Below are 144,179 nucleotides of genomic sequence, written 5' to 3'. Positions count from 1 at the left end.
TCCTTCTCGAGCGCAGTGGAAGTCCTGATATCTTCTCGCGTCACGACGCTGTGCCCCGCACATGACGTCACGACGCTGGATGGTGTCAGGACGTCCGCTGCACACGGAGCCGAAGAGGAGGGTAAATGTAACAGTACTGCCTGCTGGGATCCTGTGTCAAAGCCTGCCTTGTTGTAGGCTTAAATAAAGAGTATAACAGACATTGTTACACATGAACCCTGTATCTAAGCCTACAATATTGTGGGCTTAGATACATTACCATGTATGATATGGTCTGATGGGCCCCGTATCTAAGCCTTTCACATTGATAGCTTAGATACAGGACCCTAGCAGACAGTATTCTTACATTGTAAAGGATTACTGTCTGCTGGGGCCCTGTATCTAAGCATAACATGTAGTAGGCTTAGATACAGGGCCCCAGATGATAGTAATCTTATACAGTATAAGATTAGTGTCTGTTGGGGTCCTGTATCTAAGCCTGCCTTGTAGGCTTAGATACAAGGTCTAACAGACAGTATCACACATGGGCCCTGTATCTAAGCATACCACTTGTGTTACTATTGTTTTTTTTTTTTAGTTTGAAATCCCAAGGGACAGGAATTTAGATCCTCTAAATTCCACAAATAAAATAGGGGCTTCTTGTTTAGGCCTCACAACGATCCCAAGAATAAGAATCACCACAATGATGCCAGAAGAAGCGGGTAAGGAGGGCACTTATCCCTATTTTTCCAGGAATGGGAAAAGATCTCCTCAAACCTGTGGATTCTAGATATCATAAAGACAGGATACAAAGTATAATTCATGACCCCTCCTCCAGACAGATTCCTCCCCACAAAGAGGCAGAAAGATTCAGAGAAACAGCTGGCCCTAGAGTCAGAGGTTATTTCTCTTATTAGCAAGGGGATTCTAGTAACTGTACCGAAACCAGAGATAGGAAAGGTCTACTATTCCCCCCTTTTTCTAGAAATCTGGAGGATGCTTATTACCATTTCCCTGTCTGCATCACTCACAAGAAATATCTGAGGGTGGCATTAGTTCTGAATGATTCCCTAATTCACCTCCAATACAGGGCCCATCCGTTTGGCATCTCTCAGGCTCCGTGAGTTTTTACCAAACTTATAGCAGAAATGACCTCATATATATGAACGAAGGACATTCTTATTATCCTGTACCTAGATGACTTTTTGATAGTGGCAGACACAGCCCAGACTTTGACACTCCATGTACAGTCAGTAAAATCAACTTTAATAGATCTAGAGTGGAATATAAACATAAATAAATCTAATTTAACACCGTCCAAAAGATGCATTTTTTTGGAAATCCTCTTAGATTCATCCAAGCAAATGTCTTTACTTCCTGAGGGAAAGATCCAGCCTTTGATAGAGATGGTTTTGGATCTATTTTTGGATCATTTAACTTCTTTCAAAAGGGCTATGGCCGTCCTGGGTCTTCTAACCTGCTGTATCCCAGCCATAATGTGGGCACAGTTGAGGTCCAGACCTCTACAGATGGACATATTGGAGAAGTGGGACAATAGCAAGTTCTCCCCAGATCACTCCATACAATTTTCCTCAGTAGCCAGACTCTCTCTCAAGTGGTGGATGAAGGTAGAAAATCTCAGGAAGGGTGTTTCATGGGAAATGCCTCCAACCCTGAAAATTACAAAAGATGCCAGTCCTTGGGGGTGGAGAGCGCATGGCGAATCCTTCTACCTTCAGTGTTAGTGGGATCCTCAAACCTCCATAAAATCTTTCAACTTACAGGGAACTGGAGGCAGTACTTCAGGCCATAAAAAGCACGATTCCTATACTTTCAGGAAAAAGGGTAAAGATTCTTTCAGACAACACGACTACAGTGGCGTACATAAATCATCAGGGCTGTACAAGATCAGGACTTCTGATGAATTTAGCCACAGAGATTTTTTCCCTAGCCGAGCTGCATCTATTGTCCCTGAAAGGGACAATCAGGTAGCAGGCTTTTTGAGCAGAAGGAAATTGCTACAATCAGAATGGTCCCTAAACCAGGAAGTCTTCCAGATGAATGTGGCCAGGTGGGGGAATCCTTCCATAGATCTACCAGGAAAAGTTTACAGTATCTGACATGACCGCATCTGTAAATTCCAATGTGTGTAAGGGCCTGTTCATATCAGCATTGCCCTTCCGTTGAGGGGTTCCATCAGAGTTTTCCGTTGGATTAACCTCTCAACGTAAAGGCAAACTTAAACCTTAGCTTCCGTTTCCCTCACCATTGATCTCAATGGTAATGGACATGTTGCTAATGGTTTCCGTTTGTCCCCGTTGTGACAGGGTTCTGTTGTTCATGACAGAATCAATAGCGCAGTAGACTACGCAATTGATTCCGCAAAAAACAATGGATCCCGGGTTGTCTAAGATTAGAAAAAAAGGTATGTTTTTTCTTTCCAGACACAGTGCCACTCTTATCTATAAATTGTATTAACTTGAATACCAAACAACACATGGACAAGGGTGCTTCTGGAAAAAAGCAGAACGTTTTTATGTAATCTTAGACAACCTCTTTAATTTCCTATTATATTTACAAAAAGGTATAATAAATATTGACAAAAATCTATAGTCCTAAATTATTCCTTTCTATAGGTTTTGTTGTGATCTTTATTCAGACTCCAAGATATTATTGATTGTTTAAGCAGGACTTTTTTTTTTTGCTATGTTTGTAATATACTTTAACCACTATAGCTTTCATTTAAGAACATCATAGTCTTCCAATCGTATATGATTGAAAGACTTGCTACACAGTAAATCTTCCTTTTATTGAACAACCAATGTAAGGCAGAGTACAGAACAGATAATTGATTTGACAAGGTTTGGTGTGGGGTTTAGGGCTTATACACACTATCGTATTATGGCTCCCTACAACCTCTGAGTTAGAGCTGCAATACTGCACCCATAGAAGTCTTTGGGGTTTTACTTTACCTACCAATTACATACAAAGGTTTTTTTTTCTGAAATGAAACAGAAAAAAAAATCAAGCTATGTTTTATGAAGTACTGTGTTTCAACAGTATCCTCTCTTAAAAACTTTGCTTCTATGAGAGAATGTTTCCATAATATGGGACCATAAGGAGACATCATAAAGTAGACCATGAAGTACATATAGCTCTGTTGGCCAGAGGCACTCCGTGTGACCCCATACAGGCACACGGCTTTGCCATGTGCATGAAGCCTTAAAAGGCTTATCCGGGTACCTAAAATATTTTCCTAATGGCTGCAAATAACATGAATTTACAAAACAAGAAGTACTCACCTCTCTTTCTTCCTTGCAATTCAGCGCTGACGCTTCAGCAGCACTCCCATTATTGTCTACTGCAGGGGCGTAGCTAGGGGGGGGCAGGCGGGGCATGTGCCCAGGGCGCAACCTGGAAGATACGGATAGGGGGCGCCGAAGAGCAGCTGATCGCTGCTGACAGGCGCCCCGTGTGTGGGACACCTGCAGCAGCTTAGGAAGAGCCAGGACATTACGGCGTTCTGACTGGGGTCTGTGACGGCCACGGAGTGGACCAGTCCAGTCACCTGACCTCACGTCAGTGACATGAGGTCAGATGACTCAGGTCAGGGGACAGGTCCACTCCCGTGCTGCAGCCTCCCTGCATCTGCTCTGTGCTCTGTGCTCTGCCGAGAAGCAGAGAGGAAGCTCCGCCCACAGCATGTCCTGACCTGTCAGCAAGGTGACATGGTGAGTGTCTGTGTGTATATGTGTGTGTAATGTGTGTCTCTGTGTTTGTATGTGTATATGTTACAGTGTGTGTGTGTGTGTGTGTCTGTGTCTCTGCATGTGTTTGTCTCTTACATCTACTACATTATCTGTACTCAGAGAGTTATCTCTGTGTTATCTGTGGTGTTACATAGGACTGCAGATAACACTACCACATTATATGTACTCAGAGAGATATGACTGTGTTATCTGTGGTGTTACATAGGACTGCAGGGAACATCTACTACATTATCTGTACTGTGTGCTAAATTACAATCTCAGCTCTGCTACACAGTACAGATAATGTAGTAGATGTTACCTGCAGTCCTATGTAACACCACAGATAACACAGTGATATTTATCTGAGTACAGATAATGTAGTAGTGTTACCTGCAGTCCTATGTAACACCACAGATAACACAGTGATAACGCTCTGAGTACGGATAATGTAGTAGATGTTATCTGCAGTCCTATGTAACACCACAGATAACACAGTGAGATCTCGCTGAGTACAGATAATGTAGTAGTGTTACCTGCAGTCCTATGTAACACCACAGATAACACAGTGATAACTCCCTAAATACAGATAGTAGTGTTACCTGCAGTCCTATGTAACACCACAGATAACACAGTGATAACTCTGATTACAGATAATGTAGTAGCTGTTGCCTGCAGTCCTATGTAACACCACAGATAACACATTGTGCTAAATTACAATCTTAGCTCTGCTACAATGTGTTATCTGTGGTGTTACATAGGACTGCAGGCAACAGCTACTACATTATCTGTACTCAGAGAGTTATCACTGTGGTGTTACATAGGACTGCAGATAACACTACTATCTGTATTTAGAGAGTTATCACTGTGTTATCTGTGTTGTTACATAGGACTGCAGGTAACATCTACGACATTATCTGTGCTGTGTACATATGTGCCTGTGTGCGTATATATGGGTCTGTTTGTGAATGTGTCTTTGTTCTTGTATATTTGTGCCTTTTATGTAATTGTATATGTTCCTGTCTGTGTATTTATCTGCTGGTGTGTGTCTGTGTATATGTGTCTGTACGTCTATATATTTACCTGTATGTATATATTCCAGAATGTGTGTATGTATATTTGCCTGTATGTCTAAATATCTGTCTTTATGTATGTACAGTATATATGTTCCAGCGTGTCTATATATGTGGTTAATTTTTGGTTTGTGTAGGGGGCGGCAATAGAGAGTCCCGCACAGGGCACCATCCAACCTAAGGCCGGCCCTGGCTGTCACCAACCCTAGTCAGAAGAAACTCCGCCGCTGCCTGCGCCGAATGACCTCCTCGGCTCCTCCGGTAAATCACACCAGGCAGAGCGGAGAGTGGTAGCGGTAGGCTACTGCTCACCGGTCGGTTCACAGTGTGGCGCAATTTAAAAGGGGTGGGAGTGTGGCGCTATTTAAAAGGGGGCGGGGAGTGTGGCGCTATTTACAAAGGGGCAGCGGGCTGTGTGTGGCACTATCTACAAGGGGGGCTGTGTGTGGCACTATGTACAAGGGGGGCTGTGTGTGGCACTATTTACAAGGGGGGCTGTGTGTGGCACTATCTACTGGGGGCTGTGTGTGGCACTATCTACAGGGGGCTGTGTGTGGCACTATCTACAGGGGGCTGTGTGTGGCACTATCTACAAGAGAGGGGCTGTGTGGCGCTATCTACAGGGGGCTGTGTGTCGCCTCTTTAATTTATTTTCTTTTAATTTATTTTAATGTTAATTACATTATAGAACTATATCGCTTGTAAAATGTAGAAATGCTTTTATACTCAAGTTACATTAAAAAAATTGTGAACAAAAAATTACATCTCATTGATTGGTAGAGAAAGAAAACATGGCGAGGGGGAAGGAGATGTTGGGAAATAAGTTGGGGGGGGGCACCAATCTGAATCTTTGCCCCGGGTGCAAGAGAACCTGGCTACGCCTCTGGTCTACTGGCAGGAAACCTGTTGTCGTTGCAGCATGTAAACAATCACCGGAAGTGCCAACAACTTTAATGCAATTAAAACATTTAGTAGTTCTTTGATTTCAAGTCTCTTCTTCCCCTTGAGAACATTCTTATACTATTGCTTTGTACAGTGGAATCATTAAAAGAGGCACATGAGTACAGGAATGAACAAACATATAAAATAAATTAAGCTAAAATATAAAATACCATCTTAAAATACAGTACTAAACAGTTTTCATAAAGCATATCTTTCAGAAGTCTTGTTTCCTAAGAATCATGTACAAACAATGGTTTTATAACTAGTCAGTATACAAGAATTTTTGCAACAACTAAAGCATTTCCTCTCTCTTTCTTATTTTTAAGGTTACTTTTTCAATCAACACAAATCTTTTGTCACTGAACATCAACCCCTCAGCACTTTTAGAAGTAAAAGAAGACTACTCCACATCTCTACCTAATAATAGAGCTCAATCTTTCATTGTGAAAGATTTTCAAAGGCCAGAGAATAAAAATTAAATGTACAGTACATCTTGCACATGGAACTTCTTAAATGAGATGATGTTTGATTTATATCAAGTTTATGTTTCATATATATCATATAATAGAGCACTGCAGACATTTTCTGTTGTATTGTCTGTAAATAATACATATATACTAGGCCCATTCTGTTGTCAGAATGTGCCAATTATATAGAGAGGAGTGAAGCTACAAAAGCACCCCTAATCTCTATTCCCAGAATAAGCAATCTTTTATGTATCATTCTTCAACTGAGCCAGGAAGATAAAGTTACATGTGAGTGCCTGCTAACATGTAGCAACAGACATGACAGAAGGACCAGAGTGGTGAGGGAATGTAGAATATTAAAATATGTAATATGTATTTATTATGTATGAAGCTGGCATTTGGGTAGCTATGTAGTTGTTAATATATGGGTTATGATTGGCTAGAGTGTCTTCAAGCTACCAATGAAAAGCTTGGGACTCAAAAGCAGAGAATTCTAGAAAGAGAGAGAATATATATAAAACTAAGAGAAAAGGGTTCGGTCCTGGTTTTGTTACATAAATGTTCCAATGGGTGTTCAATGGAGTTTGTGGGAAACAGTGGCATAACTACCGCTGTAGCGGCTGCTATGGGGCCCGCGGCATGAGGTGGCCCGTGCAACCAGCCGGCACGGCCCCCACAATGCCCGGTGGTACCACTAGCAGTCGTTATTGCTGCTACAGTGGTAGCGATGCCAGTAGTGGGCATGCACAGCATGGCTTCCAACATCTATGGGCCAGGTGGCACGAGCCCCCTCATGCCCGGTGGCGTCGCTAGCACCAGAGCGGGCCCTGGTGCTAGCGACAGCCACATTTACTTGTATCAGCGTCCTCTGGACGTAGATACAAATGAATATTATAGACTGAACACGTCCGCACCGTCCATAAGACGAGATGAGTTTCTCGCCTCAGGCGGCGGCCTGCTGCCTCTCAGAGGGGGCGGTGGCACCAATGAAACCAGCCGCTGCCACCCCCTTTTGCACTAATTGTACCTGCGTCTACATTACATGCATTAGCGCTGAATGGCTGGGCATGTTCCGTGCCCGACCATTCAGTGCCTTATAATGATGCTGATTGGCAGGACAAAATGACTTGCCCCGCCAATTAGCGCCTTTCAATGACGCTAGCGGCGCGATGACGTCGTTCAGCTGCTGGTGTCGTTCAGTCCCAGCAGACCTGCTCAGAAGAGAGCAGATCTGCGTTGCCACCGGATGGCGCGGGAATGGGATCATGTGAGTATGTAAAGTTTTTTTTTCTAATTAAACTGAGTGGCGTTATCTACAGGGGGGCTCTATCTACAGGGGGCGTCTATATGTGGGGATGTGGAGCACTATCTAAATGGGAAGCTATATGTAGGGCGCTATCTGCAGGGGTGGGCTATTTGTGGAGCTCTATCTATAGGGGGAGCCATTTGTAGGGCTCTATCTACAGGGGTGGACTATATGTGGGAAACTATATACAGGGGTGGGTTGCCTGTGGGGCACTGTCTACAGGGGTGGGCTATATGTGCGACACTATATAATGGGGGAGCTATATGTGAGACACTATCTACAGAGGTGGGCTATATATGGAACACTATATAGTGGAGCTATATGTAGGGCAGCATGGTGGCTCAGTGGTTAGCACTATTGCCTTGCAGCTCTAGAGTCCATATGTGGGCACTATCTACAGGGGGCTGTATGTGGGGTACTATCTATAAGGGCTTCTAAGTAGGGCACTATCTACTGAGGCTCTATGGGGGTCACTATCTACAGGGGGCACGGTGTGTGTATGTGTGTGTGTGTGTGTGTGTGTGTGTGTGTGTGTGGAACACAGTGTATGGTACTATTAAAATCAGGGACACAGTGTATGGTACTATTATAATCAGAGACACAGTGTATGGTACTATTATAATCTAGGACACCTTTTATGGTACTATTATAATCAGGGACACAGTGTCACAATCCGTGGGTATGTAGACCCATTAGGTCGCACTGCCGTAGCGGAGTAGAAGCTGGCCAAACAACAGTGTACCAAGTCTATACAAAGTCCAAGCACAAGGGTACCTGTATTAGCCCACATAGTAGCAGCGCCTTAGGCACAGATGGAAATTTGACGGCAGGTGATGCAAAATGTGGTACGAAGCGTGGCAGATGACACCAGACGTGGTGTTGACAGCAGACATAGCAGATGGCACAACATGACTCCAACACTAGAAAGGGCTATTTTACTGCCGCCGTGAGTTCCTTTGCAAAGGGGCTCACTAAGTCTGTGTCGCTCAAGGTCCCACATAAAAATGGAGCCAGCCCTGCCTATGCAAATAGGCAAATGCACAAATAGAAAAAGCAAAAATGTGCAAAAACTTCAAACTGCACAAGAATGGGTAGCACAAATGAAGAAAAATTGATACCCAGCAAAATTATATACTCATACAAAAACATACCACCAGTGGCGTAACTTCCACCGTAGCTGCCATAGCTATGGGGCCCGCGGCATGAGGGGACGGGTTCCACCCACCGGCATGGGCCCCCCATGCCTGGAGCCTCCACTATCAGCAGCTAAGGCTGCTACAGCGGTAGCGACACCTCATTCAATAGTCTCTGCGGTCCCTTGGACTCAGATACTATTGAGCACTATAAAAGAGCAGGGAGGTATCTCCCTGCTCTGCCATAGGGTACACATACCTCCCAACCGTCCGGGCGGTGTCCCACCGTCCCGGGCGGCCGGGGGTATGTCTCGCTAACTCAATTCTGAGGCAGGGAAAAATCAGGCTCCTTGTTCAGAATTAGTTAATTAATTAACTTTAAGCGCTGTTCTCGGGGAAGTCCTAATGTTGCTGTCCATATATGGACAGTGACGTTGTTGGCTACTCCTAGAGCAGAATCCCCGTTGTCAATGATATGGCTGGGGATTCCCCTCCTAGAGGAAACCCCTGAGGTCACTGTCCATATATGGACATTTACGTCAGGGGCTCCTCCTGGCGGCCAGAGTCGGCAACAGGGATTCCGCTCAAGGAGTAGCCACTGATGTCACTGTCCATATATGTACAGGAGGCGTGGCTTAAAAGAAAACAAAAATTGCCGTGCTGCGCACCGCATCGGTTGTCCCTCTTTATGATACTTGAAAGTATAGCACTGTCTACAGGGAGGGCTGTATGCACTGTATGGGGAGATTGTATAGCCCTGTCTACACGCGGTGCTGTATAGCACTGTCTACAGGGGTGGCTGTATGGCACGGTCTACGGGGGTGCTGTATAGCACTGTCTACAGGGGGCTGAATGGCATGGTCTACAGGGGGGCTGTATAGCACAGTCTACAGGGTGGGCTGTATAGCACTGTCTACAGTGAGGGGCTGTATAGCACTGTGTACAGGGGGCTGTATGCCACTGTCTACAGGGCGCTGTATGGCACAATCCACAGCAGGGGGCTGTATGGCACAATCTACAGGTGGGCACTATCTACAAGGGCGGGCTCTGTGTGCCACCCAGTTGAGGGGGGCCCAGTCAAAAGTTTGCTATGGGGCCCAATGTTTCCTAGTTACGCCCCTGCATACCACAACCACCAGGAGGAGGTTGTGAATGATGAAAAATAAATCAGTATGTCCAGAGAGGTGGCTCTGAGTGACTTAAAACAATGGATATAATAAACTGTGTTCCAACACATTTCCCATGAAAATTGGCAGGTTCATCAGGGAACAAAACTAGTAGTCAAAAAGAAATAGTCAAAAAAAAGATCAATACTTATAAGACTTAATGCAACAGAGCTGGATGTAAAAAGTCCTACAGGTTCAAGACTATCAGCAATGTACAACAGCAACTAAACTAAAACCAATGTATCATGTAGGTTGAGGTGCTCACAACCCACGTCCCAACAGTAATCAGAAAGTCAGAGACAATAGAGATACCAATAAAGTGTTTTAACCCCTTCCCGCTTTGGCCACTTTTGACCTTCCTGATTGAGCCTCATTTTTCAAATCTGACATATTTCACTTTATGTGAAAATAACTTCGGAATGCTTTCACCTATCCAAGCTATTCTGAGATTGTTTTCTCGTGACACATTGGACTTTTGGACATTTGCTCGATGCATTCAGTATTTAATTGTGAAAAATACTAAAAAAAAATAAAAAATGGCAACAATTTGTATTTTTCTAAATTTAAATGTATTTGCTTGTAAGACAGGCAGTTATACCACACAAAATTGTTGCTAATTAACATCCCCCATATGTCTACTTTAGATCGGCATCGTTTTTTGAATATCGTTTTATTTTTCTAGGACGTTACAAGGCTTAGAACTTTAGCTGCAATTTCTCACATTTTCAAAAAAATTTCAAAAGGCTATTTTTACATGGGCTAGTTCAGTTGTGAAGTGGCTTTGAGGGCTTTACATATTAGAAACCCTGAATAAGTCACCACATTTAAAACTTCACCCCTCGAAGTATTCAAAACAGCAGTCAGAAAGTTTCTTAACCCTTTAGACGTTTCACAGGAATAAAAGCAAAGTAGAGGTGAAATTTACAAATTCATTTTTAATCCATTTTTTTTGTAACACAGCAGGTTTTACCAGAGAAATGCAACTCAATATTTATTGCCCAGAGTCTTCAGTTTTTAGAAATATCACACATGTGGCCCTAGTGTGCTAATGGACTTAAGCACCGGTCTCAGAAGCAAAGGAGTACCTAGAGCAGGGGTCTCAAACTCGGCCGGGTAAGTGGGCCGCATATAGAAAAAATGGGAAGTTGACGGGCCGCATTACTTTAAAATTTGATACAATACAAAATTATTGTTAATCAATTAGTTATTTGAACTACTATAACACTACATTACTAGAATAATAATACTACATTACTATAATAATAGCGCTAGGTTTAAAATTTGAGATATTTCTCACCGTGCTTATTTCAACAATCCAGCTTTCCAGTTTAAGTGTCGCTAAATGCAGTCCGGCGGCTCAGTTAGCACACATGTCAAGATTGGGCAGCCCCTTTTTAGATAGTGCCGCAGTGCCCTCTGTGGATGCTGCAGCAGTGCCCTCTGTGGATGCTGCCGCAGTGCCCTCTGTGGATGCTGCCGCAGTGCCCTCTGTGGATGCTGCCGCAGTGCCCTCTGTGGATGCTGCCGCAGTGCCCTCTGTGGATGCTGCCGCAGTGCCCTCTGTGGATAATGCAACACACCCCTTGATAAGGCCACAGTGCCCTCTGTAGATAAGGCCACAGTGCCCTCTGTAGATAAGGCCACAGTGCCCTCTGTAGATAAGGCCACAGTGCCCTCTGTAGATAAGGCCACAGTGCCCTATGTAGATAAGGCCACAGTGCCCTCTGTAGAGGCTGCCACAGTGCCCTCTGTAGAGGCTGCCACAGTGCCCTCTGTAGAGGCTGCCAAAGTGCCCCCTGTAGAGGCTGCCCCAGTGCCCTCTGTAGAGGCTGCCCCAGTGCCCTCTGTAGAGGCTGCCCCAGTGCCCACTGTAGAGGCTGCCCCAGTGCCCTCTGTAGAGGCTGCCCCAGTGCCCTCTGTAGAGGCTGCCCCAGTGATGTCAGGGGCTTGCCCAGAGCTGAAGTCCCGGAGCAGAGCCGCTTCTGGCACTCTGCCTGGGATTCCAGCTCTGCTCCTGACATCACTGTCCATATATGGACAGAGATGTCAGGGGCAACCCCAGAGCTGGAGTCCCAGGCATAGCGCTAGTAGGCTCTTCCTGGGACTCCAGCTGTGCTCCTGACATCACTGGGACTCCTGCTCTGGGGAAGCCCCTGACATCATTGTCGATGTATGGACAGCGATGTCAGAGGCTTCCCCAGAGTCCCGGAGCAGAGCCGATAATAGCGCTCTGCCCGGGACTCCACTCTGGGGAAGACCCTGACACACTGTCCATATATGGGCAGCGATGTCAGGGAATTCCACAGAGTCCCGGAGCAGAGCCGACACCAGCGCTCTGCTCGGGACTCCGGCTCTGGGGAAGCCCCAGACACCGCTGTTCATATGTGGACAGCGATGTCAGGGAATTCCACAGAGTCCCGGAGCAGAGCCAACACCAGCGCTCTGCTCGGGACTCCGGCTCTGGGGAAGCCCCAGACATCGCTGTTCATATGTGGACAGAGATGTCAGGGAATTCCACAGAGTCCCGGAGCAGAGCCGACACCAGCGCTCTGCTCGGGACTCCGGCTCTGGGGAAGCCCTAGACATCGCTGTTCATATGTGGACAACGATGTCAGGGAATTCCACAGAGTCCAGGAGCAGAGCCGACACCAGCGCTCTGCTCCGCTCTGGGCAAGACCCTGACACACTGTCCATATATGGGCAGCGAGGTCAGGGAATTCCACAGAGTCCCAGAGCAGAGCCGACACCAGCGCTCTGCTCGGGACTCCGGCTCTGGGGAAGCCCCAGACATCGCTGTTCATATGTGGACAGCGATGTCAGGGAATTCCACAGAGTCCAGGAGCAGAGCCGACACCAGCGCTCTGCTCCACTCTAGGCAAGACCCTGACACACTGTCCATATATGGGCAGCGATGTCAGGGAATTCCACAGAGTCTCGGAGCAGAGCCTGTACTAGCGCTCTGCCCGGGACTCCGGCTCTGGGGAAGCCCCAGACATCGCTGTTCATATGTGGACAGCGATGTCAGGGAATTCCAGAGGAGCCAATACTAGCGGCTCTGTGTACCGCGAGCCACAGATGATAGCCCCAGGGGCCGCATGCGGCCCGCGGGGCGCGTGCTTGAAACTCCTGACCTAGAGGATCTTGGGGCCTCCTTTTTATTAGAAAATATTTTAGACAGCATGTCAGGATTGAAGGGCTCTTGCGGTTCCAAAACAGTGGAAATCCCCCAAAAGTGACCCCATTTGGGAAACTAGACCCCTCAAGGAAATTATCTAGGGGTATAGTGAGCATTTTGACCCTACAGGTTTATTGCAGAAATTATTGGAATTAGGCCGTGAAAATTTAATTCTACATTCTTTCAAAGAAAATTTAAGTTTAGTTAATTTTTTCTAATTTCTACAAGGACTAAAGGAGAAAAAGCACCACCACATTTGTAAAGCAATTTCTCCCGATTAAAAGAACACCCAACATGTAGTCCTAAATGGCTGTTTGGACACATGGCAGGGCTTAGAAGGGAAAGAGCATTTGGCTTTTGGAGCTCAAATTTAGCAGGAATGGTTTGTGGAGGCCATGTCACATTTGCAAAGCCCCCGAAGGGACAAAACAGTAGAAACCTCCCACAAGTGACCTCATTTTGGAAACTAAACCCCTTGAGGAATTCCTCTCTGGTTATAGTGAGCAGTTTGACCGCACAGGGGTTTAATCGATTTTATTAGAATTGGGCAGTGAAAATAAAAAAAATCCTTTTTCTTCAATAAGACGTAGCTTTAGCTCAAATGTTTTCATTTTCTCAATAAATAAAAAAAAAAAAGAAACGCAACATTTGTAAAGCAATTTCTCCTGAGTACGGCAATACCTGATATGTGGTCATAAACTGCTGTTTGGGCACACAGCAGGGCTCAGAAGGGAAGGAGTGCCATTTGGCTTTTGGAGTACAGATTTTGCTGGATTGGTTTCTAGTTGCTATGTCGCATTTGCAAAGCCCCTTTGGAACCAAAACAGTGGACACGCCCCAGAAGTAACCCCATTTTGGAAACTACACCCCCTCAAGGTATTCACCTACGGGTGTAGTGAGCATTTAAACACTGCAGGTGTTTTGTAGAAATTAGTGTGCACTCGATGTTGCAGAGTGAAAATTTTATTTTTTCCATAGATATGCTATTAATGGTGCCCAGCTTGTGCCACCATAACAAGACAGCTCTCTAATTATTATGATGTGTTTCCAGGTTTTAGAAGCACCCTACATGTGGCCCTAATCTTTTGCCTGGACTATCGACAGGGCTCAGGAGTGAGAGAGTACCATTCGAAATTGAGGCCTAATTTGGCAATTTACGCAGTATTGGTTCACAATTGCAGAGGCTCTGATGTGAAATAATAAAAGAAACCGCTGAGTAGTGACCCCATTTTGGAAACTACACCCCTCAAGGCATTAATTAAGGGGTGTAGTGAGCATTTTTACCCACAGGTCTTTTCCATTACTGATTGCGGATGGTGCAAAGTAAAAATTAAAATTTTTCCCTAGATGTGACATTTCAGTGGGAAATATGTCGTACCCAGCTTATGCCACTGGAGACACACACACCCCAAAAATTGTTAAAAGGGTTCTCCCAGGTATGGCGATGCCATATATGTGGACGTAAACTGCTCTTTGGGCACGCTGTAGGGCTCAGAAGGGAAGGAGCGCCATTTAGCTTTTGGAGGGTGGATATTGCTTGATAGTAGTTTTGTTTGGAGTTTTACTGGTATTTCAGTTTATAATGTGGGGCATATGTAAGCTGGACAGAGTATATTAGGGGCATAGTCAGGTGGTATAATAATGGGGTAAACAATAAAATAATCCATAAATATTTGTTACGCTGTGAAGGGATCCTTTCTGCACAGGCCGGTGTCGCACTGATGAATGGTGTCCTTACTTATCTCCCATTTGCTCCACACTCCGCACCTTTGCAGTTTGGGGAATTTTGCTGGGAAGTGTTGTCCTGGTATAAAATGGGCACCCTCGCTTCAAGCAGATATATTTGAGTCCTCCCCTTCCTGGTTTCCTAATTTTAGGGCCTTGATAAATCGCCACTTGAAACAGAAGAAATGTTCCCCTCGGGTCGGCACAACTGCATATTTTTCTTTCCTGACTTATTGGAGCATTAACTTATTTTATTCATAGACATAGTAGTATGAGGGCTGTTTTTTTGCGGGACGAGCTGTAGTTATTATTGGTACCATTTTGGGGTACATTCAAATTTTTGATCACTTGTTATCCTTTTTTTTGGGAGGCAAGTTGATTTTTTAGTTTTGTTTTTATACAGCGTTGACCACGCGTCATAAATTACATGTTAGCTTTACTCTGCGGGTCAGTACGATTCCGGCAATACCTAATTTATAGAACTTTTTTATGTTTTACAACTTTTTGTACAATAAAATTACTTTTGTAAATAGAATGTATTTTTTCTGTCGCCAACTTTTAAGAGCCATAACTTTTTAATTTTTTTCGTCGATGGAGCTGTATGAGGGTTTGTTTTTTTAGAGACGAGCTATAGATTTTATAGGTACAATTTTTGGATACATGCGACTTATTGATCACTTTTTATTTCAATTCTTAGAAGACAAAGTGACCATTATTTTTTAGGTTGTTTTTGACGGCGTTCACTGCGAGGGACAAATAACATAATATTTTATAGTTCAGGTCGTTGCGGATACGGCGATACTAAATATGTATGGTTTTATTTATTTATTTTCAATAATAAATGACTTGATATGGGAAAAAGGGCGATCATGTTTTATGTTATTACTTGAAACTTATACTTTATTTTTTACAACTTGTATTTTTACTTTTTTTACACTTTTTTTTACATTTTTCTTTAGTCCCAATAGAGAACTTGAAGATCCAACTGTTTGATTGATGTTTTAATACATTGCACTACCTATGTAGTGCAATGTATTAGAACTGTCAGTTATTCACTGACCGCAAGCCGATCAGGCTCCGGCTCTGGTTAGGGACTAATCAGCTTCCGTAATGGCAGACAGGATACCATTGTTAGGCCTCCTGTTGTCATAGTAGCAGTTGGCAACCTTGCCATCGCATGGCAGGCTGCCGATTTGCTACAAACCACTTTGATGCAGCGATCGCATTGGATGGCTGCATCGAAGGGGTTAATGGCAGGAATCGGAGCTAGCTCTGGTTCCTGCCGATACAGCAGACACCCACCGCTGATGACGCCGGCTCAGTTTCTGAGCCGGGAAGCTGAGCCGGCACCATCTTGCTGATGGTAACGGAAGCCTTTTAGGCCCCGTCGCCGAGCAGGGCATAGGAGGCTTCCTTTTCTGGCAGACCGGGAGGTAAGTATTAGGCCTCCGATCGCCTTTGCAGCCACCGGCAACCCAGCAATCACGTTGCTGGGGTGCCGGTGGCTAAAAACTCCTCACATGCTGCGATCTCTATTGAACGCAGCATTTGAGAGGTTAATCGGCCGGATCGGATGCTAGCTCCGGTCCTGGCCAATACCTCAGGGTGCCAGCTGTAACATACTGTAACTGAGCCCGCACTATCACCGCGACGTAATGGTACTGCGCTTTGCGGGAAGCCCTGCCCGACAGCGCCGTATATATACGGCGGATGTCGGGATGAGGTTAAAGTGTTGTTTACGAAAGTTTTTTAGAATATAAACCCATGACCAGAGGTCTAATATTTATTGTTGTCCCGAATCCTGATAATCGAGCGATGACGCTCTGGCCGGTGTCTCTCAGCTGACAGCGCTGTCAGCTGGAAGACATTCTCAGAGTGCGCATGTGCCTGGCTAATATAATCCAATACTAGATGCTCCAGCTGGTCAATCTGTGTCGTTGGAGCTTACTGCCCATGTATGCGTGATAGGGCTCAAACTGCGCATGTGTCTGTGTGTTGTCATGGTGCTCACCGACGCATCGCGCTGGCTGTTCGAATACCAGAAAAAGATATATCACGTTCGTGGTGGATATACTTGGGAAAGGCAGGGGGTTAAATTATAGAAAGAAAGCAGTTCTTGGATTGCCATGTAAAGCGCAGGAGTGTGAGCAGGTGGGGGCTTTAAAAAAATAAATTTCTAAATATTAAAAAATATATACACAGGGCAATGATCGGGAATTAGCATTCATATGAACGCTCGTTTGCCCAATCATTGGCCCGTGTAATAGGGCCTTTAGTCAACCCAGCCAACCTAAAGAGTATCAAAGATTCACTGCTAGCATGTAGTATTTGGGGTTTGGAAAATCAAGGCCCCCGAGATATTTAATTTGTTGTAATAAAACAATTGTTATCCTATTACTTCCTCTACCTCCCCAAGTAAACTGACAAAAGCTTTTCATCTGACTTCCTAAGGAGATGGGGGAGCTATTCGTAAGAGAAACAATAATTTGGATAAAGAAACCATCTTTCTTGATAAGGTGACATTTTCCTGCATAGCGAGGAAAGTGGCTTCCAAGAATTGTTTTCTGTGGTCAGTTTTAGGATAACCGGTGTAATAGGGTTAAATGGTTGTTAAATCCCAGGTATTTTTAAGAATTAAGTTTCCATGTGAAGAAAAAGGTATTGTAATGTCCGGATAGGGAGACAGAGAGGTGAGCCCTAATCTACCCGCCACTCAGTCCCTGCCTACTTGCAGAGCCCGTCCTAGGCGACGGCGTGCAACTGGGCGACGGTCCCTACGCTCAATATGTGCACGACAGACAAACAAGACAAGGGAACGCAAAAACAAAGGAATGTGGGGCAGTTGCCCACGGCGACACCGTGAGCAACAGAGTAGTGGACGAGCCGAGTCAAACCAGGAGTGTGCGTGGTAACAAAATGCAGAGCAGGAGAATAGTCTGTCAAGCCAGGGTCAATATGAAGCAGAGGTCAATGGTAACAGCAGGAACAGCAGAGCCAGGAACACAAGATAATCACAGGCAAGGACAAGCATCAAATGAAGGTATAAGTAGACCAAGGACGGGAGCTAGAACCGTCTGGCCAGTCTGCGATAGACTCTCCCACTCCTCAGCCTACCAGCCTGAGTGGTAGCAGATCGAGTCACTCTAGAAGACCTAGGAACAGATGCAGGATGTTTAACCACGGGTGTCGACACAGAAGCTGTGTCAGGCAAATCCTTCACAGGTATCTACCCAACCTGTAATGATGGGGGTAAGGAAACAGACAAGTGAGCCCTAATCTACCCGCCACTCAGTCCCTGCCTACTTGCAACGACCCGCCCTAGGCGACGGGGTACAACTGGGCGACGGTCCCTACGCTCAATAAGTGCACGACAGACAAGGGTACACAGAAGCAAGGGAAAAGGGGCAGTTGCCCACGGCAACACCGTGAGCAACAAGAGTGGTGAACGAGCCGAGTCAAACAAGGAGTGTACGAAGTACCAAACGCAGAGCAGGAGAGTAGTGAACAAGCCGAGTCAAACCAGGAGTGTACGAGGTACCAAACGCAGAGCAGGAGAGTAGTCAGTAAGCCAGGGTCAATATGAAGCAGGGTCAAATAGATAAAGAAGCTGCAGCAGGGCCAGGAAACCACACGAGAAGAATCACAAGCAAGGAGGAACAGGAAAGGCAGGTATAAATAGACAGAGGGCGGGAGCTAGCTCCGTCTGGCCAGGCTGTGATAGGCTCTCCCACTCCTAAGCCTGCCATCCTGAGTGGTGGAAGATGGAGTCAGTCTCACCGACATAGAAGCAGGTGCAGACTGATTATCTATGGGCGGAGATACAGAAGCTGTGCCTGGCAGAACCTTAACAGTACCCCACCTTTTATGAGGGGCCACCGAACCCTTTCTAGATGGACCTGGTTTATTGGGGAAAAGAAGGTGGAACCTCCTGACCAATACCCCAGCGTGAACATCCCGGGCGGGTACCCAAGTCCTCTCCTCAGGCACGTATCCTCTCCAATGGACCAGGTACTGGAGGGAGCCTTGGACCATCTTGCTGTCCACAATCTTGGCCACCTCGAATTCTACCCCCTCAGGGGTGAGAACGGGGACAGGAGGTTTCATCGAGGGAGCCAAGGACGGGGAGCAGCGTTTAAGGAGGGAGGCATGAAACACGTCGTGTACTCGAAAAGATGGGGGCAACTCCAGTCGGAAGGAGACAGGATTGAGGACTTCAATGACCTTGTACGGCCCTATAAACAGGGGAGCAAACTTCTTGGACGGGACTTTAAGACGCAAGTTCTTAGACGATAACCACACCAGATCCCCGACAATAAACAAGGGGTTAGCAGAACGTCTTCTATCTGCCTGAGTTTTTTGTATGCTCTGGGACGCCTCTAGGTTCTTCTGAACCTGGGCCCAGACTGTGCACAGTTCCTGATGAACGACATCTACCTCGGGATTGTTGGAACTACCAGGTGAAACGGAGGAGAACCGTGGATTAAACCCAAAATTACAGAAAAAGGGGGAGACCCCCGATGAGTTACTGACCCGGTTATTAAGGGAAAACTCGGCGAGGGGAATGAATGAGACCCAATCATATTGACAGTCAGAGATAAAACACCTTAAATATTGTTCTAGAGACTGATTAGTCCTCTCAGTTTGGCCATTAGTTTCAGGATGGAAGGCAGAGGAGAAGGACAGATCAATCTCCAACTTTTTACAGAAGGCTCTCCAAAACAAAGAAACAAATTGTACCCCTCTGTCAGAAACAATATTGACAGGGACCCCATGGAGACGCAGGATGTGTTGACAAACAAGGTAGCTAACGTCTTTGCATTGGGTCGTTTTTTGAGGGGCACAAAGTGGCACATCTTACTGAAGCGGTCTACTTCAACCCGCACCACCGACTTGCCTTGAGATGGAGGCAAATCGGTGAAAAAATCCATGGAGATATGGGTCCAAGGTCTCTGGGGAATGGGCAAAGAACGTATTAAGCCCGCTGGTCGGGACCTGGGAGTCTTGGACCTAGCACAAATCTCACAATTGGCGACGTAGGCCTTAACGTCTTTAGGCAACCCAGGCCACCAATAGTTTCTGGCAATGAGGTGCTTGGTACCCAGGATGCCTGGATGACCAGATAGTGCGGAGTCATGATTTTCCCTAAGTACCCTTAGCCGGAATTGCAGGGGTACAAACAGCTTGTTCTCAGGAAGGTTCCCAGGAGCTGAACCTTGATCAGCCACAATTTCAGAGACTAAATCAGAATCAATAGAGGAAATGATTATACCTGGAGGCAAAATACAAGCAGGATCTTCCTCCGAAGGAGGGCTGGCCATGAAGCTATGCGACAGTGCATCAGCCTTAATATTTTTAGACCCAGCCCTATAGGTAACCAAAAAGTTGAATCTGGTAAAAAATAACGCCCATCGAGCTTGTCTCAGGTTTAGCCTCCGGGCAGATTCTAGGAAAACCAGATTCTTATGGTCGGTAAGGACCGTTACCTGGTGCCTAGCCCCCTCCAGGAAGTGGCGACACTCTCCAAATGCCCATTTAATGGCTAAGAGTTTGCGGTTGCCAATATTATAGTTACTGTCAGTGGGCGAAAACTTCCTGGAGAAGTAGGCACAGGGACGGAGATGGGTGAGGGACTTGGTACCCTGGGACAAGACAGCCCCCACTCCCACCTCGGACGCGTCAACCTCCTCGATAAATGGCTCCATTTGTTTGGGCTGAACCAACACCGGGGCCGAGATAAAGCACTTCTTAAGGACCTCAAAAGCCTGGACAGCCTCAGGAGGCCAGCGGAGGAGATCAGCACCCTTGCGAGTGAGATCCGTAAGAGGCTTAACGATGACCGAGAAGTTAGCAATAAATCTCCTGTAATAATTAGCGAACCCCAAGAAGCACTGTAATGCCTTCAGGGAGGCAGGTTGGACCCATTCCGCCACAGCCTGGACCTTGGCGGGGTCCATGCGGAATTCATGAGGAGTGAGGATTTGACCCAAAAATGGTATCTCCTGCACCCCAAACACACATTTTTCGGTCTTCGCAAACAGTTTGTTTTCCCGAAGGACCTGGAGGACCTTCCTGACATGCTCAATGTGGGAGGACCAGTCCTTGGAAAACACAGCTATGTCATCAAGGTACACTACAAGAAATACCCCCAGGTAATCTCTTAAAATCTAATTTATGAAATTCTGGAAGACCGCGGGAGCATTACACAACCCAAAGGGCATGACGAGGTTTTCGAAATGACCTTCGGGCGTGTTAAACGCAGTCTTCCACTCATCCCCCTCTTTGATGCGGATAAGGTTATACGCCCCCGTAGATCAAACTTAGAGAACCATTGGGCCCCCTGAACCTGTTTAAAGAGATCAGGAATCAAAGGAAAGGGATACTGGTTCCTTACAGTGACCTTATTCAAGTTACGGTAGTCAATGCATGGCCTAAGACCACCATCCTTCTTCCCTACGAAGAAGAAGCCAGCACCTACCGGAGAAGTAGAGGGGCGAATGTAACCCTTGGCCAGGCATTCCTGGATATACTCTCTCATGGCTTCACGTTCGGGACAAGAGAGATTAAATATCCTACCCTTAGGGAGCTTAGCTCCTGGTACCAAATCGATAGCGCAATCGTATTCTCTATGAGGAGGTAACACTTCGGAGGCCTCCTTAGAGAAAACATCAGCGAAGTCCTGAACAAACTCAGGTAGCGTGTTCACCTCCTCAGGGGAGAAATAGAATTAACAGAAAAACATGACGTCAAGCATTCATTACCCCATTTGGTAAGATCCCCAGTATTCCAGTCAAACGTGGGATTATGCAACTGCAACCAGGGAAGGCCTAAAACCAAATCGGATGATAATCCCTACATCAACAGTACAGAGCACTGCTCCAAATGCATGGAGCCAACAAGGAGTTCAAAAACAGGGGTATGCTGTGTAAAATAACCATTAGCAAGAGGAGTGGAGTCGATACCCACAACCGGGACAGGTTTAGTCAAATCAATCAAAGGCATAGCTAGAGACATAGCAAATTCCACAGACATGATATTAGCAGACGACCCTGAATCCACTAAGGCACTGCCGGTGGCAGACCTACCACCAAAAGAGACCTGAAAGGGAAGCAAGATTTTATTACGTTTCATATTTACGGGAAATACCTGTGCGCCCAAGTGACCTCCCCGATGATCACTTAGGCGCGGAAGTTTTCCGGCTGCTTATTCTTACGCCTAGGACAGGTGTTCACTTGATGGTTGTCATCCCCACAATAGAAGCAGAGACCATTCTTCCTGCGGAACTCTCTACGTTGTTGGGGGGACACGGAGGCCCCGAGTTGCATAGGTACCCCCGAGTCTTCCGTGGAAGAACGAAGCAACGGAACCTCGGGATGCATCATGGGGGAGTCAGAGGAGAAAACACAAAAACTTTCACGTTGTCGTTCCCTGAGACGTCGGTCCAGTCGTACCGCTAAAGCCATAACCTGGTCTAGGGAGTCAGAAGAGGGATAGCTAACTAGCAGGTGTTTCAGGGCGTTCGACAGACCCAACCTAATCTGGCACCTTAAGGCAGGGTCATTCCTAAAGTCAGAGCAATACTCCTCAACAGGTCTCTTACCCTGACGTAAGGTCACCAGCTGACTCTCGGCAAAGGCAGTCCTGTCAGTCTCGTCATAAATGAGTCCGAGAGCAGAAAAGAAAAGATCAACGGAGGAAAGTTCAGGGGCGCCAGGAGCCAAGGAGAAGGCCCATTCTTGGGGCCCTTCCTGGAGCCGGGACATAATTATATCAACCCGCTGACTCTCAGAACCTGAGGAGTGGGGCTTTAAGCGAAAATAGAGCTTACAACTCTCCCGAACGGAGAGAAAAGTCTTCCGGTCCCCTGAGAACCGGTCAGGCAACTTGAGGTGGGGTTCAAGAGGTGAGGTGAGGGGCACTACCATGGTAGCGTCAGGCTGGTTGACCCTCTGAGCCAGGGCCTGGACCTGTAAGGAGAAACCCTGCATTTGCTGAGCCAGGGTCTCAAGGGGGTCCATAGTAGTGTGAGGCACCAGGGTAGACTAGGTATAAGGGCTTGTGATTATGTAATGATGGGGGTAAGGAAACAGACAAGTGAGCCCTAATCTACCCGCCACTCAGTCCCTGCCTACTTGCAACGACCCGCCCTAGGCGACGGGGTACAACTGGGCGACGGTCCCTACGCTCAATAAGTGCACGACAGACAAACAGACAAGGGTACACAGAAGCAAGGGAAAAGGGGCAGTTGCCCACGGGAACACCGTGAGCAACAAGAGTGGTGAACGAGCCGAGTCAAACCAGGAGTGTACGAAGTACCAAACGCAGAGCAGGAGAGTAGTGAACAAGCCGAGTCAAACCAGGAGTGTACGAGGTACCAAACGCTGAGCAGGAGAGTAGTCAGTAAGCCAGGGTCAATATGAAGCAGGGTCAAATAGATAAAGAAGCTGCAGCAGGGCCAGGAAACCACACGAGAAGAATCACAAGCAAGGAGGAACAGGAAAGGCAGGTATAAATAGACAGAGGGCGGGATCTAGCTCCGTCTGGCCAGGCTGTGATAGGCTCTCCCACTCCTAAGCCTGCCATCCTGAGTGGTGGAAGATGGAGTCAGTCTCACCGACATAGAAGCAGGTGCAGACTGATTACCTATGGGCGTAGATACAGAAGCTGTGCCTGGCAGAACCTTAACACAACCTCTATGGACAGAAGTAAAAATTTTCATGACTTCTGTTTTTTAAGACATTGTAATCCTTAGAACTATCAACCATCGAAAGTAAATTGTCTGCAAAAGTTTTAACCACAGTGTTACCAACTCTGATGCCCTGAAAGGCAGGCAGTGAACGCAGGGCTCTGAGGAGGGGGTCAAGTGCAAAAGTGAAAAGGAGAGCTGAAAGGGGGACACCCTTGTCTTGTAAGTTTATACACTTTGAAAAGTTCAGGCCAAGATCCATTGATCCAAATGCAAAACTCAGAATTGAGATAAATAGTTTGAATAAAGTTTAAAAAGGGTTGACCACAAAAATGAAATTTCATAATTTTTATCAGATGTGACCAAGACACCCAGTCAAAAGCCTTATTTGATTCTAGACTAATGACTATATGGTTCTTATGCTTTGCTTGATAGGCCTTTAGAATACCACCTACAGCCGTGCGTTTAAGCATAAGAGATTTACCATGTACAAACTCAATCTGAGTGGGGGCTAGAAAAACAGGAAAATTAGATTGCAATCTATTGGCCATAATCTTGATAAGAATTTTGAAATCTATTTTCAATAAGTAAAAGGGGCGATAGGAATTGGGCAGTTCTGAATCTTTACCAGCTTTTAATATCGGGGTTAGGCATGCCTCATTGAACCTATTGGGCATAGTACCGGAAGATAGGATAGAGATAAATAGTGTGTAAAGGTGGGTCATAACATTTTATGAAATTGTGCTGAAAAATCATCAGGTCCCGGGCATTTTCCTAACTTTAACTTCTTTATAACCTTTTCAACTTTTTCACTGGTTACTTGAAGAGGACCTGGCACCTCTCCTGACATGTCTGTGTTAGTAAAAACTTGTATTACCCATTGAATAATAACTCTGGAACATCTCTTCTTAGAACTCTGCGTTGTACCGTTTCTCTGTTTTTCCTTCTAGAAATGTATGAAGAAATTGACATCTGGGTGCTGCCAGTTGGGGGTGTGTCTCTACACAGATATATGCTCCATTCACACGACCGTGCCCATAATTACAACCCAGAATTACGAGCACGGACGGCCACGGACAGTCGGCCGTATTTATTGTCCGTGCTTCCATTATAAAGTATGGGAGAACAGTCTGTAAAATAAAAAAATAGGACATGTCCTATTTTTCCAGCAAGTTTCTACGGCACGGACAACTTCCCGTAAATAGACTGGAAGCTGTCCGTCGGCCAAAGAAATGAATGGGCCCATAATTACGAACTGTAATTACGATCCGTAATTACAGGCGATTTTATGGTCTTGTGCATGGGGCATGACAATGTTCAGTCAATGCTGACAGAGTGAGAAACACCCTTTTGACAAGGAGAATGGTTACAGCCAGTAGTCAATTTATTCATAAATTTCTGGGGGAGAAAAAGAGAGGAACAGCACAACACATAGTTCTAAGAAAATATGTTCCAATTTTTTTTTTAATGGAGAATACAAGTATTTACTAAAATAGACATGTCAGGGGAGATGATGGGTCCTCTGTAATAAAATTTGTTATATTTATGCTCAGATAAGTTCAGAGTTTAGTGCCTATTATAGTTGTTTTTTTTTTTTTTGTACCATTGCTATTAGTAGAGCCCTTCTCTGTTATCTAAACTGTAGGTGAGGTTAATCCACCAGAAATAGCTGATTGGGCCACAATATGATAAAGTGCTAGAAAAAAAAGGGACAGTCCCTTTAAATTCATTTTAGAAGATCCAAGCCAATTTCACATTTACTTTGAATACATGTGCATTGATAATGTTTAATTTATATACATGAACAGTAGTCGGTTTACAATCTTTTTATATTTAAACCCATAGACATGTCCATGTAACCATTTCCAAAGGTACATTCTAAATAAAGCACAACATGAATCATGCACTGGGTATATAGCATGGATATAAAGATCTAATGATATGTATGCCATTTGCATCATTTTCTCAGTGGACAGAGGAAATGACACTATTTAGAGAGGAATGAATTTCTGTGATGCAGGATGTCTCATGTCATCAGCTATGCTGTTCTCATTTAGGTTACAGTTCAAGAAGATGTTTTATGAATGCATTCTCAATGCTTTTGCTTAGATGTAGTTTTATTTAACTATTTGGTGCCGTTATATTATTCTTCCTTTAAGCAATATCTTTTGTTCAACTTTGTTTTTATTGTATATGGTATACTGCAGCTTTATCGTGCGCTAAGACCTGAATCCTTTAGGTCCGTGGGACTGACGGGTTCAGTGTCAGCGGGTCCTGCGCGTGATCGAGCTGCTATCTATCACATCTAAGTTCAGAACTTAGATGTAATCGATTACAGGTGGATCCTGAGTGTCAGAGACACGCAGGACCCGCTGTCACTGAACCCGTCAGTCCCGCGGACCTTTGACAACTGACTCTGATAGCTGACTCCCACCTCTGACTCTAACACCTAATTATTACATCTGACCCCAAATTATGATATCTGACAATGACTCCGACACCTGACTCTGAAACCTGCATCTAACACCTGACCATGACACAAAATCCTGACTCTTAGGCCTTATTCACACGGCTGTGTTCGGTCTGTGATATACGGACCGCATGTCGGTCGACATTTCCCGGACTGAACACAGTTCAGGGAGCTGGGTTCCTAGTATCATAGTTAAGTATGACGCTAGGTGTTCCTGCCTCCCCGTGGGAATACTGTCCTCTATTATTCAGTCGCTGCGTGATGGTATTATTCATTCACTGTGTTGATATTATTCAGTTAATATATGATAGTATTATTCAGTCATTGTATGGTGAAGGTAATAATCAGTGACTGTATGGAGGTAATAGACAGTCACTGCATGGTCGTATAATAATTTATACACTGTATAATAATATTAGACTAGGTTCATATCACATTTTGTATCCTATTGAAGCGTTCTGTTTTTTTTTCAGTATTAGGGCTTATTCAGACGAACGTAAAATACGCGCGTGCAACGCGCGTGATTTTCAAGTGCGTTGCCCGTAGCTATATTAGACAATGGGGCCGTGCAGACATGGCAGCGTTTTTTGCGCAGCGTTGCTCCGTTGCAAAAAACTCACGACATGTCCGTTGATTCAGCGTTTTCAACGCATCACGCACCCATTGAAGTCAATGGGTGCGTGAAAACCACGCATGTCGCACGGAAGCACTTCCGTGCGAACTGCGTGTTTGCGCAACAGCTGTCAAAAGGATGAATGTAAACAGAAAAGCACCACGTGCTTTTCTGTTTCCGAACATCCAAACGGAGTGTCTTTGTCTTTGCGATTAGCGAAACCCGACAAAGCTAACTTCACCGGGTTCGGCCAAACTCGTTTTGGCCGAACTCGGCAAAAAAAATTCCGGTCCGCGACGTCGGGAGACATTCACTGTGCATGGTGCTGAAAGAGTTAAACTGTTTCAGCACCATGGACAGTGACTTGCGATCCTAAAATACATGAACCTGTAAAAAAAAACGAAGTTCTAACTTACCGATTACTCCTGTCTCCTTCCTGCAGTCCGACCTCCCGGGATGACACTTCAGTTCAAGTGACAGCTCCAGCCAATCACAGGCCAAGCACAGGCTGCAGCCAATCACAGGCTGCAGCGGTCACTTGGACTGCCGCGTCATCCAGGGAGGTGGGGCTCGATGTCAAGAGAGGCGCGTCACCAAGGACGCGTCACCAAGGACGCGTCACCAAGGCAACGGCCGGGAAGTTCTCGGTAAGTAGGAACTTTATCTTTTTTTTTTACAGGTTTTTCGCTGTTGTGTTCGGCATTCACTGTCGAGGGTGCTGAAAGATTTAGCTCTTTCAGCACCTTGGACAGTGACGGGCGTCGACAAGCCTCATCTCTATGATGCCGGCTGCGCGAAAATCACGCAGCCGCGCATCAGACACGGATGACACACGCAGCTGTCAAATAGTGTTTGCGCGCGCAAAACGCTGCGTTGTTTGCGCGCGCAAAAACGCAACGCTCGTGTGAATCCGGCCTTAGGGCTTATTCAGACTAACGTAATATGCATCCGTGTGCTGTGCGTTAAAAAAACCGAAAGCACACGGACGCGTGTAATTCACTGTTCACTGGGGCTGTTCACATGGCCGTTGTTTTAACAGACCACATGAAGGGCACGTGAAAAAATAGGACATGTCCTATTTTTGTCAGTTTTCACGGATTCCTCAATGGACTCAAGTCTATGAGGAATCCGTGAAAATGGGTCCCGCACGGGTGCGACTCGGACGTGAAGAACACTAGTTCGTCTGAATAAGCCATTATTTTGATATATGACTAATCATTGTTTACGATCGCCCAAGGGTGGGATAATTATCATTTGTTTTTCATTAATGTATCTGTTAACTAATTAGGTTAAGCATAGACAGTTTGTGCAGGCAGGACTCCTTCTAGGACAGTCGATCAATAGAGGTATAGGTTTAAGTCACTGATTACTCAGGGGATGATAGTCATATCATTCAAAGCCTCTATGAACAGCCCAACCAGGAAATGCTGCTGCAGATAGATAGTGTATTGGTGTCAGTGAGTGTGTTTCATAGTGAAGATAAGAGAAAAGATAGTTAGATTTACAATAATTTGATTATAGAGAAACATTTTAATAGTTTAAAATGCGTAGTTAATGGAACAGTGTCATCACAATTATTTTTTTAATATGTTAAAGATGTTAGTGCTTTATTAAAAACGTTTATATTTATTTGTGTGTTTGTGTTTTACTTTTTCTTATTTTTACACTTTTTCTTCCCTATGGGGGCTGCCATTTTTTTTTGCCATTTCTGTATGTTTCGATTAACGACACATACAGACATGGAATACGGCAGCCACAGTCCCGTCCCATAGGGACTGCGAACGGGGCCCGTTCCATCCACTAACATGTACGCCGTCTGTGTGGGAACTGCGCATGCGCCGCTCCCACACAGTCCAATTTGAAATGCGCGCCGTCCGGCGCCATTTTCCTGTGGACCGGAAGTCGAAGCCGAATAACAATTCTGGAGCATCTTTTCTTTCCTCTGTTATTTCTCCTAGAAATTAATAAATACATTGAGAACTGGGTGTTACCAGTTGTGGGTGTCTACTTACACAAACTGACAATGTCCAATCAGTGCTGACAGAGTGAGAATGTGTAGGGACATACCCCTTTGACAAAGGTAATGGTAACACCCAGTTGTCAATTTATTGATAAATTTCTAGGAGGAATAACAGAGGAATGGCACAGCACAGGAATATATTTAAGAACTGCTATTTCATTTGGATTTATGTTCCTCCACCTTATTCTGCTGCAGTTCATCAAAGGATGTTACTTTTCGCTATTAAGCCAGCAAATGTTCCCCTTCTACTTATGGGTGAGTTTAATAACTATATTAATGCTTCTCTTGATAAGTTCCAATCTGTGCAGAGGATGGGTCAACCCTCTATTACACCTTTTGGACGACTGCTGCAAGAGGTTGCGCTGCTAGACATTTGACGAATTAGACATCAGACGGTCCGGCAATACTCATATTATTATGTTTCGCATAGGCCTTTGTCCAGAAGAGATCTAGTTTTAGTCAATGAGAGTATGGCGAATCTTGTTGTCACGGTACAGATGTAGCCTTCAGAAAAAGCGTGGTGAACAGCAGCACACGTCTCCCAAGTTTCAATCAATAAGTTCTTTTATTGGTCAAACATCCAGTAAAAAATGGCAACGTTTCGACCCGTGACAAGTGGATGGTCTTTCTGAAGGCTTTTTCTGAAGATTACATTACGTCAGACTGGGTTTGTCTGATTTTACAGCGTGACACCGCTCCTGATAACGAGATTTGTGCTGCTTCAAATATTACATTTTTTGATACAGATGTAGCCGTCTTTATCTTGACTTTGAACGCATTAAATACACAGTGGCAAGATCCTTTATTTTGAGTTTTTCAATGACTTTTCAATGGCTTTTGTTGCATGATATCATGCTGCAGTAAGTTATCAGTCAAGATAAAGATGGCTACATCCGTAGTTTCTCTCCCCGTAGGTTATTGAATCACACTCTGGTGTATGTAACGTTAACTTTGCTTCAGCTGTGGAAAGGAGTCATTCAAACTGGAGATTTAATCCATATTGGTTGCATATCTTTAGTGCTGACAGTACCATATCTCATCTGATTTCTGAATATTTTGTATATAACCAGTGGTTGGTCTCAAATACAATGATATGGGACACTATGAAGACGTATTTAAGGGCAAAAAGTGCATATGTAGTGGACCCATCAGATGGCATCAAACTTAGTTGGTGCGAGGCTCAACGGCAGCATAATGAACACTTGCTGACCATGACGGAGAATGAGCGTTTCAGAAACCGAGATATTATGAGGAGGGAGAGAAAGCCGACCATTTATTAGCTGTCTTTTCAAAAGCTCAACATGGGCCCGCACATATAGCCACCCTCAAACGGGGTGATGGGTAGTAGTGTCCACTTCTCAAGAGATTATGGGGATTACATCCTCCTTTTATACAAATTTATACTCTTCTAAGGCTGATCCTTCAGATGAGGCGCTGGTTAACTTTTTGTACTCTTTTTCTATGCCGGTGCTGACTATGGAACAGGCCTCTTCTTTATGCCCGGTTGTCTCTTCGGGAGTTGGAAATAGAAAGAGATATGGCTAATTGTAACACCCATGGCCACGTGCAGTCAGGTTTACTCACCCCCTGACGCCCGCAGCATGGATCAGTGAGCGCTGGCCTGCATCGCCTCCTCAGGAGACGCCAGCACTCACTACCGCTTCACTCTGCTGTGTCCCGTAGGGTGCGCGCACACGCTCGTCCTCGGTCTTAAAGGACCAGCACGAACACCTGAATCTGTTATTTTATTAGCCCACAATCCTGGACTATAAGTAGGGCTCTGCCCCTTCTTGTCTTGCCTAAGCTGTGTTGTCGTTACCTATGTTCGTCTCTGCAAGTGGTCCCTTAAAGGGGTTGTCCAGGAAAAAAAAAATTCTAAAAAGTGTCTCCCAGCCTTGGTTTGCCTTCCCTAATACCCCCTATCAAACTTCTAACCAGTTTCTGTTTGATTTCCATCATCACTGCTGCTCTTTCTGTTTGTTTACATCCCTTGCTGTTTGTTTACATCCCTTACTGTCTTTTTCCTGCCTTGTAACCCACCATACCCATGATCCCCTGTAATGTAGATGTTACCTGCAGTCCTATGTAACACCACAGATAACACACTGATAACTCTCTGAGTACAGATAATGTAGTTATGTCACCTGAAGTCCTATGTAACACCACAGATAACAGTGATATCTCTCTGAGTACAGATAGTAGTGTTACCTGCAGTCCTATGTAACACCACAGATAACACAATGATAACTCTCTGATTACAGATAATGTGGTAGATGTTGCCTGCAGTCCTATGTATCATCACAGATAACACAGTGATAACTCTCTGAGAACAGATAATGTAAGGGACAAACACATGCAGAGACACAGACAGACAGAGACACACACACACACACACACACACACACACTGTAACATATACACATACAAACACAGAGACACACACTGGATACACACTACACACAGACACTCACCATGTCTCCTTGCTGACAGCATCACAGGTCAGGACGGGCTGTGGGCGGAGCTACCTCTCTGCTTCTCGGCATGTGTAACAGCAGAGCTGGAAGGCTGCAGCACGGTAGTGGACCTGTCCCCTGACCTGAGTCTCATCTTACCTCATGTCACTGATGTGAGGTCAGGTGACAGGTAAGGTGACTGGACTGGTCCACTCCCTGGCCGTCACAGACCCCAGTCAGAACGCCGTAATTTCCTGGCTCTTCCTAAACCTGCTGCAGGTGTCCGACATACGGGGCGCCTGTCTGCAGCGATCAGCTGCTCTTCGGCGCGTGGAGGGGGGCGGGGGGGGGGCGCACGCCGAAGAGCAGCTGATCGCTGCTGATAGGCGCCCCGTATGTCGGACACCTGCAGCAGCTTTAGGAAGAGCCAGGAAATTACGGCGTTCTGACTGGGGTCATAGGCGCGCTCACAGTGAAAAGCTACATAGGCTGGGCGGGCAGTAATCAACCAGCACAAGCCGAAACGACACGTCACTAGTGACGTGTCGTATCCCATCCGAGGTCTCTCTGGGGCGAGACCATGTGATCGGGATACGACACAACGGTGGAGGAGCCTGAAAAAGTGACGTCAGAAGTCATGTGATCTGAAGAAAAGAACAGCCAGAGCGGAGAACAGAAGCAAGATTGCACGGGTAAGTATATTATTCAACTGTAAATATGTGCAATGTGTGTTTAAATTTACTGAAAAAATAAATCTCGAACAACCCCTTTAAGTGTCTTCCAGTTCCCAGTGTTCCCGTTTCTGCTACCTGTAACCTGTATCCAGTGTTATCCTGGTCCAAGTGCCATATCGTGTTGGAGTCGTGCTGCGCTGAGTACTACGCCTGCTCTGTTACACCACGCCTGGTGCCTGCCTGCTGCCAAAGTCCTCTATGTGGTAGTTCAGAGCGCAAAAGACCTGGGTAGGTGCACAAATAGGGTCCTAACCCAATTACGTAACAAAAGAAGTATTTGGCACACAAATTCGTGATTCTTGCAAATCTTTACAATTTTTATTTTATCATTAGTTGATGTCAGAGGTTTTAGTGCGACGTTTCGGTCGAAATTTAGACCTTCATCAGGCACTTATTCCTCCTGGTGTCTGGAGTGTCCAGTCGTTGGCGCTGCTTGTGTTGATAGCGGCTAACCGCTATATTTGGCGCGCCAGGAGTAATAAGTGCCTGATGAAGGTCTAAATTTAGACCGAAACGTCGCACTAAAACCTCTGGCATCAACTAATGATAAAATAAAAAATTTCAAGATTTGCAAGAATCACGAATTTGTGTGCCAAATACTTATTTTGCTGCCAAAGTCCTGTCAGAGCCTGCCCTGCTACTATCTGAAGTTACACCTATTAGAAATATGGACTTTGACCTGCGTCCTGTTGGCCAGCTGTCATACCGTTAAGGCGGTACTGCCCAGTTGGACCATGTACCCAACGTGACACTAATGATAAGGCACCTGGGATGGATGATTTGCCTGCTGTGGTGTTCAAGACATATTCAGATGTATTTCTCCCAAATTTGTTAGAGGTTTATCAGCAGGCCGGAGATGCAGAGAGGCTCCCGCACTCCATGAATAAGGCGATTGTGATAGTATTGCCAAAGCCAGATAAGTATCCTCAGCTGGTGGAGACCTATAGACCGATTTTGTTGCTTACGATAGACGTTAAGATACTGGCTAAGATTCTGGCCAATCGGTTGTCCAAAGTAGTTACAGCTATAATTAATTCTGACCAAGCCGGGTTTATTCGAGATATGTCTATGGCGGTACATATTATAAGAATTTACCTTAAACGTCAGGCGTACCGGGAGGTTCAGACAGTGGCCACGGTCACATCTTTACATGCAGCCATACCTTTGACAGTGTGGAGTGGAGGAACATGTGGGCTACTTTGAGGAGAATTGGTTTTGGTGAGAAATATGTTTCTTGGGTGAAACTTTTGTACACGTCCCCAAGAGCCAGAATATGAGCTAATGGCTTGCTATCTGAAACGCTTCTGTTATATAGGGGTACACGTCAGGGCTGCCCACTCTCACGACTGCTCTTTAAAGTGGCTATTGAGCACCTGGCTGAGGTCGTCCGAGAGTCCGTGCATGTGCTGGGTTTTACTTATGGGAACATTTGCGAGAAGGTTGCTCTGTATGCAGGTGATCCTTTACTATTTTTAGATGATTGGCCACATTCACTCAAGTCTGTTAGGTCTATCATTGATGTCTTTGGAAAATTGTCTGGGCTTACCATTAACTGGACAAAGTCTGTAATTTTGCCTTTGAGTCGAATGCCAGACCAATCTTCCTTGCCTAATCTCTGGCTGAAAATAGTAAGTATATTCAAATAGAGTTTGAAACCCTGAACCTGCAACCTCTGTTGCTTAAGTTTCAGCAATCAGTAAGGGGTTGGTGTAGGCTTCCCCTTACAGTTATAGGCTGGGTAAATATAGTTAAAATTATTCTTATACCCCAAGTACTTTATTTCCTACATAATGCACCTGTATGGCTTCCCATTAGTTTTTGTTTTTTTTCATAAAATAAATGCTATTTTCAGGTATTGTTTTTGGAAATATGGAACCCCAAGAGTATTTTTCAAAGGGCCGAGGAGGTTGGCACTCTGGCCCTACCAAACCCATGGATTTATTTTTTAGCTGCTCAGTTGCAGCATTTTCAGGGATGGGGAGCAGATGAGGTATAGTCTGCTGCGGATACAATTTTTAATAACTGGTAAAAGACAAGCATTTATTGTCAGCTTTGGAAGTAGGGCTGTTTCGTAGTACTGCTCCTGGGTGCCTATCTCTCTTCGACGGAAATTAGGGATTTGGGGCTATCTTGGTTAGACGCCCATATAACCTAATATATGGACCGGCTCCAGGTTTATGTGGGCCCTTGGTCAACACAGACTTAGTGGGCCCCTTTGCAGAGGAACTCACTTATGACGGCAGTAAAACGGCAGAAAACGTCAGTTTGTCCCCCCTTATAGAAGACAGGCCTTGTTTATGAACCCGATATAGAAATTAGGCCCCCAGTTTGTGCCCACATCTAAAAGTTAGGCTCAAGTTGTGTCCACATATAGAAGTTAGGCCCCCAGTTTGTGCCCCCATATATACAGTACCCTCTGTAGATAATGCCATAGTGCCCTCTGTAGCAAGTGCCACACAGCCCCCTGAAGCTAGTGCCACACAGCGCCCTGTAGATAGTGCCACACAGCCCCCTGTAGATAGTACCACACATAGCCCCAGTAGATAGTGCCACATACACCCTCTTGTAGATAGTGCCACACCCCCTTTGTGACACACACACACACACTCCCCTTTAGATAGTGCCACACACCACCCACTTGTAGAAAGAGACACATACCACCCCCTGTAGATAGTTCCACACACACACCACCTTGTAGATAGTGCCACACACATCCCCCTGTAGATAGTGCCACATACACATTCTTGTAGATAGTGCCACTACCCCATGTAGATAGTGCCACATACAACCCCCTAGTAGATAGTGCCACATACAACCCCCTTATAGATAAAGCCCTTGTAAATAGTGCCTTCAGGAATCAGAGTCAGGAGTCAAAGTAAATTGTCAGGGTAAGAAATTTGTTTTAAAGCTACATATATATGATATCTGAGGACTTCCTGCTATGGAGACTATCCTTGTAGATTGTAGGGGAACAGGACCCTCTCTCCTGTACCAGTCTGCCAATCAATAAGCTCATGTTTATTGTACTCGCTAGTTTTTATGATTTATTCATGTTATGCTATTTAAACCTCATATTTCATGTGTACAGCGGTCTAAACGAAATAATAACATTATACTTGTAACGGCTGCTGCGCCATTCCCCGCCTCTTCCACGGTCTCTGCTCTGGTTCCTTCACCCTCCATTTCCTCATACTCGTCCCGAGCTCCAGTTACCCGATCCGGACGCTCTGCTCGCTCTGGGTGGTGTCAGGTAAGTGCATCTCTTACCTACCTCCGCTGTCGTTATCCACGATGTGCAGCTGCAACCACTAGAGTGCGCGCGTGCTGACTCTTCCCTTCTTAAATGGCCACCGTGTACCAAAATTACAAGACTTCCCATATAAGGATCCTCCTCCCTCTGAATCCTTACTTGTTAAACCAAGTTCCCTGTGAGTTTCCCTGTACCCTGGTTCCCTGTTTTCTTGCCTTCTGCCTTTGTCTGGATTTCCCGTTTTTGACCTCTGGATGAACTTGACTATCCTTGCCTGCCGCCTGCCTTGAGCTATTGCTATCGGTACCCGTTTTGACGTCTGCTGCCTGTCCTGACTTCTGGCCTATGCATCCGACTGCCTCTAAACCTGCTGTGCCAAGCTTTGCCCTGGGTTACTAGCACAATCTCCAGGACGACACAGAGGATCCACAAACAAACCGGTGAGAACCGTGATAATACTATACTACACAGTAATAGTACTGAATATAAATCTATAAACATGAGACAGTGGTTTCACAATTTCTGACAACCATCTCTTTTCTCTATTGAGGCAAAAATAAATTTAGCTCCAGGGCAAAGTATAATACCGGATGCGTTACAATAATTTGTTTTAGCCAATATAATATAAATAATTTTACAGGTAAAGGTCATGACAACTAATATGCTAATCTGAATGACAGTAAAAGAAGATCAAATTTTATTTTAGACACATATCCATTATAAGGATGAAATGTATTAAACAGAGGGACTTTTAACCTTTTGGAGGTATGACTGGAATGAACGGGAACATGTTTCAAACTTTCTTTGATCCAAAAGAAATAGCAGGGGGCACTAAAAATATTTTTAAATTAGCTAGCACATTTATTCAGCTACTGGAATAACTAGAAGTATATCAGCCCACGGCAATAAATTGACAGGTTTATATCTAGATCCATCATTTTCTGTTTGAAACTCAAATGTACAAGATATATTATAATGTTTATTACAGTATAGATTATATATATTCCATGTATTTATATTTACTTGTGAGAAACAACAAATATTACATTTACAATGATTTCGTAATTATTTCCTAAACCTCAAATTAAGGGGAAAAATAGGCTTTTGTGAAAATGTAGAACAGTATTTCCTAAAGAATAGGAAAGAGAAAAAGATAGGGATGTGATATCATTAAAGCAGGCCATACACATTGGATTAATGTTTGCCAGACCTACTAAATTTGATAGAATCGTTTAATGATCTAATTTCTATGGGATTCGTCCAACTGTCCCCAACACCTGCCATCAGTGGAAAGAAAGATCAGATATTTTAGATTTCAGCATGCCCAAGCCTTTACTCCTCTAGGAGATATTCATTACCAGAGGCTTACATCTTGCAATCCTATGAAATAAATGTAACCATTGGGTCAAACCTAGCTTGCATGTTTGTGGGAACAGTTGACAGTTATTACATGTACTGTATGTCCAGCTGTCCAGATGTATGGCCAGCTCTAGTATCTAGGGGTCAGCGGTGTAGTCAGTGTCTTATGGTCATGTACAACCTGATGGTCTAGGAGTAGATATGTAGACTTTTGTATAATCAGCACATGGATGTACATTTCAGCACTCTTCTATTAAGCCAGGGGTGGGGAACGTCTGGCCTGCGGGCCATATAAGGCCCACAAGATCATTTGGTCTTGCCCGACCACTCACATTTAGAAGCAGGAAGAGGGCGGACGGAGCCAAATATGGCGATGGCGGCGGTCTGAGTGAGGTCGGTGTGTGCCGGCCCGAGTGGACCAGTTCGGTCACCTGACCTGTGTCACCTGACCTCACGCCAGTGACATGAGGTCAGATGACCAGACTGGTACACTCCCATCTGGCACAGTCCAGTCACCTGACCTGAGTCACCTGACCTCACATCAGTGACGTGTGGGCAGGTGACTGGACTGGTCCACTCCCGTCACAGCACCGACCTCACTCTGACTGCCGCTGCCGCCGTGTCATTCCCTGCTTGGCAGCAAGTATGGCGGCGATCTGAGTGTGGTCAGGTGACTCAGGTCAGGTGACGTGGCTACTTCAGCACAGGAGAGAGAAAATCACACATGGACTGTATAAGGATATGTGCACATGGCACAGATGTGCACCTGAAACTCAGATTTCTGCCACGGATTAGCCCAATTGTAATTCAATTAAGCTAATCCGTGGCATTTTAGCGCTGAATCTGCTGCAACAATGAACATGCTGTGGAGTTTAAAATCTGCAGCCCATTCATTATTCCGCACAAATATTTTCCTGAGCATGTGAACGGGTATAAAATATCCTATTCATATGCATTACAGGCAGGAATGTTAGCGGATACTGTCAAGGTTTAAGCACAGAATCTGTGCCTATAATCTGACAAAATTCTGAACATGTAACCATAGTGTAAGTCAGGGCCAGACTAGCCATCACTTCTGGCAAATGTCAGATGGGCTGGTGCACAATGGGCTGGTTGGCTGCCACCCTCACAGATCTTTTTAATTATAGCTGTGGACTGAAGCTTACTGACTATGGGTGTCTGATCATTCTTATTTGTAAGTCGCCACTGATCAGACACTCCAAGACATGGCAAGGGGTAAAAGGGCGATGAGGTTGGTTGCCTCTATATAATCAAGTAGTTATCAAGTGGCAAAGAGGAAGCGGTGTGTCGTCTCCCCATAAGAAAATTGCCCGCCCACTAGCCCATCATTGGTTAGTTGACTGTATGGTCTGTGGGGGTTGAGCCGCATCAGCAGATTTTACAGACCTAATTTGATAAGAGAGAACGGTCCTGCTGAGAGGCTGCTGTATTATGAATCAATAAGCAGCCACTGGGTCTGGCATACAGCATCTGCTCAGCAGTACCACTTTCTCAATTACTGTCTAGAGTAAAACAAAGCCCCCCAGTAGTTGCAGAGAAATTAAGTTCTGTTCATATCTGCAGATTTGACACTAAACATAGTGCAAAATGTTGCATTATTTTTCCCATCAAAGCGACGGACACCACGCCCTAGCTCGATAAACCCTTATTGTAAGTCCACATCATGGGTTTAAGTGGTACATGTGCGGCCTGTGCCCCAGGTGATTCATGTGTACAGTATATATGGTGGCATTATTCATGTGTATAGTATATATTGGTGTTATTTATGTGTACAGTATATATGACAACATTCTTGTGTATAGTATATATAATGTCATTATTTATGTGTGCACTATATATAACTGCATTGTTAGTATGTACTGTATTTAGCACCACTATAAAGAATATGATACATTTTGGGCAGGAAGGATAACTAAAATATTAATTGTATTCACATAATAATTAAACAAGCATCTAATTTATCCTCACTGACCAAAATGCATTTAATAAATAAATGATTGGCACATGTTACGGTATATATCCTTATGGTGTATGATGCATTTTATTTAGTGCACACATATATTCTTAACCCCTTCCCAACATCTGCCGTATATATACGGCTCTGTCAGGAAGGGGTTCCTGCAAACCGCAGTACAGTTATGTCGCAGTAATGGTGCCGGCTCAGAAGCAGAACCCGCACCATCACCGCCTAGAGTCAGCTGTATATTACAGCTGTCACCCTCCTGCAACAGCTAGGACCAGAGCTAGTCTCTGATCCGGCCGATTAACCCCTCAGATGCTGTGTTCAATAGAGAACGCAGCATCTAAGGTTTTTTTACAAGGCCGGCACCCCAGCGACACAATCGCTGGCGTGCAGATGGTTGGTATGGCAACCAAAGGTCTAATAATGGCCTCCGTGTCTGCCTTGTGCCTCCGTGTCTGCCTCCGGCAGGTTCTCATAGGCTTGCTGTCAGTGGCTACTGACGTCTCTAATACACTGCACTACGTATGTAGTGCAGTGTATTAGAATAGCCATCGGGGCTTCAGGCCTTCAAATCCCCTAGTGGGACAGAAAAAAAAAAGTAAAAAAAAAGTTTATCAAAATATTGTTTATCACCACGTCCCTAACGACCCAAACTATAAAACTGTTATGTAATTTATCCCGCACGGTGAACGCCGTAAAAAAACATAAAAAACAACGGCAGAATCGCTGTTTTTATGTCAAATCTCCTCACAAAAAAATTAATAAAAAGTGCTGAAACAGTCACATTTACCCAAAAGTAGTACCAATAAATATGACAGCCTGTCCCACAAAAAAAATCCCTGACACAGCTTTGCTTCCACGCAAAAAAAACAAACAGTTATGGGTCTTAGAATATGGCGACACAGAAAACAAATGGTTTTTTTTTTGGTTTTTTTAAAAGTGATTTTATTGTGCAAAAGCTACAATACATGAAAAAACTCTATAAATTTGATTAAGCGTATCGACCCGCAGAATAAAGTTAACATGTAATTTATGGTTCACAGTGAATGCCGTAAAAAAACTATAAAAAAAAATCCACAATTGCTAGTTTTTGGTCATTTCCTCTTCCAAAAAATGAAATAAAAGCGATCAAAAGGTTGCATGTGTCCCAAAATGGTACCAATAAAATCAACAGCTTGTCTTGCAAAAAACTACACTGCACACACCTCCATCAACCGAAAAATAAAAGAGTTATAGACCTAGTAATGCTGTGATGAAAAAACATCCCGATGTGCAAAGCGAGGGTTATAGGAGGGAAACAATTTCCCAGCAAAATTTTCCAAACTGCAAAGGAGGAAACTTCCCCAAAAGGTGCATAGTTTTACAAAAGGGCGATAAGAAAGAATACCATTTATCAGTGCGACACTGGCCTGCGCATAACGGATTGATTCACAGTGTACCACACATCTATGGATAGTTTTATTACTTGCACCATTATTATATCCTCTTATTATGCCCTGATGTACGCCACACAGATTACATATTGCCCCGACATTATAAACTGAAATACCAGTAAAACTCAAACAAAATTCCTCCCAAGCAAAATCCACGCTCCAAATTGTGCTCCTTCCTTCTAAGCCCTACAGTGTGCCTAAACAGCAGTTTACATCCATTTATATGGCATTGCCATACCTGGGAGAACCAGCTTAACAATTTATGGGGTAAGATTCTCCAGTGGCACAAGCTGTGCACCACATATTGTGCGGTGAAATGGCAAATAAGTGGAAAAATTGCAATTTTCACTTTGCAACATCCACTGTGTTTGTGAAAAACAACTGTGGGGTTTAAATGCTCACTACACCCATTGATAAATGGCAATAGGGGTGTAGTTTATAAAACGAGGTCACTTTTTTTAGTACATCAGGGGTTTTGCGAATGCTACATCGTGTCCGCAAACCAATCCAGCATAATCTATGATCCAAAAGTCAAATACCACTCCTTTTCTTCTGAACCCTCCCATATGTCCAAACAGCAGTTTACAACCACATATGGGGTATTACCATACTCGGGAGACATTTCTTTACAAATATTGGGGTGCTTTATCTTCTTTATTCCTTGTGAAAATGAAAAATGTTGAGCATTTCAAGAAGGATCAAAAACAATGTACACTATTTTTGCATAGCTGGAGTGTGGACCCGCAAACGGGAAAATATAATGCATGGAAAGTAGGTGGGCGGCGGGCCAGTTTGCTTTAAAACGCTAGGGCTGATTTTATATCCCAGTCCAGCCCTTGTCTAAGTGTCTCTAGAAGGGTAATTAGTACAAGAATGAACTGTGCTGAAACATGGGAGCTGGTGAAGGATGCAGCATCCTGGAATCACAGACTTCACACCCAGCGTGTATTACTGGGAGGAACATGCGCAAATAGGCAAAGTCTGAAACCAGAAGCGGATCGCACCCTGCTTATAAGGGGTTCTGAAAATAAATGGAGTAATAAACAATGTGATGGGAAACCACAGAGAACTGCAGTATAACTGCAGTATAAATTGAGCGGACGTTCACCACCTCATGTGGGCATGGTTTCGGCCATGAGCATCTGCCACCCTGTCTGCTCTCGCCCAAAATGTGTACTGCTGTTAGAGACTTTGAACATGTAGAGCCTTATAAATGTAAATATAAAATGAAACATTCTTAAAATAAAATAGTTATTCATTATAGCCTTGAAGGTTTGCTTGTTAATACAGTGCGTTCTTTTTTAAATAATTACACGGTTTTTGCAATATCACATATTCATCAGTACAACGGTTAATTTACATATGAATAAATGACAGCTTCTTGACGAATATACTGTAGGAACATGTTCAAAAATTGCAGATAGATTTTAGAGCATCAGTCACCTTTAGTATTTTATTACAATATATTCTAATAAGTGTGCTCAGTTAAATGATGCTTCTGACTTTTTTTTTACTTTTCACTGCACTATTTTTCTTTAGATTTTAAGTTGGAGCTAATGTGTCTATAGGATTCCCTTGCCTCTTACATAGTTACATAATTAGTCCGGTTCAAAAAAAGACAAATGTTCAATAAGTCCAACCAAGGAATAGGAGAAAGGGAAGGGATTTGGGTAAACTTTAGAACTTTGTTTTACACCTATTTATCCAGAGGATGGTAAAACAAAAACTGCCCTAAAACGGTAAATTTTCTCTCTTGATTCCAAGTGACGATCAGACTGGACCAACATTTAAACAGGAATTCTATACATTTACTTTACATAAGCGCTATTATTTTGTTAAAATTTATTTTTTAAGCCTTTCTTGAAGTCATCTACTGTTACTGCTGTGATCAGCTCCTGAGGTATGCTATTCCACAGATTCATAGTTCTTAAAGGGGTTGTCAATGATAGAAAAATATGACTGCTTTCTTCCAAAAACAGTGCCACTCATGCCCATGGGCTGTGTGTGGTGTTGCAGCTCAGCTCCATGCACTTCAATTGTGCTGAGGTGCAATACCACACACAACCCATAGACAGTTGTTTCACTGTTTTTAGAAGAAAGCACACATGCTTTTCTAATCTTCAACAACCCCTTTATGGTAAAGGCTTGTCACCTCTATAGATTTTAGCCTCTTTTTCTCCAGATGGAGGGAGTGCCCCCTTGTCTTTTGACGGGATGATTTATATAATTATACAAGTTAAAAAAGGCCCCACTTAGATGTCTCTTTTAATTTAATTATTTTATTCTTTCCTCATAAGATTCTTCATGCCCATTATCAGTTTTGTGTCTTTTCTTTCTCCAACTCCAGGGCATCCTTTCTATGAACTGGTGCCCAGAACTGAACTGCATATTCTAGATGAGGCTGCACTAATGCTTTGTAAAGTGGTAATATTATATCCCTGTCCCGCGAGTCCATGCCTCTTTTAATACACAACAGTATTCTGCTGGCCTTAGAAGCAGCTGATTGACATTGCATGCTGTTATTTAGTCTACAATCTACAAGTTCACCCAGATCCTTCTCAAAAAGTGACTTTCCAAGATTAACTCCCCAATGTATTGTCCATGCAGAGTTTAAGTACCCAGATGCATAACTTGACTTTTATCCACATTGAACCTCATTTGCTTAGTGGATGCCAAAGCACTCAGTGTATCCAAGACGGCTTATAATTTAAGAACAAATATCTTCCATAGCCAGAACTGTACTACAAAGCTTAGTGTCATATGCAAAAGTAGAAACAGTACTATAAAATCCCATCCTGTATGTCATTAATTATTAAGTTGAATAATAGTGGTCTCAGCACTGAACCCTGGGGTACACCACTTATAACCGGGGACCATTCAGAGTAGGATCACAACTCATTGACCACAACTCTCTGGATACTGTCTGTGAGCCAATTTTCTATCAAATTACAAACTATACTTACTAACCTATAGACCTTAATTTACCCATTAGGCATCTATGAGGTGTCAAAGACTTTTGCAAAGTCCAAAATCACTATATCCACAGCGGCCCCTCTGTCTTAGCTTCTACTCACCTCTTTATAAAAACAAATCAGGTTGTTTTGACGAATTCTGTTCTTAGTATAACCTCGCTGGATGTCACTTAAAATATTATTTTTGTCATATACTCCTGTATATAGTCACTTAAGAGCGCCTCAAACATAGTTCCAACAATAGATGTTAAAGAGGCTCTGTCACCAGATTTTGCAACCCCTATCTCCTATTGCAGCAGATCGGCGCTGCAATGTAGATAAGAGTAACGTGTTTTTTTTTTTTTAAACGAGCATTTTTGGCCAAGTTATGGCCATTTTTATATTTATGCAAATGAGGCTTTCTAAAGTACAACTGGGCGTGTTTAAAGTTAAAGTACAACTGGGCGTGTATTGTGTATGTACATCTGGGCGTTTTTACTTCTTTTACTAGCTGGGCGTTGTGAATAGAAGTGTATGATGCTGACGAATCAGCATCATCCACTTCTCTTCGTTACCACCCAGCTTCTGGCAGTGCACAGACACACAGCGTGTTCTCGAGAGATCACGCTGTGACGTCACTTCCTGCCCCAGGTCCTGCATCGTGTCGGACGAGCGAGGACACATCGGCACCAGAGGCTACATTTGATTCTGCAGCAGCATCGACGTTTGCAGGTAAGTAGCTACATCGACTTACCTGCAAAAATAGAAATAGTGCTATTAATCCCATCCTCTATATCATTAATAAATAAGTTAAATAATAGTGGTCCCAGCATTGAACCCTGGGGTACACAACTTATAACCGGGGACCATTCAGAGTAGGAATCATTGACCACAACTCTCTGGATACGGTCCTTGAGCCAATTCTCATAAGGAGATGGGCGCTATAATGTAGGTGACAGCAGTGCTTTTTATTTAAAAAAAACGATCTATTTTCACCACGTTATTAGTGATTTTAGCTTTATGCTAATGAGTTTCTGAATGGACAACTGGTCGTGTTTTACTATTGACCAAGTGGGCGTTGTACAGAGGATTGTATGATGCTGACCAATTAGGGTCATACACTTCTCTCCATTAATTTCCTCATAGGGATCCTTTTAGATCAGTATGTGCTGTCTTATACTAACACATTAACGATACTGAAGCGTTTAGACAGTGAATAGACATTCCACGGGATGTCTAGTCACAATCCCGGCACTTTGTTAACGTTTCTGTGGTAGTTACAGCAGAGCAAGCGTAATCTCGTTGTAGCCTGTCATCTACATCGTAATCTCGCGAGATTACACTTGCTCTGCTGTAACTACCACAGAAACGTTAACGAAGTGCCGGGATTGTGAATAGACATCCCGTGGAATGTCTATTCACTGTCTAAACACTTCAGTATCGTTAATGTGTTCATATAAGACAGCACATACTGATCTAAAAGGATCCCTATGTGCTGAGGAAATTAATGGAAAGAAGTATATGAAGCTGATTGGTCAGCGTTAGAGATGAGTGAATTTATGAAAAGTTTGGTTCGGCTGGTTCGCCGAATTTCATGAAAAAGTTTGATTCTGACCGAACTAGTTCTGACCGAACCTGTAATTCAAGAAAGCCCCTAAAAATCGTGTATAACACTGTTTAAAAGCCCTAGAAGCCCTGTATAACACCCTTAGGTCACCCATGAGTGTATCCAAGTACTTTTGAGCTGTCTTTAAGGCAAAGTTAGTGTCAAAGTTACGCCAACATGTATGGCTATAGGAAAACGGATGGGACACAGTGATAACTAACAGAATCCACTGCACTTGTGCATGTTGTATGCTTAATGCATTGATAAAAAAGGTACAAAAATTAACCATTTTTGGCGGCAGATGCCTGCCAGGGTTCATACATATAAGGTGGTAAAAGAAGAAGCAATGGCTTTTGACAAGCCCTCAAAAAATTTACCCTTTATGGTGGCAGATGCCTGCCGGGGTTCATCCATACATGGATGTAAAAGCAACAAGCAATGGCTTTTGAGTGCAAGCCCTCCAAAAATGTACCCTTTTTATTGGCAGATGCCTGCCGGGGTTCATCCATACATGGATGTAAAAGCAACAAGCAATGGCTTTTCACAAGCCCTCCAGGCCTGCTTGTAGCAGACGCAGTGGAGGTGTATTGGTGGTAGTAGAGGTAGCCAACAAACAGCAAGTGTGGTGGTAGTAGTAGTAGTAGCAGCATATTAAAACAGACTGGACAGTCACAGGACAAAGCCCTGTGGTGGGGCAGGCCTGCTTGTAGCAGACGGCAGTGGAGGTGTATTGGTGGTAGTAGAGGTAGCCAACGGACAGCAAGGGTGGTAGTAGTAGTAGCAGCACATTAAAACAGACTGGACAGTCACAGGACAAAGCCCTGTGGTGGGGCAGGCCTGCTTGTAGCAGACAGCAGTGGAGGTGTATTGGTGGTAGTAGAGGTAGCCAACGGACAGCAAGGGTGGTAGTAGTAGTAGTAGCAGCACATTAAAACAGACTGGACAGTCACAGGACAAAGCCCTGTGGTGGGGCAGGCCTGCTTGTAGCAGATGGCAGTGGAGGTGTATTGGTGGTAGTAGAGGTAGCCAACGGACAGCAAGGGTGGTAGTAGTAGTAGCAGCACATTAAAACAGACCGGACAGTCACAGGACAAAGCCCTGTGGTGGGGCAGGCCTGCTTGTAGCAGACGGCAGTGGAGGTGTATTGGTGGTAGTAGAGGTAGCCAACGGACAGCAAGGGTGGTAGTAGTAGTAGCAGCACATTAAAACAGACTGGACAGTCACAGACAAAGCCCTGTGGTGGGGCTGGCCTCAGGCCTGCTTGTAGCAGACAGCAGTGGAGGTGTATTGGTGGTAGTAGAGGTAGCCAACGGACAGCAAGGGTGGTGGTAGTAGTAGTAGCAGCACATTAAAACAGACTGGACAGTCACAGGACAAAGCCCTGTGGTGGGGCAGGCCTGCTTGTAGCAGACGGCAGGGGAGGTGTATTGGTGGTAGTAGAGGTAGCCAACGGACAGCAAGGGTGGTAGTAGTAGTAGCAGCAGCACATTAAAACAGACTGGACAGTCACAGACAAAGCCCTGTGGTGGGGCAGGCCTGCTTGTAGCAGATGGCAGTGGAGGTGTATTGGTGGTAGTAGAGGTAGCCAACGGACAGCAAGGGTGGTAGTAGTAGTAGCAGCACATTAAAACAGACTGGACAGTCACAGGACAAAGCCCTGTGGTGGGGCAGGCCTGCTTGTAGCAGACGGCAGTGGAGGTGTATTGGTGGTAGTAGAGGTAGCCAACAGACAGCAAGGGTGGTAGTAGTAGTAGCAGCACATTAAAACAGACTGGACAGTCACAGACAAAGCCCTGTGGTGGGGCTGGCCTCAGGCCTGCTTGTAGTAGACAGCAGTGGAGGTGTATTGGTGGTAGTAGAGGTAGCCAACGGACAGCAAGGGTGGTGGTAGTAGTAGTAGCAGCAGCACATTAAAACAGACTGGACAGTCACAGGACAAAGCCCTGTGGTGGGGCAGGCCTGCTTGTAGCAGACGGCAGGGGAGGTGTATTGGTGGTAGTAGAGGTAGCCAACGGACAGCAAGGGTGGTAGTAGTAGTAGCAGCAGCACATTAAAACAGACTGGACAGTCACAGACAAAGCCCTGTGGTGGGGCAGGCCTGCTTGTAGCAGACGGCACTGGGGGTGGATTGGTGGTAGAAGTAGTAGCAGCACCAACAGCGGCACATTAAAAAAAGAGTGGACAGGACAGAATCCAGTAGTAGCAGGCGGCAGTAGCAGGCGGCAGCGGCAGCAGCAATGTCAGATCTAATCAGTGGCATCAGGAACAGGGGTTTTAAAATCCTCACCGATCCACGCTTGTTTCATTTTCAGAAACGTGAGATTTTCCAAGCTGTTGGCGGACAATCTTGTTAGCTTAGGGGTGACGAAGCCCCCTGCCGCGCTGCATACCCTCTCTGACGCTACACTGGAGGGTGGACAAGACAGTACATCCATGGCAAACTGGGCCAGTTCTTGGCAAAAATCCAATCTGCTGACCCAGAAGTCCATGGGGTCTGGGATCAGGATTTCTGACGGAGAAAGGGCACAGTCCAGGTACGAGTGAACCTGGTTGTTTAGGTGCTGGTGATGGTGAACATCCCTTTGGTGACTACGATGTGTGTCAGGTCGGGATATTGGATGTAAAAATGTTGTCATCATATCTTCCAAACTGAATTGGCTGCTGCTGCTGCTGCTGCCGCCTATTGCAGAGGTAGCTCTGCCAGAGGCGGTGGAACGATGAGACAGTGGGGAGCGGAGAGTGGCCCCCCGGTCAGACATGCTTGCAGCAGGTGTTTGCCGTTTGAAAGCTGTGACAAGCTGGCTGCATAGCTTCTCTCGATAATAAGCCAATTTTGCCTCCCTCTCGGAAGGCGCAAAAAACTCCCCCATTCTGGCTTTATACCGAGGGTCTAAAAGTGTGGCTATCCAGTACTCATCTCTTTGCTTCATGCTAACAATACGACAGTCAGCGCGCAAGTAACGAAGCATACAGCTCGCCATCCTGGCCAGCGTTTCAGAGGGCCCGGTTGGTTCCATCTCCGCCCCATACTGCCATGGTTGTCCATCATCAAGGTCGTCGTCAGACTCGTCATCATCACTGTCATGTTGTGCGGCTGCTTCGTCCCCTATCCCTTCCTGTGATTCCATCTCCAAATCCAGCTCCTCTTCAGGTCCTGTTTCCTCATCCTCCTCCTCCTTCTCCTCCTCAACATCCATAGCCAGATGTGATCCTTCCTCCATCCTTTGCTGAATCATCGCTGAGAGCGTTTGCTCCAGAATGAATATCAGCGGCATAACATCGTTCATTCCGCTAGCGTCACGGCTCACAAATCGTGTGGCCTCTTCAAAGGGCCTCAAAACGCGCCATCCGTCTATAACCAGCTGCCAGTGCCTGAGCTCGAAATTACACTGGCTCCAAACGCTGCCCGTCTGCTGCATCAGGAAATCATTCACGGCTTTCCGCTGTTCGTATAGACGGTCCAACATGTGCAGGGTGGAATTCCAGCGTGTTGGAACATCGCAAATCAGGCTGTGTTCTGGGAGATTGTTCTGACGCTGCAAGTCCTGGAGGGCGTGCTTAAATGCATACGAACGTCTAAAGCGAACGCAAACCCTCCTGGACATGGCCAGCACACCCTTCAAACCAACATATGACTTTAAGAAGCATGTTATGACCAGATTGTTCACATGTGCCATGCAAGGAGCGTGTGTCAGGTGACCCAGACGCAGTGCAGCCACAACGTTCTTCCCGTTATCAGAGACAACATTGCCCAGTGTGAGTTTCAGAGGAGACAGCCAGCGTGCGATTTCCTCCTTGATGCACAGCAGCAGCTCCTGCCCTGTGTGGCTTTTCTTGCCCATGCTCAGCAGGTGTAAGACAGCGTTGTGGCACTTCACCTTGCACCTATGAAAAGAGGAGGGAGGAGGAGTGGAAGATACGCTGTGTCCTGTCGGGGACGGGAAGACCTCCATTGAGGAGGGCAAGGAGGAGGAGTAGGAGGAGGAGGATGGTAGGCGCCTGTATCCGGAGTTGAACCAGAAAGATACAAGCGTGGAGGTGGTAATGCCTGGCATTGCTGCGGTGGTGCATTGGACTGCAAAATATTGACCCAGTGGGCCGTGAAAGACATGTACTGTCCCTGCCCATAGTTGCTGCTCCACGTGTCGACGGTGACATGTACCCTGCTGCACACGGATAATTGCAAGGACTGGCACACCTTTTCCTCCACGTGCTTGTGCAAGGCAGGGACAGCTGTTTTGGAGAAGTAATGGCGGCTAGGTATTCGCCACCTAGGCTGAGCTCACGCCATCAATTGCTTGAAGCCGGCGGAGTCGACCAGGTGGTACGGCAGCGACTGCACCACCAACAACTTAGCCAGGTGTGAATTAAGCCGCACGACAAGTGGATGACTGGGTATATATTGTTGCTTATTGGACATCGATTCCGTAATGGATAACTGACGGGACGTAGGAGGAGCACTAGATGACAGTGATGATGATGATGACAACGAGATGGTGGATAAGGCCTGGCTACTACTTAGATGACAGGGACTGGGAGCAGCAGCAGCAGCGTCAGAGGGGTCTTCATTAGATGTACATGATGGTGGGGCATGTCGATTGTCCCACATGGCTTTGTGATGCCGCTCCATCGGTTTACGTAGAGCGGTAGTTCCTACATTGCTGCCCTGCCACGCCTTACTTTCTGCTTGCAGATACGGCACTGTGCCATGTTTTCGTCCTCCGGGAAGGTACAGAAAAATTGCCACACGGCAGAGTACCGTAAAGAGGTAGTACCACGTCCACCACCACCACCACCACCCGAGCTTGCCCCTTGTCTGGCAGGCTTTTTTCGGGAGCCTACACCAGTAGCAGCAGTGTCGCCGTCACCGGCTCCTGAGCTGACCCTACCGCTGCAACGTTTTGCAGATTTACTACTGCCCCTACCTCGGCTTGGCTGTTTATCACTGCCAGTGCCGCCACTACTACCCTCCTCCTCTGACACATTCATCACCTCGTCACCTGGTTCCCACGTCCTGTCTAAAACAACATCATCATCATAGCCCTCCTCATCATCCCCACCACTTCTGTCACTGTGTTGTGAATGTGATGTGACATCATGGCGGGCTCCATGCCCCCTTCATTAATGCGTCTGCCACCACGGCTACCACCAACACCCCCACTACCACAGCTATGCGTCTCGGACACCGCTTCCACCTCCACCGCCGCAACACACTCCGTTGGCTGACTCGCAGAAAACAAATCATCGTCACTATGTTGTTCAGTATCTTCCCTCGCACCCGAGGAGATGTCTCTTAGGACTCTCAGGAAAGATGGCTTCCCGCTAGGAAGGGGGAGTGAAGACATAGATGATGGAATGGAAACGCTAGAAATACCCATTTTACTACTGTCACTGTGCCAAGGAACCAGTGGCGGATTAAGTAGACCATGGGCCCTGGGCTGTTACCCAAACTTGGGCCCCCCTTCCTCACCGCCGCCCTGCCGCGCCGTAACTATTTTTGACACTACTTTTTTGGGCAAGCATTAACAGTGTTACGATTCCCCTTGTCACAGCGCGGTGTCCCTACATACTGACAGGATCACACTGTGCAGGGACACAACCTCCTGACAAGGGGAATTGTCTATCAGTCCTGGACTGCAAAAAGACTTTTTGTGAAATACAAGGATTCCTATAATAAACATGTCAGGAGAGGTGACAGATTCTCTATAAATCTAGTGACTCACAGGTGACGACGTCTCAGATTCTAGTAGTTTTTTTCCTCTTTTCTTCTCCATCCGGTCCAGCGCTCATGACGACTTCTCCTGGCCATGACTCATTTCTGCAGAATTTGCCACTCAGACGTCTCCTCACTTTTCCAACATTTCCACACCTATAAACGAAAATAAAGTTATCATGGTGCCACATACTGTGCCCCTAAATATAATAGCACCAAACACTGCGCGCCTGAATATAATACCACACACTGTAAAACACCACCTACACACAGCCCCCTGTACATAGTGCCACACACAGCCCCTGTAGATATTACACACCCCCATAGATATCGCCATACACAGCCCCCTCTATATATCACACATCCTCCCCGTAGAGAGCGTTACACACAGCCCCATATAGATAAACTTTATGAATAAAAATTGTAAAATAGCAAAAAAGGTGTGTATAAAAACGATAAAAAACGAACCCTGCATTGTCTACGGAAAAAACGTCGCAAAAATCACGTCGTTTTTATTTATTTTTTATAAAAATGTGTGTTTGGTGCAACTTTGTAATTACGTTTTATTAAAAAATATTTTCACTTTTTGAGATACAGCTGCTTTGTATCCTGTATCCGTCAGGTCAGCAGGACTGACAGGATCAGTGACACGCAGGATCCACCTCAAATCTATCACATCGAAGATTATAATTTAGCGCAGGGCCCGTTTCACTGATCCCGTCAGTCCTGCTGACCTGACGGATACAGGATACAAAGCAGCTGTATCTCAAAAAGTGAAAATATTTTTTAATAAAACGTAATTACAAAGTTGCACCAAACACACATTTTTATAAAAAAGAAATAAAAACGACGTGATTTTTGCGACGTTTTTTCCGTAGACAATGCATGTTTCTTTTTTTTTAGCGTTTTTATACACACCTTTTTTGCTATTTTAGAATTTTTATTCATAAAGTTTGAAAATAATAGTAAAAAAATAAGCTTTTTTACGTTTCAGCTATTTTTTTTGGTAATAACAGTTTTACCCTAAAATAGACCTTTTATTTGTAATCGTCATTGTTTACCGTAAATGTTAATATATTACATGTCTATATTAGGGTAATTGGGTCAGCGCTAGCGTTACAACAATGATTGGCGGGGGGGACGGGGACGGTTTTTATTGGGGTGGGTATTTTATGTGTATTTATTATTTCATTTTTTTTGCACTTTACTTTCCTATTTTTTTATTACTGTGGTCTGTTCCTCAAAGGTCAAAAAAGACCTTTGGGGAACTTTATATATATTTTTTCTTTCTTTTACACCATGTTTTTCCACTGTAACTGGAGCTGCACAGCAGCCCCAGTTACAGGGGAAATCAGCCCTCTCATAGTGACGATTGTCACTAATAGGGCTGTGCTGGGTCTAGTTAGACCCAGCAGCAGCCTGCCACTAACGGCACCCGGCGATCATGTGAACAGACACATGATCACCGGGAGGAATAGAGACAGCGCCGCTGCTGCTGTCTCTATTCCTATACACAGCGTTCATTGAACGCTGTGTAAGAAGACATCGGAGAAGACAGAAGCAGCGAAAGCTGCTTCTGTCTTTTCCTCAGGGTCCCCGGCAGTCACTGACAGCCGGAGACCCGATCGCGCGGGCAGCAAGTTAAAACCCGAGCCGTAGAAAGTCTATGGCTCGGGTTTTAAGGACCCGTCCCTGACCGCTGGCCGTAAAAATACAGCCAGCGGTCGGGAACCAGTTGGGAAGGAGGATAAGCCTGCTGTACTGACCTCAGCGCCGGTGACCGACCGTCTTGCAGATTCGGAGTAACAGAACAGCCGTCCCTCGCTGTTCTGTTACTCAATGGCGGCGGCCCGCACTTGTCAGGGAGGCGTGTCCTACCCCTTTCCCGGCCAATTCCCTGCTCCTCCCCTCATCTTCGTTAGTTAGCAGCGCTAGCGCGCTGAATAAGTAACTTTGCAAGATGATGTGCGGTTCGGGCTGCCATGGGCCCCCTGGGAGCCTCGGGCCCCGGGCGGCCGCCCGAATCGCCCATATGATAATCCGCCACTGCAAGGAACTGTAGAGAATCTGGAATCCAACGAAACCTGGCTTGAAGCCAGATCGTCAGAGTCTTCCTGCTGAGATGACCGCGAGCCAGCCAACCAGTTCACAATGGCCGTATTGTCTAAAATAACCCGCCCACCGGAGGAGATGGACAAGTCTGATACTGCTACTACTACTGCTGCTACTAGTAGAACTGGGCACATGTCTTGTGCCAAAAATGCTGGTACTGGGTCTGGCACCAACAGATTTAACATTTGGACTGGAAGAGGACATGGCATGGGTGTTTTTTCCTCTACCTCGTCCTTTCACAACCTTTTTTTTACCAGACATTTCACTGCTGGAGTGCAGCAAGTTGAATCAAAACCCCTTCCCCTACTAGAGGAATGAGGCCCTTATAAAATATTATTTTGACTGGCTGAAAATGAGTGACTGTGAATAGGTGGCAATCAGTGTATGCTGTGACTTGTATAATAGTAACAAAGGCACCGGCTGTACTTAATTAGCACGTTGAATTAAACCCTTAGACAGAAATGAGGCCCTTTTAAATTGTTATTCGGACTGGCGGAAAATCAGTGACTCATAAGGTGCCAGTCAGTCAGGGAATGCTGGGCGTTGTAGTACTACAAAGGCTACCTGTATTTTCAAGTTGGATGTTAACCCATGCAACGGGGATGAGCCCCTTATAAAAGCTTATTCAGACACTGGCTTGGCAAATGGCAATGAATGAGAATTTCTATCAGCCACGGTGCACTCAGGGAATGCTGGGCGTTGTAGTACTACAGCTGCCTGTCTGGAAGTTGGATGTTAACCCATGCAACGGGGATGAGCCCCTTATAAAAGCTTATTCACACACTGGCTTGGCAAATGGCAATGAATGAGAATTTCTATCAGCCACGGTGCACTCAGGGAATGCTGGGCGTTGTAGTACTACAGCTGCCTGCCTGGATTGCAAGTTGGATTGTTAACCCATGCAACGGGGATGAGCGCCTTATAAAAGCTTATTCGCACACTGGCTTGGCAAATGGCAATGAATGAGAATTTCTATCAGCCACTGTGCACTCAGGGAATGCTGGGCGTTGTAGTACTACAAAGGCTGCCTGTATTGCAAGTTGGATGTTAACCCATGCAACGGGGATGAGCCCCTTATAAAAGCTTATTCACACACTGGCTTGGCAAATGGCAATGAATGAGAATTTCTATCAGCCACGGTGCACTCAGGGAATGCTGGGCGTTGTAGTACTACAGCTGCCTGCCTGGATTGCAAGTTGGATGTTAACCCATGCAACGGGGATGAGCCCCTTATAAAAGCTTATTCACACACTGGCTTGGCAAATGGCAATGAATGAGAATTTCTATCAGCCACGGTGCACTCAGGGAATGCTGGGCGTTGTAGTACTACAGCTGCCTGTCTGGATTGCAAGTTGGATTGTTAACCCATGCAACGGGGATGAGCCCCTTATAAAAGCTTATTCACACACTGGCTTGGCAAATGGCAATGAATGAGAATTTCTATCAGCCACGGTGCACTCAGGGAATGCTGGGCGTCGTAGTACTACAGCTGCCTGTCTGGATTGCAAGTTGGATTGTTAACCCATGCAACGGGGATGAGCCCCTTATAAAAGCTTATTCACACACTGGCTTGGCAAATGGCAATAAATGAGAATTTCTATCAGCCACGGTGCACTCAGGGAATGCTGGGCGTCATAGTACTACAGCTGCCTGCCTGGATTGCAAGTTGGATTGTTATCCCATGCAACGGGGATGAGCCCCTTATAAAAGCTTATTCACACACTGGCTTGGCAAATGGCAATGAATGAGAATTTATATCAGCCACTGTGCACTCAGGGAATGCTGGGCGTTGTAGTACTACAGCTGCCTGCCTGGATTGCAAGTTGGATGTTAACCCATGCAACAGGGATGAGCCCCTTATTACAGCTTATTCACACACTGGCTTGGCAAATGGAGAATTTGTATTGCAATTTGGATGTTGAGAGTAGACTCCCGCTGTAGTGGATGAGCCCCTTCGATTGCTGGATTCCTGGCTTTTAGATTCCTAAAGCTTTCCCTTACTGCACAGAGATGCTATCCCTACAGCTCCTGTCTCTAAAATGGACGCTGAGCTCCGTGCATAGACTATTATTGCAGGCTTGAGCCCGCCCCTATGCTGCCTCCCGATTGGCTGGGAGAGCCGTTTGCAAGGCATTATGGGGTAGCCTGATGTCAGGTGATATTTTTAAATCCTCCATTTTAGATCTAACATGTGGCAGGCGCCAAAATGTAGCCGGGTTCGGTCAAAACGTGTTCGATGCGAACCGAACTTTTCACGATGTTCGGACCGAAACCGGTTTCGGTTGTCCCGGTTCGCTCATCTCTAGTCAGCGTCATACACTCCTCTGTACAACGCCCACTTGGTCAATAGTAAAACACGCCCAGTTGTCCATTGATAAACTCATTAGCATAAAGCTAAAATCGCTAATAACGTGTTACAAATAGATTGTTTTTTTTAAATAAAAAGCACTGCTGTAACCTACATTACAGCGCCAATATGTAGGAGATAGGACACTTATAATGTGGTGACAGAGCCTCTTTAAGTACCGATAGGAATACATTTTGCAGTAGAACATTTTAAGCACACCCATTTAGCATTTGTATTGTTATTTGCATTAGTCACTCCAACTCGATGTCCAGAAGTGCAGCACTCCTCCTGGAGAAATTGGTTTCATTAAAATTAAATGCTTTTGCCCTCCCAGCCTGTTTGTTTTTTACAGCAAAGTCAAAATGAAATTATATTGTAGTTACTGAGTTTTTTTACTAGTTTTTTGACGTGGAAACTGCGCCAAAAATTCGTCAAAAACGGCCTGAAAATGCCTCCCATTGATTTCAATGGGAGGCGGAGGCGCCTTTTTCCCGCGAGCGGTAAAACCGCTGCGTGGGCAAAAGAAGCGACATGCCCTATCTTCGGGCGTTTACGCCTCTGACCTCCCATTGACTTCAATGGGAGGCAAAGAAGATGTATTTCGCTGCGTTTTATGGCCGCGGCGCTCAATGGCCGCGGGCGAAAAACACTGCGAAAATCGGCGTGCAGGGACAGGAAAATCTGCCTCAAACTTCCAAATGGAATTTTGAGGCAGAAATTCCACCTGCAAAAAACTCTGTGTGAACATAGCCTTATCAAAGTTTTCACGAACAAGCTCTACATTGTTAGATATTATCTAAATGCCCTAGAAGAAGCCGTAAATACCGGTGAAACGCGCGTCGGGCGATATAGTTCTTTTAATAATCAACATTGGTACTCAGCCCTATAACCTAGCTAGGATTCAACTAAAAGTGCGTCCTTATTCAAGTTCCGGTTCGGCTTTAATTCAAGCCGCCCGGCAGTCCTCGTTCTGCACACAAGCGGAGCTACTACCGAGCAGGGGAGCAGTACACAGCACTTCATTCAGCCCTCATCCAGTGTGCTCCTTCCCACTGCTCACTTGCTTCCTCTGTTCAGAACATGAGCGGAGGAAGTTTAGCATTCTTTTTATAGCCGATGTTAGCAGACTTTATTCTAGAGCATTGTCTTTTTATTTTTTTTTTGCTTCCAGAATAGCTACAGTCAGACGCTTAGCAGAGAAGGCATCTTTTTTTTGTATTGTTATATACAAAGCATTCAATTGAAATAATTATCACTCAGACCGATATATATATTTATATATATATATTTACAGATGTAGCCATCTTTACCTTGACTTTTAAACACATTAAATAAACAGTGGCTAGATCCCTTACCTTGACTTTTTCAATGAATTTTCAATGGCTTTTGTTGTATGATATCACGCTGCGGCAAGTTATCAGAGTCAAGTTAAAGATGGCTGCATACGTAAATATAAATATATATATATATATATATATATATATATACACTACCGTTCAAAAGTTTGGGGTCACCCAGACAATTTTGCGTTTTCCATGAAAACTCACACTTATATTTATCAAATGAGTTGCAAAATGACTAGAAAATATAGTCAAGACATTGACAAGGTTAGAAATAATGATTTTTATTTGAAATAATAATTTTCTCCTTCAAACTTTGCTTTCGTCAAAGATTGCTCCATTTGCAGCAATTACAGCATTGCAGACCTTTGGCATTCTAGCTGTTAATTTGCTGAGGTAATCGGGAGAAATTTCACCCCATGCTTCCAGAAGCCCCTCCCACAAGTTGGATTGGCTTGATGGGCACTTCTTGCGTACCATACGGTCAAGCTGCTCCCACAACAGCTCTATGGGGTTGAGATCTGGTGACTGCGCTGGCCACTCCATTACAGATAGAATACCAGCTGCCTGCTTCTTCCCTAAATAGTTCTTGCATAATTTGGAGGTGTGCTTTGGATCATTGTCCTGTTGTAGGATGAAATTGGCTCCAATCAAGCGCTGTCCACAGGGTATGGCATGGCGTTGCAAAATGGAGTGATAGCCTTCCTTATTCAAAATCCCTTTTACCTTGTACAAATTTCCCACTTTACCAGCACCAAAGCAACCCCAGACCATCACATTACCTCCACCATGCTTGACAGATGGCGTCAGGCACTCTTCCAGCATCTTTTCAGTTGTTCTGCGTCTCACAAATGTTCTTCTCTGTGATCCAAACACCTCAAACTTCGATTCATTTGTCCATAACACTTTTTTCCAATCTTCCTCTGTCGAATGTCTGTGTGCTTTTGCCCATATTAATCTTTTCCTTTTATTAGCCAGTCTCAGATATGGCTTTTTCTTTGCCACTCTGCCCTGAAGGCCAGCATCCCAGAGTCGCCTCTTCACTGTAGACGTTGACACTGGCGTTTTGCGGCTACTATTAAAAGAAGCTGCCAGTTGAGGACCTGTGAAGCGTCTATTTCTCAAACTAGAGACTCTAATGTACTTGTCTTGTTGCTCAGTTGTGCAGCGGGGCCTCCCACTTCTCTTTCCACTCTGGTTAGAGCCTGTTTGTGCTGTCCTCTGAAGGGAGTAGTACACACCATTGTAGGAAATCTTCAGTTTCTTGGCAATTTCTCGCATGGAATAGCCTTCATTTCTAAGAACAAGAATAGACTGTCGAGTTTCACATGAAAGCTCTCTTTTTCTATCCATTTTGAGAGTTTAATCGAACACACAAATGTAATGCTCCAGATTCTCAACTAGCTCAAAGGAAGGTCAGTTTTATAGCTCCTCTAAACAGCAAAACTGTTTACAGCGGTGCTAACATAATTGCACAAGGGTTTTCAAGTGTTTTCTAATCATCCATTAGCCTTCTAACACAGTTAGTAAACACAATGTACCATTAGAACACTGGAGTGATGGTTGCTGGAAATGGGCCTCTATACACCTATGTAGATATTGCATAAAAAACCAGACGTTTGCAGCTAGAATAGTCATTTAGCACATTAACAATGTATAGAGTGTATTTCTGATTAATTTAATGTTATCTTCATTGAAAAAAACTGTGCTTTTCTTTCAAAAATAAGGAAATTTCTAAGTGACCCTAAACTTTTGAACCGTAGTATATATATATATATATATATATATATATATATATATATATATATATATATATATATATTGTGAGATTTTTGCATCAGGAGAGGTTGGTACAGCGGTTTCTTAGTAGCCAGAGACAGGGACACCGTGCATTAAAGTTCATAACAGGGCTTTGCCTGTGTTTTATTCTTGTTAAAGAAACAGCCTCTTGTACAACAAGGCAAAATACAAAATAAATCCTGCTCGTCTGAGCACTAACTAAACAAAATATTATCTAACTATACCAAGTGCCTTCCTACCAGGCACTGGACACAAAGTGACACAGGTCTTTACTCACATAGAATACAGGCTACTCCAGACTTAGTAGTCTCTGGTCTGAGTCAGGGGTGAGACTGACACACACTGTGTCTGCACCTTTTTATACACAGGCTGCAGGTGCAGCTAATTGAGCAGAAGCCTTGTCCTACAAACAGAGATGGACTAGGGATTGGGGAACCCGCCCTGCTCTTCCCCAATCCAACTCCAGGCCCTTTTTCTGGCTTTTCCTTAAGCCGAGATTGGAAAGCTAGAGCTTTCTATTGCAAAAAATACTCATTCCCTGGAGCCTAGGATACATATGACAGGATTCTAGGGGAAATGTACCTTCCCTCAATGACTTTACCTGTCACTGTCTCACATACCCTCTTCCTCTGTTCGAGCCCGTGGGATCGGACACATTTAGCTACAAGGCAGTGTATCCTAGACAAAGCGTCAGCATTGCCCTGCAGTTTTCCTGCTCTGTGTTCCACAGTATATTTGAAGTTCTGCAAAGTAAGAAACCACCGTGTAACTCTTGAATTTCTCTCTTTAGCTTGACACATCCACGTAAGAGGAGAGTGGTCTGTAACCAACCTAAACCGACGACCCAATAAATAATATCTCAGGGACTCAAGTGCCCACTTAATTGCCAAGCACTCCCGTTCAACTATGCTATAGTTTTTTCTCAGCCGGGGTAAGTTTTCTGCTCAAATAGGTCACAGGATGTTCCTCACCACCCACCTCTTGTGACAGAACTGCTCCGAGCCCCACATCAGAAGCATCAGTTTGGACAACAAACTCCTTTTTGAAGTCAGGAGTGACTAAGACCGGTTGGTTACACAGGGCCAGTTTCAACTCTTGAAAGGCGCTTTCAGCCTTCGTGTCCCACTTGACCATGACAGACTTACTTCCCTTGGTAAGATCCGTCAGGGGCGCTGCTGTGCTGGCAAAGTTTAGAATGAACCTGCAGTAATAACCTACAAATCCTAGAAAAACTCTGACCTGCTTTTTGGTTGAGGGCTGGGGCCAGTTTTGGATAGCCTCAACTTTGTTGACCTGTGGCTTTATCACCCCTCTCCCAATTATGTACCCCAGATACCGTGCTTCCTCCAAGACTAAGGGTATGTTCACACGCACTAATTACGGACGTAATTCGGGCGTTTTTGCCCCGAATTACGTCCAAAAATAGCGCCTCAATAGCGTTGACAAACATCTGCCCATTGAAAGCAATGGGCAGACGTTTATCTGTTCACACGAGGCGTATATTTACGCGCCGCTGTCAAATGACGCCGCGTAAATAGACGCCCGCGTCAAAGAAGTGACCTGTCACTTCTTTGGGCGTAATTGGAGCCGTTATTCATTGACTCCAATGAATAGCAGCGCCAATTTCGTCCGTAACTGACGCGGCGTTCAAGCGCCTGCACATGCCGTTACGGCTGAAATTACGGGGATGTTTTCAGGCGGAAACATCCCCGTAATTTCAGCCGTTACGGACGCCCTCGTGTGAACATACCCTAAGGAACATTTCTTTGGGTTTGCTGTTAACCCTGCGGCTCTGAGGGAGTTTAGTACTGCTTGTACTTTTGGTAAGTGGCTTTCCCAGTCATCACTAAAGATTATAATGTCGTCCAGATATGCCGAAGCATACCGACGATGGGGTTTGAGGACTATTTCCATTAACCTTTGAAAAGTCGCTGGAGCCTCATGTAGCCCAAATGGTAAACAAATATATTGAAACAGACCATCCGGGGTGATGAACGCAGTTTTCTCTTTGGCGCCCTCCGTGAGGGGTACTTGCCAATAGCCTTTGGTTAAATCAAGTGCTGAAAAATACCTTGAATGGCCCAGTCTCTCTATTAACTCGTCAACTCTTGGCATTGGGTATGCGTCAAACTTTGACATCTCATTTAACTTGCGGAAGTCGTTACAGAAACGTAATGACCGATCTGGTTTCGGAATCAATACAATGGGACTTGACCACTCACTTTTTGACTCTTCAATAATCCCAAGGTCTAGCATTTTCTTGACCTCCTCAGATATGGCTTGTCTACGAGCTTCAGGGACTCTGTAGGGTTTCAAGTGGACCCGAACCTGAGGCTCGGTCACAATGTGATGTTTTATTATACTAGTCTGTCCTGGCAGTTCTGAAAACACATCTGTGTTTCTCTGCACAAACTCTTTTGTCTCCTGTTTCTCTGGCTTTGCGAGGGATTCTGACACATACACATCTGGGTTAAGACTATAGGGGGTACTTACTGCCACGAGGGTCCCTCTTTCTTTCCATGGCTTAATTAAGTTTACATGGTATAACTGCACTGTCTTCCTTTTACCTGGTTGGTAAACATTATAATTTACATGCCCCACCTTTTCAATTATCTCATACGGCCCTTGCCATCTAGCAAGAAATTTGCTTTCTACGGTTGGCACTAAGACCAACACTCGATCACCAGAGTTAAAATTTCTAACTTTAGCAGTTGGGTTATACACCCTGCTCTGAGCATCCTGAGCTTGCTCCAAGTGTTCCTTAACTATCGGCATGACTGCAGCGATTCGGTCTTACCTGATACATTTAACTCTGGTATATCTGAAATTTCCTCCTGCTCATCTGTTTCACCAGCAAAAACAGCCAGAGGAAATTTATCAGGCTCAGTGGTCACCCCTACTGCTGGCACCTCTGCATCCTCGTTAAAGGGTTCAGGGCTAATCATAGCGCACACATTAATACCATCATTAACATTTACAGTGGAGGTTACATCTTTCTTCCTCCACAAGTCCCAGAACACTGGGAAGTCTCTCCCCAGGATCACACTGTGCATCAGGGACTTGACCACACCCACTTCATGGCAAGCGGTTCCACAGGAAGTCTCTAGAGTGACCAAAGCGGTGGGGTATTCTTTAGTGTCCCCATGAATGCACAGAACCCCTATACTATGTCCGCTGAATGTTCCAGGGTCTATCAGGCTGGCATGCACCAGGGTAACCAGACTCCCAGAATCCAGCAAGGCGCTCACAGTACACCCTTCCACTTTTACGACACACATTTGTTGTTCAGTCTCGTAAACCGTCTCAGCAGAACAAACAGGACGTGCAAACAAGGATATTCGCCTTGCTGCATCACACTCCATTGGCTCAGTAGTCAGGGGACAATTGGCAGCAATATGCCCAGGTCCATAACACCGCCAGCACTGTATGCGGCCCCGGTCCCCAACTTGAGACCCTGGTCTGGCCTTCAGTGTCTCTCTGTTATTTCTTCCCTCCGTCTGCTCCCCTTCTGAGCCACCTCCCTTAAAGACTTTTCTCACCCCTCTAGTAAATGGAACAGTCTTACCGGGTGCTCCGCACGATTTGCTGTTCCTGGGGTTAGAACATCCAGGCGGTACTTCTTGGAGCAGATCCTGAGTAGCTCTGTACCTTTCAATCAGGTTCACCAGCTGTTCCGCATCTGTAGGATCTCCTTGACCGACCCAACGCTGAACCTTCGGTGGTAAGGAGCGGATGTATTTGTCAAGCACCACTCTCTCCATGATCTGCGCAGGGGTTGATTCCTCTGGCTGTAGCCATTTCCTTGCAAGATGGACAAGATCATACATTTGTGATCGGGCAGGTAGGTGTTCCACGAAAGTCCAGTTGTGCACCCGTCGAGCACGCACATTCATATTAACACCCAGATGGGCAAGGATCTCACCCTTCAGCTTGGAGTAATCCTTGGCATCCTGCTCATTGAGATCAAAGTACGCCTTTTGCGGCTCTCCGGTTAGGAAAGGTGCCACCACTGATCTGAAGATAACTTCTCTCGTTCTGCCACTCGCTCAAACACCACGAGATAGGCCTCAACGTCGTCGGTGGGTGTCATCTCCTGCAGAGATGTCTGTACCGCTGCACGAGTGGTTTGGCACAAACCATGAGGCCCCGCTGACCTCTCCACTGAGGCCTGAATTTGGTCTTGCAAATGGCGATTAATTTGCTGCTGTTCTTTTAAGGCCAGTCTGTGGGCTTCACCCAGCAGAATATTGGTTTCAGCCTGTGCACGCATGGCTTCCTCATGCACCATTCGCTGAGTCGCGCTGGCTTCTTGCAAAGCTGTGCTTATCTTCCCCTGGTTGATATTAGCCTGAATCAGCTGTTTAAGTATTTCATCCATTTTATCAGTCTCTTTTTCTAGCCCTGTTGCCACCTTCACCCAAGACCTACACTTCCAAGCACTCTCGGGGAGAAAAAAAAATTGTGTTGTTGCCCCTAGCAACGATTTTCCACTTGGAGCAGCAAAAGTCCTTTTAAATAGGTGTATGTCTCTTTAAGACCGTGCCTGCATCGGCCACCATATGTGAGGGTTTAGCATCAGGAGAGGTTGGTACAGCGGTTTCTTAGTAGCCAGAGACAGGGACACCGCGCATTAAAGTTCATAACAGGGCTTTCCCTGTGTTTTATTCTTGTCAAAGAAACAGCCTCTTGTACAACAAGGCAAAATACAAAATAAATCCTGCTCGTCTGAGCACTAACTAAACAATATATTATCTAACTATACCAAGTGCCTTCCTACCAGGCACTGGACACAAAGTAGCACAGGTCTTTACTCACATAGAATACAGGCTACTCCAGACTTAGTAGTCTCCGGTCTGAGTCAGGGGTGAGACTGACACACACTCTGTCTGCACCTTTTTATACACAGGCTGCAGGTGCAGCTAATTGAGCAGCAGCCTTGTACTACAAACAGAGATGGACTAGGGATTGGTGAACCCGTCCTGCTCTTCCCCAATCCAACTCCAGGCCCTTTTTCCGGCTTTTCCTTAAGCCGAGATTGGAAAGCTAGAGCATTCTATTGCAAAAAATACTCATTCCCTGGAGCCTAGGATACATATGACAGGATTCTAGGGGAAATGTACCTTCCCTCAATGACTTTACCTGTCACTGTCTCACAATATATATATATATATATATATATATATATATATATATATATATATATATATATATATATATATCAACTTACTAATCAAATTTAATTAAAGTTAATATGTTATTGTTTTATCCATGCAAATTCAGTGTGAAGTTACTGCCTCTAGCATGCTTGAAAAAAGTCCCATTTTGAGGACTGAAATGTTGTACCTTGTGAGCTAAATAAAGAAGAATCACTTTTTTGGACATCTTCGGAAGTGCTACAATCCTTTCGTTGGTATTAGGCTGACTGTGGATCAGGTCTGGTTGCTGGCACTCACTTAACAGATTTTTTTGAGTGCTGTTTATTTATTTTTCATATATATATACAGTACTGTGAAGAAGTTTTAGGTGTTGGTGGAAAAATGCTTCAGATTAAGAATGTTGTCAAAAATAGAAGAGTTAATAGGCTTGTTTTTTCAACTAAAAAAATACAAAGTGAATGAACAGAAAAAAAAAATCTAATCAAATAAATATTTGGTGTGACCACCCTTTGCCTTCAAAACAGCATCAATCCTTCTAGGTACAGTTGCACAAAGTCATGCCTTTTGTAGGATTATGCTCAGGTGCATATGTAGGTTGAAACACAATCATTAACTGTAACAGAAACAGCTGTATAGGAGGCTTAAAACTGGGTGATGAACAGCCAAACTCTGCTACAAAGGTAAGGTTGTGGAATACAGTTTTATGTCACAGGTCTACAATGACAAGACTGAGCACAGCAACAAGACAAATGATAGTTATACTGCATCAGCAAGGTCTCTCCCAGGGAAACATTTCAAAGCAGACTGGGGTTTCAAGATGTGCTGTACAAGCTCTTTTGAAGAAGCACAAGTAAACATGCAACATTGAGGACTGTAGACGCAGTGGTTGTCCAAGGAAACTTAGTGCAGCAGATCAAAGATACATCATGCTTACTTACCTTCGGAAGATGTCCAGCAGTGCCAACATTTCAGAACTGTGAGAAACTAGTGTGACCCAAGTACACCCATCTACTGTTCAGAGAAGTCTGGCCAGAAGTGGTCTTCATGGAAGAATTGCGGGCAAAAAGCAAGACCAAGCGACTCAACTATGCACGAAAACAGGAACTGGGATGCAGAAAAATGGCAGCTGGTGCTCTGGACTGAGTCAAAATGTAAAATATTTGGCTGTAATAGAAGGCAGTCTGTTTGCCAAATGGCTGGAGAGTGGTACAATAATGAGTGTCTGCAGGCAGCAGTGAAGCATGTCGGAGGTTGTTTACAAGTTTGGGGCTGCATTTCAGCAAATGGAGTTGAGAATTTGTTCTGGGTTAATGGTGTCCTCAATGCTGATAAAAACAGGCAGGTACTTATCTATCATGCAATACCAGCAGGGAGGCATCAGATTGGCTCCAACTTTATTCTGCAGCAGGACAATGACCCCAAACATACAGCGAATGTCATTAAGAACTATCTTTAGTGTAAAGCAGTACAGGGAGCCCTGGAAGTCGTGATATGAGCCCCACAGAGCTGTGATCTCAACATCATCGAGTCTGTCTGGCATTACATGAAGAGACAAAAGGATTTGAGGAAGCCTACATCCACAGAACATCTGTGGTTATTTCTTCAAGATGCTTGGAACAACCTCCCTGCCAAGTGCAACACCCGTGGCCGTGGACCCCCACCGTTCCTTACCTTGCGACAGCCGCGACCACAGACCGTTGGAATACTGCCAGCCTCTGCCTCCTAGGAGACGCCAGCGCTCTTGGCTGTCCAGCCCTGTTTTGAATGTTAGGGTGCGCGCACACTCGGTCCCGGCCTTAAAGAGCCAGCACGCGCACTTGTTAAAGTTTCCTAACCTATCCCTAATCACCCTGGACTATAAAAAGGGCTATGTCTTCCACTCCTTGCCTGAGCGTTGTTGTTGTCTACCCATGTTCGTATTGCAAATGGTCCCTTGTATCCTGCTCCCAGTGTTCCTGTGCCCTGCTACCTGTATCTCGTGCTGTGTTTGTTTCTGAGCCTTTTCTAGTGTTGGAGTCATGTTGTGTCATCTGCTACGCCTGCTGTTATACACCACGTCTGGTTTCACCTGCCACGTCTGCTGTCATACACTAAGTCTGGTGTCATCTGCCACTCCTGGTATCATCCGCCACGTCTGGCGCTACCTGCCACGTCAAGTCCCATCTGTACCAAAGCCTCTGCTACTGTCTGGACTCTCTCAGTTAACCTTGTACTAAGAACTATGCATAGACTTTGTAGCATAGACTTTGTATAGACTGTGACTTGGCCAGCTACGGCGGAGCAGCCTAGTGGGTCCACACACATACCTCTAGATCGTGACATAGAGTTCCTTCAAAAACTATGCGCAAGTGTACCTAGAAGAATATATGCTGTTTTGAAGGCAAAGGGCGGTCACACCAAGTATTGATTTAATTTAGATTTATTTATTTTATTTTATATATTTTAGATTTATTTTCTGTTCATTTACTTTTTATTTTGTTAATTGACATATAAAAAAAGAACACCTATAATTTTGAAAGCATTCTTACTTTGCTACCTTTTTCCATGACTGCCTAGAACTTTTGCACAGTACTGTGTATACACACACACACACACACACATATATATATATATATATATATATATATATATATATATATATTAGTGTATATATTTATATATACAGTTAGGTCCAGAATTATTTGGACAGTGACACAAGTTTTGGCATTTTAGCTGTTTACCAAAACATCTTGAATATACAGCTATATAATCAATATGGGCTTAAAGTGTAGACTCCCAGCTTTAATTTGAGGAAGGGTGTCGGAATTACAGCTCTTTAATATGTGGCTGCCTCTTTTTCAAGGGACCAAAGGTAATTGGACAATTATGTCAAAAGCTATTTAATGGGCTGCATGGGCTATTCCCTCGTTAATCCATCATCAATTAAGCAGGTAAAAGGTCTGTAATTGAATCCAGGTGTTGCATTTGCATTTGGAAGCTGTTGTTGTGAACCCACAACATGAGGTCAAAGAAGGTGTCAATGCAAGTGAATCAGAGAGATATCACAAATGTTAGGAGTGGCCAAATCAACAGTTTGGTACATTCTTGAAAAAAAAAAAAAAAGCGCACTGGTGATCTCGTGAACTCCAAAAGGCCTGGATGTCCACGGAGGACAACAGTGGTGATCGCAGAATCCTTTCCATGTGAAGAAAACTCCTTCACAACATCTACCCAAGTGAAGAACACTCTCCCGTAAGTAGGTGTATCAGTATATAAGTCTACCATAAAGAGAAGACTTCATCATCGCAAATTCACCACAAGGTGCAAACCATTAATCAGCTTCAAAAATACAAACACCAGATTAGACTTTGCCAAACAACATCTAAAGAAGCCAACTCAGTTCTGGAACAGCATGCTTTGGACAGATGAAACTAAGATCAACCTGTACCAGAATGATCGGAGGAAGAACGTATGGAGAAGGCTTGGAACGGCTCACGATCCAAAGCACACCACATCCTCTGTAAAACATGGTGGAGGCAGTGTGATGGCATGGGCATGCATGGCTGCCAAAGGCACTGGGTCACTAGTGTTTATTGATCATGTGACTGAAGACAGAAGCAGCCAGATGAATTCTGAAGTATTCGGGGATATACTTTCTGCTCAGATTTAAGCAAATGCAGCAAGGTTGATTGGATGTCGCTTTACAGTACAGATGGACAATAACCCAAAACACACTGCGAAAGCAACCCCGGAGTTTTTCAAGCAAAGAAGTGGAATATTCTGCAATGGCCAAGTCAATCACCAGATCTCAACCCGATCGAGCATGCATTTCACTTGCTTAAGACAAAACTTAAGGCAGAAAGACCCACAAACAAGCAACAACTGAAGACAGCTGCAGTAAAGGCCTGGCAAAGCATCACAAAGGAGGAAACCTAGCGTTTGGTGATGTCAATGGGTTCCAGATAGAGATGAGCGAACCGGGACAACCGAACCCGGTTTCGGTCCGAACATCGCGAAAAGTTCGGTTCGCAGCGAATCCGAACTTCACCGGGTTCGGCCGAACACGTTTTGACCGAACCCGGGCAGGCATAAAAACATTACAAAAATATTATACTAATCGGCAGCCACTTGTCTCTATCAATCACTGATAGAGAAAAGAGGCTGCTGATTAAAAATAAAATAAAAAGCATTTCATACGTACCCGGTCGTTGTCTTGGTGACGAGTCCCTCTTCTTCCTCCAGTCCGACCTTCTTTCCTGACGCGGCAGCCTGTGATTGGCTGCAGAGGCCGCTGCAGCCTGTGATTGGCTGCAGAGGCCGCTGCAGCCTGTGATTGGCTGCAGAGGCGGTCACGTGGGATGAAGCGTCATCCCTGGAGGCCGGCCTTCTGACGTCATCCTGACGTGCGTGACCGCCACTACAGCCTTTGATTGGCTGCAGCGGCGACATGGATGAAACGTCATCGCTGGAGGCCGGACAGGAGGAATCTAAGTATGAACGTATTTTTTTTTTTTTTTATTACATTAAAATTGTATTTTCCGCATGCCGAGCATGGTACTGTCAAGGTTGCTGAAAGAGTTAGCACAGCCCATTAACTCTTTCAGCACCCTGGACAGTACCATGCTCGGTGCACGGAAATTACAGGTTCAGTCAGAACTAATTCGGTCCGAATCAAACTTTTTCGTGAAATTCGGCAAACCAGCCGAACCAAACTTCTCAGAAGTTCGCTCATCTCTAGTTCCAGACTTCAGGCAGTCATTGTCTGCAAAGGATTCTCTACAAAGTATTAACTCCTTCTCGACATTTGACGTATCCATATGCCAGGTAGGGGAAGTATGGAGCGGGCTCATGGAGTGAACCCGCTTCATACGATGCCGGTGTCAGCTGTTTGTTACAGCCGACACCTCAGAGTAACTAGCGGCATCACGCTCGAGCGCGATCCCGCTAGTTTAACTCGTTAAATACTGTGGTCTACAGAGACCGCAGCATTTAAATCGTTAGAAAGAGGGGGGCGACCCCCTCTAACAGCTCATCGCGCCCCCCGCAACAGAATCGCGGGGGGGGGGGCGATGGTTGCTACGGTTGCCACCAGGTCCGCCATCTTTGTACACCTATTAAGCCCTGTCTCCGGCAGGGCTTAATAAATGCCTGTCAGAATCACAATATACTGCAATACATACATTTGTATCACTGGTTGAAGTCCCCTAGGGTGACTAATAAAAAAACGTAAAATGAGTTAAATAAAGTTTTTTTTTTGTGTAAAAATAAATAAAAAATATTAAAAGTTCCAAAAAAAACCCTTTTTACCATTTTCCCTCTAGAGCATAGTAAAAAGATAAATAAATAAGCATAATTGGTATCGCCGCGTCCGTAAAAGTCTGAACTATTACAATATATTATTTAACCTGCATGGTGAACGCTGTAAAAAAAAAAAATTGTAAACGCCAGAATCTCTATTTTTTGGTCACCTCATCTCCCACAAAAAATGAAATAAAAAGTGATCAAACCGTCGCATTTACACCAAAATGGTATTATTAAAAACTACAGCTTATCCCTCAAAAAATAAGCCCTCATACCTTTTAATCGACGGAAAAATAAAAAAAGTTGTGGCTCTCGAAATTTGGCGACACAAAAGAAATTTTCTTTTTTACACTCAGGTTTTTACTTGCACAGTGAATTCTGTAAAAATAGCGCGCAAAAAAAAACATGGAGGAATCGCTGTTTTTTTAATTTTCTACACCACAAATAATTTTTTTCCCGTTTCCTAGTACATTATATGGCAAAATAAATGGTGCTACAAAAAACTACAACTCGTCCCGCAAAAATCAAGCCCTCATAGTACTATATCGACGGAAAAATAAAGACGTTATGGCTTTTGGAAAGTGGGGAGGAAAAAACGAAAATGAAAATCTGAAAAAGGGGTTAAAAAAACACATTTTATTTATGGAAATGTTAATTTGTCCAATTACTTTTGAGCCCCTGAAATAAGGAGGCTGTGTAGAAAATTGGTTGTAATTCCTAAACGTTTCACAGGATATATTTGTGCAAGCCCTTGAATTAAACCTGAAAGTCTACACTTCAATCACATTTCAGTTGTTTCATTTCAAATCCAATGTGGTGGCATGCAGAGCCCAAATCATGAAGATTGTGTCACTGTCCAAATAATTCTGGACCCAACTGTATGTGTGAGTGTGTGTGTGTGTGTGTGTGTGTGTGTGCGTGTGTGATGAATAGAGATAGAACAGGATTCTCCTCTTCTGTGCAGTGTATAGAAGATGAAGACACAATTAAACATGTTGTTCTTCATATTTATGGAGCCCTGGCGACAGTTTTTCCACAACTTGCAAATGTGTTGTAAAAAATGGGCAGGAACTCAGAGTAAGGGGAGATTCACACGAACGTTGCGTTTTTGCGCGCGCAAACAACGCAGCGTTTTGCGAGCGCAAAAACCATTTGACAGCTGCGTGTGTCATGCGTGTCTGATGCGCGGCTGCGTGATTTTCGCGCAGCCGGCATCATAGAGATGAGGCTTGTCAACGCCCGTCACTGTCCAAGGTGCTGAAAGAGCTAAATCTTTCAGCACCCTCGACAGTGAATGCCGAACACAACAGCGAAAAACCTGTAAAAAAAAAAGATAAAGTTCCTACTTACCGAGAACTTCCCGGCCGTTGCCTTGGTGACGCGTCCTTGGTGACGCGTCCTTGGTGACGCGCCTCTCTTGACATCGGGCCCCACCTCCCTGGATGACGCAGCAGTCCAAGTGACCGCTGCAGCCTGTGATTGGCTGCAGCCTGTGCTTGGCCTGTGATTGGCTGGAGCTGTCACTTGAACTGAAGTGTCATCCCGGGAGGTCGGACTGCAGGAAGGAGACAGGAGTAATCGGTAAGTTAGAACTTCGGTTTTTTTTACAGGTTAATGTATTTTGGGATCGCAAGTCACTGTCCATGGTGCTGAAACAGTTTAACTCTTTCAGCACCATGGACAGTGACTATCTCCTGACGTCGCGTACCGATAATTTTTTTGCCGGGATCGGCCAAAACGAGTTTGGCCGAACCCGGTGAAGTTCGGTACGCTTGTCCCGCTTCGCTCATCGCAAAGACACTCCGTTTGGATGTTCGGAAACAGAAAAGCACGTGGTGCTTTTCGGTTTTCATTCATCCTTTTCACTGCTGTTGCGCGAATCACGCTCGTCCCACGGAAGTGCTTCCGTGTGGTGCGCGTGATTTTCACGCACCCATTGACTTCAATGGGTGCGTGATGCGCGAAATACGCAGAGTTTTTGAACCTGTCGCGCTTTTTGCGCAGCAGACAAACGCTGCGCAAAAAGCACGGACTGTCTGTACTGCCCCATAGACTTGTATTGTCCATGCGTGCCGCGTGAAAACCACGCGGCCCGCACGGACCGAATACACGCTCGTGTGAATCCCCCCTTATGCTGAGTCCGACCTAACATAGTTTCCCCACTACGAAATATTTTGGTGCACGCTGCCCTGGAGAAGAGATTTCACACAGTAATAATAATAATAATAATAATAATAATAATGATAATAATAATAATAATAAAACTTCACAATGGTGTCAAAAATGCTTCTAATAAATAGGCTCTGATGTTTTTTTTTACAAGCTTTTACAAAGAACCATACATGTTTTGGCACTTGTGTATTCTCTCTGTTTATGACTTGTGTTTATGTGGTTAATATAGTAAACTACCTTATAGTTTTAGATAGCAGTGAACAATGCGGATTCACTTCTCCAAATAAATAGTACAGCAGAGTATACTAGTATAGTATAGCAGAGTACTAAAGCTACCTTTTAATAAATATTAATTGAAATAAACTTTAAAAGAGAGAAATATCACAAAAAAAAGATACTCTTTCACAAACAACCATATATAACACCTTACTACATATAGTAAACTCACACTTAATAATGGCTCCAGGGAAGAGCTGAAACATAGCTTGTCTGCATCATTGGTGAATAAACTACTGTAGTCACTTAACGTAGAGTGTTGCATCCGTTTTCCTTTGTATTGCTTATAGTAAGCTCTAATGTCGTTAGAGCCAAAATGCAAGTATTGAGACAAATATGGGAAAACAGCCCTCTTAGTGTGAATCAGATGGTTTCTCTTCACATGAGATACATCCCCAAGGGATAAATCACAAGTGGGCAAAAATCCCTCTTAATTCAACTAGTTTGGCCCTTCTTGGCAGATAGGAGGTTTGCCCCAAAAATGGGGTGGCCCTATACAGTAACCCCACGAAAATATACCCCTATTAAGCCCTGTCCTCCCTACTTGTTTCTTTCTGGAGTATCCCAGAATTCTTCAGGGTAGAAAGGCTGTTTAGAGCCTGGGTAATATACAACACGGTGGGCCTAAGCTCTGCACTTAGAAAAATTTAGATTTTCTATTAAAAGTGCATCTCTTTCAGTGGCAAGTGAGCTGTTCTCTCACAGTTCACTCTAGATGTCTCACTGCCCGTGGTCTCGGAATCTTACGTCAGTTCACCTTATAAACCTTATAACAAATTTAAATACCTACTAACATATTTTGATAATTATAGTTGGTTATATTTAATAAAATAAATTGGACAGATGTAGAAGTCCTATCATTTCTAGATTTTTGCTCATCAGTGTGATGATTAAAAAAAATCTTTAATAAGTTTTGGCAGTTTGCAAATTAAGAAATTAAGAAACCATGTATTATTTCTTTCTGTTAAATTAAGCAATTCATACTTTTTGTTAAAAACAAAGAAAATGATAGAAGCTATACAGTGAATTAGAATAGAAAACTGTTCAAAATATGTTAATGTACCAGTCTGACAGGAATCTCAGTCAGATTTTGGTGAAAGAACAGCTTTATTTTATTACACAACAATTGGCACCCTCACTAGATACGGTATGAACCATTGGTGGACCTTGTGTGAGTTCCTCCTAGGACTAGCTACCTCAAAAGGACCGTGTTCGACCGGACGGCTATTGTTCCTTCAATGCACCTCTGCGGTAAACGGTGGCATACCCACTCCCTCGTAAAATCCGCATTAGCAAGAGCTATGCCCCACGGCCTATTGACTACGCAGCAGATTTTGTAGGACTCCATGGGTTCTAGTGGCAGGACCTTTCATGAGACTGGTATGACCAACCACCTACGTTTAAGTACTCACACACATGGGGGCAGGTTCCAAAACACGGAAGGTCCAGTGCACTCAGCAAGCAGTCTAAACTTCTAATCTAAACCACCCCTCTATCCATATTAGATTACTGGGTTGCCAGAAGATGAGAACAATGGTATAATTAAATCAACTGGGGGAGTATTATAATTTTGAATTGCAAATACATTCCTTGCTCTGTATCGGGCAACACAGATGAACAAACCGAAACAGTGGGGCAGATTTATTACTGTGTATGGGTCTAGAAAATATCTAAAAAAAAAAGTGCCAAATTTTGGCGGAAATTGGTGACATTTTTATGTTTGCACCTCACTAGATACCTTTTTAAAAGTGTTCTGAAAAGGGGTTTGGTGTTCCCAGGACACAAGTGTGACTTACTAGAAGGGTTTATGACTTAAAATGAGAGATTCTATGTTTGTATAAAAGAATCAATATTTGTTATAACAATTTGTTATGTAAAACATTCAATAAAATGTAAAAACATTGTTTAAATTTAAAAAAAATGCGCCAATGTGCACCCAAAACTAGCACAAAATAAGCCAAATGAAAAGTAGTAAAAGTGAGAGGAAAGTGTCCAAAAGGTCATGCAATGTGCGCCAAAATTAACATGCAGCATGGTTTGAATTATTATTATTGAACTATTAGACAGCATTAATAAATGTGTGCCAGGTTTTCTTAGATGGTACGGGAAAGGTTCTCAAGAAGAGGAGGATTATGTCTCAATCAAGTCACAGTATGATTAGACTGCAGTCTGTATCACGGCCTACACCTAGATAGGTATTTGATGTAGCCTGGGACATCTCTTCTTCCAGGACAGGAATTTTCAGGGTGTTAAGAATGTGTCCAAGTTATATCAGGCTCTTTGGTAATGGTCAGGTTACAGGGTACCAGCAGGCTCCAACTTCAGCTGCTCTCTCACCCTCAACTGTCACTCCTTGCTCTTTCAAGATGAGTGGCGCGTAAAAGTATTTTGTTTTACTTTTTCCGAGGTTGTGAGTAAAGCGAAAGTTTTATTTTTTTCAAAGCTCGCTCCACTTAAAAAGCAAATAAGGACATATCTGTAGCTAACAGCTTATGACAAAAGAAGGGTAAGACAAAGCACTGTGCCATCCATGAGTAGTGAGCTTCGCCTCAAGTGCCACCATTACAGTGGGCATATTTTAATTTTCACCTCAAATAAATATAGCAGTTTTATTGTACAACCTGAGATAAATACTCCTTTCTTTGTATATGTCATAACAGAACAACATAAATACAATACAACATCAATACTTTTCAGCAATGAGCTTTTGTAATTTCCAGTGTAAGGCCTCATGCACACGACCGTATTTTTTCACACCCGTAAATACTGGCGTAAATACGGGTCCGGTGTCACACGTATTCCACCCGTTTTGCACCAGTATTTACGAACCCGTGCTCGTAAATATGGGTCCGGTGTCACACGTATTCCACCCGTATTTACGAGCACGTTTTTGGCAGCAAAATAGCACTGCACTAATCGGCAGCCCCTTCTCTCTATCAGTGCAGGATACAGAGAAGGGACAGCCTTTTCTGTAATAAAAGTTAAAGAAATTCATACTTACCCGGCCGTTGTCTTGGTGACGCGTCCCTCTCTTCACATCCAGCCCGACATCCCTGGATGACGCGGCAGTCCATGTGACCGCTGCAGCCTGTGATTGACCTGTGATTGGCTGCAGCGGTCACATGGCCTGAAACGTCATCCAGGACGTCAGCCCGGATGTCGAGAGGGACGCGTCACCAAGGCAACGGGCGGGAGACCGGACTGGAGGAAGCAGGAAGTTGTCGGTAAGTATGAACGTCTTTTATTTTTATTTTTTACAGGATAGGGGATACATGTCTTTTGTTTATGGCAGAGCGGGGAGATACCTCCCCGCTCTGCCATAGTTTTCATTGTAGTCCCGGCGGTAGTTACGCCACTAGGCTGTGGCCTGCAGACCGGGTAGTCCCCTGACCTCGCCTCACCTCGCAACGCTCCCGTAATCACGGGTGAACACACGCAGCCACCCATGATTACGGGAGCCCCATAGACTTCTATGGGATGCCCGTGCCGTTATTACGGCATGAAATAGGGAATGTTCTATCTTTTTTAACGGCACGGGTACCTTCCCGTGAGCAAACGGGAAGGTACCCGTGGCTAACAGAAGCCTATGAGCCCGTTATTGCGGGTCGTAATAACGACCCGCAATAACGGGTGTTTTTACGGTCGTGTGCATGAGGCCTTAGGCTATGTTCACACGGGGTATTTTGCCGAGTTTTTTGATGCGGAAACCGCGTCGCAAAACTCGGCAAAAACGGCCCGAGAACGCCTCCCATTGATTTCAATGGGAGGCGTCGGCGTCTTTTTCCCGCGAGCAGTAAAACTGCCTCGCGGGAAAAAGAAGCGACATGCCCTATCTTCGGGCGCTTCCGCCTCTGACCTCCCATTGACTTCAATGGGAGGCAGGAGAAAGCGTCTTTCTCGCTGTTTTATGCCCGCGGCGCTCAATGGCCGCGGGCGAAAAATGGCGCGAAAATCGGCGTGCAGGGAGAGGAATATCTGCCTCAAAGTTCCAAACGGAATTTTGAGGCAGATATTCCTCCTCCAAAATACTCAGTGTGAACATAGCCTAACACTTTCTTAAGATGTGGCATCCAAAAATAACCGTATCTCTCTGATCTCATGTTCCAAAAACCAACTTACAGCTTTATGTTCTCTGATGAATGACTTGCTGATTTAATGAGTCACATTGGGATACCTACAGTGATACACCATGATCAGTCAATCACAACAATTACTATACTTTTCTACCCAAGCCTTACTTCCATAAATAACAACAATTATAAAGAGGATTTATTATTGGTCAAAATAGAAAACACTGATAGCGTGTAAAGTATTTAAAATTATTTGTTTATTATATCCTATAGTAAAAGCTTAGCTACACAAGCATCTATAAGTATACTATACACAATTAAACTACAAAAATTACACCACTCTCAAATGATATGCAATTATTTGGTATACATTTGTGTTACCATATTAAACTTAGAAAACAGCTTTTTAGGGGTTTTTTTTATTATGTATTTCAAGATTTTTAGAAATAAAAATAAAAAGGCTTGTTAAACATTGGAAAATAATCCCCTGGGTTTACCCAAAATGACGAATAGCAAGCAAAATGAGAAGAGGGACAGTATGGAAATGAAAGAGAGAAGAAGGGAAGGGGAAACAAAAACATTAGGGATACATGGAAAGAAAAAAATTAAGACATTTGAATTGATATCAGTGTTTTGAATGATTCCTATAAGGAGGCTGTAAGATCTTCCATTCTCATAACTTCATTTTCTATGTGTATCCAGTGCTAAGATTTCCAGATGATCAGAATACATTCTCTGATGTCTTTCATCTAATGATGGCGCAGTGAAGGAGAAGAAATAGTGAAGAGTCCCTTTCTATCTGTGTCCCTGTGATGTATTGAAAATACACCAGACAATATCCCAGACGGCCCAGAGTTTGAGATAGTCCTGGACGATGTACAAGGAAAATCCATTGGCCTCACCACAACACCAATGTAGCAAAAAATGTAGTTGTAAATATTGAATTTAATCTGGTTGTGACCCCATGAAGACACAAGCATGTAGCCAACATCTCACCTACAGCTAGTGAAAGAAATTGAACCATCAAAATGGTGAGATGTTCAGAAAGGTCCTGGGATGCCTGGCTTGCTCAATATGGTCACTAACTATAGGAAGGTCCACTCTACCCCTTTTTAGAATCCAGTTGGGTTAAGTATATGCAAACAACCTAATCGATTTTAATACCTATACTTAGGCCTCGTTCACATCTGCGTTGGGGTCCCGTTCTGACGTTCCGTCGGAGCTTTCCGTCAGAACGGGACACCGAACAGACACAAACTGACACAGACGGAAACCAGAGGTTTCTGTTTCCATCACCATTGATTTCAATGGTGACATCCGGTGCCCATGTTTTCCGTTTGTTTCTCTTGTGCACCGGACCCGTAGTTTTGCCGGAAGCAATAGCATTGTCGACTACGCTATTACTTCCGGCACAACGGCGGGTCCGGTGCACAACAAAGACATACGGAAACCATGTGCATGGACAGAACTTTAGAACGGGACCCCAACGCAGATGTGAACGAGGCGTAATCCAGGCCAAAATCATATATAATGATCTACTAACATCAATACATAAATACAGTACCTATACCTTATTGGTATTGTATTGAACCTAATAGATTTGTCTGAATTACACATTTACGATCCTTCTACATACAGTATACAGTACAGTATGTGTATGGATGTAACACTTATGTCAATGTAGCAGAGCAAAGTTTGAAAATTGCCATGATCAGTGTTTTTTTTACAGGGCTGCAAGCAAACCTACTGAATTATCTTATCTCAGAGTGTTACTACAGTGCACAAAAAAGAATTAAATTATATACCCAACTCTTCTACACATAAATGAATGGCAAGTGCTACAATATGTGTTAGGCTAAATTCACACGGGCGTTGCACATCTCAGACGTGAAAAATGTCAGTTCTTCAAGTCCGAGGTGCATCTGTGCTCTGTGCTGCGGAATGCGATATCACGCATCCCCCATAGACTTTGAACATCACATTGAATTATATAGGTCCGTGCGATAGCTGTTGTTTCAAAGAAAAATCATTAACCCCTTAATGACCGGGCATGTTTGTACCTTAATGACCAAGCCAGATTTGTCAAATCTGGTATGTCTGACTTTATCAGAGAATAACTCTGTGAAAGTTTTGAATATCCAAGTAATTCTGACATTGTTTTTTCGTCACATGTTGTACTTTATTTTAGTGGTAAAAGTAGACTGATACGATTTGCGGAAATTAATTAAAAAATAGAAAAATGGAAGAAATTTTGTAAAAATTACCATTTTCCCCAATTTTTAACTGCAATATGTCACATATGTACACACATACGGTACAATTTTTTTAAATTCAAAATATATTTCTATCTCTTTACTCCATTTTGGCAGCACTTTTGAAAAAATAAAATAAATTTTCAGCAATTTAGAGGACTTACAAATTGAATAATAATTTTATAAATTTTGAAGTATATTTTGTTTTCCTGCACCAAGCCAGGTTTTCAGAGGCTCATAGGTGTCAGAATGGTGGAAACCCCCACAAATGACCCCATTTAGAAAACTAGACCCCTTAAGGTATTTACCTAAGGGTATAGTAAGTATTTTGACACCACAGTTTTTTGCTAAATTGAATACATAGCAGGTGAAAAAAAAAATATTTCGCTTTTTTTCATAAAAGTATCAGTTTGAAGACCAATTTCTTTGTAAAGCGACCATGAGAATGAAGAAACACACCACAAAATCTATCACCCTGTTTCTCCTGTTTTCAAAAATACCAACATTGTGGCCCTAATGCGCTGCCTGGACACACGGCAGGACCCAAAAGGAAGGGAGCACCCGGAGGCTTTCAGGACTCATATTTTGCTTGAAAATGTTTTAGGCCCCACTGTACATTTGGAGAGGCTTTGAGCTGCCAGAACGATAGAAACTCCCCATAAACGACCCCATTTAGAAAACTAGACCCCATAAGGTATTTATTTAGGGGTATAGTAATTATTTTGACCCCACAGTTATTTGCTAAATTTAATGCATATCAGGTGAAAAAAATAATAATTTCACTTTTTTCATAAAAGTATTTGTTTGAAGACCGATTTCTTTGTAAAGCGACCATGAAAATGAAGAAACACACCCCAAAATCTATCACCCTCTTTCTCCTGTTTTCAAAAATACCCACATTGTGGCCCTAATGCGTTGTTTGGACACAAGGCAGGGCCCCAAAGGAAGGGAACACCCGGAGGCTTTCAGGACTCATATTTTGCTTGAAAATGTTTTAGGCCCCACTGTACATTTGGAGAAGCTTTGAGCTGCCAGAACGATAGAAACTCCCCATAAACTACCCCATTTCGAAAACTAGACCCCTTAAGGTATTTATCTAGGGGTATAGTTAGCATTTTGACCACACAGGTTTTTCGCTAAATATATTGAAATTAGTCTGTAAGAATTAAAATGTACTTTTTTTCTGAAACAACATAGAAATTGTTATTATTTACAAGGAATAACGAAGAAAATGCACCCCAACATTTGTAAAGCAATGTCTCCCGATTACGACAATACCCCATATGTGGTAATAAACTGCTGTTTGGACTCACAGCAGGGCTCAGAAGGGAAGGAGCGCCATTTGGATTTATGATTTTGCTGGAATGGTTTTCGGTGCCATGTCGCATTTGCAATGCACTGGAGGGACCAAAACAGTGGAAACTCACCAAAAGTGACCGCATTTTGGAAAAACCTTCAAGGAATTTTTCTAGGGGTATAGTGCGCATTTACATCCCACGGGTCTTTTGCAGAGTTTATTAGAATTAGGGCGCGAAAATTAATATCAAAATTTTTTCCACTAAAATGTTGCATTTTCTCATTTTCACAAGGGATAAAGGAGGAAAAAAATAACCATTTTTTTATAAAGCAATTTCTCCCGAGTACGGAAATACCCAACATGTTGTCATACGTTTTTTCATTAGAAATGAATTAACCCTTTCAGGACTGATCCATTTTTTGCTTTCATATTTTAGATTTTCACTCCCCGCTTTCCAAGAGCCATAACTTTTTTATTTTTCCATCAATAGAGTGGTGTGAAGGCTTATTTGTTGCGGGACAATCTGTAGTTTTCATTGGTACCAATTTGGGGTACATGCGATTTTTTTTTATCACTTTTTATTCCATTTTTTTGCAATCCTGAGCAAAAAACAGGAATTCTGACACCGTTTTTTAGGGGGTTTTTTTGCGGCGCTCACCGTACGCTATAAATGACATTTTTACTTTATTCTGCGGGTTGGTACAATTACGGCGATACCATATGTATATAGGTTTGGTCCTTTTTTTTAGCGTTTGCGCAATAAAATGACTTATTTATAAAAAAAAAAATTTCTGTGTCCCCATATTCTGAGAGCCATAATTTTTTAATTTTTTAGTCAAAAAAGCTGTGTAAGGGCTTTTTTTTTGCGGGACGGATAGAAGTTTTTATTGGTACTATTTTCGGGTACATGCGACTTTTTGATCACTTTTTATTCTTTATTTAGGGAGCGGTGGTGACCCAAAAAATTGCGATTCTGTCGTAGTTTTTTATTGATTTATTTTGGGGTGTTCATCGTGCGGGAAAAATAACATTACAGTTTTATAGTTGGGGTCGTTACGAACGCGGTGATACCAAATATGTGTACTTTTTTAACGTGTTCATTTTTTTTCTATAATAAAAGTCTTATTATAGGAAAAAAAGCATTTAGTGTTTATAGAACTTATAACTTTTATTTTTACACTTTTTTTAAAACATTTTTATTACTTTTTTTAACTTTTTTAACTTGTCCCACTAGGGGACACTTAGACTTGCAGCTTTGATCGCTGCTAGAGTACATTACACTACACACGTAGTGTAATGTACTCTAACTGTCATTGTGACGTGACTGTCACACTGACAGGAAGCAGAGGAGGAACGGCCGGAGGCTGTTCCTCCGAGGCTTCCGTGCATGGCAACCCGGAGGTCATTATCTGACCTCCGATTGCCATGACAAGCATCGGTAGCCCCCACGATCACTTCGTGGGGGCTGCTGATGTGCTTCAAGCCACTTAAATGCGGCGACGGCAATCCGTCGCCGCACTTAAGGGGTTAACTGCCGAAATCAGCGGCGATGGTCCGCTGTCCGGCAAGACTGATGTCTCAGCTGTCGGGGACAACTGTCAGCGCGGGTCTGTCACTCTGTGTTTACACAGAGTGACAGTTTGAAATGCGGACGAAAATGAACGTCATGGTGCGGGAACTAGCAGCCGACCATGACGTTCATTTTCGTCCTTGGTCGTTAAGGGGTTAAAGTGCAGGAGTTTGCAAAATAAGGAATCCTATAGCACTGGCTTCTTCACTGAAGATGGTAGCCTAGGAGGACGCTCTGTCTCTTACTGTCTAGTGTGTAGCCCACAGCATGGACCGCGTCCAGTCTGTGCCCCAGTTTAACAGCAATATACCCATATACAATAATTTACAAAAAACATCATATTGCAAACTAATACACTATAATTGCTTTTCTTTAATAATTTGAGGTATGCATTAAAGACTATGTAGCCTTTTTTTTTAATTAAAGAGGCTCTGTCACCACATTATAAGTGCCCTATATTGTACATGATGTGATCGGCGCTGTAATGTAGATTACAGCAGTGTTTGTTATTTAGAAAAACTATCATTTTTGACGGAGTTATGACCTACATTTGCTTTATGCTAATGAGTTTCTCAATGGACAACTGGGCGTGTTTTACTTTTTGACCAAGTTGGCATTGTGGAGAGAAGTGTATGACGCTGACCAATCAGTGACCAATCAGCGTCATACACTTCTCTCCATTCATGTACTTTGCACATCGTGATATAGCTATATTGCTATGTGCAGCCACATACACAAACACTAACATTACTGCAGGGTCCTGACAATAAATAGAAATTACCTCCAGCCAGGACGTGATGTGTATTCAGAATCCTGATCACTTCTCTGCACATCTCTGTGATTTACAGCATAGCAAGCGTAGTCTCGCGAGATTACGCTGTAAACTGTCATTTACAGCGAGATCTTGCTGTGCTGTAAATCACAGAGAAGTGCAGAGAAGTGGTCAGGATTCTGAATACACATCACGTCCTGGCTGGAGGTAATGTCTATTCATTGTCAGGACACTGCAGTAATGTTATAGTGTGTTTATGTGGCTGCACATAGCGATATAGCTATATCGCTATGTGCTGTGTAAATGAATGGAGAGAAGTGTATGACGCTGATTGGTCACTGATTGGTCAGCGTCATACAATCCTCTGTACAACGCCCACTTGGCCAAAAAGTGAAACACGCCCAGTTGTCCATTGAGAAACTAATATAGGCCATAACTCCGTCAAAAATTATCGTTTTTCTAAATAAAAAACACTGCTGTAATCTACATTACAGCGTCGATCATGTACAATATAGGCCACTTATAATGTGGTGACAGAGCCTCTTTAAATTTATGTTGTGTTTATATAAATTTTTGCATTTTAAATTTATTAACAATATTATTTTGTTTTTGCATGGCAGAGTTGATGTATAGTACATAGGTACATATATATATCTCCAAAAAAGAGAAAGTGAAGCAGCACTCAAATAAAGTGAATTTATTCATCCAACATGGAACCACAACGTTTCACCTCCTTTATGAAGGCATTTTCAAGTAGTGTGTGTTAGGAATACATACGTGTATATATAAGGGGTACAACCCAAAACAATCAGTGCAATCAATCAGTATACAATAATACAATAAAAGGATTTTTTGTCATCCTACAATGATATAAAGTGACTAGTGACATAAGTATCAATGGTGCAAAAGATAAAACATGATATAACATATTGCTTTTCATAAAGTGTAATATCCTCGTGTTACAAAAAGTGTTAAAAAGTTAATTAAATATAAGCAATGTAATTATTAAAAACATCAACAGCTGGCACTCACCAATCTAGAAAGAGAGAAATCATTGTAGCCGGACTCATATGTATGCTACATCCTCCATTAACAGCATGTAGAGTCTTAGACTGAGCATGCCTCTAACTAACCCACCAATTGGGTCAAAATGCACATGTGTTCAATAGTCGTCAAGGGAACAAGGAAGCAACATCAGACGACACAGCATGAGTCATCCATCATAATGGACGTGACTGTGTATATACGTCACTGCTCATTCGGGTGTGAAGGCGCCATCTTTAAGAAGGGAAGGCAATAAGGTAAACGGGATTCGAGATTACAATCAAGTTTAAAAGCGAAAAAACGCTCAGTTTTTATTGCTTAGTTCCTCATCACACCTAGGGATATTAACGGTCAATTCGCCAATAAAAAGTTTATGTAGATAGCTTGTGTAGGTACAGATCAAAAGAACATTCTGTCCCTAGACACGGACTGTAACCCTCATATCCATAAGGGAACAATAAATGTAAAAATTTATCTACCATATCGTCAGGTGATGGTTCCCCACCCCGGACAGATTATGATGGACACAATTAATTCAGGGATGCATTAGTTGCATATATATTATTTGTAAAAACAAAAAAAATAAAAAAATTAAAAATATTTTTTTGTACCTTCATCAAAATGGTCATAAACGCCACCGATCCCTAGTGTGAACATGGACAAAGCATATAATATCAAAATGGACCAATCTAAAGTAGAATTCTAGATGTTTTTTCAAAATCAAATCCCATTCACATTGAAATTGTTGTATTATACGTCAAGACCATCACTTTGGTAATACATTTTCTCAAAAAAATAAAAAATAAATAAAATAAAAAAATAAAATAATTTTTTCAAAAAAAATTCCTCATTATTTTTTTATTTTTTACTATTAAAGAGAGACAAAGATCTTCTTATATGTAGAAATGTAATGGAGGCATGATTGTTGAGGGAGGTTTATAACATATGAGTCCAAACTCTCCAATTCCAGATCGTGTGGGTCCAGTCATATAATATCATTGACACTCTAAAAAGAGAAGAGAACAAAAAAAGGAAGTTAATCCCTTATACAAAACTGTATAGACTCATACAGGGTTTACACATAAAAAATATTTCAACTACCATCCCACGATATCAACAGGATCCCGGGAGAGATGATCAGGAAGAGCATAGATTGTCAAAGATTAATATAATATCAGATGGTTATAAGAGAAGTAGAGATATGTTGATCCAGATATTATTTATAAACATTCAGTGGATAGTCTACATTTAAACCATAGATATGGATATAAAGAATTGAGTTTAGTTATCCACTGAAGTTCACATTTCTTCAAGATTAACTCCCTATTACCACCTCGTTTTGGTGGGGGTATCCTATCAATGATAGTAAATTTAAAATGTTGGACCTGATGTCCTGCCTCTAAAAAATGTTGTGCTACTGGTAACTCCACCTTCTTAGTGCGTATACTTGACTTGTGATTATTCAGTCTAATGCGACATTCCGTCGTCGTTTCACCCACGTAAATCAAGTTACATGGACATTGTAGCACATAGATCACAAAGTCACTCTTGCACGTATAGAAGGAATTGATATTAAAGGATTTATGTGTAATTGGATGTATAAAGGCATCACCTTTTATCATAGATGGACAATTATCACAAGAAAGGCAAGGAAAACATCCTTTGCGTACTACAGTAGTCCGTCCTATATCACTTTTACTAACATCAGTTTTAACCAATCTGTCTCTTAAATTGTAAGGTCTTCTATATGAAAATAGAGGGGGGGAATTAAATTCCACAACTTTGTCATAATAATTGCCTAAGACCTGCCAATGTTTTTTTTATTATACCTGCTACATTAGAGCTCCCTACATGAAATGTAGACACCATTGGAAGTCTCCTAGGTTGTGTCATTCTCTTATTGTTCTGACATAACTCATCTCTATTTAGTAGTTTAACCTTCTCTAAATGTTTATTTACAATTCTTGGTGGGTAACCCCTACTAAGAAATCTCTCAGTCATTTGATCCAGTCTAATGTCAAGATCCCTTGGGTCATCAACTATCCTCTTTACCCTAAGCAATTGACTATAGGGCAAGGATTTAATCATTCCACCTGTCAAAGCTCAATAGAGTGTTACAATCAGTTGGTTTTATGTAAAGGTCAGTCTTCAGTCTCCCATCACAAATATGGACCATAGTGTCCAAAAAAGTCAGGTTAGTATCTGAAACCATAATGGTAAACTTAATATCCGTATCTATTTTATTAAGGGTCTCAAACATTTTTTCCAAGTCAGAAGTGTCACCTGTCCAAATTAAGAAGACGTCGTCAATGTAACGCCACCACCTCAGCACATGACTGTGGGGGGACACATAGACAGACGTCTCCTCGAGGTCCGCCATGACAATATTAGCATAAGTAGGTGCAACATTTGAACCCATGGTGGTACCTCTGCGTTGCATGTAAAATTCATCATTGAACAAGAAATAGTTGCATGTAAGTACAATCTCAAGAAGACCCAAAAGGAAATTTTTACAATCTGGTGTGAAGTTAGTTTGATCAAGTACCTCGTTCACACTGCTAAGGCCCCTTTCATTGATTAATCGATGTATAAAGACTGGTCACGTCAAGCGAGACCAGTTTAGCTCCAGTAGGAACATAAATCTCCTTAATTTTGTTCAAAAAGTCTGTAGTATCTCTAATGTACGATTTAGCTGATATAGCAAATCTTCTAAGGACTTTGTCCAGAAAAATGGCCATTGGACTTAGGAGGGATTCCCTACCCGAGACTATTGGTCTACCAGGGGGTGAAATCAAACTTTGATGTATTTTGGGTAAGCAATAAAGCTAAGGTGTAATGGGAAATTTGGGAATAAGAAATACATGTAAATCTTTATCTATCAGCTCATTTGCAAAGGCATTGTCTATCAGAATCCGCATGTGTTTTTCTATATCCCTTCTAGGGTCCACAGGTATTTTTTCGTAGACCTCAACGTCTCCAAGTTGTCTGTAAACCTCATGTAAATATGTAGAACGGTCCATAACGATGACCGCACCCCCCTTGTCCGCAGGTTTGATGACAAGGTCGTCGTTATGGACCAATTCAAGGAGAGCCCTTTTCTCACCAGTTGTCAAATTGTGCTTAGTATGTATTCCTATACCAGACAAGCATTCTTTTTTATATTGTTCAACATCCTTGAGGACAGAAAGAATAAATGTCTCAACCACCTCTAAACATGAAGGTGGCTGAAAATTATTTTTATTGAACAGGTCCCAATCCTTCAGACACAGTTCCTGACATTTAATTAATTCATTCGGTCCCATAGATAGTGTTTGTTGTGAAAACCAAGCTTTAAGGCATACAGATCGAAAAAAATTATTCAGATCAATATTTACTTGTAGCCAATTAATATTAACAACCGGACAGAATGATAGGCCTTTACTTAATATAGGCAATTCCAAAACTGATAAACAATGTATGGAGATATTTACCACTGATTTGTTGTGGGGGGTATCTTTCTCCCCATCTGTGATGTGGATTTCAGATGTTTCATGCTTCTTGTTTTTGAGCCACCTGTTGTAATGTCTCCCTCCCCTCCTTGTGCTGCGTTGCTTTCTGCCCTGTTCTTTGGAGATACACCTAAAAAATCCTCATTAGTGGAATGTCCTATTCTGTTTCCAGGTGTTTTAATTTGAAAATCCCTCCGTATAGGTTTCTTTGTTAGTGTTGGTTGTTGTTCTTGCTTCCAATTATAAACCCTTCCATGAGCATAGTCCTCCTTATCTCGGAACCACTTGTGGCATTTAATTTCCTCCTGTTCTTCCTGAAATTTATGCAAAATGGAGTTGAACCTTTCAGTGTAGTTGGTAAATTCAACATCAGCCATCAGCGTTTGTAACTTCTCCTCTGATTCAATCTTTCTTTTGCAGCAGCTGTCAATTTCAATTTGCAAAAATTCTATGTTCAATAAGATCACATCTAGGGCATACTTATTAGACAATCCTTCCAGTCTGGTACAAAAGTCGAGATTATTAGGGAACAAATTCGGTCTTAAGTGTGACCTTAAGCCGCGAGGAATAATTTGATGTCTGTAATATTCACTCAGCAATGACAAATGGAGATTCAGACTGATAATCCTCCTAGATTCATACTCAAAGATCCGTTTAACATCAACCTTTGCTGGGACTCCAAGGAATGCACCATTCCCCAAAGAACCTCCCAAGATCCTGTTGATATCATCCGTGGTATATGAAAAAATGTTGGATGTAGCATTGATAGTCTCTATGGACTCCATTGTACTCACGTGCTCAATCTCCAGGTCAGAATTGTAGAAAAAAGCAGAGGATTGGAGCAGCACTGTGAACAAATGCCTGGTGCAAAGCTTCAAAAATAAAGGAGTGACCTCTCCTTATGTGTTAGATATCCAAAAAAGAGAACGTGAAGCAGCACTCAAATAAAGTGAATTTATTTATCCAACATGGAACCACAACGTTTCACCTCCTCTACGAAGGCATTTTCTGGTAGTGTGTGTTTAGGAATACATACGTATATATAAGGGTTATAACCCAAAACAATCAGTGCAATCAATCAGTATACAATAATACAATTAAAGGATTTTTTGTCATCATACAATGATATAAAGTGACTAGTGACATAAGTATCAATGGTGCAAAAGATAAAACATGATATAACATATTGCTTTTCATAGAGTGTAATATCCTCGTGTTAAAAAAAGTGTTAAAAAGTTAATTAAATATAAGCAATGTAATTTGCTTATATTTAATTTTGATTAAAATATTGATTGATTAAAAATATTCTTTTGATCTGTACCTACACAAGCTATCTACATAAACGTTTTTCGCTATATTGGCGAATTGACCGTTAATATCCCTAGGTGTGATGAGGGACTAAGCAATAAAAACTGAGCGTTTTTTCGCTTTTAAACTTGATTGTAATCTCGAATCCCGTTTACCTTATTGCCTTCCCTTCTTAAAGATGGCGTCTTCACACCCGAATTGGCAGTGACGTATATACACAGTCACGTCCATTATGATGGATGACTCATGCTGTGTCGTCTGATGTTGCTTCCTTGTTCCCTTGACCACTATTGATCACATGTGCATTTTGACCCAATTGGTGGGTTAGTTAGAGGCATGCTCAGTCTAAGACTCTACATGCTGTTAATGGAGGATGTAGAATACATATGAGCAGGGCCGCCATCAGGGGGGTATTAGGGGTACTACTGTAGGGGGCCCGGCCAAACTTAATTGAAAGGGGGGCCCGGCAACTGCCGCGACTTGCCTTTGGTAGAAAAAAACAGGCCCCTGCAATGGGGCCTGTTTTTTTCACCAAAACAATGTCGTGAGCTGCGGGCCCCCCTCTCGTGAAACACCGCCGTGAGCTGCGGGCCCCCCACTCATCACCGCAGCGAAACACCGCGCGCTTGCGCGTGTACGAGCGAGAGCGCGACCGCGCGCGAACGACCGCAAGCGCGCGCCCACGCGCGAACGACCAGGCGCGCCGCTGAGAGGGAGGCGGTGCGCCCGCAACACAAGATCTAGGGGGAAGGACAGCCACACTGGACAGCAGCGCAGTCTACTTACCCTCTGGCCCGCCTCCGACTCGTCCTCCTTGTCCTCCTCGTCCGCCTCCGACTCCGCCTCCTCGTCCTCCTCGTCCGACTCCTCGTCCGACTCCTCCTCCTCCTCCTTCTTCTCCAGAGCGTGGCTGCGTAAGGAGAGGGGGAGGAGTCTAGTTGTTGCGCGGCGGCAGTTCTACGATCCCCGCCATTTTCTGGAGCCTGGAGCCTGGAGGTGAAGGACGACATCTGGACCGAAGACATCGCCTGAAGAGGACTGGAGTGGGAGCATCTCTTCTGACACAGTGAGTAAAGTGTCTCAAAGTGCTGTTTATGTATGGCACTGTTCACACAGAGTATTTTGCAGGCCGAAAAAATCTGCCTCAAAATTCCCATAAAGAATTTTGAGGCAGATTTTGACCTGCCCACACTATCTTGCCGCGTTTTTTGCTGCGTTTTTTGCCCGCTGCGATTGAGGACAGCAGACAAAGAACGCATTGAAAAATGCATTTTCTGCCTCCCATTGATTTCGATGGCACGTCAGAGGCGGAATCGCGGCAAGAAAGGACGTGCTGCTTTTTCTTTTTTCCGCGACTGGCTCCCATTGATTTCAGATTAAATCAATGGGAGGCGGTTTTGGAAGTTGTTTGGTGCTGATTCTGACGCAGTGTCCGAGTCAATATCAAGGCCCATAAACTCTGTGAACTGGGCCTTATTGTTAGGGCTTACTCAGACGAGCGTGTAATACATCCGTGCAACGCGCGTGATTTTCACGCGCCTCGCACGGACGTATGTTACTCTATGGGGTCGTGCAGACTGTCAGTGATTTTCACGCAGCGTGTGTCCGCTGCGTAAAACTGACGACATGTCCTATATTTGTGCATTGTTGGCGCATCACGCACCCATTGAAGCTTCCGCTCCGGGGTTCCGTCTGAGGTTACCGTCGGGTGAACCCCGCAACGGAAAGTGAAAGTGACAGCACAGCTTCCGTTTCAGTCACCATTGATCTCAATGGTGACGGAAACATCGCTAATGGCTTCCATTCGTCACCATTCCGGCAGGTTTTCGGACGGAATCAATAGTGTAGTCGACTGCGCTAATGGTGACGGAAACGGAAGCTGTCACTTTCACTTTCCGTTGCGGGGTTCACCCGACGGAAACCTCAGACGGAACCGAACGGTGATGTGAACAGGCCCTAACACAAAAGTTTTGTATTTTTTTTAAGCTGGTTCACAAAAAAAAATTATTCCAAATTCTACTGGACCTACTGCCTATTTAGAGACCGGCAGCAGCTCCAGGAGCGACATCATAAGGAACACACTAGGCGGATATGCTGAGTAAAACTACACAGCTTATCCGCCCCGGTAGCCGCAGTGAATTCCGCCAGCAAATCCGCACCAAATAGTGGCGCAGGTTTCGTGAGGCATGTCCGTTGCGGGAATCCTGCAGGGAAAAAAAAGTTTAGACTTGCCCCGGCCGTAGTCCTGGTGACGCATCTCTCTCTTCTGAATGTAGCCCCGCCTCCTGGGATGACGCTGTAGACCATGTGACCGCTGCAGCAGTCACATGGGATGAAACGTCATGACAGGAGGCCGGGCTGCGCTAAGAATAGAGGATCGCGTCACCAGGACTACGTCCGGGGCAAGTCTAAACTTTTTTATAAATTTAAAAAAGTGCCTTTTTTTTCTCATGTGTGCTTTTTGCGGCAGAACCGCAGCATTTCCGCAAACAGAGGAGCGGCGATTCCACAGGATACATTGACATGCTGCAGCTTAAAAAGCCACACTGCAGGTACATTTTTTTTGCAGCGTGTGGATGAGATTTGTTCAAATCTCATCCACTCTGCTGCGACTGTAATACGCTGCGGATTTTCCACAATAAAATGTGTTGCACAATAAATCCGCAGTGTTCATGCCTAGTGTGTTCCTACCCTAAGGCCGGATTCACACAAGCGTGTGCTTTTTGTGTGCGCAAAAACGTGGCGTTTTGCGCATGCAAAAGGTCCATAACAGCTCCGTGTGTCAGCAGCGTATGATGCGCGGCTGCGTGATTTTCGCGCAGCCACCATCATTATGACACTCTGTTTGTATGTTTGTAGCACGTGGTGCTTTTCTGTTTTCATTCATAGTTTATACTGCTGCGGAAGTGCTGGGCGTGATTTTCACGCACCCATTGACTTCAATGGGTGCGTGATGCGCGAACAATGCACAAATATCGGACATGTCGTGAGTTTTACGCAGCGGACACACGGACTCACGCTGCGTGAAAATCACTGACAGTCTGAACGGCCCCATAGAGTAACATAAGTCCGTGCGAGGCGCGTGAAAATCACGCGCGTTGCACGGATGTATTACACGTTCGTCTGAATAAGCCCTAACAATAAAGCCCAGTTCACAGAGTTTTTGGGCCTTGATATTGACTCGGACACTGCGTCAGAATCAGCACCAAAAAACTTCCAAAACCGCCTCCCATTGATTTAATCTGAAATCAATGGGAGCCAGTCGCGGAAAAAAGAAAAAGCAGCACGTCCTTTCTTGCCGCGGTTCTGCCTCTGACCTCCCATCGAAATCAATGGGAGGCAGAAAATGCATTTTTCCCTGCGTTTTTTGTCTGCTGTCCTCAATCGCCGCGGGCAAAAAACGCGGCAAGATAGTGTGGGCAGGTCAAAATCTGCCTCAAAATTCGGTGCGCGGTTCCAGGAGTTTGCGGGTGCGCGCGATCGGTCGCACGGGCCGCAGTGTTTGACGGCCCCCATGACGACCCCCATGCTACCCAGGGCCACCATCAGGGGGGCTATTATGGGTACTGATGTGAGAGGCCCGGCCAAACCTAATTGAAAGGGGGGCCCGCAGCTCACGACATTCTTTTGGTGAAAAAAACGGGCCCCATTGCAGGGGCCTGTTTTTTTTCTACCAAAGGCAAGTCGCGGCAGTTGCCGGGCCCCCCTTTCAATTAGGTTTGGCCGAGCCTCTCACATCAGTACCCATAATACCCCCCCTGATGGCGGCCCTGGGTACCATGTATAGTGCTGGACGGAGTACCGTAAACAGGCGGTGCCACGGTAGGGGGGCCCAGAAAATTTAGCTGTAGGGGGCCCTGAAATTCCTGATGGCGGCCCTGCATATGAGTCCGGCTACAATGATTCCTCTCTTTCTAGATTGGTGAGCGTCAGCTGTTGATGTTTTTAATAATTACATTGCTTATATTTAATTAACTTTTTAACACTTTTTGTAACACGAGGATATTGCACTTTATGAAAAGCAATATGTTATATCATGTTTTATCTTTTGCACCATTGATACTTATGTCACTAGTCACTTTATATCATTGTATGATGACAAAAAATCCTTTTATTGTATTATTGTATACTGATTGATTGCACTGATTGTTTTGGGTTGTACCCCTTATATATACGTATGTATTCCTAACACACACTACTTGAAAATGCCTTCATAAAGGAGGTGAAACGTTGTGGTTCCATGTTGGATGAATAAATTCACTTTATTTGAGTGCTGCTTCACGTTCTCTTTTTTGGATATCTAACACATAAGGAGAGGTCACTCCTTTATTTTTGAAGCTTTGCACCAGCCTAGTCAGACATTTGTTCACGGTGCTGCTCCAATCCTCTGCTTTTTTATATATATATATATATATATATATATATATATATATATATATATTTAAAAAAACACATTGCAACAGCACTCTGCAAGCGATAAGACTAGCAAATGCACTGCATAAAGATTATTTTGCATTACTGCTACGTTTACTGAAAAATAGGAGGTTCTTAGCGCACATTTTGATCAAATTGTGTGAGCATATCTGCCACGACAAGGCGACCTCTTTTAAGTGGGTCCCTAACCTATAAAGACACCTCTCTCCTGGGTATAAGCCTACGGAATGAATTCAGGGTAGGTAGTGTAGGGTGCCAGAATAGGTATTTATATACTGTGTGTGTATATATATATATATATATATATATATATATATATATATATATATATATATATATATATATAAATTATGAAATGGTCCTCATGAACATTCAATCTGCGGAAAAATAAACATTATTGGACAAGCACCAAATGCAGTCTATTTACCTTGTATTTTGCAACGTAAAAATAAGCTGCGAAAAACTTTACAAATGGGAAAATGTATCTTTACGCTCCAGAAATACAAGGCAAATATGTCACGTTTAAATGCAACCTTATAGAAACCACACCCCTTTACAAGGCCCCTTCTCATCTGTTCAACGTTATAAATGTTCCCAGTATTTCCATTTTTTATAAAAATTAGCACAGATAAAATATGAAGCAGTTGCCTAAAACAACCAATATTATCTGTCCTTTTTCGGGACTGTGATATATAAAATCTGATTGTGGCTATGGGCAACTGCTGCTCTTTTTCCTTTGCTTGTGGTTTTTATACTTGTCACTGAGTAAGTTTAGAGTATGTTTATAGTAACTAAGCGTGCAGCGCTTCCTGGTATGTGGGCGTTCCTCAACATGTGTGCCGAGCGCCGATTTGCGCTTACTACAGCTGAGAGTCATCACCCTTACTCTTATGAATAGAGAAATTTGGATAAAAAAAGGTGCTCCTTGGAACGTGCGCTCTGGCGTGAGTGGTTCACTGATTCCACGGAGTCATGGGTAGAAATCACAGGTTTATTTAAAATACAAATAAAAAGAAATCGTGCTGCGCTGCGCGTTTCAAGCTCGCACCGAGGTCTTCGTCAGGCATGTAAAATGTACTAAAAAAAGCATCATCTTAAATAACCCGGTCATCCGGTTCACGTCCAGGTCAATTAGTCAGGGTTAGAGTTCGTTGTGGGAGTTTCATTACAGGTACATGTGTGTTGATTTTTTTCCTTTTTCTTGACAAAGATTCTGAGTTATCTCTGTCTGATATTTCAATTTATTTTGTTCAGTTTAGTTTAAAATCTATACTGATGACAATTATAGTATACACTTTGCCGTGTTTGTTCAAACAGGTAATGCTTTTTTATATAAACGAAAAATGTGTACGTAAAAATGACTCTATGTATCCAGATGATATGAAAATGATGTAAAACTTTGTTCCCAATTAGTATCTCACATTTTTATCATATAGTTATGTATGGATTAATATTATGTAATCCATTTTTTGTGTTTTAAAATGGATTGCATTTTTATGTTGCTGTGAAAATCACAGCTATCCTTGTTCTTACTGGTTCACATTCATTGGTTTTTAAAAAGCCGGTGAGATGGTTCTAGCATTTATCTGCACATCAAAAAAAGGTATTTTTGTTTAAGTATTCATAGTTTTTTCTCTACTAACTAGTTCGGTGCAATATATTCTTCTTTTGGGATGTGGAAATCAAAGGATGGTTTCCTTTAGGGAGCGATATTCGTTGTCAGTAAATGTCGGTCTGTATTTTTTACTTTATTTTGTACAGTTCATAAATTCTGATAGTTTTTTATTATTAATTTTCAGTTATAGTTTTTCACTTTCTGTAGACATTTAAAGTTAATTGTCCGTGTTCTACTATTTCGGTTTAAACCGAGTCTAATTTCTCATTGAGTCCGTCTGGGCTCAGAGATTCAAATTTAAAGATCCAGAAAGATTCACCTTTATTTAGAGTGGAAATTCTATTTTGTACTTTTGGATTTATTTGTTCAATTGGAGAAATTATTATGTTGTTGAAATTTGATTTATGGTTATATAGCCAGTGTCTTGATAGACTATGTTTTAGGAATCTGTTTTTGGCATTGAAACGGTGACCATTTAATCTGCTTCTCAATGTCTGTGTGGTTCTCCCGATGTATTGTAGTCCACATTCACATTCTATCATATATATAACGTGATCGATTTCACAGGTCATAAAGGTGTCAATTTGAACTCTCTCTTTCGTTACGTTCGACATAACTTCCCTTTTGCCTGCATTTATGCTTAAACAGCATAAGCAGTTTCTTTCTCCACATTTGAAAATACCTTTCGGGAGGTGACTAGAGGAGGAGATAGAGTTTTTGTCCTCAATCTGCTTGGTGCCAGTATATTTTTAATTGTTCTCCCTTGACGAAATGTTATACCTGGCTTTGAGGGTATAATCTTATTCAAGATTGGATCATTTTGGAGAATACTACAATGTTTTTGTAATAGACCTCGAATGATATTGTGATCATGATTAAAAGTTGTGATAAAGTTACTAGAATAGTCTTTCATCGGGGTTTGTTTATTGAGTTTTAAATTATCCTTTTCTATAAGGCATGTTTCTTGAGAAATACCCAAATTTTTTTGATACGCATGTTTGATAAGGTTTGAAGCATAACCTTTCTCTTCAAATGGACACAGCCAGGTCAGAAACGCTGATGAAGGAGAGTGAGCAGGTGGTTTAAATAATAATAGCCACTCCCACTAGTCTTGAGGGGAGTGGTGTGTGGTGCATGGGATGTGTAGTAAGAAATAATAAATGAATAGTGTATGTGCAAGTGTAATAATATAAGTGAAATATAGGGGGCAGTAATGAGTAAAGTGGCTCAATAAAAATAAATGAATAATGGAGTGTAAGTGTGTGAAACATGGATTGATAGTGTGTAAGTCATGAGGCGCAACGTGTATAGCCAGGTAGAAGCCTATTTGTGACGCCTTGATAATTCATAGAGCGGGCTACCCTGCTTGCTAAGCAAAACAACAACACACCATGCTCTCCCAGCATCAAAGACCCGGCTGTGTCCAAAAGAAGCAAATATAAGTAATAATGAAAAATACCTGGTGTATTAGTGATCATTTTGGCCAAAAGGACGCAAGCTCGCAATCCACGACAAGGATCCCCAGACTTGCGAGTTCCTAACTTCCTAACTGGAACAAAAGACTAGTGGGAGTGGCTATTATTATTTAAAGCACCTGCTCACTCTCATTCATCAGCGTTTCTGACCTGTCTGTGTCCATTTGTAAGTATGGCCTTTTTCGGTGTTTTTGTATATATGTTCCCTTGTTTTTATCTGTTTTGTCTGTGCATCAGGAGCTTTTTGTTCCAGTTAGGGAGTTAGGGACTCGCAAGTCTGGGGGATCCTTGTCGTGGATTGCGAGCTTGCGTCCTTTTGGCCAAAATGATCACTAATACCCCAGGTATTTTTCATTATTACTTATATTTGCTTCTTTTGGACACAGCCGGGTCTTTGATGCTGGGAGAGCATGGTGTGTTGTTGTTTGGCTTAGCAAGCAGGGTAGCCCGCTCTATGAATTATCAAGGCGTCACAAATAGGCTTCTACCTGGCTATACACGTTGCGCCTCATGACTTACACACTATCCCTCCATGTTTCACACACTTGCACCCCATTATTCATTTATTTTTATTGAGGCACTTTACTCATTACTGCCCCCTATATTTTACTTATATTATTACACTTGCACATACACTATTCATTTATTATTTCTTACTACACATCCCATGCACCACACACCACTCCCCTCAAGACTAGTGGGAGTGGCTATTATTATTTAAAGCACCTGATCACTCTCCTTCATCAGCGTTTCTGACCTGGCTGTGTCCATTTGTAAGTATGCCTTTTTCGGTATTTTTGTATATATGTCCCCTTGTTTTTATCTGTTTTGTCTGTGCATCAGGAGCTTTTTGTTCCAGTTAGGGAGTTAGGGACTCACAAGTCTGGGGATCCTTGTCGTGGATTGCGAGCTTGCGTCCTTTTGGCCAAAATGATCACTAATACCCCAGGTATTTTTCATTATTACTTATATTTGCTTCTTTTGGACACAGCCGGGTCTTTGATGCTGGGAGAGCATGGTGTGTTGTTGTTTGGCTTAGCAAGCAGGGTAGCCCGCTCTATGAATTATCAAGGTGTCACACATAGGCTTCTACCTGGCTATACACGTTGCGCCTCATGACTTACACACTATCCCTCCATGTTTCACACACTTGCACCCCATTATTCATTTATTTTTATTGAGGCACTTTACTCATACTGCCCCCTATATTTCACTTATATTATTACACTTACACATACACTATTCATTTATTATTTCTTACTACACATCCCATGCACCACACACCACTCCCCTCAAGACTAGTGGGAGTGGCTATTATTATTTAAAGCACCTGCTCACTCTGCTCATCATCGTTTCTGACCTGGATGTGTCCATTTGTAAGTATGGCCTTTTTCGATGTTTTTGTATATATGTCCCCTTGTTTTTATCTGTTTTGTCTTTCTCTTCAAATCTTTCTTTGAGGATTTTGGATTGATCTTTGTATACTTCTATTGAAGAACAGTTCTTTCTTATCCTTCTATACTGACTATGTGGAATGTTTGTTGTCCATCTTTTATAGCGTGCACTTTTAAAATTCAGGTAACTATTTTTGTCTATATCCTTGAAATGTGTTTTTGTTACAAATTTGTTACTTTTCAAAACAATGGAATACTTCCACCATCGTTTAGACAATCGAAATAAACTTATACAACTATTGACTAATACTATTCCAACGGAAACAAGAATCTCTACAAAGGAGACTCCCTCTAAAGTTTATACCGTTGCAAAAACCAAATAAATGAGAGACCTATTTCTGGAATTTGAAGATCATAGTAAAACCGAACTTATGCATAATTTAGATGCAACCTTTTTAAAGATGTATTTAGTTGAAAATCTTTTACCTAGAGGTCAGAGAATGCCCTTTTTGTCTGCCTTCCCCGACGACACACACTTTACATCAGAATGGAAAGAATATATGACCATATGTTCCAGGGGTATGATGGAGCGTCTTTATAAAAAAAGAATGTCCCTAGCAGATCATTTCTCTAAACTTCTTAATATCACATGGGTTAAATTAGAACTATACAAAAAACATAAAAACTTCTCAAGAATGGAGTCATCTATAAAAACCAGACTAATGAGATTAGAGAGAGATGTCATAGAAAAAAAAGCAGCCAAATTCAAACGAGACAGACAGGATTATGCCTATCAAAGCTCGGATATCTCAAACGCAGAACCCACTGTCACAAAAAAAAAAAAAAAACAGCCACCTTATCACCACCACACTCAGACCTATGGAAACCCCAGACCTGACAAAAATACAAATTCAAAAAGATACAATAGAAATACCTATAGAAGAAGTACCCTCACAACTCATCAAGAAAATACAGACAATAGCAACACTTATAGAAAATATAACGATAATATGACGGAAGCTACCAAACATTTAAATATGACTAGACAAATAGACCAAGCTACAAAAAGTGCAGAATCATGGATTCCACCCAATGCCAATCTGCCCCCACTATTCCCAAAAGCTACAACAGAACGGTCACACATAGACATGTCATACCACACTAACTCTATCGACAATACATTTTTTTACCACTCACGACTCACCAGATGGCACCAACACTACACTTCGTTGGATAAGAACTCCCTTTCATAACGATAAACGATCAGAGCCAACTTTTTCTTCTCCTTTAGTTCTATATTTAAATGAAACCCAAAGAACCAACACAAACTCTTCCACCCATGAGCCAGATTCGCCAAATCCCTCTCCATGTAGTACAGTGACAAATGTTTCTTTTTTAAAATTCCCTCCAGTTCCAAATATCAGCCCTCATATACATATTCCGAAGAAAACATTGCTTACAAAGAATCATGTCATCACAAAATATTTTCGAGCTCTTCCGAACCAAATACATTCACCCAAATCTATAAAAAGAAACGAAAGATCAGAGGGTGCAGAGGAGGGAAACAAAGAATCATACAAAAAAAAGCAGGGAAGATTAACAAAAACTCCTGCCGAAATAACAGAAGATTCTGATAAATATAAGAAATCCAATAATATTTTTAATCTATCCAAATAGAGGAGGAGATAGGCCTGCTATCTAAAGGTTTATCATTCTGCCCCATGCAACAAGCTGATGAATTCCAACTATTTTTAGACCTCAACAATTTTGTTAGAAAACTTACATTACAGCGTCATTTTGCCATCGAAGCAGGGAAACCTAAACAAATGGAAAATAAAACTAATGTAGAATATCCCTACACACATCTCCAAGTAAATGGCTTTTGTCCATTGCATCACAGAGGTAATTTCCTCGAAACCTTTTATGCACTTGTGCTAAATGATATGAAGAAAATCAAGAGTAAAATATTACCGAGTCAATGTAACCTCAGTAAAGTGGAGAAAAAAATAATTGAAAGATCTGCAAAATAACAAAAATATAGTAATCAGATCAGCAGATAAAGGAGGAGGAATCGTGATACAGGAAAGAGAGGTCTATATACAAGAAGCAGAGAGAATACTATACGACTTAAAATATTACGAAATACTCAAATCGGACCCCACAGATCAATATAAAAGGGAATTTCTAAATTTTCTAAAAATAAATTTCGAAAAAGGTATTATAAACAGGAAAGAAAAATCATTCCTAATAACAAAAAATCCTGAAACACCATTCTTCTATCACTTGCCCAAAATTCATAAAAACAAAAATAACCCTCTAGGAAGACCAATAATATCAGGTATAAACTCACTCACCAGCCAACTGTCACATTATATAGATCTGCACTTGCAAAACCTTGTAGTGAAATTACCATCTCACTTCAAAGATTCCACGAGTTTAATCAGAGACCTGCAAAAGTACAATTGGAAAGATAACTACACTTTTATGACCTTAGACGTCACTTCTCTGTATTCTAATATAGACCATATCCTTGGAATTAAAGCGACTCAATTCTATTTAGATAATAATGGCACCTTAGCAAAGAAACAACATGCCTTTGAATTAGAAGGACTATATTTTATTCTCACCCATAATTTTTTTAAACACAATTCAAAACTATACAAACTAACAAGGGGCACAGAAATGGGGACATGAGTAGCCCCCAGCTATGCCAATCTGTTCATGGGGCATTTTGAATCCCAAAATATAGAGAATGATCACATATATAGAAACAACATAGTCTATTACCGCAGATATATTGACGATCTCTTCTTTGTATGGTCTGGTACCGAGGAAGAAGCTCATTGTTTCATAAAAACCCTAAACAACAACATGTGGGGAATCCAATTCACTCAGAGTATATCTAAAGAAAAAAATTGATTTTTAGAAATTAGCCATTCTAGTAACAAATTTGTAACAAAAACAAATTTGTAACAAAAATACATTTCAAGGATATAGACAAAAATAGTTTCCTGAATTTTAAAAGTGCACACTATAAAAGATGGACAACAAACATTCCACATAGTCAGTATAGAAGGATAAGAAAGAACTGTTGTTCAATAGAAGTATACAAAGATCAATCCAAAATCCTGAAAGAAAGATTTGAAGAGAAAGATTATCCTTCAAACCTTATCAAACATGCATATCAAAAAAATTTGGGTATTTCTCAAGAAAGATGCCTTATAGAAAAAAATCATTTAAAACTCAATAAACAAACCCCGATGAAAGACTATTCTAGTAACTTTATCACAACTTTTAATCATGATCACAATATCATTCGAGGCCTATTACAAAAACATTGGAGTATTCTCCAAAATGACCCAATCTTGAATAAGATTATACCCTCAAAACCTGGTATAACATTTCGTAGAGGGAGAACAATTAAAAATATACTGGCACCAAGCAGATTGAGGACAAAAACTCTATCTCCTCCTCTAGTCACCTCCCGAAATCCACAGGTATTTTTAAATGTGGAAAAAGAAATTGCTTATGCTGTTTAAGCATAAATGCAGGTAAAAGGGAAGTTATGTCGAACGTAACGAAAGAGAGATTTCAAATTGACACCTTTATGACCTGTGAAATCGATCACGTTATATATATGATAGAATGTGAATGTGGACTACAATACATCGGGAGAACCACACAGACATTGAGAAGCAGATTAAATGGTCACCGTTTCAATGCCAAAAACGGATTCCTAAAACATAGTCTATCAAGACACTGGCTATATAACCATAAATCAACTTTCAACAACATAATAATTTCTCCAATTGAACAAATAAATCCAAAAGTACAAAATAGAATTTCCACTCTAAATAAAGGTGAATCTTTCTGGATCTTTAAATTTGAATCTCTGAGCCCAGACGGACTCAATGAGAAATTAGACTCGGTTTAAACCGAAATAGTAGAACACAGACAATTAACTTTAAATGTCTACAGAAAGTGAAAAAATAGTGAATAAAAAACATCAGAATTTATGAACTGTACAAAATAAAGTAAAAAATACAGACCGACATTTACTGAAAACGAATATCGCTCCCTAAAGGAAACCATCCTTTGATTTCCACATCCCAAAAGAAGAATATATTGAACCGAACTAGTTAGTAGAGAAAAAACTATGAATACTTAAACAAAAATACCTTTTTTTGATGTGCAGATAAATGCTAGAACCATCTCACCGGCTTTTTAAAAACCAATGAATGTGAACCAGTAAGAACAAGGATAGCTGTGATTTTCACAGCAACATAAAAATGCAATCCATATTTACATAATATTAATCCATACATAACTATATGATAAAAATGCTAGATACTAATTGGGAACAAAGTTTTACATCATTTTCATATCATCTGGATACATAGAGTCATTTTTACGTACACATTTTTCGTTTATATAAAAAAGCATTACCTGTTTGAACAAACACGGCAAAGTGTATACTATAATTGTCATCAGTATAGATTTTAAACTAAACTGAACAAAATAAGTTGAAATATCAGACAGAGATAACTCAGAATCTTTGTCAAGAAAAAGGAAAAAAATCAACACACATGTACCTGTAATGAAAATCCCACAACGAACTCTAACCCTGACAGTTTGACCTGGACGTGAACCGGATCACCGGGTTATTTAAGATAATGCTTTTTTAGTAAATTTTACATGCCTAACGTAGACCTCGGTGCGAGGTTGAAACCCGTAGCGCACCACGATTTCTTTTTATTTGTATTTGAAATAAACCTGTGATTTCTACCCATGACTCCGTGGAATCAGTGAACCACTCACGCCAGAGCGCCCGTTCCAAGGAGCACCTTTTTTCATCCAAATTTCTCTATTAAAAAAAAACCACGAGATAAAGTTTTCCATCATTGGATCCACTCGCCGTGGTTCAGCTCCAGAGGCAAGCACAGTGTGAACAGGACCTAAGGTGGACCAGCACCTGACAAACAACAAAGTTAAGTTGTGCTGACGACACCGCACAACTTAATCAGGTGAGTCTGACCACATCAGCCAATGTTTAAATGTCTCACCCTACATATACAATATCACCTTAGAGGAGCGCCGCCTCTCTCATTTTTGTCTTTTTTTTCAAGCACCCTTACTCTTATGTAAACCCCTTTAGTTTTAATCATAGCTAGCTTCCTGACGAAGCCGGACTATAGGGCGAAACGCGCGTCAAGGCGTTTGTTCTCCTGCCAGCACCTGACGTGGCCTGTCCCACTCCCCACCATGTCTCAAGGTATGTTTTAAAGTTCTGATGTGTTTTATTGTGCTATGCTGTATTCCGGGTTCACAGTTTTGTGTTCCCTCAGCTTGTATCTTTGACTTGGCACTTTATCACTACTCAGTTGATATATCATCTTGTTATACCCTTAGTTAGTACTACTATACACATCTTTTTCACATATGGGCATACTATCACTGATATTTGCTTATTGCTGCTATTGCTCAGCTGATTTAAGTAATTGGTATATTTTTAGGCAGTACTACTTCATACATCTTTTCATGTGTGTGGGCATATCATTATTTTCACTGCTCACTTAGTATGTTCTGATTGTTGTGGATTATTTGAGTGCTTTTTGGCCACTGTTGGTCGGTTGTTTCTGTAGACCACAAGGTTTTCTACATCTTACCTGCCTGTTTTACTCTCCTTGTATGGTCCATCCTTTTTACTCTGTATTATGTTATGCATTATATTTAATAAAGACTTTCTATTTTTTGCATATGACTTTTTGGGTGCTATGTTCCGTTATGGTTCGCGTTTAGGTTGTCTGTTTATAGTAACTATACACATACTTGGTGTCAAGTTTAAAAACCCCAACCTAGGGAAAAAGTGCAGCAGTTGCCCATAGCAACAATCAGATTTCACGTATCACAGCCCAGAAAAATAGTTCCTGACAATAGTTCTAACATATTTGCCTACATGTTGTGGTGTGATCAGTTATAGGTTATTTACCAGGTATAGATTTTATCTATCCATATATATATATACCGTATATATTTGGTTGACTCTGTCTGTCCATGGTTTTTAACATCTGACCTCACTGTTTATATCTCCGTATATGGTTCATCCTTTTTTATTCTGTATTATGTAATTGTGTATTATATTCAATAAAGACTTTGTACTTTTGTATATGATTTAGTATATTATTTCTTTAAGGGCTATGTTCCCTTGTGGTTCACGCTTAGGTTCTCATATAGACAAATAGTGTCTTTCTTATTTATTATATTGCAGTACCACACGTAGGTAGACCCAGGGTTCCTGACTTACTAAACGTGAATCATTGTACCATGGATCGGGGTCTGGGTGTTGACTTGTTGCACTTTTGTGTACCAGCCTCACACCACAGAGAACCACATAGACATGTATCGGAACTTTCAGAATCAGGGGTCAGCCTATCCAGCAGCTCAACTTAAGAACATAAACAAAGGGGTGAATAAACAGCTAGTCTAAAAATGTCCTCCGTTGTCCACCGCATATACAGAATAAATACATCCCTTTAACTAGGTGAGGTGTTGATAGACATACAGCTCTACAGAAATGTGAACTCAAGTGGATCTTTTTATTAGATTCCCTAAAACCTAAGGGGTTGAATATTGAGTTCAATGTAGTTAGACTATCAAACAAATAATGCCTTTGGAGTGTCATCTCTGTCCTTGTGTTGTGCTCCTCCATGAAAATAATCTAATTGTGATACTTTCAATATATCATGATATTTTTCATATTAATTATATTTTAACATTTATCTGTTTTTTTCTTGTTATAGAACACAATGGGACATAGGGACCACTTACCATCTATGTCCGTTTTCATATAAACTGTATTTACTGAACTTCAGATACATTGAAGCTGTTGTAAAGCTAGAGTTTGACTAGTTGAAAATGTAATTGGATATAATAAATAATTTTGATTACAGCGCTTGTCTTAAATATGTCCCCTTTTTCCATGTACAAAACAGATCAATATTGTTAGTAGAATAGGACCATTGTCTAACTCTTATAATTTACGGCTGATGTTTCCTACCTGTAATTCTTATGTCGATATGTAATTATCATGAGTCCGACGATGTTGTTTACATCGTTGTGCATGTGCGGCAAATGGTGTTTCGTTGCTTAGCAGCGATAAACTTCCGGCTATAGTTCCGGACATGCGCAGGAGATCCCTGTGAACGCAGAGCTGTCAGCCAACACATGGCTTCACATAACAGGTTCTTTGCCGGGTAGCTGTACGGCTTGTGAACGATTGGTGAGTGGTCCTGCAGTCCCTGCCTCTACACACATTGCTACATCTTTGATTGTACATTAACCAAATGATTATATATGTATTGTATTGTTTTTTATTCATATTTACACTTGTTACGCTGGATGATATTTTTGTAATATACGTTTCCGGTTGTATTTAACATTCACAATGTTTTAATGATTACTCATTATGCTAATGAGACACATTCCTTAAATATCACCTATGTTAATGGTATCACTATGCTTGAGAAAGGTCCTAAAGCTGTACAGAAATGTCGCATCTCTGCATTTGATTGAATAAATCACTTTATTTTTGCTTATATTGGAGTGCTGCTGAATTTCTTCCTGATATACTATACAATCCTTGGATTGATATTATCTGCTGTGCACCCGTCGCTGTAGTGGGATTTGCTACAGAGTGCTGCTGTTTTCTATCAATAAAAATATAAATATATAAATATATAAAACAGAAGAACAGCAGCACTCCAAAAGAATCAGTGAAAAAGAGGGACTGCATTGCCTCAGAAAGGCTCCATTGAGTGAGCTGAAGCGTTGCAGGGTGAATAAACTCCACCTTTGCCACTGAATCTTTTGGAGTGCTGCCGTTATTCTATTTTTTTTATACTGTTTAACCACAGGATTGGTGTTCAAGGGCATGCACCCAAACTCTCTTTTCATCAGTGTGCTGCTTCCTTGCTGTTTTAGCATATATATATATATATATACATACAGCTGAAGTCATACATTTAAATACACCTTAGCCACATTCATTAATACTCATATTTTCACAATTTCTGACATTTAATCCTAGTACACATTCCCTCTGTTAGGTCAGTTAGGATCACTGCTATAGCTCAAGAATGTAAAATCTTGAGTAATACTAGAAACAATGATACATCTCAGCATTTATTTCTTTCATCACATTCACAGTGGCTCAGATTTACATACACGAGGTTAGTATTTGGTGGCACGAGTTTCTCACAATAAGTTGCAGGAATTTTGACCCATCCCTCCTGACTGGTGTAAAACCTAGATCGCTAAAACTTTTTCACACATACCCAATCTATAGTATTGGGATTAGGGCTTTGTAATGGCCACTGAATTACTTTCACTTTGTTGTCTCTTAGCCATTTTGCCACAACTTTAGAAGTATGCTTGGGGTCAATGTCCATTTGGAAGACCCATTTGCGGCCACGCTTTAACTTCCCGGCTCATATCTAGAGATGTTGTTTCAGTATGTCCACATAATTTTCCTACATCATAAATCCATCTATTTAGTGAAGTGCACCAGTCCCTCCTACAGCAAAGCACCCCAACAACGGGATGCTGCCACCCCTGTGCCTCTCGTTCGGGATCGTGTTCTTTGGCTTGCAAGCCTCCCTCTTTTTCTTCCATACATAGCGATGGTTATTATGGTCAAATAGTTACATTTTTGTTTTATCAGACCAGGGGACATTTCTCCTAAAAGATCTTTGTCACCATGTGCAGTTGCAAACTGTAACTTGGCTTTTTATGGCAGTTTTGAAGCAGTGGCTTCTTTGCTGAGCAGTCTTTCAGGTCATGTCGATATAGGCCCCGTTTTACTTTTGATAGTATTACTTTTGTACCTGTTTCCTCCAGGTATTACTTCAACTGTTTATAAACTCGTACGTGCTTACATTTCAACATGCATTTAAAATGTAGTAAATTCTAAACTTATATGTAATTCAACTTACCTGAAACGAGGAGTAGAAAAACTTGTTTTCATTAATTGGCAAGATGTATAATTTAGGTATGCATTTAAAATGTAAAAATGTAGAATTGCAAAAATAAAGCAACCTGAAGACAAAAAAGCATAAATATAAATAATTCATAAGGATGTACTTATCTTTTTTCTACATTTAAAATTATAGCAGTGTTGTTTATAACAATGCATTTAAAACTTCATTTTGAAAATTACATTAAAGGGGTTCTCTGGGACTTTTATATGGATGGCCTGGCCATCAGGGGGGGCTTGAGTCTGCTGACAAAAGGGCCTCTTCAATGTTTACCAGGCACAGCATTGTACACTTACGTAACGACTTTGCCTGGGATTGAAGCTTAGTTGCATTCACTTGTATCGGAAAGAGAGATGCAATCCCAGACTGCGGAAGTTTATGGTGCTGTGCCTGAGAGCTGTGAAGAGGCTGCAGCGACTACGCCGCTGCTCCTACAGTCAGCTGATCAACAGAGGTGCTTGGATTCGAACCCCCACCGATCTGATATTGATGTCTTATTTTAAGGATAATATAAAAGTCCCAGAGAACCCCCTTTAACAAAACCAGCTCTTGAAACAAAAAGTAATAGCAAAACTGTAGCATCACTGTAATAGCAAAACAAAACAAAAACATACCTTGTTCCTGTGCCATGTGGCTCCATTTCCTGGTAAGTGCTCCTGGAATGCTGTAGACGAGTAAATCCTGTATGGTGATATTATCAGTTGTGCCCGTCTACTCCATAGCAATAACACTGCTGGGAGGTTTGGCTGAGACTTCGGCTCCCCTATATTGCCACAGTGGGGCAAAATGACTGCTGCTACTATTGTACCAGTGCTGAGGGCTGAATAAACCTTTCCTGAAGAACACCTTTTTGAGAAAACCACCCTTTTTCCAGACCAGATTTCTTGTGACAGATTTTAATTTGTTACCATATATTATGCATACCAGCTATCACTTTTCTGGAAGACCCCCCCCCCCCCCCCACACACACACACTTTTCAATGCAATTTTGCATGGTTGTCTCAAAGTTGTTTCACTGTATCTATTCAACCCTGACATTGTATAAAAGTGCAACTCCTCCAGGAGTGTTACCTAAAACCAAACATGCATGTAATTCCAAATGGAAACTTTGTTTTATTAGTTCAACAGGAAACTGTGCATCTGTTAAAAGTCAAAACCTCCCCAGCTCCCTAAGCACTTTACACTTACAGAGAAGTCTACATGCCTTGAGTTCTGAAAAGTGTACACAATGCTGTATATGTCTACTTTCCTAGCTCTCTCATTTTCAATTCTCCGCACTGCAAGCCCAGAAAGCCTTTGTTCTGACATGGTACTACTCAAGTCGTTTTTTATTCACTTTAGTTTAGAAAATAATCTTTTGGCACTAGCTACTGTCACAGGTAGTGTTTAAGAATAGGAGCAAGGCTACGCACACATCTGTCAGTGTATAAGAAAGGGCACTTCTGTCCATCAACAGGACGTGTGCAAGGTCACTGACAGGATGACTTTTGAATCTCTTCCCTTAAAGTAGTTGTCTGTTTTCAGTAAATTAAGGTTATTTTTTGTACAATTAAATAATTAAAAGTTATAAAATTTTCAGATCTATTTTCTGTAATAATTCCTCACAGTTTTCAAGAGTAGTAACATTCATTGTTTACTTCCAGTGAATAATATTTTGCCCATGGTCATGGTTACAGTATGTGTATAGGAGCTGTGTCTTCTTACAATCCCAGCACCTGTGCTTTCATCAGATTCTTTTAAAAATGCAGAGAAAATGCCCCACTATTCTGCAAGCACTAATGCAACTTTTTTGGTCTGCAACATTCTTAATTAAACTTAATCAATAGGACAAATCAATGTTTTTGTTTGCAAAACTTTTGAAACTGCATTAACATTTCCCAAAAATGTTGTCTGAAGAACAACCAAAATTCTAAACTCAAATGAGTAATTTTTTTTTAAAGAAATGCTGCATCTTCTCTTTCTTTTGTTTTTGATGAGGTAAACATGATCTTTGACAGTGCTTGCAATACATCCAGAAATCGAAACATAAAGCAAGCAGGGATTCATAGCCTGATGACAAATGAGCAGGGCAATGTCAAGCTGATTTAGTTTAGTTTAGCAACCAACCCCCCACAACCCCCGCCATCCCGACAATGAACATTTATCAGTTCTGTGTGTAATGTAAAAATACAGCTAGGCCGTCAAGTGTAGTCTTATTACCCTGTAGTTACAGTGTTCCGAAAATTGTAACAAACAGTTAAGCACTGATATTATAACATTTGTTATCACTTAATTATGTTATTTCATAAATATAATAGTTATTAAAAAAAACTGCCTCGAAACTTAAAGCACTGGGACACAGCCCTGTAGATAATGCCACATACCCCATTTGTAGATAGTGCCGCATACCCCTCTTGTAGATAGTGCCTCATACCCCTCTTGTAGATAGTGCCACATATCCCCTCTTGTAGATTGTGCCACACACAACCCACTTGTAGATAGAGTCACATACCCCCTCCCCTGGTGAATAGTGCCAAATACCCCCCCCCTTGTAGATAGTGCCACATACCTCCCTTGCCCTGCCCCATAGCTAAAGGCTCATGGGCCCCGATGCAAAGTCCTTCTTGGGCCCCCCTCCCAACTCCTTCTCATGGCCGATGGCCCGCAGCTTTCAGATGCATTGCTGGGTCTCCTAAGTGACCCAATGATGCAGCACTAGCAGCAATGTCTTAAAACGTCAGGGTCAATTGTCCCAATACATACCCCCCCAAAAAAAATATGTGTGTGTATATATATATAGAAGACCGCATATCTATAGTACTGTGACCCTATAGCTATGGATAGGATTAGATACAGCGACTCAGCAAACAGTATCAAACATGATAGGATTAGATACAGCGGCTCAGCAGGCAACATCACACATGATAGGATTAGATATAGGGCCCAGCTCACTGACATTAAGGCTCCAGGGCGGAACCCACGAAAGTTAAGTAAAAGAATTGCTTTGCTTTTTTTATGTGTTACTAATTTTTTTTGTGTTTGTGGTTTTTTTACACGTTCGGTTGTTGGACTAGTTCAAATTCAAGGACTACTTTAATGACTGCATTTTTGTATTCTCAATTAAATGGTGAACAGGGATTGTGTGGGGGTTCTTTATTTAAATTTTTTTTTTCTATATCCTTGTATTTTTTTAAACTTTATTACTACCGCCTTAGTAATAGTCACTGGTGGATTGACAGCATCCATTACTAAGGTGGAACTTAATGTTAGCCGGTGAAAAGGCTAACACTAACCCCCATTATTACTCCGATACCCACTGCCACTAGGGGTACCAGGAAGTGCTGGGTGCGACCCAGTACCCGACTATCTGTATCAGTATTGGGTACTGGGCCGGCTGCTGGCTGGTATTATTAGGCTGGGAAAGCCAAAAAACAGTAGGCATTTCCACCATGGTGATGCTAGCCTGCTGATGCTGTGTTATATCTGGCTGGTTATGAAAAATGGGGGGGGGACCCCACATTGTTTTTTTTCCCATTTAAAAAAAAAAATGACGTGGGGTCCACCTCATTTTTCATAATCAGCCAGATACAACATAGCAGCAGCAGGCTAGCATTACCAGGGTGAGATGGCCCACTGTTTCTGGCCTTTCCCAACCTATTAATACCAGCCTGTGGCTGCTCCAGTACCCAACCATCACTATAGATGGTTGGGTACTGGATCGTACCCATCCCAGCTCTTCCCAGCACCCCTGATGGCAGCGTGTACTGGGGTGATAATTGGGGTTAGTGTTAGCCTCCGCATCGGCTAACATTAAGTCCCGCCTTAGTAATGGACGCTGCCAATCAGCCAGCGACCATTACTTAGGCGGTAGTAATAAAGTTTTAAAAAATACAAAGACATAGAAAAAATATTTTATTGACATAAAAAAAACCACACAACCCTCGTTAAACATTTTATTTAGAATAAAAAAAGTAATCATCGAAGTAGTCATCAAATTTGACGTAGTCCAACGACCAAACCTGTAAAAAAAACACCCAAAAAAACACATTAATATCACATGTGGTAGGCTTAAATACTGGGCCAATGTGTGATACTGTCTGTTAGACCCTGTATCTTAGCCTACCACATGTTAGGTTTAGATACAGGGCCCCAGCAGACAGTAATCTTATACAGTATAAGATTACTGTCTGCTGGGGGCCTGTATTTAAGCCTGCTATGTAGTAAGCTTAGGTACAGGACCCATAAGACAGGATCACACATGGGCGATGGATCTAAGACTAACATGTGGTAGGCTTAGATACAGGGTCCAGCAGATAGGATCACATGTGGGGTACTGTATCTAAGCCTACCAGGTTAGGCTTAGATGCAGGGCCTCAGCAGACAGTAATCTTATACAGTATAAGATTACTGTCTGCTGGGGCCCTGTAACTAAGCTTATTATATGGTAGGCCTAAATAAAGGGCCCTTGTGTGATACTGCTGTTGGACCCAGTAACTAAGCCTACCACATGGTAGGCTTAGATACAGGGCTCCAGCAGACAGTAGTGTTTTACTTACCCTCCTCTTTGGCTCTGGGCGCAGTGGAGGTCCTGAAGTCATCTCGCAACAAGACGCAGTGCACAGCGTCATGACGTCAAGATGCGAGAAGATGTCAGAACCTAAACTGCGCTCGGGAACGAGGAGGGTAAGTATATTGTTACTATAGTCGTTTATTACAGAGGTCCCAGTTACTATAGTAATTTTTAATAAATGTGGCGCATTGGGCCACGGGACTCCTGGCTTCCGGGCCCTGTCGCAATTGCGACCACTGCGACCACTAAAAGCTATGTCACTGGGCTATATTATATAGCCAACACCTGCTGAGTATGGAGCATGCTCAACCCGTTCCAAACTTACCATTACTGGCTACTACACACATGTACGTGGCATGTCGTTAGGGGTTTAAAGGGTTCTTCTGGACAGTTTTTTTTTTTATGGCCTATTCTTAGGATAGGTTATCAATATTAGATCGGTGGGGGTCCAACTCACGGCACACACGCTGATCAGCTGTTTTGAAGGGGCCGAAGCATTCGTCGCCTGGGTCTCTTCAGTGTTTACTAGGCACAACGCCGTACACATTGGTAGCAGCTGTGTCTGGGATTGCAGCTCTGTCCCGTTCACTTGAATTCAATCCCAGGCACAGTCAGTCTTTATATGTACGGTGTTGTGCTTGTTAACTGGGAAAAGTCCACGGCGACAAACGCTGTGGTCCCATTAATCATGGACCCCCACTGATCTGATATTGATGGCCTATCCTAAGGATGAGCCATCAATATAAAATGCCCAGAGGACCCCTTTAATGTAATGTGTGTGAAGTTTGAATCAGGGAGGGAATATATTATATAACATGGCAGAGGGCAGGGCCAGGCAGGCTTCAGTATAGTTGTTAACAGACACTGTTAAGCAAAACTTCCCCCTCCTCCCCTGAACTTTTTAATTTGCTCTTCCTGTCCTATGCCCATCCTGTGACTGTCCTCTGCCCGTCCTGTGATTGTCCTCCGCCCGTCCTGTGACTGTCCTGTGTCACTCCTTGTAGCTCCACCCTCCATCCTCTTCCGGCCCGAGCGCTGCTACCTCCTGTTCCATCAGCTCCTCCCCTTACGAACGTCCTGACGCTGAACAGGACATTGTGTGATGTTCTGGTCCCTGCTCAGTCTCTGAGCATCCCCGTCCTCTCTCGGACATATTGTTCAAATGTGGCAGTGGCTAGCAGCGGGCATAATATATAATTGTCTCAGACACACATATATATATATATATATATATATATATATATATATATATATATATATATATATATATATATTTATATATATATAGAATGAAGCATAGAATACAGTAACGGCACCAGGACTTCAGAGTAGATGAAAGCAAAAGTGGATTTATTCACCTCAATGCAGCAACGTTTCGGTTCAACAGGAACCTTTCTCAAGCCATAGCAAACTAAACAAAGTGTCAAATATTTATAGGAGGAGCATACAATAATTGACAATAAAACAATTATATGTATAATTCCATTAAAACATGTAGATAGGTGTATACCAGTATTATAAAAAAGCAACCATAGAGTGCACATATTTCTTCCACTGTAGAGCATATGAAAACAATATAATATGCATAAAAAGTGCAGTAATAATCACAAGAAACACTATAAATAAGGGCAATTAAGATAATTGGAAACGGGCAGAGGCTAATTCTACTTAAACAGCGATGTACTTACTGTAAATCGTTAGGTCTGTGAAGAGATAGGAAAATGCGCCTGACACACTCGTGTGTGCCCACTGCGCATACTCCAAGATGGCGCCCACACCGGATATTAAGTCCGATGGAACGCATCAGGCAGCAAATCCCCACTGCGCATGCGCAACGACGGAACTTGCGTTCCACCCCTACTGCGCAACTAAATCAAAAGGATACAGAGTTTTTCTCTGCTATGGTGTTTATCGGGAATATTTGATATCCTTGTTGGAATGCTAATATTCCCTCCAGTTGTAGTGACCGGGGGGTAGGGAAACGGACAAGTGAGCCCTAATCTACCCGCCACTCTGTCCCTGCCTACTTGCAACGACCCGCCCAAGGCGACGGGGTACAACTGGGCGGCGGTCCCTGCACTCAGTAAGTGCACGACAAACACGACAAACATACAAGGGAATACAAGCAAGGGAAAGGGGCAGTTGCCCACGGCAACACCGTGAGCAACCAGAGTGGTGAACGAGCCGAGTCAAGCCAGGAGTGTGCGAGGTACCAAACGAAGAGCAGAAGAGTAGTCAGTAAGCCAGGGTCAGTATGGAGCAGGAACAAAATAGAAGGAGCTGTAGCTGGGCCAGGAAACCACACGAAAAAGAATAACAAGCAAGGAGGAACAGGAAATGCAGGTATAAATAGACAGAGGGCGGGAGCTAGCTGAGTCTGGCCAGGCTGCGATAGGCTCTCCCACTCCTAAGCCTGCCAGCCTGAGTGGTGGAAGCTGGAGTCAGTCTCAGGGATGTAGATTCAGGTGCTGACTGATTAATTAAGGGAGTTAACCCCGAAGCTGTGCCTGGCAGATCCTTTACAGTACCCCCCCTTTTATGAGGGGCCACCGGACCCTTTCTAAGTGGACCTGGCTTACTGGGGAAACGCAGGTGGAACCTCCTGACCAATACCCCAGCGTGAACATCCCGGGCGGGTACCCAAGTCCTCTCCTCGGGCCCGTAACCTCTCCAATGGACCAGGTACTGGAGGGAGCCTTGGACCATCTTGCTGTCCACAATCCTGGCCACCTCGAATTCCACCCTCTCAGGGGTGAGGACGGGAACAGGAGGTCTCCTCGAGGGAGCCAAGGACGGGGAGCAGCGTTTAAGGAGGGAGGCATGAAACACGTCGTGTATATGAAAAGACGGGGGTAACTCCAGCCGGAAGGAGACAGGATTGAGGACCTCAATGACCTTATACGGCCCAATAAACCGGGGAGCAAACTTCTTGGACGGAACCTTGAGACGCAAGTTCCTAGACGACAACCACACCAGATCCCCGACCATAAACAGGGGGTTAGCAGAACGTTTTCTATCAGCCTGAGTTTTTTGTACGCTCTGGGACGCCTCTAGGTTTTTCTGAACCTGGGCCCAGACTGTGCACAGTTCCCGGTGAACGACCTCTACCTCGGGATTGTTGGAACTACCAGGTGAAACGGAGGAGAACCGTGGATTAAACCCAAAATTACAGAAAAAGGGAGAGACCCCTGACGAGTTACTGACCCGGTTATTAAGGGAAAATTCGGCAAGGGGAATGAATGAGACCCAATCATATTGACAGTCAGAGACAAAACACCTTAAGTATTGTTCTAGAGATTGATTAGTCCTCTCCGTTTGACCATTGTTTTCAGGATGGAAGGCAGAGGAGAAGGACAGATCAATCCCCAACTTCATACAGAAGGCTCTCCAAAACAATGAAACAAATTGTACCCCTCTGTCCGAAACAATATTGACAGGGACCCCATGGAGACGCAGGATGTGTTTGACAAACAAGGTAGCCAACGTCTTGGCGTTGGGTAGTTTCTTGAGGGGCACAAAGTGGCACATCTTACTGAAGCGGTCTACCACCACCCACACCACCGACTTGCCTTGGGATGGAGGCAAATCGGTGATAAAATCCATGGAGATATGTGTCCAAGGTCTCTGGGGAATGGGCAACGAACGCAGTAAGCCCGCTGGTCGGGACCTGGGAGTCTTGGACCTAGCACAAACCTCACAAGCGGCGACGTAGGCCTTAACGTCTTTAGGCAACCCAGGCCACCAATAATTTCTGGTAATGAGGTGTTTGGCACCCAGGATGCCTGGATGACCAGATAGTGCGGAGTCATGATTTTCCCTAAGTACCCTTAGCCGGAATTGCAGGGGAACAAACAGCTTGTTCTCAGGAAGGTTCCCGGGAGCGGAACCTTGATCAGCAGCAATTTCAGAGACTAAATCAGAATCGATCGAGGAAATGATTATACCTGGAGGCAAAATACAAGCAGGATCTTCCTCCGAAGGAGGGCTGGCCATGAAGCTACGCGACAGTGCATCAGCCTTAATATTTTTAGACCTAGCCCTATAGGTAACCGAAAAATTGAATCTGGTAAAAAATAACGCCCATCGAGCTTGTCTCGGGTTTAGCCTCCGGGCAGATTCTAGGAAAACCAGATTCTTGTGGTCGGTAAGGACTGTTACCTGGTGTCTAGCCCCCTCCAGGAAGTGGCGCCACTCTTCAAATGCCCATTTAATGGCTAAGAGTTCGCGGTTGCCAATATCATAGTTACTCTCAGTTGGCGAAAACTTCCTGGAGAAGTAGGCACAGGGGCGGAGATGGGTGAGGGACCTGGTACCCTGGGACAAGACAGCCCCCACTCCCACCTCAGATGCGTCAACTTCAACGATAAATGGCTCCATTTGGTTGGGCTGAACCAGCACCGGGGCCGAGATAAAGCACTTCTTAAGGACCTCAAAAGCCTGGACAGCCTCAGGAGGCCAGTGGAGGAGATCAGCACCTTTGCGAGTGAGGTCCGTAAGAGGCATAGCGATGACCGAGAAGTTAGCAATAAATCTCCTGTAATAATTAGCGAACCCCAAAAAACACTGTAACGCCTTCAGGGAGGCAGGTTGGACCCATTCCGCCACAGCCTGAACCTTGGCAGGGGGCCATGCGGAATTCATGAGGAGTGAGGATTTGACCCAAAAATGGTATCTCCTGTACCCCAAACACACATTTTTCGGTTTTGGCAAACAGTTTGTTTTCCCGAAGGACCTGGAGCACCTTCCTGACATGCTCAATGTGGGAGGACCAGTCCTTGTTAAACACCAGTATGTCATCAAGGTACACTACAAGAAATATCCCCAGGTAATTTCTCAAAATCTCATTTATGAAATTCTGGAAGACCGCAGGGGCATTACACAACCCAAAGGGCATGACGAGGTATTCGAAATGGCCTTCGGGCGTGTTAAACGCAGTCTTCCACTCATCCCCCTCTTTGATGCGAATAAGGTTATACGCCCCCCGTAGATCCAATTTAGAGAACCATTGGGCCCCCTGAACCTGATTAAAGAGATCAGGAATCAAAGGAAGGGGATACTGGTTCCTTACCGTGACCTTATTCAGGCTACGGTAGTCAATGCATGGCCTAAGACCACCATCCTTCTTCCCCACGAAGAAGAAGCCAGCACCTACCGGAGAAGAAGAGGGACGAATGTAACCCTTGGCCAGGGATTCCTGGATATACTCTCTCATGGCTTCACGTTCGGGACAAGAAAGATTAAATATCCTACCCTTAGGAAGCTTAGCTCCTGGTACCAATTCGATAGCGCAATCATATTCTCTATGAGGAGGTAACACTTCGGAGGCCTCCCTAGAGAAAACATCAGCAAAGTCCTGAACAAACTCGGGTAGCGTATTCGCCTCCTCAGGGGGAGAAATAGAATTAACAGAAAAACATGACGTACAACATTTATTACCCCATTTGGTTAGCTCCCCAGTATTCCAGTAAAACGTGGGATTATGCAACTGCAACCAGGGAAGGCCTAGAACCAAATCGTACGATAATCCCTGCATCAACAGTACAGAGCATTGCTCCAAATGCATGGAGCCAACAAGGAGTTCAAAAACAGGGGTATGCTGTGTAAAATAACCATTAGCAAGAGGAGTGGAGTCGATACCCACTACCGGGACAAGTTTAGGCAAATCAATCAGAGGCATAGCAAGAGACATAGCAAATTCCACAGACATAATATTAGTAGAGGACCCTGAATCCACGAAGGCACTGCCGGTAGCAGACCTACCACCAAAAGAGACCTGAAAGGGAAGCAAGATCTTAGTACGTTTCCTATTTACTGGAAATACCTGTGCGCCCAAGTGACTTCCCCGATGATCACTTAGGCGCGGAAGTTCTCTGGCTGCATTCTTACGCTTAGGACAGTTGTTCACTTGTCATCCCCACAGTAGAAGCAGAGACCATTCTTCCTGCGGAATTCTCTACGTTGTTGGGGGGACACGGAGGCCCCGAGTTGCATAGGTATCTCTGAGTCTTTCGGGGAGGAACGAAGCAACGGAACTTCGGGAGGCATCATGGGGGAGTCGGAGGAGAAAACACATAAACGTTCATGTTGTCGTTCCCTGAGACGTCGGTCAAGTCGTACCGCTAAAGCCATAGCCTGGTCTAGGGAGTCAGAAGAGGGATAGCTAACTAGCAGGTCTTTCAGGGCATTCGACAGACCCAACCTAAACTGGCACCTTAAGGCAGGGTCATTCCACCGAGAAGCTACGCACCACTTCCTAAAGTCAGAGCAATACTCCTCAACAGGTCTCTTACCCTGACGTAAGGTCACCAGCTGACTCTCGGCAAAGGCAGTCCTGTCAGTCTCGTCATAAATAAGTCCGAGAGCAGAAAAGAAACAATAAACGGAGGAAAGTTCAGGGGCGTCAGGAGCCAAGGAGAAGGCCCACTCTTGGGGCCCTTCCTCGAGCCGGGACATAATTATACCCACCCGCTGGCTCTCAGAACCTGAGGAATGATGCTTTAAACGAAAGTAAAGCCTACAACTCTCCCGAAAGGAGAGAAAAGCCCTCCGGTCCCCTGAGAACCGGTCGGGCAACTTGAGGTGGGGTTCAAGAGGGGAACTACCAAGGTAGCATCAGGCTGGTTGACCCTCTGAGCCAGGGCCTGGACCTGTAGGGAGAGACCCTGCATTTGCTGAGCCAGGGTCTCACGGGGGTCCATAGTGGTGTCAGGGACCAGGGTAGACTAGGTATGGGCTTGTTATTATGTAGTGACCGGGGGGTAGGGAAACGGACAAGTGAGCCCTAATCTACCCGCAACTCTGTCCCTGCCTACTTGCAACGACCCGCCCTAGGCGACGGGGTACAACTGGGCGGCGGTCCCTGCACTCAGTAAGTGCACGACAAACACGACAAACATACAAGGGAATACAAGCAAGGGAAAGGGGCAGTTGCCCACGGCAACACCGTGAGCAACTAGAGTGGTTAACGAGCCGAGTCAAGCCAGGAGTGTGCGAGGTACCAAACGAAGAGCAGAAGAGTAGTCAGTAAGCCAGGGTCAGTATGGAGCAGGAACAAAATAGAAGGAGCTGTAGCTGGGCCAGGAAACCACACGAAAAAGAATAACAAGCAAGGAGGAACAGGAAATGCAGGTATAAATAGACAGAGGGCGGGAGCTAGCTGAGTCTGGCCAGGCTGCGATAGGCTCTCCCACTCCTAAGCCTGCCAGCCTGAGTGGTGGAAGCTGGAGTCAGTCTCAGGGATGTAGATTCAGGTGCTGACTGATTAATTAAGGGAGTTAACCCCGAAGCTGTGCCTGGCAGATCCTTTACACCAGTACAATATTTTTACTTGCCCCATTGGTGACTACAGTCGCATTACATTGAGTTATAATGACATACACATTTATATTTTTACCACTAGGGGGCTTTACATTATACTGACAGCATTGTCTCTGTATCCTTTTGATTTAGTTCTCCTATGTGTGGTCCAAAACCCATCTAATATTTGGGGGATGGATTACATAGTCTATTACAGCATTTGGATTATGTCCAATTTTGTATATGATGCTGTTTTCAGAATTCTATATAAGTTTACTTCACCGCTGGCGCGTGCGCAGTAGGGGTGGAATGCAAGTTCCGTCGTTGCGCATGCGCAGTGGGGATTTGCTGCCTGATGCGTTCCATCGGACTTAATATCCAGTGTGGGCGCCATCTTGGAGTATGCGCAGTGGGCACACACGAGTGTGTCAGGCGCATTTTCCTATCTCTTCACAGACCTAACGATTTACAGTAAGTACATCGCTGTTTAAGTAGAATTAGCCTCTGCCCGTTTCCAATTATCTTAATTGCCCTTATTTACAGTGTTTCTTGTGATTATTACTGCACTTTTTATGCATATTATATTGTTTTCATATGCTCTACAGTGGAAGAAATATGTGCACTCTATGGTTGCTTTTTTTATAATACTGGTATACACCTATCTACATGTTTTAATGTAATTATACATATAATTGTTTTATTGTCGATTATTGTATGCTCCTCCTATAAATATTTGACACTTTGTTTAGTTTGCTATGGCTTGAGAAAGGTTCCTGTTGAACCGAAACGTTGCTGCATTGAGGTGAATAAATCCACTTTTGCTTTCATCTACTCTGAAGTCCTGGTGCCGTTACTGTGTTCTATGCTTCTTTCTATTGGATTTTGGGGAATTGATTCACCCCCAGGTAACGAGCACATGGCCTGATTTTATGGAACCATTGGAGTGCTGTGTTCATCTATCTCTGGACTGTGTTTGTTGAATCGAACCCTTTGTTAATAATGTCTACTGAAGATGAGATGGATGTAGGTGTGATTACACCTCAAGTTTTTACTTATACCAGAGAGGACGCCGACCGTATCCTACAGGGTTTATCGGGAGATGTCACCTTCCTAAGTGTACCCACCGTTGAAAACGTAAGGAGAAAATGGGAGGCAGACTCCAAGAGATTAATTTCCCTTGAATTGCACCTGTCAACGCTCGGCGAGTATTACAGATGTCTTCATATACCGCGTGGCATGCGCTCACATTTGAGACCTAATCTCTTCCCTGCAAATGCAGCATTTAAGGAGAGATTTGAGGCCATCTCGAATAAATATTCCCAGGATCTCCTGCTGCTGAACCTGGAGTTTCTACAAAAAGAGATCGACCTAGTTAAAATACGTCTGAGCGAAAGGGAGGCTCAGTTAAAAGAGATGATGTCCACACAAGATTTCTCAAACCTGAGAGAAAAAGTTGCTCTATATTTACAGAAGTTCCGTGGCGACATTGAGAAGACCAAACGCCAGAAATGGCAGCGAGATCTAGATGACTACGCTACTGGCAAAATCTATTGCTGGCAGGGTGAAGATGCTGACCCAAGGGGTCCTAGGAGGATCGAAAAAGGACCCAGAAGAAGATACAGGGGAGCTGAGCCATATGTTACGGATTCAGAATTCTCTGACGACCAATATAATGTTCCTTTTTTAGGGGACAACACGGACACTCCTATCATAGGAGAAAGCGAACCCGCACGGGCGGGAGGAAGCATAGGAGGAAGAATGAGTTCCAACAGAACCAGTGGCAGGTCGACTCCAGCACGGGGGATACGGCAATACCAGACCAGGAAGAAAAACCTCCAGACCTAGTGGTGAATATTTCGTCATATATGTTAACTGACCCACAGGTCAAAGTGCTTAACCGTGGTCTGTCTTTTTGTCCAAATAACCCTATGGATTGGTTTAGATTAAATTTAGATCTTGAATGTTTTTTTAGGTCATTGAGACTTAAGGTGCATTTTTCTGAACAGTCTAAATCTGTTAATGATACCTCTATAACTTCAACTAATGAGATGTTCCATCTTAGAGATTATGGGCTATATAACAAGAGTAAATTCCAACCTCCCCAAAATATTCATGCTGTTGGAACTTATTTTCACTTGTTAAAGAACAGATAAATTCTTTGAGGAAAGTGCAGAGTGGTCAATTTACTCAAAGAAATTTGACACGTGCAGAAAATCTGGCACTTAAAGAATTAGTGGATAATAGGGATCTAACAATCAAACCGGCAGATAAGGGAGGTGCCATAGTTGTTATGGACACCTCCCTTTATCTGCAAGAAATGACAAGACAACTTAATGATACTAATGTTTATGCTGTTTTATTGGGTGACCCTAAGTTCACGTATTTACGTGAGTTGGATACCCTGATCAGCAATGCATTTAAGAGAAAAATTATTGATAGAAATTTACATTAATTTCTACAGGTGAAATTCCCTGTGACTCCTGTTCTTTATCTCCTGCCCAAAATCCACAAGGATTCCACTTGGCCCCCTGGACGTCCTATTGTCTCAGGGAGTGACTCCTTGTTTGTCCCAGCGGCAATGTTTTTAGATAAAATTCTTAGGCAGTTTGCCATTGGTGCGGACTCCCACATCAGGGACACCTCGGACTTCCTGGTCAGGATTCAGGATCTTATGATCCCTGACCGGTCGGTTCTGGTTACCCTTGATGTGGGTAGTCTGTATACCTCAATTGCCCATCAGGAGGGCATCGATGCCTCGCTTTTCTATTTGGAAAAGTCGGGCTTCTCTGAGGACAAAATTGGGTTTGTTCGATCATTATCGGAATTTATTCTTGAGAAGAACTATTTTTTGGTAGGAGATACATTTTATCTACAGAAGAGAGGAACGGCAATGGGGTCTAATATGGCCCCCACATATGCCAATATTTTTATGCAGCGGATTGAGGAGGGCTTTGTCTATGTGTCCCACCACTTCAGTCAAGTGCTGCGGTGGTGGCGATACATAGACGATGTCTTCCTCATCTGCACCGGTTCAATTAGTCAATTACAGGATTTTGTTACATTTCTTAACGGTTTGAATTCCACAATTCTATTTACCATGTCATTTTCCACAAGTTCTATTGAATTTTTGGATACTCGAATTTCTATTGTTGATAATAGATTGGTGTCTGATCTGTTTTCCAAAAAAACGGACAGAAACAATCTCCTACATTTCACTAGCGGACATCCAAGTACGATGTTGAAATCACTGCCTTACAGTCAGCTGATTAGAGTCAAGAGGATGCTGAGTCAAGAGGATAAATTGTCCTCAAGACTCGACCAAATGTGTAAAAAGTTCTCTGATTGGGGTTATCCGGGTCATGTTTTGGATTTTAATAGACGCAAGGTTGAATTGCTGGATAGACATGACCTCCTCAGTGGACAGTTAGTTGGGAACAAGAATGTCCGGTTACCATTTATCTCCACTTTCTCCTCATTAAGCCCACAGATTGGTGGGATTCTGAGGAGAGATTGGAAGATGTTGGAGAGAGCCTTTCTGAAGGTTGCTGAATTTCAAGAGAGGCCTATGATGGCGTACAGGAGAGGTAAAACAATTAAAAACAGTGTGGTCAAGGCCGATATTGGGTCGCATCAGAAAAATCAGATGTTTTTGGCCCCTCCGAAACATGGGTGTTTTCCATGTCTTGGATGTAACATCTGTGACAATATGATCAAAGGCGGCGTTTTTAATGACCCACAAACTGGCCAGTCAATAAATATCAAAGGTTTTTTTACGTGTCAATCTTCGTATGTCATTTATTTGTTAAGTTGCCCATGTGGTCTTCACTATGTTGGTGAGACCACTACAGAGGTACGTCTCAGGATGAGAAATCATAAATCAAACATCAATACCAAGAGGCAAGACCTACCAGTGTCGAGACACTTTGTTGAGAAAAAGCATAGCTTGTCGCAGCTGAGATTCAGAATCATTGATTCTGTGCCTCAACTGAGACGTGGCGGTGATAGAGGTCTGGCACTCAAAAGAAAAGAGCTTGAGTGGATTTTTAAATTAGAAATCATGTCTCCTAAGGGGTTGAATATAGAATATCCTTGTGGCCCGCATATTTGAGATAGTGGTGGTTCACTTGTTCTCTCCCCCACAGATTTATAGGGATATGATCGGTTGACGTCCTTGAAGGTATATTTTGTGTCTTTGATGTATAGTTTAACTGAGGTCTTATTTTGACCTTCCTTTGAATATACATATTTTATGTTTGTTTTTATATTCACATATATTGTATATTAATATGTTTCTTTATGTTTCTTCTTTCACACTTTTTAGATACACAACTGCATGTTAAGCAATTTTGAGAGATACTGGAAAGCGGCAGAAGCCTTCTCTTTAAAACTATAAAGTCACGTTTGGAATATATACCAACAGAGTTAAAATGAGATAGTCAATTGAAAATATAGCGATGGAATGGTCTAAATTTTTTTTTATGTATACTGTATAATTTTAATGCTGTTGATGTTTGTATTGCCTCCTTTGTGTTTACAATAAATGTTCATTATCGTCTCTATCTAATTGTGGGCTGAGCATTGATATTTAACGCATATTACCTTATTCTGGAATATGTGTTTTTCTCTGCTATGGTGTTTATCGGGAATATTTGATATCCTTGTTGGAATGCTAATATTCCCTCCAGTACAATATTTTTACTTGCCCCATTGGTGACTACAGTCACATTACATTGAGTTATAATGACATACACATTTATATTTTTACCACTAGGGGGCTTTACATTATACTGACAGCATTGTCTCTGTATCCTTTTGATTTAGTTCTCCTATGTGTGGACATTACGGTCCAAAACCCATCTAATTTTTGGGGGATGGATTACATAGTCTATTACAGCATTTGGATTATGTCCAATTTTGGATATGATGCTGTTTTCAGAATTCTTCGTTCTATATAAGTTTACTTCACCGCTGGCGCGTGCGCAGTAGGGGTGGAACGCAAGTTCCGTCGTTGCGCATGCGCAGTGGGGATTTGCTGCCTGATGCGTTCCATCGGACTTAATATCCGGTGTGGGCGCCATCTTGGAGTATGCGCAGTGGGCACACACGAGTGTGTCAGGCGCATTTTCCTATCTCTTCACAGACCTAACGATTTACAGTAAGTACATCGCTGTTTAAGTAGAATTAGCCTCTGCCCGTTTCCAATTATCTTAATTGCCCTTATTTACAGTGTTTCTTGTGATTATTACTGCACTTTTTATGCATATTATATTGTTTTCATATGCTCTACAGTGGAAGAAATATGTGCACTCTATGGTTGCTTTTTTATAATACTGGTATACACCTATCTACATGTTTTAATGTAATTATACATATAATTGTTTTATTGTCGATTATTGTATGCTCCTCCTATAAATATTTGACACTTTGTTTAGTTTGCTATGGCTTGAGAAAGGTTCCTGTTGAACCGAAACGTTGCTGCATTGAGGTGAATAAATCCACTTTTGCTTTCATCTACTCTGAAGTCCTGGTGCCGTTACTGTGTTCTATGCTTCTTTCTATTGGATTTTGGGGAATTGATTCACCCCCAGGTAACGAGCACATGGCCTGATTTTCTGGAACCATTGGAGTGCTGTGTTCATCTATCTCTGGACTGTAGATATATATATATATATATATATATATATATATATATATATATGTATATATATATATATATACATATATATATATATATATATATATATATATATACATATGTATATACAGTATGTACATATACATACATACATGAGCATTCCTATTATTTATTGACGATAAGGTATAGTAATAATACCATACAATAAATTATATTATAAATCAAAGCATTGTGAAAAATAATTGTTTTAAAAGCAAGATTGCATTAGGCACGCACACCAAACATGACGATGGATAAAGAGGTTAGAAGTCATCAGGAGGGGATCCACTCCCTACATTCGTAACGGACCAGCTTTTCACTTTCTTTTCTGGGGCTGACAATTACACAATATCACACTCATGTAAACATCTGATGGTAATCTGAAATAAAGCTAAAAGAAAAGACATAATTAAAAATAGGATACCCAATAACATATTACTGGACACCATAAAAACTCCACACCGGAGATCCACTACACCACTTATAGGAATGCTGCAAATCCCAGGTTTTCATCCCAGGTTTTGCCCTCCTCCATATATGATATATGTTACAATCATGTGATTTTCTCTATGATGTGGAGGGAGATTGTGTTTTTTCTCCGTATCTGTATGGCATATGTATTATTTGATTCTTTTGTAGATTCCGTGAGGTCCACCAACATGGAATTTAAAGTCAGGGAAAGGAACTGGTAGACCAAGATTGATGTGGTCTTTGGAGATTCACCCACACGGGGAGATCCTGACACCCGAGGAATTATGACTGCTTTTAAAAATTATTTAAAATCCCTATTTCACAAATGCACCAAAGCATTGTGGAATAAGGCCTTTCTAGAAAAATAATTACAATGAGTCTAATAACCAGAGAAGTCCGTATTCAGGTGTTTCCCTCCATTAATGTGGCCGATGATAACTTTGTGGTACGATGGGAGGAAACTTGTAATGTATCATCTCGAACCTTTATGGAATTACTAATTGGCTTGGATAAAAAAACAAACACCTGAAACAGCGGATATGGAAATTGATCGAGTGCAAATGCAACTTAAGGATAAATTGAGTACTAAGGATTTTAATACCTTCTACCAACAGCTTGATGGAGAAGTGGACAAATGGGAAAAAGATATTCAAGACACCAAAACACGCAAATTCCAGCATGATTTGAATGACAAGGCATCTAATCAGATGTATTCGTGGCGCCGTCCGAAAGCTAGGAACAACGGTATGATGAGATCACCTTCCACATCCTCAGGTAGCTCTCTCTCAGAATCTTGTGATTATTTACAGAGAGTTAGAACGAGAAGTGGTATGGACTACCGACGATATAATGATCAAAGCAACCGGGGTCGCCAGAGACTGAGACCAGATGTACGACGTATGCAGTCACATGATCATGATATTCCCAGCAGACAGAGAAGTGATTCAAGCAATCAAAAACTCAAGACTTAAGGTAACTAATTTATCTAAACATATCTTGTCATTTACTGATTTGAGTATTTTATCGAAGGGCATGACTTTTCTACCCTCTCCTCATTATGATTCTTTTACAGCAGTAAAGATCTACATCTCTTTGCCCAGACATTGATGTTCAAGAGATGGTTTCATAAGGAGGAAGACATCATTTTTGATACACCAGAGGAAGTAGAGGCCCTACAATCATTGGAACAACCACTGAGTGAACAAGACAACCCTGATACAGGTAGGATTCCACAGTCGATACGGAAACGTTCAACCAAATTTCCACAATTTGCAATGTGTCCACCCATTGATTTATTTGTGAAATTGGTGTTTCAGGATTTGGAGAAAATACCATCATCAATTAGATATAATAACTTGACACTTGCTGAACGAAAGATTCTTCAGAGATTAAGATCCCTGGAAGATATCGTATATAAGTTGGTGGACAAGGGTGGCAATGTAGTTGTCTGGCCAAGAGAAATGTATAAAAGTAAGGCCTATCGACAATTGAAGAACACTACCTGCTATAACAAGCTTACATTTAATCCCCTTTCTTCCTTTAGAGTGTTACTAAATGCTTGGGAGAAGCATTGGATGAAGGTATTATCTCTTCTGCACTGCTGGAAGGTCTGTACAAGAACTCACAGAAGCGAGTCTTTATCTGCTACCAAAGATACACAAGAACCCGAAAATACCACCAGGTCGCCCCATCATTTCGGGGAGAGGGAACTTATGCGATAACATCAGTAAGTATATTGATGCTGTATTAAAACCTTTGGTTGAAACACTTCCTTCTTACCTGAGAGATTCCTCAGATCTTCTGCAGAAACTGGATGGTGTACATTTGGAACCTAATATGTTGTTTGCTACTTGTGAGGTTGAGTCCTTGTATATGAACATTAGACATCAGGATGGCCTACAGGCTATATCTTACTTCTTGAGGATAACTGACATTGACTCCTCATTGGCACAGTTCATCCTGACTTGGTTGGAATTTGTGCTTACACACAACTTCTTTACATTCAGTGGGTCCTTCTACCTAAAGCTCCAGGGCACGGCAATGGGGGCGGCACGTGCACCTTCATATGCCAGCCTGTTCTTGGGGCTGTGGGAGAGGGACCTTTTATTGTCTGGTCAGATGCCAGAGATGAACCAGTTGGTCCAGTTTCATTGATTACATCTTTTTGATTTGGAAGGACAAAGGATGAGTTTTCACACTTTAAAACAGAGTTGAATTCTAATGACTCTAATATTCGATTGACAAGGTTAACGACATGGCAATTGATTTTTTTTAGATGTACTCATCAAGCGAGATGATAATGGCTACATACAGACTGATGTCCATAGAAAGGACACTGCAGTAAACTCCTATCTGCATGCATCATCTTCGCATCCTGGGCATATGATTCGAACTATCCCTACGGGTCAATTCTTGAGGATGAAGCGACTCTGTTCATTTGAGGATGATTTTGAGAGACAAGCATCAAATTGAAACAATGATTTATGGATAGAGGATACAGTAAACCATACGAACACAGTTACTTCAACCTGCAATCAAGCAATCCTCAACAACTCAAGTCAGGTATGTGACGACTTACCATGTCAGATGGGGGGAAATTACACAATGTCTGTCCAATACTGGCCCATCCTGCAGACAAGATTCCATCTTGTCTGAAATTCTGGCCCCAAAACCTGCTGTTGCCTCTAGACGGGCAAGAAACCTGCATGACACATCGGCTGACAGCTACCATAACCCTTCGGGGATAAAACCAATTTTTGGAGCAAGTAAACCTAGGTGGGGCTGTCGCCCATGTGGACGATGTGTTGCCTGCCCAAATATTGATACTAGTGATGAATTTTGGGATTCGGCTGAATTGACAAAGTACAAGATTGCATGGTCGATTAATTGTAACACCAGGGCGGTGATTTACTATGCACAATGTCCTTGTCTTAAAATATATATTGGTCTCACTAAAAGAGACCTCAAAATTAGGACAAGAGAGCATGTTAATGGAATTGAGGCAGCTAGGGGGACTGAACCTGGAATGGTAGAGCATTTGAAGACTCTACCAAGACACTTTTTCCTTCACCATGGATGCGATTCAAAAGCACTACGTGTGAGGGGTATTGATCATATACAAGTGGATCTGCGTGGTGGGTCTGTAATGAAAACATTTCTGAGATTGGAGTCTCAGTGAATTTGGAAACTCAAAACGGTCCAACCATAGGGCCTCAATGAAAATCTGGGATTTGCAGCATTTCTATAAGTTGTATAAGGGATCTCCCGTGTGGTGTTTTTAAGGTGTCCAGTAATATTTTATTTGGTATCCTATTTTTAAACATGTCTTTTCTTTAAGCTTTTTTTCAGATTACTATCAGATGTTTACATGAGTCCGATGTTGTGCAATTGTCAGCCGCAGAAAAGAATGTGAAAAGCTGGTCCATTACGAATGTAGGGAGTGGATCCCCTCCTGATGACTCTAACCTTTTTACCCATGGTCTTCTACCATTAAATTTTCCCCTTCCTTCCCTTTTTATTATGAGTTGCAGAATATTGTCTGTATTATAATATCTGTGCATAATGCGCACACACCTGTTTGGTGTGTGCACCTCATGCAATCTTGCTTTTAAAACAATTATTTTCACAATTGGCATCTTTTCACTCATGTTTTGATTTATAATATCATTTATCGGATGGTATTATTACTATACCTTATCTTAAATAAATAATAGGAATGCACTTGTATGTAAATGCATACATATATATATATATATATATATATATATATATATGCATCCAGTGATATAATATTTGATTGTACACGTACACTCATGTTTACAATCTCACCTGTTATCATGCATTGGTCTGTATGTTTTATGCACTTCTTTTAAACAATCCCTGCACTGTTTGTATCTGATATTTTTGTTTTAGCCTAGGTTTGGATTTGTGACATTTACATTTTGCACGTAGTGCATAATAATAAAACATTATTATTGTTACCTTTTGAGTGTCACTCTTAAATACAATAGGGTATCCTTAACAGTTCCCTCCTGTAGATTTTTTTTTTAACTCTTTAAGGCCCCAGAGACATATAGATTCTTTACATAATTAGTAAATCATACATGTTTATATAGATTATTTATGCGTGTTTTGTGTGTGTGTGTGTATGTATGTATATATATATATATATATATATATATATATATATATATTTCTTAGTTCACATAGCTTTACGATTGCACCTGGCTTTTTAGTATGTGCCTTGTCAGCACACACTTTTAATGGTTCTCATATGAATGTTTGGGAGAGGTGGGAGAGTTGGTATCCTGGACCCCTCAAAAAAGGCATACCGAAGGGGCAGTACCTAAGGGTATGCAGGAATTGCTCCACCATCACAGACATAGGAACTTTTGATTCATCCAATGGGGAAGTCATGAGGATACTCCGAGATTATTGGGGTATCCCGAAGGCCGACCCTGATATTGGAAGTATGGTGGGGGAGAGACCAATGGTGACCTACAGGAGGGGTAGAAACATAAGGGACCGTCTGGTACACAGCCACCTGCAATCCACCTCCTCTACATCTTGGTTACCGCATGACATAAAGGGTACTTTTAGATGTGGTTCTTGTAAGGCTTGTGACTCCATACTGTGCCGTAAAACTTTCCAGAGTCATACTACAGGTAGGACGTTCGCAAACAGATCATTCATCAACTGAAAAACCAGAGGAGTGGTATATTTGATATCATGTACCTGTGGATTGCAGTATATTGGTAAGACCTCAAGGGAATTCAGGAGGAGGATTAGAGACCATATAGGGGATATTCGCAGGAATGAGGATACCCCAGTGGCACGGCACGTATGGGCGTGCCATGCTGGCAATACCAATGCTATCCTATTTCAGAGCATTGAACATATACGACCATCACCCAGAGGGGGCGACATGGAAAAGAGGATCTTGCAAAAAGAGGCCCAGTGGATTTTCCAAATGCGTACCATGAAACCTTGGGGCCTCAATGAGCAATTGTCCTTTAATTGCTTCTTATAACCAGAATAGGTCTAAAATCGGACCATCTATCATCTACGATAGATCTCCCATCCCCGATACATCCATGTTCTCCGTATGACCCTTGCACATCAATCATTAGGTGATTCCCTATTCCATTGCGTCCTTGCGTATGATCTGATCTCTAACCCTTTGGATCCTACGTCATTATAGATGCACACTATATTTTCAGATACATGCCACTTTATCATGGCTGTGTCATCTTTACCGTACATATCAATCATTTTTATGGCTAGTGTATTATAGTTACTGTAATCTGCCACACATATATTATTTATGCTTGATTCCTGTATACCCATTAGCCTATGATTATATGTATCAGTGTGCTCTTGGTTGTGATTTGGTCCCTATTCCATGTCACATTAGCCACCTTCAATGCACATCATATTATTAGATATATGCCATTTATTTATGGTCTTGTCACTCTGACCATAAACATTAATAACATGTGAACATGGCCAGCATACCCTGGTCATTGCATTTTGCCCCCACAGATGCATATGTTGTATGGCTCGGATATATCACACTAATGCCTCTCTTTGTTGGTGTTCTAGCTCTCCATTCTCTAATTCTTTTCTCGCCAGAGTGCTATACGGCCGCCTTGAAACCCTGGTTTCTAGGGACGCTATCTTCCTCTCCCGTCGTCGGCATCGCTGCTCTCTCGTTGGCTGTCCTCACGCAGGTGTCGTTACCCACGTGTGCCTACTGGGGATTGGTCGGTGGGGTGCCGCGCTTCCGGACGATGGGAGGGGACTAGGACTATTTCAGGACGGCGTTCACTCGGCTCGTGTTCGACGAGCTGACTAGTTTCATGCACGAGCCGGGTGAATGTGAATGGCACGAAATATGTGCTAACCGGCCTATCTATGTGTGTCTGAATTTAAGAACAATTACTGTGACCCCTGATGACGCACCCTAATAACTGAGGGAGCAGAAAAGCGTTGGGACGCAGATATAGCGACACAGACTCAGTGGCAGTAATCACCAGGTTTATATTATAATACAAAGGGACCTTGAATCTGCACGCAGGCTGTGATTAATACAGATAATTGCAATATCTGCCTGCGTCTCCCTACTGGTTTTCCTGCTTATGCCTTAAACAGTTCTTCTTGGCTATCTAAGCCCATTTTTAGTTTTGATACCTATAATAAAAATCAATTTTTAATCGTTCATTAAGGCAGTGATTTATATATTCAATTGTAGTGAACGTACATCTAGCAATATCAGCACAACGATTAATGTGCAGTGTTAATCCTTTACACATTTTTTGCTTTAGAATTTTTCACTTTTTTATTATTTATTCATTTATTTTAATTTTCTTAATTTTTTTATCATTATCATTATTTTTATTTCATCCATTTATTTATTTTTTCCCTTTTCTCATTTTTATATGGCTGTATATATATATATATATATATATATATATATATTTATTTTTCTTTATGTGTAACATTACATTTTATTATTATTTTTCTGTACTTCTGATTTTTGGTTGTTGTTTTGTGAATAGTGAGCAGGCTTTATTAATATTATTATTTTTATTGGTTGGCTGATATTTAAATGCCTCCTTTGGCCTCTCTGGCACCATCCCCGGACGAAGGCTTCTTGCCGAAACGCGCATCGGGGTGTGACGGCAGGTAGTTTTTCCATACTCATGGGTAAGATGCTATGATGCACCTTGTGTTACTTGTACTTTTGTTACACTATTGGGCAGCAACCATCTGTTGAACAATGTGCGGTCATACTGTGGTCATCCTACATATGTATTATATGGATAATGTGCATATTACCTGGATTTCGTCACACTCTTCAACACTGATTTATTAATTTATTTATCATGGTATGATTTGCTTATTACCTATGTCCATCTAAACCTTATACTGCCTGGTATCCATCTATCACAACTGTGGTATTCATCTCTTGATTTTATATATATATATATATATATAGATATATATGTATATATATATATATATATATATATATATATATATATATATATATATATATATATATATATATATATATATATATGAAGAAAGAAAATTTGCAGCACTCCAATGTGAAAAAAGTGGTGGTTTATTCAATCCAAGAACAACAGCAACGTTTCAATCCTACAATAGGATCATTATCAAGCCTAGTGACACATCTACTGCAAGAAACTAATATAGGGTTGAGAGTGTTCAACATAATTAGTCTCATTATAATACAATCAAGTATACAGTGTTGTAAAACTAATATAATGCATGTTATAAGGTATCATTACGAAACACAAACATGATACAGAAAGTGCGAATGTGTATATATGACAGTGTAAGTGACAATATATAGTGACACAAACGTTAAAAACAGCTGATTACAACATAATCATTTATGCCTCAGTGGTGTTAAAAACAATCGTCATAGCCCCACTCACCAACCAGAACTTCAGATACATCAGATGAATCATTTAGTATGTAAATTCGTAAGCATACAATGTAACAAACCGCTGCACACCTAAAGTCATTAGACTTGAATACATGCGTAAAAAGCCAAGAGACGGAAGTGAATCAACGATCAGTAGCGAGACGCATCGGACGCATCAAAGTGATGTAATGCGTGTCAATGCGTTCCACTGAACTGGTCATGTGTGAAGCGGCTTCATAGGTTGCTAAGCAACTGATGCAACTATGTAACGGATAACACGTAACAAGGCTGTGTCAGACAAAAAGTCTGTATTGTAACCAAAACAAGTAAATTAATCAGTGCTCCTCATGGTAAGGAATGGAGATATTAAAATAGTATTTCAATATTATGTTATATATCAACTTCTTTTGCATGATCCACACGTTGGCACAGAGAGCTCTGTCCACAATTAAGTATTCAGAGCATCCCTATACCTAGGGTTTTAGGAACCACATAGCACCGTCTTCACGTGCATAGGATGTCCCATCACCCTCCTCCGTGTAACGGACTAAGATTGTCGTATCAGCGACACCATTTCTCATAAAGTATATGTATATATATTTTTTTTTTCAAAAATAAATCTTTTATATATAAAAATATCTCTACATCACTTGACACCACACTAGGAGACTAGAAAAAATTCAATAAATCATAAATGTCTTTATTGATATCATAAGACAAGATGAATATAACACAGCCGTGTCAGGTAATCCCAATATCGTAATTTTACTATTAAAAATAAAAGTAGAGATTCCGAAATTCTGTTTGGAGTGGTATTTCGATCTAGAAAAATACAAAAATATAAAAATTAGTATTAATCACATATTGACAGGAAATTCATCATGAGAAAAGTAAATATTAGTGTGTCATCATTCTTTATACTAGGGAGGACATCAAAGAACTCAAGGAGAGAGATGTGAGGGAGTCATACAGCTAACCTGTCCACAGCAAATTCAACATTAAGTCCAAATGGTTTCAATGTATTTAATTGGAATATCCACCTCAACTCTTTTTTATGTAATATCACATGACGGTCGCCGCCTAATTGTAGTGTAGGAACATGATCCAGGATCATAAATCTCAGATCCCTTTCATTGTGACCATATTCCGAAAAGTGCTTAGACACTGGTAAGTCAAGTTTATTTTTGCGTATCGAGAAACGATGATTATTTAACCGGGTTTTAAAAGCACAAGTAGTCTCCCCTACATATAGGAGACCACAAGGACACCATAAGACATATATGACCCAATCCGAATCACAAGTGAAATTGTGTCTAATTTTAAATTGTTGTCCAGTAACTGGATGTTTGAAAGAATCACCCTTGCACATCAAAGTGCAGTTAATGCATCTGTAACACGGAATATTACCCGGTTTCAGAGGTTTAAAGATTGATTGTGATATTTTCTTTTGTCCTGATACTCTGGTTCTCACCAGTCTATCTCGAAGATTTTGTGAACGTCTGTATGACATAAGGGGATTATTATTCAATTCATCAATGTGTCCAAAGCTCTTGCTGATAATTGGCCAATGTCTGTTCATAATCTTAGAGATATCCCCACTTATATCATTATAAGTTGAAATGAATGGAATACGTTTCCGTTTTCCACCCACTCCAGCTGTTTTAGGTTGTAGCAAGCTATCCCTTGCTGTATTGTTAATCTTATTTTTATGTGTATACAGTAGTGCCTTAGGGTAGCCTCTGTGTAGAAAATTGCTCATCATAATATCTAGAGATGTATCGAGATCTTCCTGTCTGTCAGTGTTGCGTTTGGCCCTAATCATCTGGCTATAGGGCAAGGACCTGACCATATTCCTCGGATGACAACTGTCAAATCGTAGTAAAGTATTGCGGTCAGTCTCTTTGGTATACATTTTGGTTCTTAATGTATTGTTATCAATCAATACTGTAACATCCAAAAATTGAATCTTGTCCACAGAGTGTGTCATAGTAAACTGAATATCCTCATCCTCTGTGCCAACGTGTGGATCATGCATAAGAAGTTGATATATAACATAATATTGAAATACTATTTTAATATCTCCATTCCTTACCATGAGGAGCACTGATTAATTTACTTGTTTTGGTTACAATACAGACTTTTTGTCTGACACAGCCTTGTTACGTGTTATCCGTTACATAGTTGCATCAGTTGCTTAGCAACCTATGAAGCCGCTTCACACATGACCAGTTCAGTGGAACGCATTGACACGCATTACATCACTTTGATGCGTCCGATGCGTCTCGCTACTGATCGTTGATTCACTTCCGTCTCTTGGCTTTTTACGCATGTATTCAAGTCTAATGACTTTAGGTGTGCAGCGGTTTGTTACATTGTATGCTTACGAATTTACATACTAAATGATTCATCTGATGTATCTGAAGTTCTGGTTGGTGAGTGGGGCTATGACGATTGTTTTTAACACCACTGAGGCATAAATGATTATGTTGTAATCAGCTGTTTTTAACGTTTGTGTCACTATATATTGTCACTTACACTGTCATATATACACATTCGCACTTTCTGTATCATGTTTGTGTTTCGTAATGATACCTTATAACATGCATTATATTAGTTTTACAACACTGTATACTTGATTGTATTATAATGAGACTAATTATGTTGAACAGTCTCAACCCTATATTAGTTTCTTGCAGTAGATGTGTCACTAGGCTTGATAATGATCCTATTGTAGGATTGAAACGTTGCTGTTGTTCTTGGATTGAATAAACCACCACTTTTTTCACATTGGAGTGCTGCAAATTTTCTTTCTTTATATACCAATACACGTCCGAGGATCGGGACGTTTTGCTGGGCACCTAATCTATTGATTCTGTGTGAGTGCTGCTGCTTTCTTGTTTGCTATATCTGGATTCCATTAGCTTGCACCACGTTCTTTAATCACCAAAAAGTTTCTTATCATGGAGCAGACGAATATACCTGCTGGGAGTACTTCATCCAACACTGCTGTTTTTACTAAGGAGGATATCGTGAGGATTCTAAATGGAGCGGAGGGTGATGTGTCATTTTTAAGCATTCCTTCTATTACTGATATCAAGAGAAATCTGGAATTTGAGTCAAGACGTTTGATTAATGTTGAACTTCATTTACTTACTTTGGGTCAATATTATAAGAACAACATGATTCCAAGGGGAATGAGAATTCAACTTAAACCTACCATGCATATGCAACACGAAGAATTTAGGAGTAAGAATGAACAGCTCGCAAGCAAATATGCTTTGGAAACCATTTTGCTGAACATGGACTTTCTACATAGAGATTTAAGTGGTTTAAAAGTGAACTTTCATGATCTGGAGAACACTCTGAAATCGCTTATACAAATAGAAGATTATACGGCCCATATGGAGAAATTACGCATGACACTCAATAAAGTAAGGAGTGACATAGAAGAAACTAAAAAGAAAAAATGGTTCCGTGATCAAACCGATTACTCAACGGGACGTGTCTATACTTGGGACAATTTCCTCAATTATTCCGATGGTACCTACAGACGGGAGAATAAAAGAGGTAAAGATTCGGTTCACAATAAGGGGGACTTTCGTATTCAAGAGCACAATAAGAAAAATCCTCCAAGAAACTACCAAGATTTTTTAGATTCCAGCCCATTGGAGAAATCAAAAAGAAGAAAACCAGACGAGCAGGTCGCAGGAGAAATCGAGGAAGGAAGAACCCGCTTTCAAAAATCTATTCACCAGAAGGGTCAGAAACCGCTACAAGACAGCAACAAGGGGACTCTGCCCAAACAATAGTGGTAAATATTTCTAAGCATCAGTTGTCTAATATGCAATTGCAATTATTATCTAAGGGATTGTCATTTTGCCCCAATCAACAGGTTGATTGGTTTCAACTTGAGTTGGATCTGTATAGTTTTGTCAGAGCTATTAAGTTGAAGGTTTGGTTTGATTCACAACCTTCTAATGTAATAGTTCAGGATACCCTACCAGAATTATCACTTAAAAAATTGGGATTACATAATAAAAGTTTGTTTCATCCTCCTGTAATGTCACACGCGATAGAAACCTTTAAAGAACAAGTACAGAAAGATATTTCTATACTTAGGACCCAAACATGTGAATCGGGTTTTAAACAGCCTAATATGACTACTCTTGATATGGAGGCATTGGATGAGCTGATCCATAACCACGATCTCACTATAAAACCTGCTGACAAAGGTGGAGCAATCGTGGTTATGGATTCGGACATGTATATGAGGGAATGTTATAGACAACTATCCGATACAAATGTATATAAATTATTGAAAAATGATCCTAAACATGACATCACAAATAAGATTGCCTTACTTATCAAGACGGCGTTAGATGAAGACATAATAGATCAGAAGTTATATAAATTTCTTATGGTTGAATCTCCTATGACTCCTTGCCTGTATCTATTACCAAAAATCCACAAGGATTTAATGAACCCCCCAGGCCGCCCCATTGTATCTGGCCGGGGTTCATTAATGAGTAATATCTCTATCTTTGTGGATAAAGTGCTGAGAAATTTTGCTATCAACTCTAAATCTTATATCAGGGATACCACTGATTTTTTGCAAAAACTAAGAACAGTGGACCTACCAGAGGGATCCATTTTGGTTTCTTTTGATGTCACCTCTCTTTATACTTCGATTAGTCATGTTAAAGGGCTTGATGCTGTAAGACGGAAATTGATGACCTCTAACTATGATAATAATTCATGCGAGTTCATTATGTCATTGGTAGAACTTATTTTGACTTCTAACTATTTTCTTTTTAATGATAGTTATTACATTCAATTGAAAGGGACGGCCATGGGATCCAATATGGCTCCCACGTATGCCAATATTTTTATGGATAATATTGAGGAGATGTCAGTCTATGTATCCCACCACTTCTCACATGTTTTGAGGTGGTGGCGTTACATAGACGACATCTTCCTCATTTGGACTGATTCTGTCACTACACTAACTGATTTTCATCAATTTCTCAATTCCTTGGATGAGGATATTCAGTTTACTATGACACACTCTGTGGACAAGATTCAATTTTTGGATGTTACAGTATTGATTGATAACAATACATTAAGAACCAAAATGTATACCAAAGAGACTGACCGCAATACTTTACTACGATTTGACAGTTGTCATCCGAGGAATATGGTCAGGTCCTTGCCCTATAGCCAGATGATTAGGGCCAAACGCAACACTGACAGACAGGAAGATCTCGATACATCTCTAGATATTATGATGAGCAATTTTCTACACAGAGGCTACCCTAAGGCACTACTGTATACACATAAAAATAAGATTAACAATACAGCAAGGGATAGCTTGCTACAACCTAAAACAGCTGGAGTGGGTGGAAAACGGAAACGTATTCCATTCATTTCAACTTATAATGATATAAGTGGGGATATCTCTAAGATTATGAACAGACATTGGCCAATTATCAGCAAGAGCTTTGGACACATTGATGAATTGAATAATAATCCCCTTATGTCATACAGACGTTCACAAAATCTTCGAGATAGACTGGTGAGAACCAGAGTATCAGGACAAAAGAAAATATCACAATCAATCTTTAAACCTCTGAAACCGGGTAATATTCCGTGTTACAGATGCATTAACTGCACTTTGATGTGCAAGGGTGATTCTTTCAAACATCCAGTTACTGGACAACAATTTAAAATTAGACACAATTTCACTTGTGATTCGGATTGGGTCATATATGTCTTATGGTGTCCTTGTGGTCTCCTATATGTAGGGGAGACTACTTGTGCTTTTAAAACCCGGTTAAATAATCATCGTTTCTCGATACGCAAAAAGAAACTTGACTTACCAGTGTCTAAGCACTTTTCGGAATATGGTCACAATGAAAGGGATCTGAGATTTATGATCCTGGATCATGTTCCTACACTACAATTAGGCGGCGACCGTCATGTGATATTACATAAAAAAGAGTTGAGGTGGATATTCCAATTAAATACATTGAAACCATTTGGACTTAATGTTGAATTTGCTGTGGACAGGTTAGCTGTATGACTCCCTCACATCTCTCTCCTTGAGTTCTTTGATGTCCTCCCTAGTATAAAGAATGATGACACACTAATATTTACTTTTCTCATGATGAATTTCCTGTCAATATGTGATTAATACTAATTTTTATATTTTTGTATTTTTCTAGATCGAAATACCACTCCAAACAGAATTTCGGAATCTCTACTTTTATTTTTAATAGTAAAATTACGATATTGGGATTACCTGACACGGCTGTGTTATATTCATCTTGTCTTATGATATCAATAAAGACATTTATGATTTATTGAATTTTTTCTAGTCTCCTAGTGTGGTGTCAAGTGATGTAGAGATATTTTTATATATAAAAGATTTATTTTTGAAAAAAAATAATATATATACATATACTTTATGAGAAATGGTGTCGCTGATACGACAATCTTAGTCCGTTACACGGAGGAGGGTGATGGTACATCTTATGCACGTGAAGACGGTGCTATGTGGTTCCTAAAACCCTAGGTATAGGGATGCTCTGAATACTTAATTGTGGACAGAGCTCTCTGTGCCAACGTGTGGATCATGCATAAGAAGTTGATATATAACATAATATTGAAATACTATTTTAATATCTCCATTCCTTACCATGAGGAGCACTGATTAATTTACTTGTTTTGGTTACAATACAGACTTTTTGTCTGACACAGCCTTGTTACGTGTTATCCGTTACATAGTTGCATCAGTTGCTTAGCAACCTATGAAGCCGCTTCACACATGACCAGTTCAGTGGAACGCATTGACACGCATTACATCACTTTGATGCGTCCGATGCGTCTCGCTACTGATCGTTGATTCACTTCCGTCTCTTGGCTTTTTACGCATGTATTCAAGTCTAATGACTTTAGGTGTGCAGCGGTTTGTTACATTGTATGCTTACGAATTTACATACTAAATGATTCATCTGATGTATCTGAAGTTCTGGTTGGTGAGTGGGGCTATGACGATTGTTTTTAACACCACTGAGGCATAAATGATTATGTTGTAATCAGCTGTTTTTAACGTTTGTGTCACTATATATTGTCACTTACACTGTCATATATACACATTCGCACTTTCTGTATCATGTTTGTGTTTCGTAATGATACCTTATAACATGCATTATATTAGTTTTACAACACTGTATACTTGATTGTATTATAATGAGACTAATTATGTTGAACAGTCTCAACCCTATATTAGTTTCTTGCAGTAGATGTGTCACTAGGCTTGATAATGATCCTATTGTAGGATTGAAACGTTGCTGTTGTTCTTGGATTGAATAAACCACCACTTTTTTCACATTGGAGTGCTGCAAATTTTCTTTCTTTATATACCAATACACGTCCGAGGATCGGGACGTTTTGCTGGGCACCTAATCTATTGATTCTGTGTGAGTGCTGCTGCTTTCTTGTTTGCTATATATATATATATATATATATATATATATATGTGTGTGTTTTTTTTATGTTTTATAAGTTTTACATCTTTTTTGCCGATTTATAGACTACGTTTTTTAGGTTATTATTTCAATATACAGTAATGAGTCTTCCACCTCTTATATTATGTGTAGCTTGGGCTGTTATGCCCTCCCCCATATATGATATATGTTACAATCGTGTGATTTTCTCTATGATGCGGAGGGGGATTGTGTTTTTTCTCCGGTATAACATTTTTTTCTGCGGTATAGCATTGACATAATTAATGTTACATTTATAATTCATTGAAGAACTTCAAAAAGTTATTTTCCCACCTAACTTGCCTTTTATTTTCCTCAGCTATAGTGCCCTACTTTCTTTACTGGTCATCACTGCCATCTCTAGCACCAATGGCTGTGGAGCGTGGAAAAAAGGGTTTCAAATTCACTGTGACAGTGTCACTGATACATAAAGACAGTGCCAGTGCATACAGGGCCACCCCTGCCAAGAGGCAAGGTGAGCCTCTCGCATCAGGCAGCAGCCTGCTGCCTCTCTGAGGGGGCGGCGGTGTTACCACTGAAACCAACCTCTGCCTGCCACTCCTGCACTACAATTGTATCTGCATCTATAGGGCGCAGATACAATTAAACAGATCACTAGTGCTGGCAGGGCAAGGAACATTTGTTTCTTGTCCTGCTATTCATCGCCTTTTAATGATGCAGGTGGCGCGATGACGTTGTCACACTGCTTACGTCACTCAGCTGCAGCAGACCTGGTCAGAAGAGCCTGCGTTGCTAGAGGATGGCGCAGGAACGGGATCAGGTGAGTATGTAAAGTTTTTAGGTTTGTTTCAGTGAACAGTGTGAGTGGCTCTATCTACAAGGGGCTCTATCTACAGGGGGTTCTATGGTGGGCACTATATACAGGGGACTCTATGGGGCAGTATCTACAGGAGGCTCGATGGGGGGCACTATCTATGGGGGGCACTATCTACAGGGGGCTGTCTGCACGACACTATCTACAGGGGAAACTACGGGGGCACTATCTACAGGGGGCTCTGTGAGGGGCAATATCTACATGGGGCTCTATGGGGGATGCTATCTATATGTGGATCTATGGGGACACTATCTACAGTGGGAAATATGTGGAGCACTATCTACAGGAGGCTCTATGAGGGGCATTATCTACAGGGGGCTCTAGGGGGCACCATCTATAGAAAGGTCTATGGGGTACTACCTACAGGGATCACTGTGTGTGTGTGCGTGTGCGTGTGTGTGTGTGTAATGCTTTACTTTTCAGTTTGTGACACTATTGTATGGTACTATTATATTAAGGGGCACATTATATGATGCTATTATATTTAGTGGTGTAGTGTGTGGCACCATGAGAAATGTATCTTTGTTTATACAAGCATAAATGCTTGAAAAGTGAGAGGCTGAAGACATCTGAGTGGCAAACTGCAGAAATGGGCCGTGGCCGGGAGAAGTCATCATAGAGGTGTGGACCTGATGGAGAAGAATAGAGGAAAAGAACGACTACAATCTGAGAAGTCACTAAATGTAAATGTTTATTTTGCTTCTAACAAATCAGTACTGTAGTCACTGTATGATCTGCAAAGAGATGATGGGTGGTATAATTATTTTTTGTGAAACAGAAACTCCCATAATATCCTCACCACTGTTCGGGCCATGCTGAGAGCTGTAGTTTTATGCTGTACAAACCTATATCGCAAGGGTTAAACTAAATTTTCTAATGATTTATGTACTGAGCTGTATTTGTGCTGTACTGTATATATGTACTAAGCTTTGTTCTGGTGCTGTATATATGTACTGAGCTTTATTCTGGTGTTGTATTTATGTACTGAGCATGGTTATGGTGCTGTATATATGTACTGAGCTTGATTCTTGTTTTGTATGTATGTACTAAGCTTTGTTCTGGTTCTGTATTTATGTACTGAGCTTTGTTCTGCTGCCGTATTTTATGTACTGAGCTTTGTTTGGGTGCTGTAAATATGTACTAAGCTTTGTTTTGGTGCTGCATATATGTACTGAGCTTTGTTCTGCTGCTGTATATATGTACTGCACTTAGTTTTTGTGCTGTATGTATGTACTGAGCTTGGTTCTGGTGCTGTATTTACGTACTAAGCTTTGTTCTGCTGCTTTATATATGTACTGAGCTTTGTTGTGGTATTGCATATATGTACTGAGATTGATTTGGGCGCTGTATATATGTATTGAGCTTGATTCTGTTGCTGTATATATGTACTGAACTTAGTTCTGGTGCTGCATATATGTACTTAGCTTTGTGCTGCTGCTGTATTTATGTACTGAGCTTTGTTCCAGTGCTGTAAATAAGTACTAAGCTCTGTGCTGGTGCTGCATATATGTACTGAGCTTGGTTTTGTTGCTGTATATATGTACTGAGCTTTGTTCTGGTGCTGCACATATGTACAGAGCTTGGTGCTGCTGCTGTATTTATGTACTGAGCTTGGTTCCGGTGCATTAAATAAGTACTAAGCTTAGTTCTCGTGCTGCATATTGGTTCTGCTGCTGTATTTATTTACTCAGCTTGGTCTGGGTGCTGTAAATATGTAAAAAAAGACGTTCATACTTACCGGGAACTCCCTGCTTCCTCCAGTCCGGTCTCCTGGCCGTTGCCATTGCCTTGGACATTCCTTGATGACGATGCAGCCCATGTGAGCGGCGCTGCAGCCAATCACGGGCTGCAGAGGCCTCTGCAGCCAATCACGGGCTGCAGAGGCCTCTGCAGCCAATCACAGGCTGCCGCGTCAGAAAAGAAGGTCGGACTGGAGGAAGAAGAGGGACTCGTCCGCAAGACAACGACCAGGTACGTATGAAATGTTTTTTATTTTATTTTTAATCAGCAGCCTCTTTTCTCTATCAGTGATTGATAGAGATAAGTGGCTGCCGATTTGTATAATATTTTTGACCGGGTTCAGTCAAAACGGGTTCGGCCGAACCCGGTGAAGTTCGAATTCGCTGCGAACCGAACTTTTCCGGAAGTTCGGACCGAAACCGGGTTCGGTTGTCCCGGTTCGCTCATCTCTAGTCTTAAAGTACAGACTCTTAGCTTTAAATTGAGGGTATTCACATCCTAAGTTGAGGAAGGGTTTAGGAATAACAGCTCTTTAATATGTAGCTGCCTTTTTTTGAAGGGACAAAGGTAATTGGACAATTATCTCAAAAGCTATTTAATGGGATCCATGGGCTATTCCCTCATTAATCCATCATGAATTAAGCAGGTAAAAGTTCTGGAGTTGATTCCAGGTGTGACATTTGCATTTGGAAGCTGTTGCTGTGAACCTACAACATGAGGTCAAAGGAGCTCCCAATGCAAGTGAAACAGACCATCGTTAGGCTGAAAAAAAATAATGAAATCCATCAGAGAGATAGCACAAATGTTAGGAGTGGCCAAATCAACAGTTTGGTACATTCTTGAAAAAAAAAGTGCGCATTGGTGATCTCTTGAACTCCAAAAGGCCTGGACGTCCACGGGAGACAACAGTGGTGGATGATAACAGAATCATTTAGATGGTGAATAAAAACCCCTTCACAACATCTACCCAAGTGAAGAACACTCTCCCGGAAGTAGGTGTATCAGTGTCTAAGTCTACCATAAAGTGAAGTCTTCATGAGAGAAAATACAGAGGGTTCACCACAAGGTGCAAACCATTAATCAGCCTCAAAAATAGAAAGGTCAGATTAGACTTTGCCAAACAACATCTGAAGAAGCCAGCCTAGTTCTGGAACTGCTTTCTCTGGACAGATGAAACTAAGATCAACCTGTGCCAGAATGATGGGAGGAAGAAAGTATGGAGAAGGTTTGGAACGGATCATGATCCAAAGCCCACCGCATCCTCTGTGAAAAATGTGGAGGTAGTGTGATGGCATGGGCATGCATGGCTGCCAAAGGCACTGGGTCACTAGTATTTATTGATGATGTGACTGAAGACAGAAGCAGCCGGTTGAATTCTGAAGTGTTCAGGGATATACTTTCTGCTCAGATTCAACCAAATGCAGCAAGGTTGATTGGACGTTGGTTCACAGTATAGATGGACAATGACCCAAAACATACTGGGAAAGCAACCCAGGAGTTTAAGGCAAAGAAGTGGAATATTCTGCAATGGCCAAGTCTATCACCAGATCTTAACCCGAGCACATGCTTAGGACAAAACTTAAGGCAGAATGACCCACAAACAAGCAACAACTGAAGACAGCTGCAGTAAAGTCCTGGCAAAGCATCACAAAGGAGGAAACCTAGGGTTTGGTGATGTCCATGGGTTTCAGACTTCAGGCAGTCATTGCCTGCAAAGGATTCTCTACAATGTATTAATAAAAAAACATTTTATTTATGGTCATGTTAATTTATCCAATTACATTTGAGCCCCTGAAATGAGGAGGCTGTGTAGAAAAGTAGTTGCAATTCCAAAACATTTCACAGGATATTTTTGTTCAACCCTTTGAATTAAACCTGGAAGGCTACACTTCAATTGCATCTCAGTTGTTTCATTTCAAATACAATGAATATTATGTCACTGTCCGAATAATTCTGGACCTAAATCTATGTTCTGTAACTAACTGTAACCTAACTGTAACCTAACTGTAGCTTTGTTCTGGTGCTACATATATGTACTGAGCTTGGTTCTGCTGCTATATATATATGTACTATAGTTTGTTCTGGTGCTGTATTTATCTACTGAGCTTGCAACATTGAACTTGCAACACCGTCCAGGTATATAACAGGTGAATAATAGGTTATTGTTATAAAGTATTTCTACCGAAAGCAGCATCTCATATCTGTCTGTGTCTGTGTAGGAGCAGCTCTTACATTCTTCTCCCTGTCTCGTGTGTGTGTGTGTGTGTGTGTGTTTACATGACTCTATGTCTAGTCATATTTAGTTAGCCTGTGTATGCATTAGACAGGACAGATCGGTGGGCTATACCATTCTACTGTGACAGGGGCCACATGCACTATAAGAAATGTATGTGAGCCAAATTTCTAATTCATGTATATTAGAAAATTGTATAGTTTCCTATTCTACAAGTAAGCAAAAAAATAAAAAAATAAAAAAACTGGATAACCCTTGTAAGTCCACAAACCGGAACCTTTACTATTAAGACCTCAGACAGGTTTTGTCAGAAATGTTACTTGGGGGTATCCCTGAGTCGCCTGCTGCTTCTGCCCTCATCCATTGTCCAGCAGATTCCCAGTCTACCTCCGTCTTACTCAGCGGTTAGCATCGGAAGCCAATGTCGGTCCTCCTATACTTGGTCTATATTGGACACAGAGTATTGGGGGAACCTATTAAGATGTAGAGGCTGAGAAGGAGAGACACAAGTGCACAGCGCCAACGCCAGTCATACTAACTTTGGTCAGAATCTCTCTCTGCACCTCACTCCACGCTGGTGTGGTCTTCTCCTCTTCAAGCTCTGTTGACTGGCTGCCCCACTCCTGAGATGTGCTGCTCCCAACAATAAAATCTAGGGGACTGAACAACACATTATTTGTTAACACACAATATCGGCAAACAAATAAAATATGGAGGATGGGGCAGCAGAGGCTTCAAACCCCAAATCTGACCTTCTCAATTGCAGCCAAAGTCTTGGGGCATTCTAAACCCAAGCCATTTTTCAAACTTTCACATATCCAAGAACTGGAGAGGGGAGAATATGGAGAAACAAGAATGTGTCAGATGAGGAGCAAGGAAGGAGAGGATAATTATGATATGTCTAGTACACTTTGTACATTAATGTCCCTTTAAACCTCATGATTTAAAAAGCTACCAATCTACTACTCATATGGACATGCAAAGCTCCCATAAACTCTACCATGTTAAAATACTTAAATTACTTGGACGCTCTAGAAGGTGATAGTGTGAAGATGGTACCTCAGTTGTCTCCACAACCATAGCTTAGCAACCCCACACATATAATATATAGGTGCTTTATAAAATAGCCGTCATGACTTTTGCACTACAGATATTAGAGACTTGGGAATTATAAGTCAATGTGCTAGCACTGTGACCGTCTGAAAGACTCTCTCTTGATATGCGAGTTCATATTTAATTTATCCTATTCCATCAGGAAATAGTACCGGGCCTATTTTAACGTTATGGATTGCTAGAAATTTTTTTTGTTGTCAACATAGCAGTATGAGGGCTTCTTTTTTTGCAGAGTAAGTCAGATTTTTCAATGGCACAATTTTGGGGTGCAAATAACTCATTGTTTAACTCTTATTACCTCTTTCTGGGGGAGGATAGGAAAAAAAATTGCAACAGTTTTTGCATTTTAAATTTTGCACTGTTATATGTGGCATAAATAACATGCTACCTTTATTCTATGGGACGGTGCAATTTCTGTGATACCAAAATAGGTTTAGTTTTTTTTATGTTTTATTATTTTTGCACAAAATAGTGCATTTAATGGAAAAACAAATAGTTTTTATTTAGTCTTCCCCGTGACTGCTGCTGAATAGTAACAGTGTTGGCACAGGGCTCTGCAGTGCCATTGGGGGAACCTGTAGAGACTTAATGCAGCTACCATTTAAGAGTCTAGTGCTGCAACATATATTGTTGTTCAGCGGTAGACAAACGGTTAATCAAAGCAGGTGTAATACCTATTAAAGTGTAGTAGTATTTATATAATAAGTGTGAACCCACAAGTGTCGTAATGCATGCACAGTCGGGGAGCGCACATGCAAGCATTGCGGCACTGATTTTTATAGGATTAAATACCCCATTAGCCTCTGCCATTAAATGTATATATATTTCTCTGTGACTGTTTGCAGGATCAGCACCTTGGAGGAAAGGGGGGTATGCATGCATGAATTGTAGCACATGTGGGTTCACACACATTACATAATTGATAAAATACAATAAAGTACATAGTAATTAGTAAGGTTCAACATTATTAATGTAATAGTCATACAGATAAATATAGTATGAATATATACAAACCAGAGGGCAGGATCTGGTTTGCTATAGGTGTGGAGCAAAACG

The sequence above is a fragment of the Rhinoderma darwinii genome, chromosome 5 (assembly GCF_050947455.1).
Source record: "Rhinoderma darwinii isolate aRhiDar2 chromosome 5, aRhiDar2.hap1, whole genome shotgun sequence".
Lineage (NCBI taxonomy): Eukaryota > Metazoa > Chordata > Amphibia > Anura > Rhinodermatidae > Rhinoderma > Rhinoderma darwinii.
This window is presented reverse-complemented; position numbering follows the sequence as displayed.